We start from the raw sequence: 143,818 nt of genomic DNA on the forward strand, positions 1-143,818 counted from the left end.
AGGAGTACAGAGGGGGCAAGTGAGACACAGAGACAGAGGGACAGAGGGACACAGGCAGCCTATCTATTCGCCCCCTTGTGGTCCTCAGGGACATTGCAGTCAGCCAATGACTTCTAATCCAACCTTAACATTTCACATCTGTAGACAAAAATGCACTGTGAACACTTACGGAATTTCCAGTGTGGTGGATTCAATTATATTAAGAGTAGACTACTGAGCAAAGGCTGATGGTGCTCCACTTGCTGGAGCTACAGTGGCCTGCTGGATAAGTAGAAGAAACTAGGATGCCTGAGATCAAGTTTGGACTCCAGTGTTCTCTATATCCTTGCACAAGCTACTTGGCTTCCCTTTGCCTTCATTCTCCCTTAATAATCATGAAAGAACATAATTTTTCCAATCTATGTCTCTGTAAATAAGCTGCCTCATATGCAGGAATAAATGGTCCATAAGAAAGTCCAGCCCAATGTGATGGCTCACACTTGAAATCTCAGCAATTTGGGAGGCCAAGGCAGGAGGATCACTTGAGCTCAGGAGTTCAAGACCAGCCTGGGCAACATAGTGAGACCCCATCTCTACAAAAAATAATCTTAAAAATTAGCTGGGCTTGGTGGCATGTGCCTGTAATTTCAGATAGTCAAGAGGCTGAGGTGAAATGATCCCTTGAGCTGAGAAGTTCAACGTTGCAGTGATTTATGATCATGTCACTGCATTCCGGCCTGGGGTGATAGCGCAAGATCATGTCTCAAAAAAAGAAAAAAGTAAAAGAAAGTTTAGTATATGACCTCAATTTTCTTTTTCTTTCTTTCTTTCTTTCTTTCTTTCTTTCTTTCTTTCTTTCTTTCTTTCTTTCTTTCTTTTTCTTCCTTTCTTTCTTTCTTTTTTCTTTCTTTCTTTTTTTCTCTTTCTTTCTTTCTTTCTTTTTTTTTTTTGAGAGAGTCTCGCTTTGTCACCCAGGCTGGAGTGCAGTGGCATGATCTTGGCTCACTGCAACCTCCACTTCCTAAGTTCAAGCGATTCTCTTGCCTTGGCCTCCTGAGTAGCTGGGATTACAGGCATGTGCCACCATACTCAGCTAATTTTTTTGTATTTTTAATAGAGATGGAGTTTTACCACATCAGCCAGGCTGGTCTCAAATTCCTGACCTCAAGTGATCCGCCCGCCTCAGCCTCCTAAAGTGCTGGGATTACAGGAATAAGCCATCACGCCTAGCCAAACTCAAATTTCTAAGCCAACTTCATGTCCATTGTGGCCAACAGGAGGCGAGCAGGGGAGTTCTGCATGTGCATGTGCTGGACTCAGAGATTCAGGCTCCCTGAGAGAGAGAGATGGTGCTGGGGCCACCTCCAAATAGCTTTCCAATCTGTCCATCCAGTTCCATCACCATCATCTCTTCCCCAAACTCCTGCAACGGCTTCCTAAGAGGTCCTCCTGTCGGCACTCTGCCCTCCTCTGGGGCTTTCTGCCCCAGAAAGCAAGAACCTTCCTGAGACACACAAGTTACTCCACTCTGGTGTGCATCTTATTAGGGGCCTCCTGTTGCTCTCAGAACAAATTCCCAATGTCTTTGTGTGGTACTGCAGAACCTGGATGTTATCTGTCCTATTTCTCTCCCCAGCCCCATCTTGTGTCCTTTTTATCCTCTTGCACTTCCTCCAGCCAAGCCATCCTCGCTTCCACTTCCCAAACATGCCCAGCTCAGCTCTTCCTTGCCTGGGCTCAATGTTGCTTGCCCTTGTAGCTCATTCAGAACCCGCGTCCCTCTGAGCTCCGCATGGCTGCCTCCTCTCCTCCTTCAGGTCTCCCCTGGGGACACCTTTCCTGCCACTCTGAAATAGTTCCATCTTAAGTGTCCAATTGGGCCCTCTGTTTAGGTCCCTCACAGCACTTATCATTTAGCTGATTTGTTTCTTTTTGTTTCTTTTGTATGTGGGGGATCTGCCTCCCTAACTAAACTGTAAGCTTTATTTTAAAAGGGTGACGTCAGTATTGCAGCCTTGGTGCCTCTGCACACTGTGCGGCCCATAGTAGGTCCTTGAATTTTTGTTAAGTGAAAATAAGAATGAATGGATGAGGGCTAGGTGTGGTGGCTCACACATGTAATCAATCCCTTTGGGGGATCACTTTGGGAGGCTGAGACGGGTGGATCACTTGAGGCCAGGAGTTCGAGACCAGCCTGGGCAATATGGCAAAAGCCCGTCTACTAAAAATACAAAAAGTAGCCGGGCACGCTGGTGCACACCTGTAGTCCCAGTTACTTGGGAGGCTGAGGTGGGCGGATCATCTGAGCCCAGGAGGCAGAGTTTGCAGTGAGACAAGGTCACACCACTGCACTACAACCTGAATGACAGACTCAGCCCCTGTCTAAAAAAAAAAAGAAGAAAAAAACGAATGGATGAATGTGAATAATAAGTGGAATTTGCAATATTGAAGGAATAGAAAAAGTAAAATTTCTTAAGTCTAAAAACACTGGAGCAGGGTGTCTAGATGGGTGCTTTTAGCAAAGGACGGACAAAGCCATCCCAGCAAAAAATGTGCCAGGTTTGAGAGAGAGGCTTGTGAAGTAATCACAGCCACCAAGACCAGTTAGAGAAATTAAGACACTAAGAGAACTCTCACACCAAGCCATGGAATGCGTGGTGTAAAGAAATCACATGGAGATTCTGTCTTCATAAGACATTTAGAGTTGAGGGAGAAGGAGGGCTAGACGGAGGCAGACAAGAGGAGGAAGAAAAACGGAACTGTCAGACTCCAAGCAATTAAGTCCATCAGAATGGAACAACCGCTAAGGAAGGTGAATTTCTTGGCTTATAAACCTTTACATTACTCCTCTGTGCTTTGGATATGCAAATGTCTTTGCCAACTGGCAGCATCTGAGAGGGGAATAGCCTCCTTTTCCACCCAAAGTCTTGCATCTGCTCCTGAATCTCATCACAGCACTCTAGGTGTAATTAACCTGAGCGATGACATGCCCTAGGGGTGGCTGTCAAAAAGGCTCTCTCCAAAGGGCTGTCAAGCACTCTCTAGGGAATCCTTGCTGAGGGAAGAGGGAAGCCCAGTACTTACATCACTAGCAGGTAAGCTCCAGAGAGAGGAACTTGAAGCTGCTTTAGGTGCCCAGACATACACTGTCAGGCAAGGGCAAGCATTTAATTAGTATCTAGAAAGAGCCCTACCAGGGGACCGAGGTGCCTCATTCCAGCCTGGCCTCTGCCTGGTCTATGACATCAAGCACAGCTAACTTCTCGGGACTTCCATTTCTTTAGCTCTAAAGACAGATTAATGCTCTCTAAGGTCCTTTCTAAATCCCACTTTATGGGTTAGGAAAAGAAAATGAGATAGATTCTCTGGAAATGTATTCGTAGTGCTGCTATTACACTTTGAGGACCCCAGAGTACACAAGGTGGATAATTAAGAGTTATAGACTGGAAAGAATATGTCTTAGATGCAACTCTTGTCCTCAAGGGAACAAGAATCCAAGATAACCTAGAGATGGTGTTGTGGAATCCTAAGGGACTTTGGTTGAACTTGAGAATGACAAATTCACATTATTTGGATCCTTTTGTAAACGTTGCCTTTTTGCACCTGTATTTCACACTAAACTTTCAGCTTATTGAGAGTTCAGCATATTTCAGGGAAGGATGAAAAGAAGGAAGGAAAAGGGAGGGAGGGAGGATAAAATTCCTTTGACTGGAGAGTTAGAAGTCAGGGTTCTTGGCCAGGCACAGTGGCTCACGCCTGTAATCCTAGCAGTTTGGGAGGCTGAGGCGGGTGGATCACTTGAGCCCAGGAGTTCAAGACTAGCCTGTCCAACATGGTGACACCCCGTCTCTACTAAAAGTACAAAATTTAGCTGGGCATGGTGGTTTGCATCTGTAATCCCAGCTACTCAGAAGGCTGAGGTAGGAGAATTGCTTGAATCCAGGAGGCAGAAGTTGCAGTGAACCGAGATCGCGCCACTGCACTCCAGCCTGGGTGACCCATCGAGACTCCGCCTCAAAACACACAAAAAAAAAGAAGAAGAAGAAGTCGGAGTTCTTTGGATGCAAGCAACAGAGACTGACTTTGGTTAATTAGAGTCTCCCTACTCCAAAAATAAAAATAAAGAATTCACTGGAAGGCTAGAGGTAGTTCACAGAATAGCAAAATCAAGGCTCAGGAATAACAGGGGCAGGGTGACTCTCGAAGCCAGGTGACAGGAACTAAGGAACAGACTCCATTCAAAGCCACTGCTGGGCTCTATCAGCTCCGTTGTCTTTTTCTCATTGTATCATATCCTTATACATTAAGTTCCCAGAAGGAGGGGTCTGGTGTTTTCCCTCATGTTTTGCATCCACTACTTTCCCCGAGGGTGAGGCCCTCTGAGGAACACTCTCCCAAGTCTGCATGAGGTTGGGGAGGGATGGTTACTCCAAAGAGAGATGGGAAATCGATGTTTCTTCCACCTGGGGAAGTAGCTTTGGCAAAAGAGGGGCATTCTTCTGGGGTGGCAGCAAGACTGCCATTTGGCCGGGGACCCCGCTGGGGGCTGGCAATACTCTGCTTGCAGTGGGTTCTGGAGCCAGGCTGCTTTCCTGGGAGAAAGGGGTGTGTTTTTACAACACACAAAGGTGCTGCTATGGACTGAACTGTGTGCCCCCGAGATTCATATACTGAAGCCCTAACCCCTACTGTGACCATATTTGGAGACAAGACCTGCAAGGAGGGAATGAAGGTTCAGTGAGGTCCTAAGGGCGAGGCTCTGATATGACAGGATCAGCGTCCTAACAAGGGACACCAGAGGGGCCTGTGCTCTCTCCCTCTCCACTGCATGAGGACATAGAGAGGAGAGGAAGAGCCGGGCGCGGTGGCTCAAGCCTGTAATCCCAGCACTTTGGGAGGCCGAGGCGGGCGGATCACAAGGTCAGGAGATCGAGACCACAGTGAAACCCCGTCTCTACTAAAAATACAAAAAATTAGCCGGGCGCAGTGGCGGGCGCCTGTAGTCCTAGCTACTCAGGAGGCTGAGGCAGGAGAATGGCGTGAACCCAGGAGGCGGAGCTTGCAGTGAGCCGAGATCGCGCCACTGCACTCCAGCCTGGGCAACAGCGTGAGACTCCGTCTCAAAAAAAAAAGAGAGGAGAGGAAGAGAGTCCTCACCAGAAACCAAATCGGCCTCGATCTTGGACTTTGCAGGCTCCAAAATTGTGAGAAGATAAATTTCTGTTGTTTAAGCCACCCGGTCTATGGTGGTGGTTTTTTTTTTTTTTTTTTTTTTTTTTGAGCCTGAGCAGACTAACACAGGTGCCATATGGACTGGCAGCCGATCTGGCCTCTATTCCCTCACCTATGAAACCAGATGGTCTCTAAAGCCCCTTCTAGCTTTAAAATGCAGTGTGTCAATATATCCGTGAATCATCTATCAATGCATATTTGCTTGCTGCTCAACTAAGTCCTGAGCTACTGATAATAGGAGGCTGTTAAGTAAAATACAGTATGCCCAGTTACATTTGAATTTCAGATATGTTTAAATCCATTTTTAGTGCAAGTATATCCCACACAATATTTGGGACAAATATTTGAGACATTTGTTAAATCTGGCTGTTCTAGTTATTTGTCTTCTGTTCTCCAAGTACTGTAACCTTTTGGAGGGAGAAAAACTGGACCTTACTCATCTCTGGATTCCCTTATAGTGGTGTCTGCCAGCTTTTTGGATTTCACAGACTAAACATTATTGGATTAAGTTTTGGAAGAAAAAACAACTTTTTATTTTGCCCAATAGAGGTATTTATGATAATCATCACTTTACTAAAGAAAAACCAGTTAAACTTTAAAACCTATTAAATAGACCCTCAGGATTTTATAATTAATTGTAAAAATTTAGTTTTACAACATATTCATTCCATTGTCCTTTTGTTTGCTTGTTTCTAAGGCAACCAGGTGACGCTTCCAACCATTTTGGCACTGCTCAGTGCTTAGGTAACCAGTATTTGGGAGCTTCAGCTGTGCTGTGTTTGGTTGAAGGTCTTACATGACTTCTGGACATTTTTGCTTATCCGCTAGAAAGCTCAAGGTCAAATTGGAGCTTAATTGCTACAACTGTCTTCTCCTCTCTTTTCACTCCTTGTTTCCTATGTTTTCTTCCAGGCCTTTAAACTTTTTTTTACTAAATGAATTTTCATTATAATCTACCTTAAGAACTGGTGAAATAATAGTTTTTAAAAAAGCCTTGCATACATTAAGACTTCAGTAAACGATGCTATTGACAAAGCAAAAGATGTAACTGTTGAGTGGGATCTAATTAGTTTACTTTCTGAAGAGGATTATTCCCCCAAATGCATTTTTTGTTGTTGTTGAGATGGAGTTTCACTCTTGTTGCCCAGGCTGAAGTGCAATGGCATGATCTCAGCTCACTGCAACCTTCGCCTCTGGGGTTCAAGTGATTCTCCTGCCTCAGCCTCCCGAGTAGCTGGAATTACAGGCGTGCACCACCACACCTGGCTAATTTTTCTATTAGATGGGGTTTTGTAGAGTTGGAGTTTCACCATGTTGGCTAGGCTAGTCTCGAACTCTGGACCTCAGGTGATCCTGCCCACCTTGGCCTCCCAAAGTGCTGGGATTATAGGCATGAGCCACTACACCCAGCCTCAAATGCATATTTTAATTTCCTATTCTTAGAATTTTAGAATGGTAGAGCTAGAAAGGTAATTACATCTTCTAACTCAATTCCAGACTTACTGAATTGGAATTTCTGGGGTAAGATCTGTGAATCTACAAGAATTCTAGGATCTAAGATTAGGATCCGCTGGTCCACAGGCCCTCTTAGCATATGTCATAGCAGGATATCATTTTACAGGTGAGACGACTGAGGCCCAGGAAAGTGAAGTGATGGTCATATGAATTGGTGACAGACATGAGTCAAGTGCACAGCACTCAGCTTTCTTAGCAAATTAACTGACTCTGTTGGGAGACAGGAAGGGCAGGGACAGGTGTTCATTAACTAGTTTCTGTTCACACTATATAGTAGGAAATGAGCACTAGGTATAGAGAAATGGACGATATAAGAGATTTACCTCAAATAATAACAACATTCCTCTCTTACCTGTTCCGGGATTTCACAGTTCACTAAGCACTTCCCCTCATAATGCCCTGCTTTGATTCTAATAACAAGGGGATTTACCAAGGTGGTATTGTTTTCTACATTTACTTTACAGATGAGAAAATGGAGGCCCAGTCACTGGGTATGTCAGGTCAAAAAAAAGGCAGAGCTGAGATTTGAATACTTTCTACTACTAAACCTCACACAAATCCCCTAAGACAGGCAATGTCTTTGTTATTTAAGAAAAATGGGCCAGGCGCAATGGCTCACACCTGTAATCCCAGCACTTTGGGAGACCAAGGCAGGTGGATCACTTGAGGTCAGGAGTTCGAAATCAGCCTGGCCAACATGGTGAAACTCTGTCTCTACTAAAAATACAAAAATTAACCAGGTATGGTGGTGTGCACCCATAATCCCAGCTATTTGGGAGGCTGAGGCAGGAGAATCATTTGAACCCAGGAGGCGGAGGCTGCAGTGAGCCAAGATCACACCACTGCACTCAGTCTGGGCAACAGAATGAGACTCTGTCAAAAAGAAAAAAAAAAAAGCAAGGAAGGAAGGAGGAAGGAAGATTATTTATTGCTTCAAAAGTCACACAAGTTCTTTTTTTTTTTTTTTTTTTTTGAGACGGAGTCTCACGCTGTTGCCCAGGCTGGAGTGCAGTGGCGCGATCTCGGCTCACTGCAAGCTCCGCTTCCCGGGTTCCCGCCATTCTCCTGCCTCAGCCTCCTGAGTAGCTGGGACTACAGGCGCCCGCCACCGCGCCCGGCTAATTTTTTGTATTTTTAGTAGAGACGGGGTTTCACTGTGGTCTCGATCTCCTGACCTTGTGATCCGCCCGCCTCGGCCTCCCAAAGTGCTGGGATTACAGGCTTGAGCCACTGCGCCCGGCCTACACACAAGTTCTACATTATTATTTTAGAAAATTCAAATCATTCTGAAAAATAGAGATTAAAAAGCTGAAAACTGTATTCCATGCCACTCTGCTCCTGGACAGTTTGGTGAGTTTTCAAATTTCCTTCCCAGACCTTTATGAGTTTACATACATGTATAGGTGAGGATTAAAAAAACAAACAAACAAAAAGAATCAAACTACACACATTGCTGTGCTTCCTTTTTCTTAGCATGTCTTGTCCATTTTTTTCCAAATCCTTTAGTAGACATGTTTGTTTTTAAATAAGCCATGTTTGAAAATAGAACAATAGCAACATTGATATGCACACTGATGATAAAGAAATATTATATTTATCACCAATGGTACTCAGGATAGCTCAGGATGTTGGTGCTCAGGATGGGGTAAAATGACTCAAGTCTCATGACTCATCTTCTCTCAAGAGGAGGGACTATGGAATCAGAATCACAAGCTAGCTTAATAAAGCCTTGAGAAATATTATCAACTAGCTGTCTCAATTTCCCCCTCTGTAAAATGGGGACAAGAATGTGTTCCATAGGGTGTTGTGCGGTTAAATGAGGTGACTCATATTTATGCTAAACGCAGTGACTGATGACTGCAATGATGACGACGATGGCAGGCGGGCGCAGCGGGTAGGGCTTAAATTGCAAGTGTAGCAACACCAGTAATGGATGCCCCGGGGAGATACTTTTTATTAAGAGCTGCCAAGTTAGTATGGCTGTCTGGGATGCCCTCTGGAGACACGAGACTCCGGATTTGGGAACCTCAATGTCCCAGGCTTTCAGGACCTGGCGTTTGGCTAAACCTCTGAAGAACTACAACTTCCAGGGTGCACCACTTTCTCGCCGCCCGTGACGTTGCAGCTCCCGTTTCTCGCCAGGCTCCCGTCCCGAACTACAAGTCCCAGAAGACCCTGCAGCCCCGCTCGCGTTCTCGTCTTACTTTTGGAAGCGAAACTGAGGCCGCGTTGCCTGCTGGGAAGTGTAGTTCAGCGGTAGCCGAGCCCTTCAGACCTGGCCGCTACAATAAGGCGGGTGAACTCGCAGCGCTTGAATACCCAGGGCCTAACCGTCCACTCGGAAGACTGGCCCCTCTCGGGAGGCTCTGGAGTCGCGCCTGGGGTCAGGGCCGGGGGCTAATGCGGCTCGCGTTCTGGGCCTCCGTGGGTGAGAAAGTGGTAGACTGGCAGGAAGGCGGCGGAGGCGGACGAGACCAATGCCAGCCTGGAGGAGGAAGTGGGCCAGTGGGAAGGGTGAATCCAAGTGGAGATCGTAGGGGTGGGAGTGGGGCGTGGCGCCCGCTTACCTTGAGGCCGGGTGAGGCGCGCCCCGAAATGCCGGGGAGGTAGAGGTCCCTGCCTAGAGAGGAAGAGGGGCGCCCATGTGGCGGGATGGATTTATGGTTTGGGGCTGATCAGTGGGTCTTATGGCCTCATCTCCCTGGTTAATGGAGACAGCTCACCAGGCCTGGGATTTGGGGAGTTTGGAGGTGCAGGAGATCCCTGGTTGGAAACTTAGGCAGTAGTGTGTTACCCAGCGAGACTGAGGGCTTCTGCTGTGCACCTCCAAAACCTTTCCCTAACCTCTTCACCCCTTCCTAACTGCTAATGGTTGAAGAAGGTGGAAGTTCTCTGGGGATAGATACTTCGTGGTGGGGGAGTGGGGAGAGGGGTTGGGTTCTGGCCAAAGGGAGCTCCAGCAGGGAAGGAAGCCTTTGAACCCTATAGCTGCCCAGAGGCCTAAGCAGTGCTACTGGAGTACCCCTACATCGTCATTCTAACCATTACACAGCATTACATTAGATGCAGGCTATTTAGTCTGAACCAAGCCAGACAAATTGGTGTCCTGCCCCCTGCTTCTAAAATACTGTAAAAATGTCTCAGCTCATAGGAAAATAAATATTCCGGGTAAATTCACGGAAAAAAATAATCATGATGCAATATGGAATGTTTACAATGTTACTACTTTATAATAAATTCTTATGTCTCCTAAATATGTGCCATATGGTTATGGATGAAAAAAAATCCGAACTATATACTCTAAATTATTAATTTCAACTCTGGTTATTGATGGCTGGTAAGATTACAGATTAATTTTATTCTTTTTTTGTTTACATCTTTACGTAGCATCTTAATTTGCACAGTAAACACATAATTTTTTTCTGCCCCTTATTTTCCCAGGAGAGTTAGTCAGTTGTCCCATGTGTTGTGTTCTGGAAATCAGATACTAAGGCCAGCTGCTGTGGCTTGCACTGAGCCACAGGCAGACTGATGTGCCAGGAATGATAAAAAGGGGTGAATGTGAGGGGAGAATTTAGTGTGCAGTCTATGGGAGGCTAATGCTTTTTTTCCTTCTTCTAGGTTGGAAAGAGACTATTTTAGCAAGTGTCACGCCATGGTATGTGGTTGGTTGGTTTATTTCAGCCTAATCTATTATGCTTTCTGGTTAAAAATGTGACCTTTCTCATTATCCTGATGGATTTAAGTTGCACTGCATAACTTTGTTAGGTTCTGATAACTCACCTTGGCTGGGCCATGGGAAGGAAAGAAATATTGCCTCTGAAATGCCTTTTTAGCTTTGGATTTGCTTTTTGCTTTTTTTTTTTTTTTTTTTTTTTTGAGAATTTTGCTCTTGTCATCCAGGCTGGAGTGCGGTGTCATGATCTTGGCTCACTGCAACCTCTGCCTCCCAGGATCAAGCAATTCTCCTGCCTCAGCTTCCCAAGTAGCTGGGATTACAGGCATGCACCACCACGCCTGGCTAATTTTGTATTTTTAGTAGAGACGGGGTTTCACCATGTTGGCCAGGCTGGTCTCAAACTCCTGACCTCAAGTCATCTGCCTGCCTCAGCTTCCCAAAGTGCTGGGATTACAGGCATGAGCCACCATACCTGGCCTGCTTTTTGCTTTTTGATCAGGATCTTTATTTTATCATATGCTACCTACTATTTCAGTGTGTGTGCAATTATAAAAGAAACTTTAATATATCCTTTAGTTGTGCGCATTATGCATTTTCCGGGACAAAAGCTTGTTAAAATCATGGTTGGAGCATGGCAATTAATACATGTAATGTTCATTTAATTCTGCTTACTTTCTTCCACAGCTTTTGCCAATTTTTCCAATTAAAGATTGACATTCCTGCATAAGCATTTCTCTGTGAAAATGTCCTTGCCTCTTACAGAGGAGCAGAGGAAAAAGATTGAAGAGAATCGACAAAAGGCTCTGGCCCGTAGAGCCGAGAAGTTATTGGCAGAACAGCATCAGAGGACTAGCTCAGGCACCTCCATTGCTGGCAACCTATCCCAGGCCAAGCAAGGCCCATCCCAAAATTTCCCAAGGGAGTCTTGTAAGCCAGTGAGCCATGGTGTAATTTTCAAGCAACAGAATCTCAGTAGCTCATCTAATGCTGACCAAAGACCTCACGATTCCCACAGTTTTCAAGCAAAGGGAATATGGAAAAAGCCAGAAGAAATGCCTGCTGCCTGCCCAGGCCACAGCCCACGAAGTCAAATGGCTCTCACTGGAATCTCTCCTCCCTTGGCACAAAGTCCTCCAGAGGTCCCTAAACAGCAGCTCTTGAGTTATGAGTTAGGTCAAGGTCATGCCGAGGCTTCACCTGAGATCAGGTTCACACCCTTTGCTCACCCAACTCATGAGCCTTTGGCCAAAGCAAAGAATTCCCAAGAGACACCAGCTCGTTCCCCTGGACAGCCTCCCAGGGATGCTAAGTTAGAGGCCGAGACAGCAAAAGCCTCTACCTCGGGGCAGAACATTTCTTATATCCATTCGAGCTCAGGGACAGAAGGAAGACTCCAACAGAAGTCAGGGTCCTCAGTCGAAAAAGGAGTGATCTCTCAGAAGGGAAAGTGCATAAGGAACGGCGATCGTTTCCAGGTGCTAATTGGGTACAATGCGGAACTCATTGCAGTGTTTAAGAGCCTGCCCAGCAAGAGATATGGTAATGTCTTTGTTCTTCAGGTGTTTGGTGTTTTTTTTTTTTTCTTATTTTTGGAGTCTCTTTTAATCTAACAGTTTCTCATAAATATTAAGAGAGTGCATTGGCACATTCTGTCCATCCAGTTGTTAAAAATTTTTCAATTTTAGCTTGTGTTTCCCTTCATAATAGTCATTCCCTCAAACAGCTGCCAAACTTGATGGTTGTCACATGGCCATCTGGAGAATGGTTGAATGTTACTGAGAAGACGCTTCCTCTGCCAGGTGCTTTATATGCATTGTAGCACTTAAGCTGAACAGCAGTTTTTTTGAAATAAGTAGATGTAATTTCAGTTTTTAAGGCGATGGAACTGGCTCAGCAAGAGTAAGTGACAGGCCCAGTTTCATTGGTCTGGAAAGGCAGCGTCAGGATGTGACCAGCTCAATTACAGCCCGGAGCCATTGCTCCTCATACTGCTTTTCCTGACCACACTATGACCTGGAGAACTTGGATTCTAGTCCTAACTCTGCCCTCAGTCCACTTAGGTGAAGTTCATAACTTCCCAGGGCCTGAGTTGGATTCCACTACATGGAATAAAAGAATTATCTATATTTACTGTTTGTCCTCTACAGAGATTTTTATAGATCAGTGGAGGCTTGCTGGTCAGCTGTTGTGAACTTGGCGTGCATTCATTGATTCATTTAGAAGACAAGCTTGTGTTAAGTGCCCAAGTACAAATTGTAACCATAGTCATCAGCTCTCTGTTTTGTTTCAGATCCTGACACCAAGACGTGGAACTTCAGCATGAATGACTATAGTGCCCTGAGTAAGTAGGCACATGGCTGTCCCTCATGGAGGGCGACCCTGGCGCTGAAAATCTTTGAAGTATCACATGTAGTCTAGCTTATGGTATGCATGGCTTTACAGGTGGTGAAAGCTTTCAGGGCACCACCCCACACTCCTTCCCACTATGTCTAGCCTAATGAAGCAGCTCTGTGGGTGAAGGCCGTTGGTAATATTAACAAAAGCTAGCAGTAAATGATGCTTGCTATGCATTAGGCAATTCTAAGTCCCTTAAGCTAACTTTTATTCCTTATAATAACTTTTACAGATGGCAAAACTGAGGCCCAGGGAGGATGAGTCAGTAACACAGGGTCACATAGCCAATAAGTTGTACAACTGGGATTCAAACCCAGACAGTATGACTTCAGACTACATGTTCCCACCAGACTATGCTGGCCCCAGCAGTGACAGGCAGCTCAGGCAGCCTGCCAGCCCCTGCTCCCAGGAAGGTAACAGTTCAGCAAACAGCACAGATCCTCAGAGTACTCTCTGTGCAGCGAACTACTCAAAAATGCAAGGAGGGGGCATTGGCCAGGCAAGTTCTAATGCAGTGTCTGGTCACAGTCAGTACCTGGTTACGTCCCTCTGTCTTCTGAGAAAACTATCATACACTGAAGTTTTTGTCACTTGATCCTGGCGCATGGAGCCTGCACACGTGTGTTAAAGCGTCAGCCATGTGTGTTTTCATCTTCCATGTATTCTACTCTTCTCCCCCACCTGCCATTTCTACACCCTCTCTTCCTCCCCCCAGCTTAAGAAGGGAAAAGATAAGGATGTATGCTTAGGCCGATCTGCAGATTTGGGGCATGAGGTAGGATGATCTGGAGGCACCAGTACAGTTTGTGGGGAGGGTGGTTTGGGCCAGTGATGGGACAGCTCCCTGTAGAATTTCCTGGTTTTCTCCTTGGCCTCTTGAAATGTGTACATTAGGCGGTATCTCTTTCTTTGGTAGCTGCTAGCGTGTTCGTTTGCGAGGGCTGCCGTGACAAAGTACCACTGACTGGGTGGCTTAAACAATAGAAGTTTATTTTTTCACAGTCCTGGAGGCTGGAAGCCTGAGATTGGTAGGGTTGGTTTCTTCAGAGGCCTCTCTCCATGCCCTGCGGCGGCTGCCTTCTCTCTGTGTCCTTGTGTGGATTTTCCTTTGTGTGTGCAAATCCCTAGCATCTCTCCCTTTTCTTAGAAGAACACCATTCATTGGACTGTTGCCCACCTTGGTGACCTCATTTACCTTATTAATCTTTAAAGGCCCTGTCTCCATATACAATCACATTCTGAGGTCCTGTGCTATGTGTTTAACATGAATTTCGGAGGGACACAGTTCAATCTGTAACACTGCTTGCTGCTAGCTCCGTCTAGAGAGGGCTCATTTTTTAATCCATTTGTTTGGTGTTGGAAGGGGGAGACCCAAGGCTCTGGATAAAGATTGCAGATTTTGATGCCTGGTATTCTCATTGCTGGTGATTTTAAACCAGTGGTTTCACCTGTTGCGGTTGTTTGTTTTGTCTTTTACGCTTGTTGTGATCACGGTGCCTGGTGGCTTAGATGACTCCTGCTTTTGCAGATTCATTTAGGTTTTTTGTCTGATATCATTACTTTTTTTTTTCTTTTGAGACAGAGTCTCACTCTGTCACCCAGGCTGGAGTGCAGTGGCGCAGTCTTGACTCCCTGCAACTTCTGCCTTCTGGGTTCAAGTGATTCTCCTGCCTCAGCCTCTTGAGTAGCTGGGATTTCAGGCGTATACCACCACGCCTGGCTAATTTTTGTATTTTTAGTAGAGATGGGGCTTCCTCCATGTTGGCCAGGCTGGTCTTGAACCCCTGACCTCAGGTGATCCACCTGCCTCAGCCTCCAAAAGTGCTGGGATTATAGGTGTGAGCCACTGTGCCTGACTACCATTGCTTTGTGTAATGCTCACATGTTTTGAAAACCATGTTTATTGGGTACAAAATTCTGCCTATATACTTCTCAATGAAGCTTACAGAAGAGAAAAAAAAAATTTCCATATAGCTTTTAGATGAATTTTTCTGATTGTTTGACTCCTCTATATCTTTACCAATGTGTTACACACTTGGCCTTTTGCCTGCTTGAAATTTCTTGCCATAATTATGGATTTGTGAATTTCTCCTTGTATTTCTAAGTTTCAGATAGGTTCATGATTGTGTGTCGTGATTGGCTTTTTATCAGTATAACATATAAAATTGTCTCTGTATCAGTCTTTTTGTCATTTTGCTTTAGGTGTATCTCTGGATTTTGCTTCATTAACCCTACCACATACTCACTGTAGAACATATTTTGACTGTGAAGAAGAAAAACTATCCCCTGTAATCTCCCCACTCAACTAACCATTATTAACATTTTGGTTTCATATCCTCCAGCCTTTTTTCTGTGCATTAAAATATCAAGTTTTATATATGCATATACTTTTTATTTTGCCCTTTTAATTTAATGCTCCAGCATAAAGCATATTTATTTTACTGAATGTTAACAGTTAATTCTAAGTGATGAAAATGTGTCCATTATCATAATGGGCCATTTTGGCCTTCACATAATGGTTTCGTGTTGTTGAATTACTTTTGTCTTTTCCAAAATTTTTAGTACAAAATAAATTTTAATAGCTATATAACATTCTGTCTTACGAATGTGTCGTACATTGCTTAAATTGTTTTTTTTTTTTTTTTTTCCTGCTTGATTTTAATTTGCTGCCAGTTTTTCCAGTTTTAAAGCTGGAGAGGAACACCTTCGTACCTAAGTTTTGGTCTGTATTTTCAATTGGTAGTTGGGATAGATTCCCAGAAGTTGAATCATTATTCTTAGAGCTCTTGCTATAATTGCCAAATTGTTTTCTAGAAGGTTTTATTCCCAACTAGCAATATGGTTGTCTAATTGTTTCTCATCAATTTTGATAAGTAATTTTGACAAGTTTGATAAGTAAAAAAGTCTCTTATTTTTCTGATTATTTGTGAAGGTGAACATTTCTTCAAATGTTTGTTAGTCTTCTTCCTCCTGTTTTGAATTGGCTACATCTCTATCCTCTTCTTTTGTGGTCTTAGTACTTTTTTAAAGCATAAGCTCTTTTTATATTTCTTTACTCAGGGTTTTTGCCTTTCACTTCAGTGTGTGTCTGTTGACAGCTTAGTGTTATACAGTTGAATTTGTTAATTATAAAAATGCATCTGTAGTAGATGAAATAATGTTTAGAACTGTGCGTTTGTGACCTGGTGATCCTGGTCCTCACTCCTTTCTTCTCTGAGCAGTAGACAGAGTAGCGACCTAGGAGTGGGCTTAACTGGGTGATTTGTGGTGTGCTGACCTCAGTGGCTTCTCCAACACAGTGCCAGAAATTATCTAATAAGTTTATTCATCCTGGTAAGCTTCCTCTTTCCCTTGTTAATTTCTGAATTTTAAATTTTTTGATTTGAAAAATGTAGGGAGGCCAGGTATGGTGCCTCACGCCTGTAATACCAGCACTTCAGGAGGCTCAGGCGGGTAGATGGCTTGAGCTTAGGGGTTTGATACCAGCCTGGGCAACATAGCGAAACCCTGTCTCGACAAAAAATACGAAAGTTAACCCCATGTGATGGTGCACACCTGTGGTCCCAGCTACTGGGGAGTCTGAGGTGGAGGATGGTTTGAGCCAGGGAGTTTGAGGCTGTAGTAAGCCCTGATCATGGCACTGCACTCCAGCCTGGGTGACAGAGCAAGACCCTGTCTCAAAAAAAAAAAAAAAAGAAAAACTTAAGGAGATGGAAAGTTACATTCAACAAATACTGAAATTCCCAAAGCCCCAACTAGAAAACACTTTCAAGCCTTCCTAATCTAACAGTGCCTTTTCTTGCCTTCCTGCCAAACCTAGTGCCTCTTGAACATGTCCCTTCCCCACTTTCTCCCTCTTCCCTTGCCTGTGTTTCAAAGCCACATCATAGCCCTCTGCTTTATCACTTCTGTTCGATTCTTCTTCTTTGGCAGTGAAAGCAGCCCAGAGCCTCCCCACGGTCAACCTGCAGCCTCTGGAATGGGCCTATGGCAGCAGCGACTCACCCTCCACCAGCAGTGAGGGACAGGCCGGCCTTCCATCAGCTCCGTCGCTTTCCTTTGTCAAAGGGCGATGCATGCTCATATCCAGGGCCTACTTCGAGGCAGACATCGGATATTCACAGGACCTGATTGCACTTTTTAAACAGATGGATTCCAGAAGATACGGCAAGTAATTGGTCTTTGTCTGATTCCCCGAATGTCTAGTATGGTCTGTGATCTCAACATAGGGTGTTTTTCTCTACCTTGAATATTTGAAATTTACTTTCTTGGGAAAGCCTTCCCGTTCTGCTCCTCTTCCTATAGAAAGATGACACGTTAATTATTCCAGATAGTAAACATACAGTGGCGGCTGTTTTGTCATTAAGGCCTTCCAAAGAGAAGACCCCATAATTTCCCCCTGGTCAATGCCTTCTTGGTGGAAGCAGGTAAATTCCTGCTTCAGCCATTTAAAACCCATCTGTTTTTATTTTGGCCTTTGCAGAGCAAAAAAACAGGTGGTTGCCATAAAAATAAATGCTTTTCCATATGCAAACTTCGTGGTTTTCAAACTTGAGCCTGCAGGGAACCGCCTGCAGGGGATGTTAAAACGCAGATCGCTGGGCCCCACTACCGGAGTTTCTGATTCTGGAACTTGAGCGTGGAGCCAAAAATTTGCGTTTCTCACAAGTTCTCTGAGCTGGTGCTGCTGCTGGTGATGGTGCCATAGTTTGAAAATGCTGATAGTTCTCCTCTCGGCCTGCCCGTCAGCATCACGGGGCCACTTTAGAAACACCGATGCCTAGTTCTTATCCAGATAAGTTGATTTATTTTGTCTGAGGTGGGGCTTGGACATTGCTGTTTTGTTTGTTTGTTTCATTTTTTTTTTTAATCTTCAGATGAGCCTAATTATAAGCCAGTCTTGAAATCTACTGGCCAAGGCAGAATAGTTTTGCTGTATTTTTTTTATTTTTGAGACAGAGTTTCACTCGGTTGCCCAGGCTGGAGTGCAGTGGCACAATCCTGGCTCATTGCAACCTCTGCCTCCTCGGTTCAAGTGATTTTCCTGCCTCAGCCTCCTGAGTAGCAGGGACTACAGGCACCCGCCACCACACTGGGCTAATTTTTGTATTTTTAGTAGAGGCGGAGTTTCACCATGTTGGCCAGGCTGATCTCGAACTTCTCCGCCCGCCTTGGCCTCTCAAAGTGCTGGGATTAATTACAGGCGTGAGCCACCACGCCTGGTCGTTTTGCTTTATCTTTTTGTGAGGTTCTTCAAAAGCTGCCCCATCAGAATAGAGGAGAAGCAGCTATAGATTCTGGACTCCTGGGTGTCATTCTTAGCTTGGGCCACATTGTTTTTTAAAAACGATATAGTTTTTATGGATCGGTGTTTCCCCATTCTTGAATTGGTTTAATCTTGTTCTTAATCAGGTAGAACTTAAATACTTAAAACCTCATGCCTTTGAGACCTCACATTCAAGCATCGTCCTGGAAGAAGCCTCTAGAATTGCTTGCTCAACAAGAGTTTTCATCAGGATTTTGGTTCCTTCCGGGGGAGGCTGATGCTGGTTGCTACGTCATCATCCTTAGGTGGATGGAGTTTGGACTGATGAGGGCAGGCTGGTGAGCAGGGCATAGGGGAGTTGTGCGAGGCCCAGACGGGTCGTGAAATGAGCTGCTCCACAACAGCCTAGATCCTTTGCCTTTCCTGCCCCCTTGGATGTTTGGCTTCTGCTTGGGGTGGCCCGTAAAAGGCAAATACAGGCCGGGTGCAATGGCCTGTAATCCCAGCAGTTTGGGAGGCCGAGGTGGGTGGATCACCTGAGGTCACAGGAGTTTGAGACCAGCCTGGCCAACATGATGGAAACCTGTCTACTAAAAATACAAAAACTAACCAGGCATGGTGGTTCCAGCCTGTAATCCCAGCTACTTGGGAGGCTGAGGCAGGAGAATCACTTGAGTCTGGGATGCAGAGGTTGCAGTGAACCAAGATCGCACCACTGCACTCCAGCCTGGGCTACAATCTCAATAAAAGATAAAAAAGGCAAATACAGTGATGTGTGTCTGTCACCGGCCTGTGAGATCACACTCCTGACATGGTCTGCATTCTGGGAGTGGGTACCATGAAAGTATTGATACTGATACTGCTCACACCCGGATGTCCAAAAACCATGATTGGTTCCTTTGCCTCAGCTGTTGCTCACAACGTTTCCTGATTGCTGCTGTGCCACTGTGAGAATCAAGTTGTCAGGAAGGGCCTTCCTCTTCTAGTTCTGCATTTAAGATTAGTCTGTCTGCTTTGTTCCTTCCATCCGGTTGTGCCTGGACGACCTTGCTTTTTCCTGAAACTGACTCACTGTGTCCAAGATGCCTGTGTCTGACCACCTTGCTTTTGAAGGAACCATACAGTGAAGAATGAACTTTCGCTGCCCAGATAGCATTTACCGAGACCAAGCGTCCTTGATTTTCCAAAAGATAGATTAGTAGAGAAATTCCTCTATTTAAATAATGAGCCACCATTGGGTAGAAAGATGCTCACCTTTTTAGTTGATAATGTGTGTAATTTATACTACACTATGCTAATTAGCAGATTATGTAATAATCACACTAACAATAATTCATAATAACTGGATTTTTAGGGTGCTCATTGTTTTCCAGTCATACTTTTATAAGCATTTTACTTTAATTTCACATAATCCTCACAGTAAGCAGTGAGGTAGGGGCTTATTTTTCAGATATGGAAACTGAGGGAGAGGTGTTACAGTGAATTGCCCAAGGTGACATAGCTAGCAAGAGGCAGAGCTGAAATGGAAACTTCGGCAGTTTGACCACTCTGACCACATGCAGCTTCTTTCCCATGTGTAAAATGGAGTTAACAACAGCCCACTTGGGAGGGTAGATGAGATGGTGCCACTGAGTGTTGGCACAGTGCCGGGCTGAACATGAATGGTGCTTAGGTGTGAGCTACAGTTATCACCCCCGTCACTCAGGGCATTTCTGACCTGCTAGACCCTCCCCAGCTGTGTATCCTGTGGCACCTTTTGTCACAACCCTTACAACCCAGTGTTGCCGGCATCTCTGCCTCTCTTTCCTCCCAGTATATTGGGGAAGCCTCCAGGGAAAGTACTCTCCTAACTTCTCTATCCGCAGTGCTAGGTACAGGACCAGCTGCCACATTGTCTTTAAGCTTAATGGAAGTTTATGAAGCCAAGTAATAAATGAGTAAGTGTGATCACGTAGCAGGAGGACAGGGTGTCTTATTTGCTTATTTATTTCTTGTCATTGCAGATGTCAAGACCAGGAAGTGGAGCTTTCTCTTGGAAGAGCACAGTAAACTAAGTGAGAAGCCTTCCTTACTTGTTTTATATCATGCTTTGTTAAGCTTTAATAATTCACCTTAAATTTGATGTATTTTCGAAGAATCTTCTCCTTCGTTTGCTCTGGTGGGATGCTTGAGTACAGGGTAAGTAACGGTGAGGATGCAGCCTTGTCCACATCCACTGAGACGGTGGCTTTATGACAGCCCAGACAAATGCCAGGCCTCTTTTGCCATAAGGGTGAGGTGGCAGTAGTGAAATTTCCCAGGCCTGGGAAACCTTCCTGCTGTCATGGAAGTGCTAGAAGCATGGGTACATAGACTTTAGGAATTAGAAGTGAGCTAGGATTGCTTAGCTTAGGTGGAAGTGACCATAGATTACTTCTGAGAATAGGCTCTCAGTGTACTTCTAAAACTGGATGGGATGATCAAGAAAGATAGGAGAGTCTCACTAGGAATGGACTTCCTAATAGAGTTCTGTCTGAGGCAGAAGCCAAGGCCAGGGACTTCTGCATTGTAACAAGCACTTTACAGACTGACCAAGGCAAGGGGTATGTGTACAGACAGCATAAGTGCAAGAAGAAGAAGCCAGTTTGGGCTTATCATTTTTCTTCTCTGTGTTTTGCTTAGATAGGGCAATAAATTCTAACATGCCTGGAAAAAGGAAATATGGTCATATCTCAGACTGTACCAGAATACTAGTCCCTTATCTATCTGGCTGTAACAATTCCGCATTGGGTTTGCAGCTAGCATAGCTTATGTTCCTCTACTTTACTCCCAATCCTGACGGCCTACTGGGCCTCCCAAACCAAGGAAGGAGTCATCTGTGGGTACCAACCAGGCCAGGACAGACACGAACCAACCCTGGGAGCTCTGAGTCATTGGCCATCTTGCCTGGCAGGCTAGGGCTTCAATGTGAGGGAAAAACTGGGTTCCTTCCTTTTGTCTCCTTCTTATGTGACTTACTGTGTGACATTGGGTAAATAATTAAACATTTTGGGTCCCATTGTCCCTTTAGTAAAAAAAAAGAGGTGGTCTTTAATCTCTATCTGCTCTCCTGACATAGGAATTAAATATAAAGGAAGAGCCTTTGGTTCCTTGAGCAAAACTTGCTGTGAACTGCACAATTAGGTTTGAATATGAGATGATAACTTAATAAGTGCTGGCTGAAGCAGAAAGGATGGCTCACGTTGATCTTGAGACTCTCTGGCTGCTACTATTTGGAACTTGTGATTTAGAGGGAATTATTTGGCAAAAGCTGAATTTTTTTTCTTTTTGAGACAGCGTCTCACTGTCACCCAGGCTGGAGTGCAGTGGCACAGTTTCAACTCACTGCAACCTCTGCCTCCCAGGCTCAAGCGATTGTTGTGCCTCAGCCTCCCAAGTAGCTGTTACACAGAATCCTTTTGGTGCCACTTTGCCAGCTGGGCTTGCCGCTGGGCTTGCTCTGCCCGCTCGGCTCACGCTACTAGTCCAGATTCCACACTCACTGAGGGCAAGCTAGGCATGGAGCAGTGGAGGGTGTGTGAGCGAGTGAGTGTATGGTCTGGCCATGGCACACAGCCAGGTGCACCAGTTGCTGCACCGGAGCGGGCAGCTCCAGACTGTGGCACGGGTACTAGCTCCGCGTGAGGCTGCAGCTGGACGAGGCATACCACAAGCTGCTTCTGCCTTGGGCACCAGCATCTGGATGATGGGAATATGCTGGCGCCCAAAAACTTAAAGATATCAGCACCCGTGGAGCCCCAAGGGGGTGTTACAGCATGTTACAGCTCTGGCTTAGGGAGTCCCAAGGTCTGGGCCCCCAGAAAGGTTGCCGCTCTTCACTCCTGTGGTCCAGCAAACAGGAGCACATCACTGCCCGCAGCTGGGCGAGCAGACTAGGAACGTGTTTAGCCCTTTTCTCACCTGCCATTCAGCGGGTCCCAGATTCTTGCCCTGCATCCAAGAAGAATGAGGTTACATGAACAACTGGAGAGTGAGCAAGGCAGAGAAGGGTTTTATTGATCAACAGAACAGCTTTCAGTGGAAAGGGGACTCAAAGTGGGTAATCCCAACATGTGGCTGAGTCCAGGGTTTTTATGGGCTCAGAATGGGGGCATGTTTGCTGATTCGTCCATGGGCAGGCCTGGAAAAAGCACCATTCAGTTGGCTAAAAGGCACTGAGGAAGTTCTCACTCTGGGTTGTGGACTCCACCTAGAACTGGCAGCCCGGTTTTTGGGTTTTAGTCTGTCTTCAGCTTGAAGGTTGGGTTTCACTGTGGACCCACCCCTGTCTGCCTATGAAGTTGTCTGCCTCCTGCTGTTATCAGCTGGAATTGTAGGTGCATATCCCCATGCTTGGCTAATTTTTGTATTTTTAGTAGAGATGGAGATTCGCCATGTTGGCCAGGCTGGTCTTGAACTCCCGGCCTCAAGTGATCCTCCCACCTTGGCCTCCCAAAGTGCTGGGATTACAGGCCTGAGCCACCATGCCCGGCTGCAAAAGCTGAATTGTTGATGAGAAATAGGAGTGAGTTCTTTCCTTCTCGCCTTTGTCTTTCAACCAGGAAACACAAATATGTTAGCTTATAAAGTCTTGACTTTTACGGAACAACAAAAAGCAGGACACTTACAGCATTAGCAGATAAATGTAGTGTTGAAAAACCATGACTTGTGACTCACATAGCATTGTAGAGTGGTTCCTGATCTTTTGCAGACAACACACTCCTTGAAATACCTGATGAAAATAATGGATTCTTCACCCAGAAAAGAAATGCACATAATGGCCACAAATAAGATTTTGCACTTGATAAAAATGATTTCATGGATCCTGAGTGAAGATTCTAGATTTAGAGTTTTTACCTGCTATATCATCACGACAGTGTCTCACGGAAGATAAGACTGATCTTCCTATTTCGTAGACTGAGAGAAGGTTGGGCCCAGAGAAAGGAAACAGTGGCTTTTCTTACTGGGAGCATTGCAAGGTCACAGTAAATCAGTGACAGAAATAAGACTAGAATTGCCATCTGCCTTTGTAACATGACCCATTATAAAATTTAGAAGCTAGCTATACTAAGAAGCTGGGGAGGGAAAGCGGTGAGAATAGAGCCCAGTTCCAATTTAGTTCCAATTTCTTTGCCAGTACTGTGAACCTGGGGAATGCCCACCTCTCTCCTCACCCCATGCTCTCCTTCCTCATGAGTGAAATTAGATGGTTGACCCTGAGCTAGTGAACGTGTGCCTAGGAAACTAATGAAGAAATGACAATAAGACCTGCGTACGTGCATGCTCATGGGTGAAGCAGTGGGAGTTATTTTCTCTAGTAAGGAGAATCTAAGCTTTCCTCCTCCCTCTTTTCTAAGTGACTCAGGCCTTTTGCCCCCAGTGAAATTGGCATAAGGCCTTTTGTTTTCCCCTTGCTGTCAGTCCAGAAGGGTTCTCAACAATCTTGTCTTGTCAGCTGCTATTTGAAAACATTAGCATCTCTGCTATGTGGCTAGTAGCATTCTGCCAAAGAGCTATTTTACAGAAATGACTTCTAGATGACTCACGAAGCCAGACAGCACGTCTGTCATCTCCCAGTACCAGGGAAAGGACAGTAGAGACAGTTGTTGTCAGGGAATGGTGGCTTTCTCAGAAACACTGAGATGGCTGAACTAGCAGCATAGGATTTTGGAAACAGTAGTTGGTAGGAGACAGAGTAGATGTTGGTTTTATTCCTCTTAAATGGCTGAAGGAACATAATGCCTACAGAGCACTGCATTTTCTATCAGCCAGTTCATCAGCCCTTTCGTAACTTTCATCAGGTATTTGAGTTCTGAAGATCACTAGAATTAAAATGAAAATGGTTTTTCTGAAAGCACATGGAGTGCTCAGCCTCCTGAAGTGTGCAGAAATCAGCATGCTAAGATTTAATTTGGAGGTATAAAATGTATTTGTGCATCAATATGGACAGTCTATTCTGTATTAAAGCCTTCAACCTTACCTAATTTCCTCTCATGGTGATTCTTTTCGTGGAAACTGTTTCCAGAAATAACTGGTACTTATATTTAGTGGAGGAGAGAAATGGACTTAAATACATTGAAATACAAAGCAGTTGGAGGTAGCAGTAGATGGCTCAGCCCTGCACGTTCACATCAGCATTTATGGTGGTAACCGATTGATGGTTGTGGCAAAAGACTTTTGGAATCGGTTGTGAGGGTATTAAGAAAACACGATCACACATGACCATGTGAACTAGAGAACCAGCCTTAGAATTCCAAATAAGATTGGATAGAAGTAAAATAATACCCAGTTTCTCTTTGTAGTTTCCTTTACTGGATACCGGAGGACAATTAGCCTCTTGGTGGGTCACTCTCACTCCCAGGGTGCCCTTGAAAGGGTAAAGGATAAAGAGCAATTGACGATCTGTAAATAATGGCTACTCTTCTAATTAGATTTTTCAAAGGAAAATGATAAAAGGGAAGAACATCCTGAAAGTGACAGCCCGCAGGACAGCAGGCTGTGGTTAGTGATTTAACGGTAATTCCACTGCCAGAGGTCTCTAGGTCCGTCATTTTTTTCTATGCATTTTTAATTTGTAATTCAGCCTCCTTCTCCCAAGAATTATGTGTTTTTTTAATCTCTCTGGTTTATTCTTTTTCTGTTTCTCTGTTGAATAAAGGTTTTTTTTTTTTCCTCGTTTTTGAAGTTTAAAATCAGGTGAGACTGCATTCTTTCAGAAAGCAAGGTCAGTGCAATTCATTTGCTTTCATTTCCATGTAGATCCCAAGTAATTTATTTTTCCCACTTGGGTTAATGATCCTGACTAGGAGAGATTTCTCCACCCATTATATAGGGACCTAGGACCAGCATCACTGGAAGGAAATATTTATATCCCAAAGCTTCCCTTTCTCCAAATCTTTTGGGCATGAACACTCCAGCTCATATGCTTCTGTTCTTCTTTCCAGTTGCAAAGGTGCGCTGCCTCCCACAAGTTCAGCTGGATCCTCTGCCCACGACTCTCACCCTGGCGTTTGCTTCTCAGCTCAAGAAGACATCTCTCAGTCTCACGCCAGATGTCCCAGAGGCAGACCTTTCTGAAGTGGACCCCAAGCTCGTGTCTAATCTGATGCCCTTTCAGAGAGCTGGAGTCAAGTAGGTTCTTGAGCTTCCTCTCTCTTCCTCTCTTGCTCGAATTTCATTACTCACCACAGACCACATTCAGATGCTTCCTGTTTTATGAACTTTTATTTTCCACGGATAGATGAAAATTTAGAAGAGTGTAGGCATTAAACCGCCAGGTGTGCTGTTACCAAAGCCTTATTGTAACCATTGATTTCAAATTCCATGGGTTAATCAAGACTCGGAATTACAGGTATGCAGAAACTCAATTCAAACTAGCTTAAGGAAAGAGATTTCTCAGTGCCTGTAAGAGAAAATCCAGCATCTCTAAAGGTCTCATCAGGCTGCTGTCCTCTCTCAGATCTGCTTTCTGTTTGTTTGCTCTGTTCCCAAGCAGGTGCTCCTTAAGTGTGGCAGCTCGGGCAGCCAGGGGCTTCCAGCTTGCATTCTCAGCTTAGCAACACACAGAAGCACCTTTTTCCTAATTGGGCTAACACTGCAATGGCTTAAGTCTGGTACCAACGTTGGAGCCAGTCATCGTGGCCTTGGAGGCTTGAGGTCTTGTTGATTAGACTTGGTGATAGGCCCATCCCTAGAACCAGAGGGTAAGACCTGCCCAGCTAAATTACTTGGATTGAAAGTGGGAGGTAGCAGTTCTCCAAAAGAAAGTCAAGGTGCTCTTATTAGAGGAAGAAAAAAGGTAAACCTACATCTTGATCTTTCCTTTTTTTCCAGAGTTACTTGGGAGAAGCAAAATGCCAGATTCGAAATAGACTTCTCTTAAAAATTTGGGAGTTCAAGGAGAAGAAAGAGGAAGTCTTGATAGTCTGTCTAGAAATAAGAAGCTGTTATTAGACAGTGTAGTTGGACATAGAGCCCTGTGCAAGGGAAGGAACCTAAATTATCAATGGCACTGACACACCGCGACAGCCTGCCTGCTTGAAGCCTGATTGTGGTATTTTGGTGAAAGCTTGGCTACCGTCTCTGGCAGGATTTGGGTCTCGGTGTGCTGTTCGGGCACAATGCACTTTATTACATTACCTGGCCCAGCCCTTCCCCCTAATTCTTTTCTTCCTTTCCTTCCATCTCTCTTAAATAGCACACTCTGCAAAACGTCCTCTGGCATTGCCATTCCAATCCTTCAGCTGGTGAGATGTCCTTTGGGCCTTGTTTTAACCGGGCTCAGGGTGGTTTTTTCCTTTCATCTTTCTTCCTCTGGGCTCTTTATTAAAGCTGCAGTAGAGGTTGCCCAGCCCCACCCCCTGGGCAGCCCCTGCCTTCAGCATCCAAGTTCTTCGTGGCACTGTTAGCCATCCTTGGGCCCACGTGGTGGGTGCTGGTTTTACCTGTTACCCCGTTATCCCTGAGAGAGGCTCTGTGTGTGAGGCACCCCAGGGCAGATCTGTTTCTCCCTCTGTGGCTCTAAAGCTGCTAACAGTACTTGTAATCTTTCTTCAGAATTTTCTAAATAAACTCAGATTTTAACTTTCATACTCTGAAGAGGTAGGGGCTTGGCATTGGAGGAGGAGGGCTGTCAATTCCGTGTTTTGTTGTCTTTTTTTTTTTTTTTTTTTTTTTTCTTGAGACGGAGTCTCGCTCTGCCGCCCAGGCTGGAGTGCAGTGGCGCGATCTCGGCTCACTGCAAGCTCCGCCTCCCGGGTTCACGCCATTCTCCTGCCTCAGCCTCCCGAGTAGCTGGGACTACAGGCTCCCGCCACCTCGCCCGGCTAGTTTTTTGTATTTTTAAAGTAGAAACGGGGTTTCACGGTGTCAGCCAGGATGGTCTCGATCTCCTGACCTCATGATCCGCCCGTCTCGGCCTCCCAAAGTGCTGGGATTACAGGCTTGAGCCACCGCGCCCGGCCAACTGTTTTGTTGTGTTTAATGCAAGAACTACAATTGAAAACACCCTTTAATTTATAAAGCAAAATCTCTTAGAAATGTCAGCATCTTCTAATATCCAAGTCGGCCTCTTCAGCAGGTGAATGAGTTGAGGCTCAGAAAGACAGTCAGTTGCCTAAAGTTATTCAGCTGCCAAAAGTGGAACTGGGGCTTAAATCTGTGTTTTCTGATTGATTAATTTCTGAGTATGGCATTTTTTTCTATTTCTTTTTTTTTTTTTCAATTTTGGCATGTGTTTAATTTTGCATATTTGTAGTTACAATCATGTTGCCTTATAGACATAACATAAAAAAATCAATATCTCTATTCAATAAATCATAAAAATAGTAATAATATAAATACTACAATTCAAATTTTAAAAACATAAATTGTGAACAGGACTCCAGAAAATTTTTTCTATTATATTCAACTATCCTGTGGAGGATGACATTTAATTATGTTATTGTTCCTCTGTTATCCAGGCTTTTTCTGTCTTTGTTGTCACTTTTTGGCCACTTTGTTCCTTAGTTGGGCTCCCTCTAGGCAGGGGAAAAAGGAGAGAAAGAATGTGAAATTCAGGGGGTCCATTCTGCTCTAAGGATGCGGATAGACCAAACTTCTGGAAATTATAGATGGTAAAGATAAGGAGGCTGAAACAAAAGACGCTCAAAGGGCGTGGGGCTCTCCATGGATTCCGTTGCTTAGGTACTGCCTGTCCTCGCTGGCCACCAATTTTGTAAATCAGAAAGTGAGGTAGAAAATACATCTTTTCACACCTGCCCTCCCCCCATCTGTCTGTGTTGTGGGTTGATCCCAGAAATGGTCCAGAAGATTTCATAGAGGTGGGTGTACAGGGAGGAGGCTGTGCCTGTTCTGGAGAGGTGAGGCAGCCCACCGCTCGGCTCCGTTCCTCCCCAGTGGAGGGTGAGGCTGCCAAAGCAGGGCTTTGGGAAGGGCTGCCTCCTCTCCCAGGCAGGGGCCCACTCAGGCTGCAGGGAGAACAGAAGGGTGCCATGCCGTGATGCCTGTTGTCTCCACACTCTACTGGCCTCGGGCTGCCTGGGGATTTGCTGCCCAGTTTTCCATCTTTGGAAACGGTGTTTCCAGGCAATTCAGAAAGGGCAAGTGTAGCCTAGACTTCTTGTCAGCCCTGCTAGCTGCTGATTAGAAGAGGTGACATTCTCTGTTTTCACTGTGTGAGAAGGAAAGAGAAAGAGCTATCCCAGCGGCTTATTATCAGGATTCTCAGCAAATGATCTCCTTTTCAGAGATTAGATGAAAGAAGACTAGTATTTGGCACAGAGGACCAGACATCTGGCACTTGGGATCCTTTTAGCTTTTCACTGTTTCATCATGCGACACGAGCAAGTCATTTTTACTGTTTGTGTTTTGATTCTTTTTCTTTTTGTGGAATAGTAGTTATGATAGAAGCACTTCCTTAACGCTTATGATGTTTCCAAGCACTGTTTTCAGTATTAGCTTTATTAACCCTCCCACAGCTTCATGAGATAGGTACTGTTATTACTCCCTTCTTACTGCTGAGGGGGCTGAGGTATAGGGAGGTTAAATCATGGGCATGAAGGTATACAGCTGCTGAGTGATGGAATTGGGACTCCAACCCCAGCCAGTCTGGCTCCAAAATAGTGGAATACACCTTTATTCATAAACTATTAGCAAGGGATGCTGCACTTACGGGCTTTAGGGTCCTGGAGGCTGCCATAATGAAAAACTCGATGCTGAGGTCGGTGCTCGCTTTTGGCCAAGCACCCTTCCTCCGATCCTTTTCTCTACCTCTCTTCTCGTTACCAGCATCTTCTGTCTTTGCCAGCCCCTTTCTCTGCCTTTATGCATACTGAATGCTCTCTGATCTTCAGAAAGCCTTCTTTTCACCCACCAGCCCTTCTTTCCTTCCTTTCTTTCTTTTTTTTTTTTTTTTTTGAGATGGAGTTTCGCTTTTGTTGTCCAGGCTGGAGTACAATGGTGCAATCTTGGCTCACTGCAATCTCTGCCTCCCAGGTTCAAGCGATTCTCCTCCCTCAGCCTCCCGAGTAGCTGGGATTACAGGCATGTGCCTGTAGAGATGGCGTTTCACCATGTTGGTCAGGCTGGTGTTAAACTCCTGGCCTCAGGTGATCCGCCCACCTCGGCCTCTCAAAGTGCTGGGATTACAGGCATGAGCCACTGCGCCTGACCCTTTCCTTCCTTTCAAGGCAGACTCTGGAGTGAGTAAGCATGCCCTCCTCAGTGCTAGTCCTGGACTCCCATCACCCTCCTCCACGTACGTCCCCTGGGTCCTGCCTACAGTGGGCTGAGGTGACTCCTCCCTGGAAACTTCCTTCCTTGGCCTCCACGACCTAATCATCTTGCAGATCTTCTCCCTACCTTTCGACCACATTCCACATTTTTCCTTTTTAGACTTTCTCTCTCTCTCTCTCTCTCTTTTTTATTCTGCTCCCTATTTGGCCCATGCTCCTTCCCTTCTGGGGAGCAAGTCTGGTGGTGGGCTGGGCCTGGGCTGGGCCTGGGCTGGCCAGTGCGGTGGCCTTCACCCGGCAGTGCTGACCCACCGGACGTGAGGGCAGATGAACTCGTGCCCTGGGAAACATGCCGTCCTCACCTTGTCTGCCTTCAGTTTTGCCATAGCCAAAGGAGGCCGCCTGCTGCTCGCTGACGACATGGGCCTGGGGAAGACCATCCAAGCCATCTGCATCGCAGCCTTTTACCGGAAGGAGTGGCCTCTCCTGGTGGTGGTGCCATCCTCCGTGCGCTTCACTTGGGAGCAGGTTAATGCTCTTCAAATTGCAGTTTTCACAGAGAAGGTTTTCTTCAGTGTTAGAGTCATAAAATAATGGTTTGCGGACAGGGTCTAGGGATCTTTAAGGATCCTGTCTCAAGTAAAGGCAAAGGCAGGAAGAGAGATGAGATGCCACCTGAGGGCAGGCTGGGGGTTTTCTGGATCAGAATCAGGTTACACCTTGAGGGAAGAAAGCCGAGGAGAAACCGGCCTAGAGACTTGTGTTCATCTGTCATCTGTCAGCAGGCACTTCTGGGACCTCTGTGCCCTGCTCATAACACTTTTCATCTGTACCACACTTAGTTTTCTTTATTTTTCTCGTTTATTGTTTTTTAAAATTTTTATTTATTTTGAAACTGGATTATGAGACTGGCTAGTTTTTGTACTTTTTGTAAAGATGAGGTTTTGCCATGTTGCCCAGGCTGGTTCCCGAACTCCTGGGTTCAAGTGATCCACCTGTCTTGGCCTCCCAAAGTGCTGGGATTATAGGCGTGAGCCACTGTGCCCGGCCCACACTTAATTTTTAAAATATTTTTACCTCCTATGTTTTCCTCAATCCCGTGACAGTCCTGTGTGGTAGGTACAATAGATAGTAACCCTATTTATAGACGAGAAAACGGAATCTCAGAGGTTAAGCTCCGTGCTTCCTGTTAATGAGGAGCCCTGCCGGGTCTTGTGGCATCTCCTGACTGCCCAACTCAGGGATTTTGCACTCTGTCGAGCGGGGAGTGAGTGGGATGTTCGCCGTCTGCCCGGTAACTTTATGGATGCAGAGCCTGGCAAGAACACTGTATCACTCACCCTTGAGCTTTTTCTACTCTAAATCCAGGAATCAGTGGTTGCTTTTGTGAAATGAATAAAAAGTCCGTGAACAAACTTAGTGAAGAAGGAAGACCTAGTCCATCGTCTACAGCTTTTTCTAACTTTATGCCACTGACGTCAGCCTGGGGCTTCTTCCTGAGGCCTCCATGAGCCTCTCGTGCAGAGGAGGCAGCTCCTCCTGCTGCCGGTCAGCCCAAGGCCCAGACGTTCTGACCGAAGAGATGGCAAAAAAAAAAACAAAAAAAAGAAAAACTAAAAAATGTGCACCTCATTTTTTTTCTGTCTCAGTGATCTGAATTCTTTTTTTTAATTTTAATTTTTAATTTTTTTTTTTTTTTTTAATGAGACAGAGTCTCATTATGTTGCCCAGGTTGGTCTTGAACTTTTGAGGTCAGTGATCCTTCTGTCTTGGCCTCCCAAGTCTTGTGATATGAATTCTGCCAGTGCCTGTAGAAAGTAATCTTCAGTACATATTTTGTGTGTGTTAGGTTCCCACAGCACCCTCAGAAATTCTAGGAAGAGTCAGCCAGATGGTGACCAGCCTGAGGTTAGAGAAAAGGCCAGCCCTCCTTGTATCGAACAATGTCAGCCCAGGTGGTGCAGGTGAGCACCCAGATGCCTGGGTGGGTTTGGCTAGAGATGCTCAGATTGCCAGAGAGAGAAGGTGGATTTGTAGGAATATTGACATAAATAGTTTCATCATCATCAATAAACGTTTATGATTTGCCTTCAGTGTACCAGGCTCTGCTAAGTCCTTCATAAAATTCCTCTTAAAAAGAGTCGTATTCTTTCCCTGCAGAAACTTACCATCTAGTTAGAGATCTTAGAGATGAAACCCAGACACCATGAAGTGACTGCTGACAGGCAGGGAGATAGCCAGGCATGGTGGTTCACGGCTGTAGTCTCAGCAACTTGGGAAGCTGAGGCAGGAGGACACTTGAGGCCAGTAGTTCAAGACCAGTCTGAGCAACGTACTGAGACCCATCTCTTTAAAAAAAAGAAGAAAGAAAGAAATTAGCCAATCATGGTGGTGTGCACCTGTAGTCCCAGCAACTTGGGAGGCTGAGGCGGGAGGATCACTTGAACCTAGGAGTTTGAGGCTGCAGTAAGCTGTGATGGTGCCACTGTACTCCAGCCTGGGCAACAAAGTGAGACCAACACAACTCTTTTGAGACCCGAATTTTCTCTCTTGTTGCCCAGGCTGGAGTGCAATGGTGCGATCTCGGCTCACCACAACCTCCGCCTCCCAGGTTCAAGCGATTCTCCTGCCTCAGCCTCCCAAGTAGCTGGGATTACAGGCATGCACCACCATGCCCAGCTAATTTTGTATTTTTAGTAGAGACAGGGTTTCTCCATGTTGGTCAGACTGGTCTCAAACTCCTGATCTCAGGTGATCCGCCCTCCTCGGCCTCCCCAAGTGCTGGGACTACAGGCATGAGCAACCACGCCCAGCTCCCCCAACTCTTAAAAAAAAAAACAAAACAAGGAGTGTCCTGTCAGTGGCAAGTGAAGGGGTGCAGGTGGGTGAGAGGAAGGTAGAGGTGATGGCTGTTCATGGCCATGAGACTGCTGCTGTCACAACCAACAGCTGCTGTGCTGGGTGTTCATTGTAGCTTTATTCCCTCCTGTCATCCACAGGCCTTCCTTCGCTGGCTACCGTCTCTGAGCCCAGACTGCATCAACGTCGTGGTGACTGGGAAGGACCGCCTGACAGCTGGCCTGATCAACATTGTCAGCTTTGACCTTCTTAGCAAGTTGGAAAAACAGCTAAAAACCCCTTTTAAAGTTGTCATCATTGTAAGAAACTTGGCAAAGTCTTTAAGTACTTCATCTCTCTGGAAACTTTCTTTGTAAAAGCTCTGAGAACTTTCATGTCTATAATCTCCTTGAGCCTCATTTAGTTTCTAGAAGAATAGAAATCACTGTCTTTATTTTGTGAGGAACTGGAAATTCATTCCCTTCAAATAGCCATTCTCAACTCTGGCTGCATACTAGAATCTCGTAGGGAGCTTTTTTTGAAATTGTGATTTAATTAGTCTTTGCTGGGGATTTCTAGCTCATCTCTTTCCCAGCATGAGTCATGGATGGAGGCCATGATGTGGACCCCAGGCCACCTGGGGCTCTGGGGACTACAACCTAGACGGCAAGGGGGTGTGCCCACATCTGGTGCCATCTTACTCAAACAATTGAGTTTTCTTCCAGCCAATGTGAAGATACACCCCCACCCCACAAAAGCACTTTTTACTCTAATTGTTTTTTGGGGGCTTTTTTTTTTTTTTTTTTTTTTTATGGAGACAGAGTTTTACTCTTGTCACCCAGGCTGGAGTGCAGTGTCACAATCTCGGCTCACTGCAACCTCCGCCTCCCGGGTTTAAGCAATACTCCTGCCTCAGCTCCCCGAGTGGCTGGGATTTTAGGCACCCGCCACCACGCCCAGCTAATTTTTGTATTTTTAGTACAGACAGGATTTCACCATGTTGGCCAAGCTTGGTCAGTGGCTGCCAATGGGAGGCCTTGCTCTCGTTCCTTGCAATTTGGTGCCCTTATTTATTTATTTATTTATTTATTTATTTGAGGCAGAATCTCACTCTATCACCCAGGCTGGAGTGCAGTGGGGCGATCTCAGCTCAGTGCAACCTCCACCCACTGAGTTCAAGGAATTCTCCTGCCTCAGCCTCCCGAGTAGCTGGGATTACAGGCACCCACCACCACATCTGGCTAATTTTTGTATTTTTGGTAGAGATGGGGTTTCACCATGTTGGCCAGGGTGGTTTTGAAGTCCTGACCTCAGGTGATCCACCCACCTTGGCCTCCCAAGGTACTGGGATTACAGGCGTGAGCCACCTCACCTCGCCTCTAATTGTTTTTTAAAGAAGGTCTTACTGGACCCGCTTCCAGATTTGACAACGTATCTTTCAATTACACACAGGCTTTCCGACTTTTAACTCCTTACATACTTCCTAAGGATCTCTAGACAGATTTGGTACCCAGCCATCTCTGTCAGTACTCAGTGTATTTACATAGCTCACACAAATATTGTGGGAGCTTAGAGAAAGGAAGGAGAAGATACCGTTACTGACCTCAGGGGATCTATTATTATGTTTTGGACATGAGAACCACACTGTGTTCTTAGCATAAGCAAACTTGAGCATTGATAGTTTTGCAAAATGATAGAGGTAATGAGTCTTTGGGGGAGTCATTTCTGGTTTGGCACAAATTTAAGTGTGGCTTGGAAAAGATGTCAGCATTGCTGGGCGCGGTGGCTCAACCTTGTAATCCCAGCACTTTGGGAGGCCAAGACGGGCGGATCATGAGGTAAGGAGATCGAGACCATCCTGGCTAACACGGTGAAACCCCATCTCTACTAAAAAATACAAAAAACTAGCTGGGCAAGGTGGTGGGCGCCTGTAGTCCCAGCTACTCGGGAGGCTGAGGCAGGAGGATGGCATAAACCCGGGAGGCGGAGCTTGCAGTGAGCTGAGATTTGGCCACTGCACTTCAGCCTTAGCAACAGAGCGAGACTCCATCTCAAAAAAAAAAAAAAAAGAAAAAAGAAAAAGAAAAGATGTCAGCTGTCAGCATACATGTGAAATGAAAACATTATAAGAAGTTTTCCAGGATGATGGGGATGGCTCTAGAGTGTGTGGGAAGAATAATGCTTTCAATTCTTGACTGTTGGCTTGTGTTAGCTGCTGACATATAATCATCTATTTTCCCAGTGGTCCCTGAACAGGCTTTATCTTTTATCCTTGTGAATTATCCATTTCACAGCTGATGAAACTGGCAATGAGAGTGGGTACATAAATTTGCCCATAGGCACGAAGCTAGCAAGTTGGAGGTTATTGATTAAAGCTGGGTTGCGTCTGCCTTCAGAATTCATGTTCTCTTTCTGGCCCATCACTTAACCTGCCGTATGATTTTTTGGCAAGCCACTTACCACCATTGTTGGTTTGTTCTTCAGTTAAGTAAGAGCTCTGTCCTCTTGCTTTCAGAGAAATGTTGTAGGAAAGAACAGAGTGATGGCTCTGAAGTGTCACACTTCTCAGAAGAGGCTTCGGTTTCCAGCCATTCTTTGTGATTTGTTCCATACTGGCACATTTTTGCCTGTTGGTTGAAAGGGCCCATTCTCTTCCATATCCTCTGTACTCTCTGTGTTTTTTCTCCACAAATACCTTTTTCTTGACTGTAATGAGGCCTCATCATCAGAAAGGCATATGACTATAGCACTCCAGCTTTCTGGACAAGATACTGTCTTGACATTTTGAGGGTTATTTCACACTCCCCTCTATTGTGCTTTTGTGGCCCTATTTGCTCGTGATAGCTGAAATGGAATTTCTTATAGATCATCTTTAAGGACAGAGTTGGGATCTCAGTGGTATCCCAGCTATAGGAAGGCTGATAGCATTGAGTGCTTACTGAGTGGCAGGGCTGTGCTAAGGACTTTACATGTGTTCGCTCATTTAAGACTCACAGGAACCTAATACATAAGGAACTATGGTACCCATTTTACAAATAGCAAAACTGGCACTACAGAGAGGTAGTTGTTTACAGTTACACAGCAAGGAATTTGACTGTACCAAACTAGAAAATTTCCACTCAAATACTCATGTATTAGTTACTCATTTGGCTTTAGAAAATATGATCAACTGTATATTTGCTTATGCAACAAAAAGAAAAAAAAATAAAGAAAAACAAACTATGTATAAACATATATATATGTATTTTCTTATGCACCAGTGCAGAGTGGTTAATCAGACTTCATGTTCTAAACATAGCAGTTCCTTGAGGATGGGAATCACATCATCTTCTTTCCATTTCTCAGTTTCCCCAGCGTTTTGTTTACACTCACCTCAGTACTAATAATATAGCCTGATCGCTTGTCAGTGTGTCTGGCATCCTTCCTGCACCCTGAGCCCCTGAGAGCAGGGGCTGGACACCCCAGAGCTTTGCATCAGTGCAGGGCCCACTATGGGGCACTTGGTCTAGTGCTCCACAGGTGCGAGGTGCCTCTTACAAAGCAGCAAACCACCTTCTAGTGGTTTCTTTGAGCAGCCTCTGAGGTGGGTGGAGCAGGGAATCATGAATCCCACTTTATAGATGGAAAATTGTCCCCAGAGAGATGAAGCAGCTTGCTCAGAATGCAGTAGAGAAGCTGCCACCAGAACCCTGGGTCCTGACCTAGGCCCACTGAACCATCTCTTTAAATGAGAAAGTGCTAAGGGAGCGTCCACCTTGCACTTGCCATGCCAGGGTCAAGCCTCAAGTGGCCCTTATTTCTGTCCACTCAGGATTGGACCTTGTTCACTTACGTGGTTGCTTCTTTTCAGGATGAATCTCACTTCCTCAAAAACAGTAGGACTGCCCGCTGTCGAGCAGCTATGCCGGTCCTAAAGGTGAGTACTTCTGAGAACCGAGCCCACTGAGCATTGGCGTCCTGTAATATTTTGCTCAGGCTTGCATGTGGTCCTAGTCCAGCAGGGGTTGCAAGTACAGACCTGTAGGCCATGGTCATGACTTGGTGTTGACTTAGGGTATCTCTCCCTCCTTAGGGCTGTGGTACCAATTTCATCTTTCTTCCTAACATCCTGCTAAGGAACTAGTAATCAGTACTGGTAGTCAGTAGTACTGCCTTTGTCTCTCGAAGGTCAAGACTGTTGAGGCTGGGTGGGCACTGGACTCCAGAATCCTCCTTTGGCTTCCTGCTTAGACAAGGGACAGCCTCTAGCAGTTTGTCCACTAAATAGCTTAGAAAAACTGCCTGTCTTCTAAGTCACTTGTAGTGGCAAAGCTGTCAAGATGCTGGAAATCAGGGAAGAAGAGTTGTATTAATGAAAGTAATGGCAAAAAAACCGTAATTACTTTTGCATCAACCTAATACAAACAGAACTGAGCAAGGGCTGGCGGGGTCAGTGAGATGCGCTGGTAAAGCCGAGATGGGCTTTAAAAGTTGATACTGTTTTCTGTGGCTACTGTGAGCCTCTTTGGTTGACAGAAGGGGCAGCCATCCACATTCCTCCCTGTGGTGGCCTAAACTCATCTCTGAGTGCTTTGGTGGGTGTGAGTTCTGGCTTCACAGCAGGCAGGCGTGGGTATGTGATGCAGATTCTAGTCTTTATCTAAGCATGTTCTGATGTGCAATATAGGCTCTATGTTTCATCTGTCTCTCTCTTCTGTCTGTGTTTGGTTTCTTGGTCCCCCATCCCAGCAGAGGGTAGGCCTCCAAATTTCCTTCCATTTTTGGGGAGGGTGATTTTTTTCCTATTACTGGAAGAGGGAAGGGGAAGTACAATTAGAAAAGTAGCCTTTTCTCTCGTAACAAGTTAGAAATGTATCACAGATGACTTTGGAGGTATCCACTTTGGTTTGTTCAGACTGAGCTAACCAAAGTGTGTGTTTTTCTTGTGCTCAAAGCAACCTTTGTGTTGTATCAGCATTTTAAAACTAGCTTTTTATTGATTAAAAGAAGCTTTAGCTTTTACCTAAACTGGGGAAAACAAATATGCTAAATGTTAATGAAGCTTAGCATTTGAGCATTAATCTTACCAGTTCCTCACAAAACACACATAAGTGTCCACTCATTTCAAGTTTTCATGTGTTTAGGAATAACGGAATATGACACATCTTCCAAGGCAGGGTCATGTCATGTGCCAAACCTAAGAATAAAAGTCTTTTACTGAGAAAGTTTGGTTTTGCTGGGGTGGTGGCTCACGCCTGTAATCCCAGCACTTTGGGAGGCCGAGGCAGGGGGTCACTTGAGGCCAGGAGTTTGAGACCAGTCTGAGCAACAAGATGAAATCCTATCTGTACTAAAAATAGAAAAATGAGCCAGGCGTGGTGGTGTACACCTGTAGTCCCAGCTACTCAGGAAGCTGAGGCAGGAGAATTGCTTGAACCTGAGAGGTGGAGGTTGCAGTGAGCCGAGATTGCACCACTGAACTCCAGCCTGGGTGACAGAGCGAGACTCTGTCTCAAAAAAAAAAAAAAAATACCTTGATTCTCTGCCAGTAATACCTATAAATATTTATATGCCGAGAGCTGTTGATGGACACACTTAAATAAAATGTTTTTCCTAGGTTGGTGACCTTTCTTTTGGGAGGCTTTAATATGCTTTCTGTAGGAAAAAAAATAGGCTTTGGTATTATGGTTTCAGTATTTCAGCCATAACTAAATTAAATCTTTACTCCTGATTGTTTAGACAAAAGAAATTGCACAATAGATAGATTCTATCATTAAAGATACAATGTGAAAGCTTCTTAGCAACCACTTGTTAATGTAGTCATTGCCTGGCTGGGTAAGCTGAGCCAGATAGTGGTTTCTGAAATGTGTGCTTCTCATCCAGACCTTTGGAAGCAGCATATACCTCTTTAATGTCTTGGGGATGTTTCAAAGTGACAGGTTTAAAATAAATCTTTAAACTGCTAACTAATATGTACTACTCTGCATTTGCTGTAGAACTTGGTTGAATTAATATTTTAAAATAACCCCACGAACATGGCCTGTGTTTATGAAGGTGTCTTGAGGCCACACTCTTCTGCAACATTGACTTCATGTAATGCTGGACTGTGGCAGGACTGGGGTGAAGGAATGGGATGGAGCATTCTGTGCTATTCTGTTAACCGAACCTTTCATCTCTGTCTATTGTATTTTCATCTAGATTGGAGTCTCAACCTTGGCACTGTTGACATTTTGGGCTGGTGACTCTGTTGTTGGGGGGCTGTCCTGTGCATTTTAGGATGTTTAGCAGCATCCGTGGCCTCTACCCACTAGATGCCAGCAGTTCCTCCCCAGTCATGACAACCAAAATTGTCTCCAGATGCTACCGAATGTCCTCTGAAGGAGGACAAATCGCTCTCTACCCACCTTGCCCTACCCCAACCCCATGGAGAACCACCAATCTAAATAAGGAGATGAATCTAAATGTTTTTGGAATAATAAGGTAGTTAGGAGAAAGTAAAGTATGTCTTTGAAAAGCCACATAAGGACCTAATTTAATACCACTTGATTGTTCCTCTAATGTGAACATCTCTTAGAACTATATTCTGATAATTAATATTACGAGCATATTTTCAGCAAATAGGCATAATGAGGTATTTAGATTAAATCATACAGTTCGTTGGATAGCAGGGCCAGATCGTGTCTAGAAAATGTGGCCTTTGAGTCAGCAGAGAGAGGACGTGTTAGATTGTAAGAAACTGGTGTCACCATCCCCTGGGAAATGTGACCTTTTTCGTCCCCCACAGCACTGTTTGCTGTGGCTACTAATTCTAAATGAGGTAGATCTATTTTTATATATAAATATATGAAAGTAGACATGATAGAAGCTAAAAAGAACAAAGTTAAAATTACCGTTAATCCCTGCAACAGAAAAAGCCACTGTTAACAGCTTATTTTCCCAGCATGTCAGTTATTGGGCAAGATCATCATTTTTCAATAACTATGGAGCATTTACATAGTAGAGACACATCCCATAATTTAATCCTCAGTGTCAGATATGTGGTTGTTTTCCATTGTTGCTGTTATAAATAATTCTGCAAGTGAACATCATCTACATGTACCTTGCATATTTATCCTATTAGGACAAATTCCTACAATCAGAATTGCCAGGTCAGTTTTCATTTGACCTTTTTGGGGGAGGCCTCTGAAGTCCAGTCTGGCCAGGCATAACAGTCTTCACTCCCATTCAGTCTTCAGTCAGAGGCTTTTTTTCCCCACATGACTCCAGCCCTCAGGATTATCGGCACTCTTTTGAACAGTGAGGTGTGTGGGGGGGGTTTTTTGGTTTAGTTTAGTTGTCTTTTGTTTACACTGGCTTTTATTGTTAAACTAGTATAATAACAAAATTAAAAATTTTTTAAAGGCAAAGGCTGCCAGAATCCTACCATTCTTTCCTAATAAGCAGCTGTTTCTTTTTTCTGTAAGTAGAGAGTACTTTTTATATCTCTGTTGATTGGCTGGATGAGATAGTAGCTAAAATGTATAAGGCTTTTTTCTTTTTCCTTTGTAATTAAAGTAGTTTAAATAGATGATAAATTCAAATGGGGCCAGGCGCAGTGGCTCATGCCTGTAATCTTAACGCTTTGGGAGGTCTGTAGCAGGAGGATCACCTGAGGTCAGGAGTTTGAGATCAGCCTGGCCAAAATGGCGAAACCCCATCTCTACTAAAAATACAAAAATTAGCCGGGCGTGCTGGCACCCGCCTGTAATCCCAGCTACTCGGGAGGCTGAGGCGGGAGAATCACTTGAACCTGGGAGGTGGAGGTTACCCTGAGCCGAGATCGCACTCCAGCCTGGGCATCAGAGCTAGACTGTGTCTCAAAAAAAAAATTCAAATGATACAAAAGGATGGACAGTGAAAAGTAAGTCTTTCAACCCCTCTGGATCCCTAGTCCCCAGTCTCTTTCCCCAAAGGCAGCTATAGTTACCAGTTTTCAGGTTTACTTCCATAGAACAGCCTGCATCTATGGAAGTACGAATGTGTGTTTCCTTTCTGCCTCCTTAGAGTGTTTTACCACCATTGTTTTACACTTGTCTTTATCCCCTTAATAATGTATCTTGAAAATCATTCCATATGGTTCCAAATGACTTCTACCGCATTCTTGCAAATAGCATTCTACTGGATAAATGTATCATAATATGTATCGTCTGTTCTCTTTTGATGGATTTGTAACCAAATAGCAGCTATTACATGCGATATTGCAATGACAATTTTTTCATATGATAGAGACGTGGAGAGTAGAAAATGCAATCCCTCTGTGTCTGAGATAGCTTACTGCCTATCAGGCCAGAGGGGGGAGCGGTGTCAGCTGGCAGATGCTGTTTTCTCCCCTAGTGTGATGAGGCTATAGAAGTCCCCTGGGGTCCGACCATTCTCATTTATTTCCTCACTTTCATTACATAATCAGACTTAAAAAGGAAATTATTAGAGTTTGAAACCTATGGTAAAATAGACTGTCTTCCAGAGTAAAAAAAATCTACCTTAGGCCAGGCGCAGTGGCTCATGTCTATAATCCCACCACTTTGGGAAGCTGAGGTGGGCAGATCACTTGAGGTTAAGAGTTTGAGAACAGCCTGGCCAACATGGTGAAACCCATCTCTACAAAATTAGCTGGGAATGGTGGTGTGCACCTATAATCCCAGCTATATGGGAGACTGAGGCAGGAGGGTCACTCGAACCTGGGAGGTGGAGGTTGCAGTGAGCCGAGATCATGTCACTGCACTCTAGCCTGGGTGACAGAGTGATACTCTGTCTCAAAAAAAAAAAAAAGAGAAAAGAAAGAAAAGAAAAAAGCTTGGAATGGCATACTTTTATCAGCTATAATTATACCATTCGATGTATTCTCATTATAATATTTTGGTATTTTTGGACCAATGTACATGCAATCACTGTCTTCATTCTGTCTGTTCTTACCCAAGAACTGCTTTATATGTAGCATTAAAATTTCATTTATGTTAGAGCAACAATACTCATTTAGCTTGAAGGCATTATGGTTATCATAGCAAATTGGTTTAGTTAAGGTTAGTACTATTCAGATTTGTGACTAGAACTTTGCCTCTTTTAGAACATGGGCTAGAACCTAGAGGGAACCATTTATGTGAAATAAGCGGACCTGACCAGAGATTCAGAGGCCATGTATAAAGTATCACTGAGTGGTAGGTGGCCTTCTGCCAGTACTTAGGGCAGCCTCTAGTCAGCAGTGGCCATAGTTATGCTGTTTTCTTGGTTTGGCCTGGTTTGTTTTCGGGGGCACCACTCAGGAGTAAAGAATACACCTGCGGTCTCCTTCCCTGACTCCAAGCACTGGGTTTCTCCTGAACGTTGAGCTTTTCCTTTCGCTCTTAGACTTTCGATTTAACTACAGGTGTCTTTTTTGTTGCTCCTTGGATAGTGACTGTGATCACACATTTATTCTTGATCTGTGTACTTTTGGTCACTTGTCCCCAGACTATGCTTGCCACTATCCTTATTTTTGAAGATTGTATAATGACCTCTGAACTAATTAAAACACAGCTTCAATGTCCCTGCCACATCAGGGTTACTGAGTATGGAGACTTTCCAGCAGTGTGGACTTGACCTTCTCTTTGATGTTACCTGCCTTCTTCATGTCTTATTTCTAAACTGAATATATGGTATTGTGTAAATTTATTTAGAGTACCATTAGGAATAATTCTGGGTATAAGACTGGACTGAGCTTTGTTTTCCTAGTCTGGGGTTTTGGTGAAATATATTACAGCCCATCAGAATAATTCAGTAAAGTGAGTTACTGGCTCAGTTGGGAAAAAAAAAAAGAAATAACATAAAGTGATGAAGAATTTCTGGACTGCTTCTTATATAAACTTAGGACTTCAGCTCTTTTCTCTACAGTAGTACATTCTCTTGGCTCTTAATTTTATTTTTTATTTTATTTTATATTTTTTTGAGACGGAGTTTCATTCTTGTCACCCAGGCTGGAGTACAATGGCATGATCTCAGCTCACTGCAACCTCTGCCTCCCCTGCTGAAGTGATTCTCCTGCCTCAGCCTCCCAAGTAGTGGGATTACAGGTGTGCACCACTGTACCTGGCTAATTTTGTATTTTTAGTAGAGGCAGGGTTTCACCATGTTGGCCAGGCTCGTCTCGAACTCCTGACCTTAAGTAATCTGCCTGCCTCAGCCTCCCAAAGTGCTGAGACTACAGGCGTGAGCACCATGCCCGGCCAGCTCTTAATTTTACAACTATGTATAGTTTATCCACTTTCAATTACTACATTGAACTCTCTGTGGCGAATTATATATATACACTAACTCAACCTATTCTGCAGGACTTTCCCACCCCCAGCCCAAGAAGAAACGAAGCCTGTCTTTGAGGGTCATCTGACGCCAACAGTGTCTGCACATGTGAATCACATTATCTTTTTAACACCACACAGAAAGTATTTTTTTACGTTGTTCTATCGTAGATTTCTCAGGTGTTGCTTTTCTCCGTTAGCCATGGGAATTCACTGTAAACTGTTCAATGTAGTGTTGTTTTCTGTAGTTTTACAGATTTATGTTTTCCTAGATTTGGGAGTTTTCAGAAGTAGAGGGTGACATATGACACCTTTGCAGCTGGGCATGTGTTAAAGCCCTTATGGGTGATAGTGATGATATACACACATGTTGGGGACTGAGCAGGGAGCAGGCCAAATCACGCCATTACAGACGAGGTGCCATTCTGGGTTCTTTTCAAAGCTGGTCTTTTCCTTTTTTTGTAATGCTGCCTCTGCCTTTTTGAGGCCCACAAACACCCCTTTGCAATGCTCCCATCACTCTCTAGTCTGGGGAGTGTATGGGAGAAGCGATTCAATACTAACTATATCCTATAAATATCTGACAGAAGACCCCGGAGTTAATTTCCATCATCTGATCCCTGAACTGTTTTTGCCCTGGCTCCATCCCCAGGCCAGCACAGCGACATGAAGAATAGGTTTGGGGTGATGAGGAGATTTTCTCTTATTGATAAAACTTTTCATTTTCCCTTTTTCATTGAAATGATCTTAAAGCCAAGGCAAGAGATGCTACCAACGTCAGCTCATTGTTATTTTAATGAGTCTGCCTTAAACCGTGCAGGAAATTAGAAGGCTTAGGTAATTGAACTGTGGAAAATTATAGCTGGAGACATTCATAGCTCTCCCGTCATAATGGAATTAGATATTGGCGATTGCTGTGAGGGCATAAGTGCGTTTTGATAATTGTATATATTGTATATTTATAAAGAATGATTTTTCTTTTCACTGTTGCACCTTTATTTATTTATTTTTATGAGGCAGTGTATCCATCTGTAAACCTAATTTATTGTCCTAGGTGATTTATTACATGCAATTGCCTTGCATTACTGTCATTAACTCAAGGTTACAGTGGTTAACAAGCTGTTTCTAGACTACTGAGCTCCATGGTAGGGTCCCTTCCCAGAGCTGAAGTGAATTTTACCTCCAGTAATTTGTAGTGATTCTGTGTTCTAACACAGTAGGAAGTGTCTCCTTTTTTTTTTTTTTTCCTCACCGTCTTTCCCATCTTAATAATAGGAGGTGGGATCTTTAGGTCTGATCCCCATGGGTCAGATTGGTGTCTGGGTAGTGAGGAACTTGGAATCTGTCATTGCTGTTGACCAACTATTTTTTCCCATCTTGCCCATGCTAAGCAGGCTGCTGCAGATCTGGGCTGAGTTTAGGGAGAATGGAACCAAGTATCACCTTTTAAGGTTCTTATTATTAATAACTGCAAAATGAGCCTGAGTCAGGGTAGGCTTGAAGCATTGTGAAGCTGAGTTAGTAAAGGCCTTATTTTCCTTTAAAGGAAGTCACATGGAGACGTATACATTGGCAACCCCTGACACTTCCTCTTGGGAATGGGAGAGGGCTGATTGTAATTGTCATTATCTAAGTTCAACTTGCATGTCACAGATTCACTCTGGAGGAAGTTCAGACCTGCCACTGTCTTCTCCCACTTCCTGTCCAATGCTGGAATCTTTGAGTTTACTCTGTGTTCCCTAGGATACTAATTAGCTTCCTTGTGAATTTTTTTGCAGCATACAGTGAACATTTATTGGTTACTTGGTGTCAGGCATATGCTACAGAAAATAAAGGTGAATACAGCCCAGTCCTTATCTCAAGAGGCTTGCAATCTAACAAGGGAGGCAGAAAAGTTATAATTCAATGTAATATGTTAAGTACTAAGATAGAGCTCAGCAGAGGGCAGGCAGGGAAGATTTAAAGAAAAGGAGATGGCATCTAACTGCTTGCATTGGCAATGCCATTAGGTTCTTGCAACACCTTGGGCATCCAGCTCCTTCGCCACTGGGGCATTTTGAACATTTCCTGTGTGCTCCTCCCTGTGTTCAGAGCACCTTTGGCTGTTTGTCTGTTAGGTTGCCAAGAGGGTGATCCTGTTGTCGGGCACACCAGCCATGTCCCGGCCCGCAGAGCTCTACACGCAGATCATCGCAGTCAAGCCAACGTTCTTCCCCCAGTTTCATGCCTTTGGACTTCGCTACTGTGATGCCAAGCGGGTATTTATTATCTCTTCCCTCCCAGCCCACCCATTTCTCACCCTGATTTTGACACTTACCTTTCTCTTCCTTCTCTCTGGCCATGATGTGATCAGAAGAGCACTGGCCAGGGAAATGGATTTCAGTCCTTCTGTTTCTTACTATGGCTTTGGAATGTCCTCAGTGGTAAGAGGAAAATGGTCATCTTACCCTTTCAGTCTAGTTTTAATGGTTATGGTGATCCTAAGTCATCGTTTTCCAGTAAAGGGACCAGTGGCTGATATATAGGTGTGTGGAGCTCTGAGAGCTGGCTGCCCTCTTGCTCAGGGTCACAGCTCTGCATGAGGCACACTGCTGGAGCTATAAAAGGAAAGTCCATGTCAAGTGCTGGCCCTAGAGAAGATGCTGGCACTGACGTGAGCTAGGAGTGAGGCTGAGGCCCCAGGCAGAGGGAAGAAGTAGGTGAGGGGGTAAGGGCTTCCTCCTGGCATGGGAAGAATATGAAGTAAAGGTGGGAAATTCCTCCCTGTGCCAAAAGAAAAGAAAAAAAAAAAGATAAAGGTAGACTGGGGAGTCTGATCCCAAACTGCCTTGGGTGGGCTCTGTGAGTGCAGTGCCAGTGGAGCAGGCACCTCAGGACCTATAGCCAGCACCCCAAAAATGCTCTCCCAAAATGGCAAGGAAGCCCTATAAACACAAATGCATTGCCGTGGAATCTTTGTTTTTAAAACCACATTAATTCGGACCTTAGGGATTCTTGTTTTGTGATCAAGTCACAAATGTATTGACACTTTGGAGAAATGGCTGCAACTTACCCTACAAGCCATCTATGAGGGGACCACCCATCTATGAGGGAAAAGCCTTGCTGTGCAAATACATGATATAAACAAGAGTGTCTGCCTTATTTTTTAAATTTTTAAAAGAAGAAAAAAAGTTTTCAAGTACTTTAAAAATATCCACTTACACTCAAACAAAGTACTTATAATGTAAATTGTAGTGCTTAGCATAGTTAATTGCAAACTATTTTTAGCTGGTTATTGAGGCAGGAAATTTCCCAATTGTTAAATGTGTTTAAAAGCCATATACTTCTTTAATCATATATTTAATTCATTTTCCCTGTAGATCAATCCAGATTAGATTGATGCTATATAGTTTTCATGGTGCCTCAAAACTCTTCATGTATGATTTAGATTTCTGTCCTATTTGCAAACAGTCCACTTTCTAAAAAGGATCTTCTCTTTCTTGACTATCTGGGCCCATGGCATAATAATGTTCAGCTAGTGATGAAAGGGGCTGAAGATAAAATTCATTGCCTTTCCTCCCCAAACTGTCCCTTCCTATGTTCCCAATCTTAGGCCAGCATCTCCTCAGTAGTTTCTCCTGCCAGAAACTAAGGCATTAACTTTGAATTCTCCTTTTCCTGCCTTCTCGATACACCTCCCCAATACAACAAAGAATGCCTTCCTCCTCATCTTCACATCCTTCTTTCAGCCTAGCCCAGTGCCTGGTATGTGGTAATTTTTCAATAAAAACTTGTTGGATTGTGACTATCCCAAAGTCCAGTTTAAAATCTTTGCCGCATGCAGTGTTACACACCTGTAGTCCCAGCTACTCTGGAGGCTGAGGCACGAGACTCGCTTGAACCCAGGAGGCAGAGGTTGCAGTGAGCCAAGATCATGCCACTGCACTCCAGCCTGGGTGACAGAGTAAGACTCTGTCTCAAAAAAAAAAAAAAAAAAAAGTAACAAATTATTTGGTATTACTAAGTTTTAACCTACAAGATTAAGAGCTAACAGTATTAGAACCTAGGAGCACGATATCTGTCTTAGTCTGTTTTCTGTTGCTGTAACTAAATACCATAGACTAAGTAACTTATAAAGAATAGAGGTGGCCGGGCGCGGTGGCTCAGGCCTGTAATCCCAGCACTTTGGGAGGCCGAGGCGGGCGGATCACAAGGTCAGGAGATCGAGACCACAGTGAAACCCCGTCTCTACTAAAAATACAAAAAATTAGCCGGGCGCGGTGGCGGGCACCTGTAGTCCTAGCTACTCAGGAGGCTGAGGCAGGAGAATGGCGTGAACCCAGGAGGCGGAGCTTGCAGTGAGCCGAGATCGCGCCACTGCACTCCAGCCTGGGCAACAGCGTGAGACTCCGTCTCAAAAAAAAAAAAAAAAAAAAAAAAAAAAGAATAGAGGTTTATTTAGCTCATGGTTCTGGAGACTGGGAAGTTCAAGAGCGTGGCACTGGCATCTAGTGAGGGCCTTCTTGCTGCTTCATATTTATGATATGGCAGAAGGCATCATATGGAGAAGAGAGCAAGAGCATATGTGTCAGCTCAGGTCTCTGGTCCTTTTCTTATAAAGCTACCAGTCCCAACATGGGGGACCCACCATGATGACCTTATCTAATCCTAATTACCTCCCAAAGGCCCCACGTTCAATCAACATATGAATTTGGGGATTACTTTTCTAACATGTGAAATTTGGGAGACACATTTAAGCCATAGCAATATCCAAACTAATTATGATATCCACTTGTTCTCAGCATGGTTTTTATTTAATGCAACCCAGAAGCCAGGGCTGCTTTTTTTTTTTTTTTTTTTAATTTTTTTTTGCCAGCTTCATGCATTAAGAAACCACTGAAAAGAGAACTTCATGCTGAGCTCATTTGCAAACCACTAACTATCTGAAGGCATTTGCTGAGAACTTGCAGTTGATTTCAGAGTATTTTTTAAAAAGAAGAAACAGTTTTACAACATTTTATTCCTCCACCTTTGACCATCTCTTCCTTCTGTCAATTTAGCAAAGGTTTATGAGACACCTATTCTGTCTCCACTATTATGCTAGGCTCTCTAGCCCTCTATAATGGAAAAGCCTAGCCCCTACCCTCAGGTAACTAGCTCATCAGCTAGGAGGGGAGATGAGCTCCTTAAAATACAAAGTAGCAGGCACACTAGCTCCCTGATTTTCTACAAGATTGTAGAAATCAGTTCCATTTCCAGTAAGATTATTGGTGAAGGATAGGGTTTTTAATAGTAATGTCTTCTTTTTTTTTTTTTTTTTTGAGACAGAGTCTTGGTCTGTTGCCCAGGTTGGAGTGCAGTGACGCCATCTTGGCTCACTGCAACCTTTGCCTCCCAGGTTCAAGCAATTCTCCTGCCTCAGCCTCCCCAGTAGCTGGGATTACAGGCACACGCTGCCACGCCAGCTAATTTTTGTATTTTTAGTAGAGATAGGGTTTTGCCCTGTTGGCCAGGATTGTCTCGAACTCCTGACCTCAAGTGATCTGCCTGCCTCCGCCTCCCAAAGTGTTGGGATTACAGGTGTGAGCCACTGTGCCTGGCCGGTAACGTCTTCTCTAGCTGTGTGACAGGTAATGGACATTTGAGCTCACTGCCTCCCATGAGCTACTCAACAAGGGGGGCCATGTTTATGAAGGACTACCTAGGCACTCAGCCAGACTGCCAGAAGCCTATATGGTGGGCTCCTCCTGCCAACCCCAGCTGCCATCAACAACAACACTGCATTACTTTTATTATATTGTACTTGTTTGTGCTGGTGTAATCCATACTGAGGAACAACAGTTTTTTAAATCCCCATAAGTCTCATCAAATAAAGATGTTACTGACATTATTTTATTACATTGTGCAACAGACTCTGTAGGATAAGCCATAGGGAAGATTTAGTATTTAGTGTACAGGAATAGTCTGACAAGCCAAGTTTTTTGTTTGTTTTTTAATAAAATGGACATGCAATTGCTTGACTTCCAGCGTTTGCTGCTGGAAAAGAAAGCTCACTGCCAAATTGTAGAATGCCGTGATAGGTGTTTTTTGTTCACCTCGTTCCTGACTTTTTCTCTCTTTTCCTTTCCGTTTCTCATTTGTTTTACTGGGGGTTTATTTGTCCCTATAAGTCACTTGAAATTCTCTGAGCTAAGCCAGGGGTGGTTGTGAGAAGAGGGACCTCCTAGGATCCCACATCCCTGTTGGACTGGGCCTGAAAGGAGCCTCACGGGGCTGTCGCTGTCTTGTTCTCTGCAGATGCCTTGGGGGTGGGACTACTCAGGTTCCTCCAACCTGGGAGAGCTGAAGCTTCTGCTGGAGGAAGCGGTCATGCTGCGGCGCCTGAAGTCTGACGTCCTTTCCCAGCTGCCTGCCAAGCAGCGCAAGATAGTGGTGATTGCCCCAGGACGGATCAATGCCAGGACCAGAGCTGCCCTGGATGCTGCAGCCAAGGAAATGACCACCATGGACAAAACTGTGAGTCCAGGGCTGGAGACGGATTTGGAAGCAGACGTGTGTAGGCGTTCCTTTCCATGAGGGGCCCTTGAAAATGACCTGGCGTTCTCTCAGCTTTCCTTTCTGTAACCTTTTCCCTCTTCTCTAAGCAAGAAGAGCAAGTCTATTTCATTCCTCAGCCTACCTAAGTCGGTTTTGAAAAAATCCCTTATTAATTTGTGGTTTTATACTTGTATAGATCACTGTTGATGGATGGCCATAAAGATAAGCACAGGCAACAGCAGGGTGGTGATCAATATTCCGAATCTCTCAAAGAATGTGGAAATTATGTCTACTATATTTTGAGAATGCCTCGGTCTAGTAACAGTTGTTAGAAAATTAGTCCTAACATATTTGATACATATGTTAATCCTTTAACCATACTGTGTCATTTGTGTTAGTCAAAATAATAAGTCAACATTCATATAACAAAATAGAGTTTTCAAATCCTCCTAACCTTTTAAATCCCTATTACAGGCATTTATGGTTAGCAGGAAGTTGGCAGCCCCCTTTTACAGAGAGGGAAACTGAGGCTCACAGAGATTGCAGTTTGCCAGGGTCTCTCAGCTGCTCCACCGCAGAGCTGAGGTTGGAACCAAGCCTCTTGCCCCTATATTTTAGGACTCTTTTCACTATGATGGTTTTATCTTTTCAAACACTTTTATTTTATTTCTGTCTTTAGTGTCATACTGTGCTAAGTGCTATAATCTACACCAGCTCTGTTTCTGTCCTCTTAGATAAAACCTTGTAATTTGTATTACCAAGAAAGTAACAGTCATTGATAGTTTTCAACATCATGAAGCATTAGCTGGGCTTGATATTACCCCATATAAAGATATTTAGATATAGATCGCAGCCTTCTGGGAGGTTACAAAATAAGTAAGAATGACAAGAGACAGAATGCATGTTTTTCATGTTATTTTACCATGTGATGAGCAAGATTCATTGATAACTTTTAAGAAACGGCAGGATAGAGGATGCACTGGCAAAATGTCAAGCTGTATTGAATTTATGCTGTATTACATGTAATAATCTGGATGGTCTGGAGTAAGTGAGCAGGCATCATCTCTTTACTGTGAAGTTTTCAAACAAAGTTAAACAACATTGATGTGAACGTAGAGACCAGTGTTCCCAGATTATATTTCAGTGGAACCATGAGTAAAACCAGGAAGCTTTGTCACTAAAATCAATCTTGGTGCTCTTTTGTTTATTTTTAGAGATAAAAATGCAATGAGTAAAATATTTTTTCTCAATTTGAAGTTTTTTCTTATAACTTTTTCTTAAACAATAACTTTTGTCTACTGGTGAACTCTACCAGACAAAACAAATGAACTGGTATAGCAAATATATTAATGGAAAAATTGAGACATGCAATATTTTTAGATGCAAAGATCTGAATATTTATAAAAGGTTATTTTTTTTTTGCCAGCAAAGTTGTTCCTTGTGTGTGTGAGATGGAAGTAAGTTTGTTAGTGTTTCGTGAGATTCCCCAGAGAACACCCTCACCAATACCTGGTTCACCTCCTGAACCAGTTCCAGAACAGCCAAGGTAGACACCTGAAGAAGCAATTAGTGGGCATTTGAATTAAGGAGGAAAAGCACATTAGCTTGTTAAAACACAACTGTGAATTGTGTAGTATGGCCAAAAAGGAAAAAAGAAAACAGTAGAAATTTTGTACTTAGTGCAACAAGATTTGAAAGCATTTTGTAAACTTCCGCCAACTTGTATAGTTCTTCAGGTAAAGGGAGTGGCTCTTTTCAAAGACGGTTTCAGATGCCACCTGAAAGTTTGATTTCTGAGCTTGTTGGTGATGCTATGAAATTAACTAGGAAGTACCATGGAACTTAAGAATGTTGGGTGTTTCATAACTTTAGGTAGCTATACAAATCCGGTATTTTGGGGGATATTTTCATATTTTCTTGCTTAGAAATGGAGCCACAACTCCCTTTTGGTTGTGGAAAAGTACATAAGGGGCCGGGCGCGGTGGCTCACGCCTGTAGTCCCAGCACTTTGGGAGGCCGAGGTGGGTGGATCACAAGGTCAGGAGATCGAGACCGTCCTGGCTAACACAGTGAAACCCTGTCTCTACTAAAAATACAAAAAATTAGCCGAGCATGGTGGCGGGCGCCTGTGGTCCCAGCTACTTGGGAGGTTGAGGCAGGAGAATGATGTGAACCTGGGAAGCGGAGCTTGCAGTGAGCTGAGATCGCGCCACTGCACTCCAGCTTGGGTGACAGAGTGAGACTCCTTTTCAAAAAAAAAAAAAAGTACATAAGGATAGTGCCGGTTGCCTAGAATCCTGCCTGGTGGGTGATTATCTCCTTGCTTTGTAAACAATGCAGTCTTAACTCCATTTTGCAGATGATGAAAATGAAGCCTAAATTGCAGCATCACTCTTTAAGAATCCAGCTGAGAAAGAGCCCGGAGCTCTTCTCAGTTCAGCACTGGAGAGTTGCTGTCTGCTTCCTTGGAGTCTTAGGAAAATTAAATGTTTATCCCTGAAAGATAGAAATTGAGTTGGTACAGATTACCTTCAGTGTGATGGCTGAAGCCAGACATAAATTCTTTCAGATAATAATTCCTTAAGAACTTGCTGCTTTTTTGTGTCTTAATATAAATCCATTTTTATAATGGAAAATCCAAGTAGAAAACAGATGTGTGTGCTTTGTGCTTTGGGCCATCAGAAGCTTTGGATTTCTAAAGTCATTGATTTCGTGCATTTCTAAACCATGGATCTAATCAGGAGCATTGCCGTAACTTACTTCAGGAAGGGAGTCAGCATCAGCTGCAGGCTGGACTACATGACCGTAGGCATGTCTTCCAAACCCTGGCCAGCTATGAAATCCTGAGTTGGAAGGGTTAAAATGGGGAATTATGGTTTGTTTTTTTAATGGTTTTAGTCGAATAAGGAGGCCCTATGGACCTATAGAAAGTCCCCTCTCTCCACTGCCCCCAGTTTTTTAAGTTACTTTTTAGTCCCAAGTTTCCTTGCAATTTTGCAAATCATGGTGACTCCAGCCAAGCACTGCTGACCTGCCTGTCAAGAATTGATTCTTTCTTTGTTCCTTCACACCTTTCCATCTGGAAGAATACATTTCTTAAAAAACTTTATATCACAGGAGCCGAGGTGAAGGAGCCAATTTATAGAATATAATGTATAATGAAAGCCTTTTCTCATTTTTTCAGCTGAAATAATGGATTTCGCTTCACAGGCTAAGGAAAGCTGACTGTGGTCATCTTTTGTCTAAAGCCATTTTTTCGTCCTCAAGACCAGGAGCAGAGAAATGGAACAAGTCCATACAGATTTCCTGGTGACAATATCAGTTCACCCTTGCCATTTGATAATCCACTCAAATTTCCGATGTAGAAAAATTTAAAAACTCCATTGGATCTAATTTAATTAAGGTCTAGTCAGGAACAAAGAATGCAGGTTATTTAAAATTTCCTGGCCAGTAGCTGGCAAAAGAAGTAAGATCATGAATAGAGAGTATTATGTCTGCATAGTTTGGGGGAGTTTTTTTAAAGCTAAAACTATTGATTTCTCCCACATTAAAAGTATTAATACAATAGATATCCATTGTATAAAATCTGAAAAATAAAGAAAAATACTTAAAATCAGTAACATTTATTGAATACTTGCTATGTGCTGGGCATGGTGCTTTACGTGTATTGGGTCATTAAATTCTCACCATCAGCCCAGATATTTGAGCCTCAGAGCCTGCACTTTTAAGTGCTACAAATTCTGGTTCTACCATTTAGTAGCAGTGTGACAAGTATACTCACTTGACTTTTTTTGCCTCAGTTTCCTAATCTGTGCAGTGGTGATAATAGTGCCTCCCTCATAGCAATGCTAATTATTAAATGAGTTAATGCATGCTTAGTTCTTAGACCACTGCTTGGCCCATAATAAGTGGTATATGAGAGTTAGTTGTTATTTTTATTACTATACTATAAAAAAGAATCATCTTTTATACAACCATAATTTTGGCATGTATAATTTGAGTATTTTTCTATAATTATGTGTGTATATGTTGCTTGGATCACGAGGTCAGGAGATCGAGACCATCCTGGCTGACACTGTGAAACCCCGTCTCTACTAAAAACTACAAAAAACTAGCCGGGCGAGGTGGCAGGCGCCTGTAGTCCCAGCTACTCGGGAGGCTGAGGCAGGAGAATGGCGTGAACCCGGGAGGCGGAGCTTGCAGTGAGCTGAGATCCGGCCACTGCACTCCAGCCTGGGTGGCAGAGCGAGACTCCGTCTCAAAAAAAAAAAAAAAAAAAAAAGATATATTTTTTATATCTGCATATAAATATATATAAAATATTATATTTTATATATGCAGTAAGCAATACGTATATTTTAAAAGCAGAACTGGGATTGTACAAATACGTCAAGTGGGAAGGAAAACAGGTTACTGACTTATGAAGACTTTTCCATGTTGTTAAATATTCTCTTAAAACACAGTATTTAGCCAGGTGTGCTGGCTCACTCCTGTAATCCCAACATTTTGGGAGGCCAAGGCGGGAGGATCGCTTGAGCCCAGGAGATTGATACCAGCCTGGACAACATGGCAAAACCCTGTCTCTACAAAAAATACAAAAAAATTAGCTGGGCGTGGTAGCGTGTACCTGTAGTCCCAGCTACTCTGGTGGGAGGCTGAGGTGGGAAGTCCCAGCTACTCGGGTAGGAGGTTGAGGTGGGAGGATCACCTGAGCCTGGGAATTTAGGACTGAGGTGAGCTGTGATTGTGCCAGTGCATTCCAGTCTGACAGAGAGAGACCTTGTCTCAGAAAAAACAACAACAACAACAAAGTCGTTATATTTAAAGACTGCGTAGTGTTTTCTCACATGGCTATAATTTCGTGGATCGTTTTTGTTGGGCCTTTAAGTTATTTTCAATTGCTCACTATTCTGAGTAATACTGTACTGAAAAAGTAGCTTACATAGAAATTTGTGCACATGTGATTTTATAATGAGAATCGCTTTTAAGGAGTAAGTTGCTGGATGATGGGGTTTTGGCATATTTTAAAGGGGGTTGGTACATTTTGCTGCATCATCCCCAAAAGGGCTAGCCCAGTGTACCATCCCACCAGTCATGTATACTAGTGTTTGTTTCTTCACACTCTCATCAACTCTAGGTGCCAAATGTTAGGGCAAGATTCCTGAAAGTGCTTCTCAGCAGTTTTCCATCTGTTTGTTTTGCCCTCTTTCTTTCTTATTAGGGAGTGTGGCATGAGTGAGTGTGGGTGGGAGGGGTAGGCTGTCTCTGAAGGACACAGGAGTAAAACTGTAGAGGGGGACCGAATGGGGTGCAGTCTGATGGAGGCACACATGCTGCGAGTGAGGTCATCATATGTAAGCCTGCCCTGCCCCTTTGGCTACTAGAAACTGCATTGGGTTGGAGGGCTAGCCTGCTGCTGGGGACCCTTAGAGGTCCATAAATGGATTTCATGAAGTCTGAGCTCACTAGCCACAGGTGAAAAGTTGTGTATGTTTCCAGAGGCTGATATAAAATAGGATAGGTCGCTGCCACTGCCAAGACACATGTAGGATATGAAAGGGATCTATGGTCTAATCAGTGACCCCACAGCTTCCTGTGGTTCCTCAGCATCTTTCTTTTTGCTGGTAAAGTCCTAGAGGAAAGACATCATTCAAAGCTAAGAAGCTGGCCAGGTGCAGTGGCTCATGCCTATAATCCCAGCACTGTAAGAGGCCGAGATGGGAGGATTACTTGAGCCCAAGAGTTTGAGACCAATCTGGAAAACATAGGGAGATCCTGTCTGTACAAAAAAATTTTTAAAAAGCTGGTGTGATGGTGCACACCTTTAGTCCCAGTTACTTGGGAGGCTGATGTGGGAGGATCGCATGAGCCCAAGAGGCTGAGACTGCAGTGAGCCATGATCGTGTCCAGCCTGGGTGGCAGAGCAAGACCCTGTCTCAAAAACAATAAAAACAACCCCAAAGCCAAGAAGCTGTTTTAACCAGACAGCTTTTTCCTCCATCCATGGTTATTAGTTTTAGGTACAGTCTGGCTGTGGTTGCTTTCCTGAGTTATTGAGATCTCAAGAATGACAGGTTCAAGGCTGTAGATGTTATTGCTGTTGAATCATGTCTTTGTTCCCCGGGGAAGCTGTGCTGTCAGTCACAGATCTTACAGAGGCCAGGCACAAGAAGAAGGTCCACCTGTAAAACCGTGCTTGCTGGTGGAAGGAGATGGCCACCTGTCTTGGTCCATTTGTGCTGTAATAAAATACTTTAGACTGAGTCTTCTATAAACAGAAACGTATTGCTCACAGTTTTAGGGGCTGGGAAGTTCAAGGTCAAGTGGCCAGCAGATTCAGTGTCTAGTGAGGGCCCAGTCTCTGTTTCAAAGAGGGTGGAAGGAACAAACACGCTCTCTGTCCTCATGACCTAAGCATCTCCCAGATGTCCCACTTCCTACCACCACTGCACTGGAAATTAAGTTTCAAGTTATGAATTTTGGGGGGACACTCTTACCGATGATGGTAAGAATATGATCTCTGGGAGGCCAGAGCAATAGTAAAGGTGATCTCACATTATTATGAAACGATTTGAGCATCTCCTGTGTTAGCGATCTTTATTAGGAGTCACGTAAATGTAAACCCTAAAGAAAACACCATTTCTTCTTCTGGGAAGTTAATTACCTTATGGGGGAGGTAGACCAAGAACATCTGAATAATGGTTTTAAAATGATGCTAAAATAGACCAGGCACAATGACTCACGCCTGTAGTCCCAGCACTTTGGGAGGCTGAGGTGAGTGGATCGCCAGACATCAGGAGTTTGAGACCAACCTGGCCAACATGGTGAAACTCTGTCTCTACTAAAAATACAAAATTAGCTGGGCATGGTGGCACACGCCTGTAGTCCCAGCTACTCGGAGGCTGAGACAGGAGAATCGCTTGAACCTGGGAGGCAGAGGCTGCAGTAAGCCGAGATCGCGCCACTGCACTCCAGCCTGGGCAAGACAGGGCGAGACTTCATCTCAAAAAAATAAAAAATAAGGTAAAATAAAATGATAGTAAAATAGATAGTCATGGTCCATTGGAATTGATTAAGTAAGTCTTGGAGAGAGGTAAGCTCTGTAAGTCAGGTAGTCACAGCTTGGCAGAAGAAAAGAGGGAAGCAAAAAGCAAGTTGGGGAGATGTCACATGTAAGTTGTCACCAGGCTGTGGTAAATAGGTATGCTTAGGCCACATTTCAATGCGTCACATGGGTTTGGTGTATATGGTGAAATGCCTACCTGAAATGCTTTTCCAAAGAGCTTTTATGTTTCTTGCCTCTTGGATTCTTGCAACAGTTCTTGGACAATGGCAGAGTAGCTCTAATGCTGTCTCTGAGGACAAAACCAGACCCAGGCAGGTCTTCTGACTTGGCGAAAGTGAAAGGGGAATTATGTCAGCACCAGGGTCTCCTGACTCTCGTGAGGGGTGGTTGAGATTTGTAAAACACATAGGAGCAATAATTAGATCCACTCATCCCAGAGTCTCAGACTGGGGCACTTAACATTCTTAACTTCTTTTTCAACAGAAACAGCAGCAGAAAGACGCCCTCATTCTCTTCTTCAACAGAACGGCTGAAGCTAAAATCCCATCTGTCATGTAAGTGGTCACTAAGCGTCGACCTCTCTCTCTCTCATCTTTAAAAAAAAAAAAAACAGCTTATTACTTTAGTCTGCCTGAATGATTTTACTGCTAAGAAATGACCAGAGATTATTAAATGTGCCTTTTGTTGAGGAAGGAAAAAATAAAACAGATGATCAGAGAGTAGAATCATAGCTGCCTTGAAAATAAAATTTAGGGGCCAGGCTTATGCCTGTAATCCCAGCACTTTGGGAGGACAAGGTGGGAGGATTGCTTGAGTCAAGGAGTTTGAGACCAGCCTGGACAACATAGTGAGGCCCCATCTCTACAAAAAATGAACAGAATTAGCTGGGCATGGTGGCATACTTCTGTGGTCCCAACTACTCGGGAGGCTGAGGAGGGAGGATTGCTTGGGAGGGAGGACGGTTGAGGCGGCAGTGAGCTACGATGGTGCCACTGCACTCCAGCCTAAGCAAGAGACTGAAACCCTGTCTCAAGGGAAAAATGAAAAAAGTAAAAGTTTAGGGCACCATGCCCTTAATTACCCACAAGGCGTAAGTTGGCCAGTAACTGGAGCTACTACTAGGATGCACCTGGGTCCCTAAGAGATCCTGTCTTGAGCCAAGTAGGCTGGGAGCCCTAGGAGGGTGGGGTTGTCCCCAACACTAAAAGGGAGAGTTTTTCTAGGAGAACTGGGATCATTTGCCTTTAGGGAAAAAAAAAGAGAAGGAAAAGCTGCCTTATGGGGATACTTGGGTCTTTCCCAAAGTCAGGGATTGTCATCCATTACTAACCTAAATAAAAAGATAAATGTCAAAGTCTGTTCAAAAGATATGGGCATTGTCATGCTTAGTTCTATTTCCACCTCATAAACTAAGCTAAAGTAATAATTTCTATTCTTAGAATTATTCATGACAGAATCCTCAATCGTATACCTTTCTTAAAGAAAAACCCACTCCTGTTTAAATATCACTGGGGTAGAAACCTGGCAGTTCTAATGATGTGCAGTTTGCCTGACTTTTTTTTTTGTTTAACATTCATGTGATGCTCTGGCAGGATAATGGTCCAACTGATGAAATTACAATGAGAATGGATTCCGTAGGGCTGAGTGGTGCCAGACTGGCTGTGGGGACTGAGATCTGGGGATAAATTAGGAAACATACCTTCCCCACCCTCGTACTCGGCCCACCTACCTCTCCACACCCTCCACGGAGGCAAGAGAGTTCCCCACACCACTCAATCTGCACTGCTCCCTGGAAAGACTGCCCAGTGCTGGCCTGTCCCCTTCACCTCCTGGGCACTGCCCTTTTCTTTTTCTTTTTTTTTTTTTTGAGGCAGAGTTTCACTCTTGTTGCCCAGGCTGGAGTGCAATGGCACGATCTCAGCTCACCGCAACCTCCGCCTCCCAGGTTCAAGCAATTCTCCTGCCTCAGCCTCCCTAGTAGCTGGGATTATAGGCATGTGCTACCAGGCCCAGCTAATTTTGTATTTTTAGTAGAGACGGGGTTTCTCCATGTTGGTCAGGCTGATCTCGAACTCCCGACCTTAGGCGATCCACCCGCCTTGGCCTCCCAAAGTGCTGGGATTACAGGCGTGAGCCACTGCGCCCGGCTTGCCCTTTTCATTTATGACCCTGTTACGGAGCTAATGAACTCCAGATGTGGTTTTTATGGCCTGGAAACTTTTCTCCCAGAAACACATCTGAGTTGCCCCCGCCGACCCATTTCTCATGTGCTGTGGAATAACAGATGGCAAGGGTGCGCGTTTCTCCCTTGCTCCCTCAGCTCAGGACCTGCAAAATTCAGAGTCCACCGGGTGCCTCTCTCTTCAGATACTGTGCCCAGAGCCACCCATTTCCCTTAGAAATTTTAAGTCTTTCTACCACCTCATAAATAAACTTTGGTCATACCTTCTATATACTTTCTCAAAATTCTATATACAATAAATTGTATAGTACTTTGTAGTTTCCAAACATTTTTTACACCTGCAAACTCATTTCACATTTACAGCATCTTTGTGAGATCACGTAAGTCACACTGGCTCCGTTTTTAAAAATGCAGACACTGAGTGAATCTGTGACTCTCTGGCCCTCAGAGTCACACAGCTAGTCAGTGGAAATTAGACTGTACGTCTTCAAAACCCCAGTTTCCTCAGCCAGTTGTTTTTCTTTTCTTTTTTGCTGTTGTTTGTTTTTTCATTTTAATGGGCATCTTTTAATAAAAAAGCCAAGGTTGTTGTGGTAGGCAGATATTTCAAGCCTAGGAACTTGTAGAAGGTTATAGAACCACAAAACTGTGTATGAGATATAGAGGGGATAGAGGCATTAGGAAAATTGGGGCCTGTGGTTATTATGAGCTCACCAAGTGGATTTTGTGGCCTTGTGACTTTTTGATGCTGTAGCCATAAACTTTTTTGCTTATATCATGGCAAATTTTATGTCTCTCAAAATAATTAAAGTAAATTCTATTAGTATGAACAGTTCACAAATTGAACTCAAATCTGGTGCCGTGGTCAGTCATAGTGCTGTTTGAAATGACTCTTGGATGTTTACAGGGCAGTCCACGTACCCTTCCCCCACCTGAGACATATCCTTCTTTAAGGAAGGCAGAGTCTGTTCCCCGCCCAGACGCACCCATGGCTGGTGATGGCTTCAGCAAAGGAGCTCACTTGCCAGTACTGGGCTTACCTCTTTGGAATTGTGATCCCTCTTCAGGGAGTTACCAGGGGAGAGGGGGACCCAGCCAGGGTCTCTTAACCCGGTGACTTCCCACCCCACTGCTCCCTGAGGGTAGCCACCTTAAGGCCAAGCGAAAGATAAGAGGTGGGAAGCTTGCCAGGTGCTGTGGCTCACGCCTGTAATCCCAGCACTTTGGGAGACCGAGGCAGGCAAATCGCTTGAGGTCAGGAGTTTGAGACCAGCCTGGCCAACATGGTAAAACCCCATCTCTCCTAAAAATACAAAAATTAGCTGGGCGTGGCGGTGTCCATAATCCCAGCTACTCAGGAGGCTGAGGCAAGAGAGTTGCTTGAACCCGGGAGGCGGAGGTTGCAGTGAGCCAAGATTTCAGCACTGCACTCCAGCCTGGGCGACAGAGTGAAACTCAGTCTTAGGAAAAAAAAAAAAAAAAAAAAGTGGGAAGCTAAGAAAAAACACAGTGGATGGAACGGAGAAGTAAATTAAAGGTAGGCCAAACAAATGAGATCCTTCTCTCCATAGTCCTCTGCCTTGGAAGAGAATTTATTTACTACTGACTTAATTACTGGCCCTGTCATTTGAGGTCTAAAGTGGGAGGAGCTGGAGATCCTTCCCGGAATGTCTCTTTAGTATTGTATATGTCTCAATGTTTAGCTTCTAGAAATCTGTGTACTGTCAATAATTCCTTAGTCCCCTCCCTAAGTACTTTCAGTTCTACAGAGGACACTCTAATTTGTATATAAAACACATTATAATGATAGTCAGAGGTAAAGTGAAAACTGTTGATCATCTTCTGTGATCCCAGATAATAAGAATGTTTCAGCAACATACCAGAGACACATAAAACATAAGAAGTATATGTTTAATCTGTTTTGTTGTCATTGTCAAATGCAGTGAATATATCTTGGACCTACTGGAAAGTGGAAGAGAGAAGTTTCTAGTGTTTGCACACCATAAGGTGGTCCTGGATGCAATTACACAGGAGCTTGAGAGAAAGGTGAGCTCCCTTTGAAATTCACTATGGGCTGCTTTTGCCATGTTCCAAGTTGTTCTGGTCAGGCTTAGATCAGATCCAAGCAAAGTGAGACCGATGGCTTCCGGAAGCATTGCTGAAGACTTTCTGAAGAACAGTTCTTCTTGTTTGTAGAACCACAGCGGGGTCAAAATGTTTCCCCAGCCCTGTCATTTTAACTTCCTCCATGCTCCAAATAGATATCGCAGGAGTCTTGCTTTAGGAACGTCTCCCAGGGGCTGTTCATTATTCTGCATAAATAATTACAAAGTTGGCAAGAGAGGAGATAGCAAAATTGTCCTTTTGTATGGAGACAAGTATTTATGTGAATGTTTTCCTCTTTTCCTTCCTTTCATTCCTCCTCAGCACTGTCAAAGCACTTTTATTAATTGCACGTGGCGGTGTGCAGACGTTAGAAGAGAGTTTTATGGCTCTCTCGGAATTGAACGAAAGGGATCTAGAAGGATTTCCAAGGATGTTTATGAAAACTGAACACATTTCATCCCCTTTTCATTTTGGTTAAATTTAAGGCAGTAAATTGCTCTTTGTCTTTCCTCATCATTTATTTTTATATAATATTTGAATATACATTAAGGATACAGAGAAATATACAACAAACACCCATGTATCTCCCACCCAGATTTAATAAATGAAAAGTTTCACTGTATTTATTTCAAGGTTGTTTTAGTTTTTTTATTTTGAGGCAGAGTCTTGCTGTGTTGCCCACACTGGAGTGCAGTGGTGGCAGGATCTCAGCTCACTGTAGCCTCCGCTTCTCAGGTTCAAGTGATTCTCGTGCCTCAGCCTCCCAAGTAGCTGGGACTACCCGACCTTGCCTAATTTTTGTATTTTTAGTAGAGACGGGGTTTCACCGTGTTCCCCAGACTGGTCTTGAACTCCTGGCCTCAAGTGATCTGCCTGCCTCGGCCTCCCAAAGTGCTTGGATTACAGGCATGAGCCACCACACCCGGCGTGAAGATTTATTTTTTTAGTAATAAAATACTTAGGTCCCCTCAGTGTTCTAACTCTATTCCCCTTCCATCTCTCCAGCAATAACATCACTATTATGAAGGTAATGGGTATCCTTGCCCTCCATGTTGTCTTACTTTATTCTAGGAGTATGTATCTTAAGCAATTTATAGTCTCCTTTTTGCATATTTTTTAAAATTTAAAATAAATGACAGCATGGTGTAATTATCCTGCAACTTATTTTTTTCTCAGCATTGTTTTTGAGATTTTATGCTACATTACACATATAGTTCATTCACTGTAACTGTGGAATTGTATCTCATTGGACAGCTATACTGCAGTTTATCCATTCTCCTGCTGATGGTTGCTATTGTGTGAATATTATAGTAGGTGTATGTTTGTATCTATGCATTTCTTTATGCCTTGTGTATGTGCTTTGTGTGGGAGAGGCATATTCGGGCATGCTCTTGCATGGTTATTAAATAGGCTCATCTTCGTACTAAGTGGTGTCAAATTGTTCTCCAAGGTGGCCATTCACATTTATAATCTCACTAACAACATATAAGGGTCCCTGTTGTTCTATGTGCCCATTAACACTGGTATTATCCGACTTTTTAATTTTACCAATCCAGAGATATGAAATATCATCTCATTCTTGTTCTAATTTGCATTTCCCTGACTACCAGTAAAATGTGTATCATTTTATTTATTTATTTATGGCCATTTTAGCTGTCTCCTGTGAATATTCTGTTTGTATCCTTTGCCTGTTTTTCTGTTGGATTGTTTTTTTCTTATTGATCTAGGAAAATTCTTTATAAATTCTGGATATTAATGTTTTATCAGTTATCTTTTTATCTTTTAAATTTCTTTTGTTGGGGAGAGGCTCTCACTCCATTGCCCAGGCTGGAGTGCAGTGGCTTCATCTCAGCTCACTACAGCCTCTGCCTCCTGGTTTAAGAGATTCTCGTGCCTCAGGCTCGTGAATGGCTGGGATTACTGGTGCGCACCACCATGCCCAGCTAATTTTTTTTGAACTTTTTTAGTAGAGATGGGGTTTCACTATGTTAGCCAGATTGGTCTTGAACTCCTGGCCTCAAGTGATCCACCCGCTTCAGCCTCTCAAAATGCTGGGATTACAAGTGTGAGCCACCAGGCCCAGCTGGTTTAATTCAATTCTAATAAAAACTGCAACTAGATCTTTTTTTTTCTTTTTTCTTTTTTTTTTTTTTTTTGAGGCAGAGTCTGACTCTGTCTCCCACACTGGAGTTCAGTGGCACGAACACTGATCACTGAAGCCTCAACCTCCTAGGCTCAAGTGATCCTCCTGCCTGAGCCTCCCCAGTAGCTGGGACCTCAGGAATGTACCACCACGCCTGGCAAATTTTTAAATTTTTCTGTAGAGACGGTGTCTTGCCATGTTGCCCAGGCTGGTCTAGAACTGGGCTCAAGCAATTCTTTTGCCTCAGCCTACCAAAGTGCTGGGATTACAGGCATTAGCCACCGTATCCAGCCTCCAGGTGGATTTTTTTAAAGGGAACTTTATACTGTTATTCCCACGAACATCTCAAAAAAAAAAAAAAAAAAAAAAGCAGGAGAGATATCTAAGCAACTATGAAAAAGAAGAGCAATGTTGGAAGACTTGACCCTTCAGATATTAAATATTAAAATGTATTATAAAACACCAATAATTAAATGTCAGCCATGCTGGCCCCAGAGAGATGGCCAGATGGATGGAAGAGAATAGATAGCCCTTTACCATAAATGGGAAGCAAATACATGATCAAGGAATTGTCACAAGTCCATTTTCAATTTCTTCAACAAAGTTTGGGTAATTGCCTGAATAATTGGGGGGTGGGGAGGGTAGATGAAACTTTACCTCACTGTTTACTGTATTAAATTCCAGGTGAATCAAAGATCCTTGAAACCGTGAAGTATTAGAAGAAAATACCAATGAACAATAGCTGATCACTGGGTGGAGAATGACTTTCTAAGCATAAAAACAAAGAAATTACAAAGGAAAAATTGATTCGAATTACCTAAACAGATGGATTTTTTCTGTGATACGTATATATAGTGGTTAAATTTTTTTTTTTTTTTTTTTTTTTGAGGTGGAGTTTTTGCTCTGTCACTCAGGCTGCAATGCTGTGGTGCAATCTCGGCTTACTGCAACCTTCACCTCCTGGCTTCAAGCAATTCTCCTGCCTCAGCCTCCCGATTAGCTAGGACTACAGGTGCCTGCTACCATGCCCAGTTAATCTTTGTATTTTTAGTAGAGACAGGGTTTCACTGTGTTGGTCAGGCTGGTCTCAAACTCTTGGCCTCAGGTGATCCACCCACCTCGGCCTCCCAAAGTGCTAAGATTACAGGCGTGAGCCACCATGCCTGGCCCACAGTGGTTATGATTCTCTTGTATATTTGTTACATTTTTGGAGAGCAGTTTGGCAGTAACTTAAGGTGTGCACTCAGTTTTTCAAATTTCACTTTAGGAATTTATCCTAAGGAAATCATCAGACTAGTCAGATTTATAAATGAGAATATTTCATGCTGTTTATAATATTCAATAATTGGAAATCTAAGTTTTTATCAACAGATATACTATTAAATATATTATAGTCCATTCAGCCATAAAATACAATGTTGATCAGTGGTTCCTAACTTTGGACATCACTGAACACTGTAAGAACCTGAAGAAGCTCCAAAATTGAAGCTCTTGGTATCTGGTTAGTATGTATTGCTATCAGAAGATGTCCATACTATGGACAAAAAGCTATTGTATGTATAATAATTTTAAAAAATTGTCATGTTGTCTGGGCGCAGTGGCTCACGCCTGTAATCCCAGCACTTTGGGAGACTGAGGCGGGCAGATAACCTGAGGTTAGGAATTCTAGAACAGCCTGGACAACATGGCAGAACCCCAACTCTACTAAAAATACAAAAAGTAGCTGGGCGTGGTGGTGCATGCCTGTAATCCCAGCTAGTCAGGAGGCTGAGACACGAGAATTGCTTGAAACTGGGAGGCAGCAGCTGCAGTGAGTCGAGATCCTGCCACTGCACTCCAGCCTGGGTGGCAGACAAGACTCTGTCTCAAAAATAAAATAAATAAAATAGTCATGCATAGAAAAAAGCCTGATGAATATATACCAGTATGTTAATGATGATTATCTCTAAGTAGTCGTCATTATCTTTTTAGGTTTTCTACATTTTTGCGATGAGTGTGTATTCTTTTTATAATAAGAAAATTTACATGTTTTTAAAAATAAAGGAGCATTTAGAAAACAACAGAAAATTAATAGAAGGAAATAAGCTAGGGAAACTATTAGCCACCTCTGTGACATACAAATAATAGTTTTTACATGTAAAGGTATTTCCTAACTCCCAGTAAGAAAAAAAAAAAATGGGCAACCTGCATAAATAGATAGTTCATCAAAGAAATGACACCGATAGCCAATTAAACGATGCGAAAACACTCAATTTCACTAGTAATCAAGTTAGTGAAAAAAAGATTTTTTTTTTCACCCCATCAAGTCAGCAGAGGTTTTAAAAATGTGTGGGGCTCACTGTTGATGAAAGTGCACCAAGATGGACATGCTAATACATTAGTTATTGGAAAGCAATTTGGCAATAATACCAGGAGCCTTAAATTAAGTTTTTTCTTTTTGCTCTTGTACTTTGATTTGTAGTCCAGTCTAAGAAAATCACCAAAAATTGGCATCCTCTTAAAAACTTTCCATTTTAATAGCATTATTGAGGTATAATTGACATGCAGTAAACTGCACATAATGTGTACAATTTTATAAGAATCAAGACAGGAAACATATCTGCCGCCCACTGCCCCCAGCCCCAGAGTTTTCTCGTGTCCCTTTGTAATCACTCCCTTCTGCCCCTTCCCTCACCCTCCCATCCCCAAGCCCACTCTGGTCTACGGTCTGTCACTGCGGATTGGTTTGCAGTTTTTTAGAATTTTATATGAATATGGAATATAAATGTGGAGAAAAGGACATTCAGGATGTACTTTTTTTTTTTTTTTTTTGAGATTTATCTGTGTTGTATGTCTCACTTCTTTTTAGTGTTCACTCCTTGGTTTTCCTTTTTTGTTTTTTTTTTTCTTTTTTGGTTATCTAGACCTGCAGATATTCACTCCCTTTTAGTGCTGAATAACATCCCATTGTACATCGTCTGTTCACCTGTTGATGGACATTTACCAACACATCCTTTTAGGAAAAATTAGAGACCCCTAAATCTGCAGAAATAGAATGGTTAAATTATGCTGTTGCTGCATAATGACATCTTATAGGGCCATTAAAAATGATATTTTAGAACGCTTAATAATACAGTTTTACTTACAATACGTTTTATTGGGGGAAAACAGGATATAAAACTTTTTATTTAAAAGATATATATACCATACACATCAAAAAAAGAGACAGGGAAAAGTAAATTGCTTAGATTACTAAATGTTTTTATTTTCCTTATCATGTTTATCGCTAGCAAGAATAAATGCCATTTAAAAGACAATAGCTAAACTAAACATGCATTACCATACAACACAACAATTGACTTTTGAGCATTTTTCTCTGGGAAATGAAAACTTAGGTTAACAGAAAAACCTGTACAGAAATGTTCATAGCAGCTTCATTTGTAGTAGCCCCAAATTGGAATCAACTCAGATGTCCTTCAACAGATGGATGATGAAACTATGGTATATCCATACCGTGGGCTACTTCTCGGCAAAAAAAAAGGAGAAAATTATTGATACAGGTAACAACTTGGATGAACCTCCAGAGAGTGCTGAATGCAAAGGTCCATTCCAAAAGGTTATATGCTGTGCAATTTATATAACATTTGTATAGCATTCCTTTTTCTTTTTTTTGTTTTTGAGACAGTCTCGCTCTGTTGCCCAGGCTGGAGTGCAGTGGTGGGATCTCAGCTCACCACAACCTCCGCCCCGGGTTCAAGTGATTCTCCTGCCTCAGCCTCCTGAGTAGCCAGGATTACAGGCATGCACCACCATGTCTCACTAATTTTTGTATTTTTAGTAGAGGCAGGGTTCCGTCATGTTGGCCAGGCTGGTCTCAAACTCCTGACCTCAGGTGATCCACCCATCTTGGCCTCCCAGAGTGCTGGGATTACAGGTGTGAGCCACTGTGCCTGGCCTATAGAGCATTCTTGGGAGGAAAAAAAAAAAATTGGCCAGGTGCAGTGGCTCACGCCTGTAATCCCAGCCCTTTGGGGGCCCAAGGCAGGCGGATCACCTGAACTCAGGAGTTCAAGACCAGCTGGCCAACATGGCAGAACCCCCGCCTCTACTAAAAATACAAAAATTAGCCAGACATGGTGGTGCACGCCTGTAATCCCACCTAGTTGGGAGGCTGAGGCAGGAGAATCGCTTGAATCCTGGGGGGCGGAAGTTGCCATGAGCCACTGCACTCCAGCCTGAGTGACAAGAGCAAAACTTCATCTTAAAAAAGAAAAAGAAAAAAAAATTTTTTAGAAATGCAGGTCAGATTAGTGGCTATCAGGAGCTAAGGATCGTGGAAAGGGGAGGGAGGTAAAAGGATCCTTGCAATGTTGGAATTGTTCAGTATCTTGACATTGGAGGTGAATACATGAAAACCTACCCAGGTGATAAAATTGTGTAGAACACACACATACAAGTAGAACAAGAAATCTGAAGATCAGTGGATTGTATAAAAGTCAGCATCCTGGCTGCGGTATCATACTATAGTTTTTATAGAATGTTAACCATTGCGGGAAACTGGGCAAAGGCCTAAGAGGGATCTCTGTATTATTTCTTACAATGGCACCTGAGTATAAGCAATCATCTCCATACCAATTTCAATTTGAAAAGAAAATCTCTGAAGGCAGGGGCCTCTGCTGAGCTGGAACCTGGTTCCGTGTTTGAGCTGTGGCTGGGTATGGTTTGCTCAGAAGCCCCCGGCCCGGGGCTGTTGCCCACCTTGCTTCTGCCCCTTGTTCCTACAGCACGTGCAGCACATCCGCATCGATGGCTCCACATCGTCAGCTGAGCGGGAGGACCTGTGCCAGCAGTTCCAGCTGTCGGAGAGGCATGCTGTGGCCGTGCTGTCCATCACCGCTGCCAATATGGGCCTCACCTTCTCCTCGGCTGACCTGGTAGTGTTCGCTGAGCTGTTTTGGAACCCAGGGGTAAGAGACGCAGAAGACTTGGATACCCCACTGGCATGCTCATGGCTGTGGGCAGGAAGCAGCGAGTGTCGGTCGTGGAAAGTGTGGTTTCCCTTTTATCCATTCATTGTACTTCCCACAAGTCAGTTTTCACTTCCTTTAAGCACTTCTATGTCGATCGGCTAGTTTCTTTTTTTTTTCTTTTTTTTTTTTTCTTTTTTGAGACAGTCTCTTATCACGCAGGCTGGAGTGCAGTGGTGTGATCTCGACTCACTGCAACCTCCGCCTCCTGGGTTCAAGTGATTCCCCTGCCTCAGCCTCCCGAGTAGCTGGGATTACAGGCATGAGCCACCGCGCCAGGCGATTGGCTGGTTTCTAGATTTTCACAGCAACCTATAGGATTATCGGCTCCGTTTTATCAACAGGAAGGTTGAAGTCTTCCAGGGCTAGAAGGAATCTTAGACTTCATGTCTCATAGGAGGAAGTTAGGGCACCGAGAGCTCAAGGGGTGAGGCAGGAAGGACTGCACTGCCATAACTGAAGAGGGACACGTGGTGGCACCAGGTTGCAGCCCAGGCCTCACATTCCAGCCTGTGCCCCCTTCAGTAGCCATCATTGTGAGCTGCTTTAACATTGGACCTCATGCAGAGTGACAGCAGTGAGTAGTTCCCTGGAGACCACTATTGGCCTTAGCTGACCAACTGAGAGCAGAGATAAGACATTTGTTTGAACTCATAAATTTTTCTGGTAATCTCCAGGAAAGTTATATCCCCTTTAATATCTGATATTATGGCTTTTGTTGGCTACACATGAGGGACTACATTAATAATGGGTAGACCTTGAGGGTGAAGCCATTTTATAAAAGAAATAATGCTCATGATGTTAGGTGGTTTCTTTTTTTTTTTTTTTTTTCCTTTTTTGAGACAGGGTCTTGCTCTGTCACCCGGGCTGGACTGCAGGTACTTATTGGCTCACTGCAGCCTTGATTTCCCGAGCTCAGGTGATCCTCCCACCTCAGCCTCCTGAGTAGCAGAGTAGCCTCCTGAGTAGCACACCTCCATGCCTGACTAATTTTTGTATTTTTTGTAGAGATGGGGTTTCACCATGTTGCCCAAGCTGTTCTGGAACTCCTGGGCTCGAGCAATCTACCTGCCTCGGCCTCCCAAAGTGCTGGGATTACAGGTGTGAGCCACCACACCCAGCCTTTAAGTATTTATTATAAGGCTTACCACTATATTAAACCACCACCCTATGCCCAAATCATGGATAGCCTCTCCCTTGTGTGTGATGCTTTTATTTATTTAGAAGATAACTTTTTATTTCACACAGAGAAGAAATGGAAGTGTGCAGGCCTCCATCACTGGCCCCTCCCCATGCAGCCTGATGGCAGAGCATGTGCCTTTTCATTTGCAGCACCTAGCTCAGTGCCCAGCACCAAACGGCCACCCGCAGATCTTCTGTTCCAGATGCCAGTTCCCCAACCAGGGCTGTTTTGGGTTCTCTCTTTTGTTAAAGTGGCAGGTCATTTGTAGGTCTGAGATGGTGAAGTGCAGGTTATTTCTAGGTCTGAGACAGTGAAGTGCTTTGAGGAGGGAGGGTTGTGGTGGGGCTGGAAATGGGGTGGAGAGGCTACCTGCTATGGTGGGTGGAACTGCTTCAGGCCTTTACCTGCCTGTCTCGATTTCTGGACACACAGGTGCTGATCCAGGCTGAGGACCGTGTGCACCGCATAGGACAGACCAGCTCTGTGGGCATTCACTACCTCGTGGCAAAGGGCACAGCTGATGACTACCTTTGGTATGGTTTGGCTGCATGGCCTGGCATTTGGAGTTGAGCAAGGGTGGAAGCTGATGATATGTTTACTTTGCTCCCTAAGTCCTTCTGCTTTTGCTAAGTAAGGTCTTTAAGGATCTATAGAAAGTTGACTAGTGGCCAGGCGCAGTGGCTCACGTCTGTAATCCCAGCACTTTTGGAGGCCGAGGCGGGCAGATCACTTGAGGTCAGGAGTTCGAGACCAGCCTGGCCAACAGGGTGGAACCCGGTCTCTACAAAAATACGACAAAATTAGCTGGGTGTGGTGACGCACACCTGTAGTGCCAGCTACTCAGGAGGCTGAGGCAGGAGAATCACTTGCACCTGGGAGGCAGAGGTTGCAGTGAACTGAGACTGAGCCACTGCACTCCAGCCTGGGTGATAAGGCGTGTCTCTGTCTCAAAAAAAAAAGAAAATGAAAATTGACTAGTAATGCCCTCCTGCTTTCATCATGACCATATTTGGCCTCCCTCACTAGTGTTCACTGGTGGCTTGCAGGGTGCATGTGGAATCTTATAGCAATAAGGGGTTGTGACTCCTTTTCCTGCTGGTCTGAGGCAGGGAGAGGTGCCGATTGTGACAAAATGTAGATGGAATTTAGTTTGTAAAACACCCTGTTCCCAGACGTGAAGGCATATGTTAGGACAGGGTGACAGTTTTTTACCTTTTATGATGTGCATTTATCTGGTGGGTACATCTTACATTGCTGCTGCTGGACCACAGGGAGGAAGTGGCTTACCCTGGACCATGTAGTGTACTTCGTTAGCAGAGCTGGAGTAAGATTTTCAACCTGGGGGTTTCTGTCTGTTACCTAAGTGAAAAATCTCAAAAAGCTCCTTCCCTTCATCTCCCTCTTCCTGATATTAAATTTCTTGATTATCTCATTCATTTCCACTACTTGTCTCTGTTTCCAGCCTTATGACTAAGGAGTCTTCCCTTTGCAATGTGTGTGGGCCACTCCTACTTCCCTCTGTTTAGTGGATTCGTTAATTGGGCAGCTCATAACACTACCAGATTCAAAATTGTGTTGTAATGAGGCAGGATTTATTTCCTACACATCTTCCATTAGAAAGAATATGGAACCTGATGATATTCTTAGCCCTAAATTGGAGTTTTTACAAATGAGAGGGGGCAAATTTTTCAACATGGATGTTTGTGCCTTGAGAGATGCAAAGATGTGAAACTGTGAACAAGCCGTGGTCCCATAAGAACAAGGAGGAGGGTGGCTTCATTTTCATTAGTCTGGTGGTTCTGCACAGGTTGTATTCACTGCAGCTTATTTCTCCCCAACAGGCCCCTGATTCAAGAGAAGATTAAAGTTCTGGCGGAAGCTGGGCTTTCTGAGACCAATTTTTCAGAAATGACAGAATCCACTGATTACCTCTACAAGGTAATGCCAGCACATGGCTCTTCACCCCTGGAGCAGAGGGAGGCATTAAGCTGTCTGCCAAGTCTTTGGGTCCTGAGTAGGAGGATGTGAATCACTCCTAGGGACCTCTCCTAGCCCCAGAGCTGAAAGCAATGGCCTGCAGTCATTCTCAGTTGAACCCTGCATGCATCGCTTTATGGGGAAGTGATGGCATTAGCTCCTACAGCTGCTGACATTCCCGCACAGACTCCGAATGCTGCCTCTTCAATCAGACCGTTAGAAACTGACAAAACTCCCCATGGCAAATGTTGAATTGTTTCAGAAAGTACACAGCAACACCACACATAGGGCTGCCACAGGAATGTGTCCCCAGCACAGAATGGGGAGTGTTTAAAATAGGATACTGGCTTCACAGAACATATTTTCCCCTCTGTCATTTTATTTTATTCTCAGTGTCTCCCCACTTGATAGAGGGGTAAACTGAGACATGGCAGTGCAGTAGGCTTGCACAAAGTCACAGGGCATGTGAAGCCAGCCCAAGGAAGAAGGCTTCCTGACTTGGCCCAGCATTCTTCTTTTGAGTTCAGCCCCTTGTTGTAGAGGAGTATAAGAGGCATCCCTCCATAACCAGGCAGGCCTTGTCAAAGGTGCTGAGGGGGAAGGCTGTTGCCTCTGGACGGGATAGCCCTGGGCCCATCATGCCTGCCTGGCCTCAGTGCTCCAGCCCAGTGGCTGCCACAGACTCTTCCTCCCCCATTTCAGTGAAACACAATGGAGGGAGCAAAAGACCCAGAGCCTTTCGAAAGCTTGTTTTCCTTCCCCAGCTTGGATTGTTGGCCAGAAGGTGAAAACTAGGAGTATGGCCTCCTCGAGCACAGCTCATGGTTGAATTGTTTCTGCCAGAGCTTGAATCAGGTCTGAGCCTCATGCAGAAAGGGGCTTTACGGTAGCTTATCAGGAAAGTGAAGCACCTCCTCCTTCCTGTGAAATCACCATCAGAAGTTGAGTTAGGGCAAGCGTGGTGGTGCATACCTGTAGTCCCAGCTACTCGGGAGGAAAAGGTGAGGATCATTTGAGCCTAGGAGGTCAAGGCTGTAGTCAGCCATGATGGTCACTGTACTCCAGACTGGGCAACAGAGCAAGAGCCTGCCTCAAAAAAAAAAAAAAAAAAGGAAAAAGAAAGAAAAAAGTTTAAATAAATAAGAAGTTGAGTTAAATCTTATCGTTGACACCAAGACTTAAGACTCTGTGGATCTGCTCATTCACTTACATTTATTTAGCAAATAAATTCTTTCTTTGCAAGAATTTATTTGCTAAATATTGGGATAAATAAGACTCAGATCATATTTTTAAATGCAGATTGCAAATTATCCTTTCAGGCATATATAGTTAATAAGCCAATTTTAAAACAACCTTATTTTTAAGCTTTTAAAGAACTCTCCAGTTCAGCTGAATGGTAAATGGTAACAGAGCCTAGGTTATCATATGCCTTTTGAAAAGAAAGAGCCTGAGCAGGTATAGTGGCTCAAGCCTCTAATCCCAGGCCGAGGTGGGCAGATAGCTTGAGCCCAAGAGTTTGAGACCAGCCTGGGCAACATGGTGAAATGCCCATCTCTACAAAAAAATACAAAAATTAGCCAGGCATGGTGGCACATGCCTGTATTCCCAGCTACTCAGGAGGCTGAGGCAGGAGGATTCCCTGGACCTGGGAGGCGGAGGTTGCAGTGAGCCAAGATCACACCACTGCATTTCAGCCTAGGCAACAGAGCTAGACCTTGTCTCAAAAAAGAAAAAAGCCTAGTTTTAAAGGAGTCTCACTTGAACTCATTTATTCCTCCTTGCCTTTCTCTTACTCTAAATTAGTTAAGAATTTCTACCTAAAATATAAGTGCAAGGTAATATCAATGAGTTTTCTCAATATTTATTTTGATTAATAACTATATCAATTTATTTTTTAATTAAGATGGGGCTGAAAAATTTTAACAAACTACTAGAAAAAGAAAATGTTGCTTCCAATATAGGAGACAAAAGCAGAAGAGGTTATATCTCACTGAGATAGGCTTCCTTCTGAGAGGGGAAATGAAATATTAATCTGATCTTGGAACTCGCTTCCAATTAATTATGCATGCCCCAAGTTAGCATACAGTGTTGCCATCATCATAATCAAATGCACATTAGCAGCTTTTTCTACTTGGAATAGGCTGCCTTACAGGGTGGCATTTGCTTGACATTGCAGGCATTCAGAAAGAGGCTGATGAGGGCATCCTGGAGGAGGACATGTGGGTTATTTGGGGGTCAACCTTGATGATCTTTCATATCACTTCCCTCTCTGCAGGGCTGGGATCCTGAAAGGCTAGGAGATTTTGGGAGCAGGTTAATTGAATAATCTGAAGTTCTTAAGTGACAGGCTGTCATCAGTTTTCAAGGAACCCTCCTTCACCATTGTGGAGGGATTTGGTTAAGGAATAGTGAGAAACAGTGGCCAGCTGGCAAAGATCTGTACGCTGTTTGAAATGGAAAGAAACCTGAGGCAGGAAGTGCAATTGAGCTGTTGCAAATCCATGCAGTACCAAGTGATGTGGCCCAAGTAAAGATGGTGCCTAGAAGGAGAGAGGAGGGAACTGATGGGGGGAACAAACTTGCATGAGCCGAGGACTCTGCCTGGATGATTTCCACCTGGGAGACTACGAGAATGCAGGTAGACTATAAAAAATAGACTTACGGGAAGAGAAGCTGCTTTGGGAGTATAGGAGAGAGATGAGAGACCATTGATTTTTTATATTTATTTATTTATTTAGAGACAGGGTCTCACTCTGTCACCCAGGCTGGAGTACAGTGGCACTATCCCAGCTCACTGCAACCTCCGCCTCCCAGGCTCAAGTGATCCCCCCATCTCAGCCTCCCAAGTAGCTGGAACTACAGGCGCACGCTGCCAACACCTGGCTAATTTTTTGTATTTTTGGTAGAGATGGGGTTTCGCCATGTTGCCCAGGCTGGTCTCTAATTCCTGAGCTTAGATGATCCCCCCGCCTCAGCCTCCCAAAGTGCTGGGATTACAGGCGTGAGCCCTCGCAGCCAGCCTTATTTTTATTTATTTATTTATTTATTTATTTGAGACAGAATCTCCCTCTGTCACTCGGGCTGGAGTGCAGTGGCGTGATCGTGGCTCACTGCAACCTCTGCCTCACGGGTTCAAGCAATTCTTATGCCTCAGCCTCCCAAGTAGCTGGGACCACAGGTGTGCACCACCATGTCTGGCTAATTTTTTGTATTTTTAGTAGAGATGGGGTTTCACCATGTTGGCCAGGCTGGTCTCGAACTCCTGACCTCAGGCGATCCATCCACCTCGGCCTCCTAAAGTACTGGGATTACAGGCAAGAGCCACTGTGCCCAGCCAAGAGATCATTTGATTTTAAACCAGTTTAGTTTTATGAAACTGTGGGATGTCAGTGGAGATATGGAAAATATACCTCTGGATTGAAAAATGGTCAAGGTTGAAAATTTAGATGTAAGAAAGATCGGCAGAGGAGTGATAGTGATCGTGTGTTGTAGTGGTATCCACTGGTCATGGTTTTAACACTACACCATTGTCATCAATGTATAGATGCTGTTGGTAGGTATTTTGATTATTTGTAATTTAAGGTAATCAGAATAGGTACACATATCTACTTATGAATATGTTAAATGTGTGTATGTTTTTTCCACCACTTTGAAAATTAGGTATAAGCCATGGCTGAACACAGAGATTTGGAAGTCTAGGGGGCTGGGCACATGGTGGCTCACACCTGCAATCCCAGCATTTTGGGAAGCTGAGGTGGGCAGATCGTTTACACTCAGGAGTTTGAGACCAGTCTGGGCAACATTTAGTGAGATCCTGTCTCTTAAAAAATTTAAAAAATAAAAATAAATTTAAAAATAGAGATTTAGAAGTTGAATTACACCTTAACTGACCCTTAGTAGAGAAAGGCTTTGGAGGAAATGAGATCTTGAGTGCAGTATTGAAATAGTGATTTGGAAAGTTCGAAGGGAGAAAACGTTTCCAATGTAAATTATAGCGTGAGAGCAGCTTCTTTGCACTCACAATCATTTCTTTTTCCTAACCCTGTGAGTGCAGAGAGGGTAAGATGTCAGTCACTAAAACAATGAGGCTGCTTTAGTGATGGTTTGCTGAGATTATGTGCACTTGCCATCATGTAGCTCCCTGACACCATAAAATGTGTGGTCTCTCATCTTTATATTCTCCCATCAGCCCCAGTGGAGAAGAGTCAGTGTTGGAGCTTGGGTTCTTCCTTTTATCTTTTCTTTTCTTTCTGTGATGAAGGACCCAAAGCAGCAGCAGATCTATGACCTATTCCAGAAGTCCTTTGAGAAAGAAGGAAGTGATATGGAGCTCCTGGAAGCAGCAGAGTCCTTTGACCCAGGAAGTGCTTCAGGAACATCTGGAAGTAGTTCCCAGAACACGGGAGACACCCTGGATGAAAGCTCATTGACAGCCAGTCCACAGAAGAAAAGGAGATTTGAATTTTTTGATAACTGGGACAGCTTTACCTCTCCCCTGTAAAAGGGGCAAAAAGAAAAAAAAAATAAAAAGTATTTTAAAATCATGGAATTAAAATAAAGTAATGTATTTTGTTTTAAAACTTTTTGCACTTCTCTTGCCATTGCAGCAGTGCCTGTGCCTGTGTCCAGGCTCAGCAGGAGACCAGGCCGAGCATCAACTTTCCATTCCTGTGTCATTATGTGTGGGCTTGCTTGGGGTCTTAACCTCTGCTCTTCTGGCTTAGGGATGGACACAGCAAGTTGTAGTAGTGGGTAATTCATGTTCTCTAAATAATGAGGTCCTTCCTACACAGTCCCCATAATCTAGAATTTTAAAATTTACTGACTCAACAAATATTTATAGGGCACCTAATTTGTGCAGGCACTGTCCTAGGTGCTGGCAGTCATTCATCCAACAAAAGACAAAGTATGAGCCTTTGTGGAACTTACGCAGTGGGAGAAGCAATGGTTGTAGGTTCTCTTTTCCAATACAACTCTTCATGGACACTGAAATTTGAATTTTATTAATGTTCATGTATCACAAATTATTCTTTTTTTTCTGCCATTTAAAAATGTAAAAACCATTCCTTGTTTACCAGCTGTACAGAAACCGACAGTGGGCTGGAAGTTGTTCACTGCCCATAGTTGCCAAACCTGGTTTAGAGCAGCATGGTCCAATAGTAATGTAATGCAAGCTGCATATGTGATTGTAACTTTTCTAATAGAAGATTTCAATTTAAGATTAATAATATAGGGAGGCTGAGGCAGGAGGATCACCTGAGGTCGGGAGTTCAGGACCAGCCTGACTAACATGGAAAAACCCTGTTTCTACTAAAATTATGAAATCAGTCAGGTGTGGTGGTGCATGCCTGTAATCCCAGCTACTTGGGAGGCTGAGGCAGGAGAATCACTTGAACCTGGGCGGCGGAGCTTGCAGTGAGCTGAGATCACGCCATTGCACTGCAGCCTGGGCAACAAGAGCAAAACTCTTATCTCAAAAATAAAAAAAGATTAATAATATATTTAACCCAATAGATTATGTTATTTCAATTTACAAACAATATTTAAAAATTATTAATGGGAAATTTTACATTATTGGGCTGGGCGCAGTGGCTCATGCCTGTAATCCCAGCACTTTGGGAGGCCAAGGTGAGTGGATCACTTGAGGTCAGGAGTTCCAGACCAGCCTAACCAACATGGAGAAACCCCATCTCTACTAAAAATACAAAAATTAGCCAGGTATGGTGGCACGCGCCTGTAATCCCAGTTACTCAGGAGGCTGAGGCACAAGAATCACTTGAACCTGGAAGGTGGAGGTTGCAGTGAGCCAAGATTGTGCCACTGCAATCCAGCCTGGGCAACAGAGCAAGACTCTGTCTCAAAAAAACAAATAAGAAATTTTACATTCTCTTTTCTGAACTAAGTCTGAAATGATGTATTTGACATGGGCAGCATCTCAATTTGGGCTAGCCACAGGTTTCACGTGCCCAGTAGCCATATGAGACTGGTGGCTCCTGTGTTGGAGAGCTCTGGTTTAGAGAGTGATGAGGGAGTAGGATGTCATGTGGGGAAGAGCAATAGTTGATAATGTTGAGGAGAGGGACAGAATGATGCAGAGCTCATAGGCCATAGAAAGGAATCTGGGTTTAATTCTGAATATGAATGGAAGCCACCAAATGGCTTTGAGCAGACATATGAGGCAATCTGATTATATTTTTAAAACTTATAAAATTATATATATATTCTTAAATAAAGACACAGCATCTCACTATGTTGCCAGACGGGTCTCAAATTCCTGGCCTCAAGTGATCCTACCACCTCGGCCTCCCAAAGTGCTGGGACTACAGGTGTGAGCCACTACGCCTGGCCCTTTTTTATTTTTTATAAATATAATCAGGCCCAACATAGCAACACCCTGTCTCTATTTAATAAAATAAAATAAAAAGTATTTCACACCAATGCATGTGCAGAAATAGAGCAGGAAAGGTGGGCAGAGGGAACGCTTAGGTAGGAAGCTATGAAGCTATTGTGACTATCCATGGGGTTGGTGCTGGAGTGTGGCTGAGTATGGGCTGCACCATGGAGGAGATGAGAAGTGGTTGGGTTCTGGACGTATTCTGAAAGAAGCGATGGAACGATATGTGTAGATAGATGGACTGTGGGGCATTTGTGGAAGAGAGGCTGGGACTTTGGTGTTGGCGTGAGCAACGTGGTAAGAGAAGAAAGAGTGGGAAGGGGAGGTTGGGGAGCCGGGTAAAATCAAGGGTTTGGTTGCAGACTTGTTGAGTTTGAAATGGCTGGGAGATAATCTAGCAAACTTGGAGACACCCCACCCAGATCCCCTTCAAGGAGGGGCTTGCTCAGCTGTGGGGAGTGAAGCTGGCAGATGACCCACCTGGCCACAACTGGTCTGCAGAAAGCCACTTTGTCTGAGGTCACACCCTTCTTAAGGCAGCTTGCATCCATGACTGAGCAAGGCAGGGCACAAAGGCTGGGCCACTTTGGCCTGATGCAGGGCAGCTCTGATGAAATACTTAACATCGTGTTACAAGTGCCTGCATATTCAGTACAGGAACATGCTATATAGTTTGTAGCCTAGGGGCAATAGGCTAGACCATATAGCCCAGGGACTATGTCCTGGGCAGTACTCGCTGCAGAGCTCCCTGCTGGATTGTCTAAGGTTCCTGCAGGCCTGTATCACAGTTCCCCTCTCCCCATGCCAAACAGGCCTCCATCCCCTTCCTTTCACCGGTGTTAATCCCTAATAGATATCTTGTGCCCCAAACTCTGTCTTGGTGCCTGTTTCTGGAAAACCCACACAATCTAGCAAGATCCAAGTGGAGATGTCCTGCAGGCAGTTTGGATGTGTGAGTCTTCAGACTGTGGAAAGGTTAGAGAAAGAGCTGTGGATTCTGCCCCAGCATGGGCTGAATGAGGTCACCAAGAGGGTAAGAGTGGCTTACAAAAAAAAAAGCAGTTCTGACTGACCCCCACAAACTGCAACATAGAGAGACGACTGTGCAGGGAAGTAAATGAGGAAGAAAACCAGAATGGGTGTCCAGGAATGGTAGTTTTTGGGATTTTTTGTTTGTTTGTTTTTTGAGACAGAGTCTCACTCTGTTGCCAGGTTGGAGAGTAGTGGCACGATCTTAGCTCACTGCATCCTCCACCTCCAGGCGACTCTTCTGCCTCAGCCTCCCGAGTAGCTGGGATTACAGGCACCTGCCACCATGCCCGGCTAATTTTGTATTTTTAGTAGAGATGGAGTTTCACCATGTTGGCCAGACTAGTCTCGAACTCCTGACCTCAAGTGATTCGCCCGTCTCAGCCTCCCAAACTACTGGGATTACAAGTGTGAGCCCCCGCACCCAACCAGGAATGGGAGTTTTTAAAAGTATTTTACCAAAGAAGGAGCTGCTGCTCTAACTGGTCTTACAGAAGGGCAGTGAGCCAGATGTACGTTAGAGTTTAGAGTTAGTGCAATTTTCACAGCAGCAATGAAAGATGCTTAATTTGTGTGACGTCATGGTGTGTGGATTTGTTAGACTTAAATTGTTTTCACTATTCAGTACTTACTAGGTGCCAGGCACTGGACTAAGTGCTTTACATAATTGTCACACTTAATGCAATCTTGGAGGAAGGTAGTGGTATTTTGATTGTGCAGGTGAAGAAACTGAGCCAAGAAATAGCACAAATTGCTCGAGTCTAGCTAAGAAGCTAAGAAGTGGCATAGCAGAAACTGCAACCAGGCCACCCCACCCCTACAGCCCACCCATAGGTGTGCTGTTCCCCAGCAGGAGGCCCAGTGGTGCCTTGGTGGTCCGTTAGTTGAGTTTGGTACATGGCTCCCTTCCTGAAGGGCTTGGCCCTGGCTGGAAGTCGGTCTCTGCAGTCCACCTGCTGGCTCTCTGCAGCAGAGAACAGGAAGACACTGGAATGCACCACTTTCTTATCCTTTTTAATTCCCTTTCCTGAGCTTCTCAAAAGCTCCAGTTGACAGAGTAGATCTTTTGAGGCCACCTAACCCCCTTCACTGTTGTTCAGGGTGGGGGCGGGGGAGGCTTCCTGACACCTCAGCACAGTTGGGACCAGGGCATCCATGTCCTGCGTAAGGAAGGCTCTGGCCTCAGGAAATGAGTGAAGATGATCACCTTGCTGCATGGCGTGCAGCTGCTGTGCTTCAAGCTGGTCACTGTGTCAAGCTGCCAGCTGCTCCTTAGGCCAGATCTCTTCCAGAAGGCCCAATCTAAGCATCTGAGTCTAAGTGGCATCAGTTGCTTCTCCCAGCTTGCTGAGGAGGACTGTGGGATTAGCCCTTGAGTCTGCTTTCCACTGGCTTATCCTGCCACGAGGAGCTCTGCTGTGGCCCCAGATCTCCATAAATAACTAGGCCTTTGGTCCCCTCATTATCTGCTGAAATGAAAATCCGGGGCCAAAGGCCGAGAGAATGTCTTGTCTTGGCTTTCCTTTGGGCCACCTGAATTTTCTTAAATATTCTCACTCCTAGCTCTTTGTTTTAATTTTGTTAGATATACCAGTTTGACATTTGACTATTATAACAGTGACTTGTGTCTTGTCAGAAGCTTTCCAGAGGACAAATGTTGGCTCTATCTAAATTTTATTATGATTTTGTCCAAATCAGGCACTCAGTTTTCGAAGAGCAAAAATCAGAGCAATGGGTGCAGTTTCATCTAGTAAGCTATACTACACCCCCTTGTGAGTGGTTGCTCTGAAAAGCCAATTATAGTCATTCACCACATAACAACTTTTGGTCAACAATGGACTGCATGTACCATGGTGGTCCCTTAAGATTATAATGGAGCTGGAAAATTCGTGTTGCCTAGTGTCTGTCATAGCCATCGTAATGCTGTAGCACAATGCATTACCTTTCCTATGTTTAGATATGTTTAGATACAGAAACACTTACCATTGTGTTACAAGTGCCTACATATTCAGCACAGTAACATGCTATACAGGTTTGTAGCCTAGGAGCAATACGCTAGACCATATAGCCCAGGCGTTTACTGGATGCTACTATCTAGGTTAGCATAAGCACACTCTGTGAGATTCATGCAATGACAAAATTGCCTAACGATGAATTTCTCAGAATGTATCCTGATTATTAAGTGATGCATGACTGTACATCACCTCATGGCTATTGCCCTTGGAGGTTTATAATTGGCAATGGACCCAGAGATTAATGCAGGTATGGAGAAGGACATAGTCGTTCACGTCCTGTGTGGCATAATGGGAGGTGGTCCAAGAGGGACAGACCCTGTATAAAAAGAAATGCTAAAATTGTACATAAATTTTGCCCACATGTTGTTTGCATGGATTTTTGCAGACTTCTCAATGGAAACAACACAGTCACTTCATTAGGGAAAAATCTTTGGAATGAGTCAAGGCCCAGGAAGTAGAAAGGATTTTGGATCACAGGCAGATCTTGAGAGAACTTCAGGAAGGAATATTTCTTCCTCACCTGCCCCAGTGCCCATCCAAAGCCTCTGCTCTGTGTATCTGAATCACATGGCTTGAGAAACATGAAGAAGCCCTCACCCGGGGCCCTGTGGACATCTCCCGAGATGCTTCCACCTGCCTGCTGCTCACTCAGTCCCCACCAGAATTTTGATGCAGCTTTTATGTGGGCTCTATGGACTTGGATCTCTTAGGATCTCATTCTCTATTCCCATTAACAGTTTCTCCTCCAGGAATGTGGTTAGGATACGATGGTATACAATGGTTATGCTTCAAAAATAAAAGTGAAATGTACAGGTGATTTTAGAGACCTTCATACCCAGTGTTGCTATGGTGAATCACCGATCATCATTAAATTACTAAATTCCTGCTGTATTCACCCCGGAACCTGCAGCACAGAGTGGCCCTCGTGATATTGCAAGAAGTCAGGTCAGTGGCTGCCAATGGGAGGCCTTGCTCTCGTTCCTTGCAATTTGGTGCCCTTATTTATTTATTTATTTATTTATTTATTTATTTATTTGAGGCAGAATCTCACTCTGTCACCCAGGCTGGAGTGCAGTGGGGCGATCTCAGTTCAGTGCAACCTCCACCCACTGAGTTCAAGGAATTCTCCTGCCTCAGCCTCCCGAGTAGCTGGGATTACAGGCACCCGCCACCACATCTGGCTAATTTTTGTATTTTTGGTAGAGATGGGGTTTCACCATGTTGGCCAGGGTGGTTTTGAAGTCCTGACCCTAGGTGATCCACCCACCTTGGCCTCCCAAAGTGCTGGGATTACAGGCGTGAGCCACCGCACCCTGCCTGGTGCTCATATTTAAAACCATTATTCGTCTGTAGTCTTAGTAAATACGGCCTGTTGAGCCTCCATCTGAGGCCTCTAGTTGAACCTCACTTTTAGCTGTTCTGGAAAAAAACGAACTCTCTCTTTGAGATGTCGCTGAGGTCCTCCAAAGCAAATTTTATTTATACCATGTAGCCTATCTATTTTAAGTTAGACCATCCCATATGTACCTCTGAAATTTGTTAAGAGTCACCTAGCCAGTTCTGCATAATTCAGCAAAAGACACTTGGGCTTATTTATATAGAGAGTGAATATCACTGGGTTTAAAGTGGTATTAATATTTCCACACTAACTCCTTTTCCTCCTCCATTTCACAGCACAGTCCAGACCCCCAGAACTGTGTTTTCTGGAAGCGTCAACTGAAATGAAGAAAATCTGGGCCCATCTCCTCCCACTCCTGTCCCTGCCATCAATTGTACCCTTATAGGATTTTACTAGACATCCCCTCTGGCCCCTGGAGCTGGTCTCTGCCTTCCCTCACCAGGGTCACTGAGAGGTATCTTGTTTCCTGAGTGATCCTGGTTGATTTCTGCCTCTAGGGCTGGCATCAAGGAAGCCTCTAAGAGGCAGCAAAGGATCCTGTTAGTCTTGATCCACTTGTGCTTGAATTAATCATGTCTTTTTCCTTCTCGGCTTCAGAGGAGCCTTTTTCTAGATCAGTGGGAGAGCTGAGAAATCGAGCAGGAGGTGTCATCCCCACACCACTGGCTCTGAGGTGTTGCCTTGTCTGTTCATTCTTGTCTGTTAGAACCTCAATGCTCAGAAAGTTCTATCCTCTTTTTTGCAAAGGGGAGAGAATGAAGTCCAACCTTATATTTACTCCATCCTCCCACTTCTCACCAAGTTCAGAATTACCAACATAAAAAATGGCTTGGAAGTTTAAAGAGGGTTAATCGGAGAAGGCTCTTCTACCTGTGTTTTGTTTTGGTTTTGTGTTTTCCTGTGAGGTCTCAGTGAAGGAAATGAATTCCTGACCACAGCAGAAAGCATTAAGAAGCCTGTGAGTCACAGTCTTTTGGGCATGATGACAATCAACAGTTATTTGATTTTGCAAGATCCTCTGCACACATGTCTCTCCCACCCCCTATTCAACAGATTTTGAGGCTCTTTTTCTCTTTTTTTAACCCCTCTTTTTGGGGGCAAAAGACAATATACAGAAAAGTTCATAAAACAATTTACAGTTTAACAAAATATTTTAAAATAAACATCCATGTAACCATGACCCCAAGGTTATAAAAATAGTATGTTGTGAGGTCAGGTGCGGTGTCTCAAGCTTGTAATCCCAGCACTTTGGGAGACCGAGGCAGGCGGATCACCTGAGGTCGGGAGTTCGAGACCAGCCTGACCAACATGGTGAAACCACATCTCTACCAAAAAAAAAAAAAAATAGCTGGGCGTGGTGGTGCATGCCTGTAGTCCTGTAGTCCCAGCCACTCAGGAGGCTGAGGCAGAAGAATCACTTGAACCCAGGAGGCAAAGGTTGCAGTGAGCTGAGATCGTGCCACTGCACTCCAGCCTGGGCCACAGGGTGAGGCTGCCTGGGCAACAGAGCAAGACTTCGTCTAAAAAAAAAAAAAAAAGAAAAGAAAATAGTATGTTGTAGAAGCTTTTGTGTTTTGCCTTTAATGTTTAGATCTACAATCCACCTGCAGTTTATTTTTGTATATGGAGCGAGGTAAGGCCAAGGTTAATTTTTTCTATATGAATATGCAGTTAGCTCGGCACCACTTACGGAAAAGGCGGTCCTTCCACCTACTGCTCTGCAGTGCCTTCTTTCCAATATTATGAACTTGATGTAAAAATACATCTAAGGCTGGGCGTGGTGGCTCATGTCTGTAATCCCAGCACCTTGGGAGGCCAAGGCAGGCGGATGACCTGAGGTCAGGAGTTTGAGACCACCCTGGCCAACATGGTGAAAACCCGTCTCTACTAAAAATGCAAAAAAAAATTAGCTGGACATGGTGTTGGGCGCCTGTAATCTCAGCTACTCAGGAGGCTGAGGCAGGAGAATCACTTGAACCCGGGAGGCGGAGGTTGCAGTAAGCTGAGATCGTGACACTGTACTCCAGCCTGGGCAACAGAGTGAGACTCCATCTCAAAAAAAAAAAAATTCATCTAGAAATGTATAAGCTCAAAAATAAGAGTCCTGCATTCTCCTCCCTCCCGCCCTCAGCCCTACCTCCTAGAAGTAATAACTAAATAATTTGAGATGAAGCCATTTGTAATTCATTCTCTATGCATACAAATATATGCAAAATACACATAGAATGTTTTTACAAAAATTTTATCAAATTCTTCATACTGAAAATGACTCACTTCACATGATGTATTTGACCATTGTTTCATATTGATCTACCCATTAAATTATTATTTATTTATTTAGTTATTTAGTTAGTTATTTTTTGAGACAGAGCCTCTCTCTGTCGCCCAGGCTTGAGTGCAATGGTGTGATCTCAGCTCACTGCAACCTCCGCCTCCTGCTACTCGTTAAACTAAGTTTAATCCAATGCTGCCTCGTTACATATTTTAAAGTCAGCCTAAAAGTTTCTCTGTACAGAGTGAACTGTAACCTAACTGGATTGGTAAACAGACTGGGACCCACGCTTGTAACAAGTAGCCAAGTTTCAGGCAATTACTGCAGCCACATTTCAGCCAATCACAGGTGGCTAACCATTTGCACTGTGTTCAAATAAGGCAAATGTGGAGTTGCAACCAATCCAGCTCTTTCTGTCCTCACTTCCCTTTTCTGTATGTTACTTTCTTTGTTCTGTCCATAAATGTGATCCAACCATGTGGCAACCCTGGAGCTGCTCTGAACCTCTCTGGTTGTGGGGCCTGTCCAATTCACAAATCATTCTTTGCTTAATTAAACTCTATTAAATTTAATTTGTTGAAAGTTTTTCTTTTAACATACCTTATCCCACTTAAGAGTTGCCAAGTGACTACTCTAGTCTTTACACGTGCACTTCCTGTGTAAATGCTCTGTGACGGGTCCATTAATAACTAGAACAAGTTTAAACGGAATTTGAGGCGAGAAGGAGGAAAGGAATGGAGGGTTGCCTAAGTCAATTTCCCACACTCTTATTCTTGCGGGGCATCCAGGACTGCCTTGGAGGGCCTCACCTCTCCTGCTGGGTCAGCTCTTACCTGTGGCTCTGGGCTCACAGGGCTCTCAACAATGCTGTATGGGCCCCACTCCTGTCTGTGGCCACCAGGGCCTTTGTGGAGAGCAGGCTCTCTTGAGGCACGAAGTGAAAGAAAAACGCCCCGATAAATCCTTTCTGTCTCCAGCACAAGAAGAATCTGGAATGACGCTTGCACCTCAGATTTCTTTCAAGAATAAAATGTTCCATATGCCTCAAGAGAACTGGTTAATAGCTACAAGAACTCCTCTCTGGAGGCAACTTTTAACTTATTTATTTTTCTTTATTTTTATTTATTTATTTTGAGACAGAGTCTCGCTCTGTCACCCAGGCTGGAGTGCAGTGGCGCAATCTCAGCTCACTGCAAGCTCCGCCTCCTGGGTTCACGCCATTCTCCTGCCTCAGCCTCCCGAGTAGCTGGGACTACAGGCGCCCGGCACCACACCTGGCTAATTTTTTGTATTTTTTTTTTTTAGTAGAGATGGAGTTTCACCACGTTGGCCAGGATGCTCTCGATCTCCTGACCTCGTGATCCACCCGCCTCGGCCTCCCAAAGTGCTAGGATTACAGGCATGAGCCACCGCGCCCAGCCAACTTACTTATTTTTCTAAAGGCAAACAGTGAATGTTGAGGGCTCCTTAAGAGCAGAGGTGAATCAGCAGTGATTTTTACTGAGTTTTTTATGGGGACACATTACAGTTAACATTCTCTACACCGGATGTCCTCTAATAGGGATGGAAATTTATGAGCCCACAGATAAGACAAATTGAGACTTTAGGAGAGGGCCAATTCTCTGAAGTCACTCAGAGCTGATTTCATGAGTGCTATTTGTACATCCTCAAGCCTGCTATTTAAAGAGAATTGTTCAGTTTTGACAAAATTGCTCTGAACATGAACAATTTCCTCCTATTATGGAGTGTCTCATTTTCAGCTGCTTATTGCATTCCTACTCATGCATTCCCTCTTCTCTTGCTCTCTCTCTCAGACCCCCTGAAGGCCAGAGACGTAGGAGGCTCTGCAGCGGAGGGCATGGGGGAGGCAGCACATTTGCTAACTAGCGCCAGCCCAGGATGGCTCATCTCAGCTCTGCCTGGACTGCCCCAGCATGAAGCTGACTCACCCACTCCCCAGGTCAATTGAGCACCATCCTGCTTGGCCAAGAGGCACAGTCTGAAAAGGGAGGACTGTGGTGAGTGTTTAAGATTCCTTCCACTAGTTTCCGTTGTTTGTACCAATATGGATATGTTTTTGTTTTAATTTATAGTTTTCTGGAGGCAGGCATTGTTTAGGTGGAGAGCTTTCCAGACAACCCCAAAATGCAGTGCATTTCCCTTCTGAAGGAAGAGGGACTTGTTCCCTTGGCCCCTTGCCATCTTCCACCCTAACCTATGGGGGCAGAGGGTGCATGAGGCCTGTGGTGGAAGCGAAACATCTGCAGCACGTCTCACTCCCTTTGTGGGCCTCAAGTAGCAGTTACCATGACTGTAGTGGTTTCATTGTGTTCAAACTAAAGAAATTAAGGAGAAAAGAGATGGGCATATTTTTCAGGGAAAGGAGAAGGCAGATCTTCTGCAGTTCCTTGAGTATGGCAGAAGAGGAGAGAGGATTGAAAAGGCAGAAAGAGGGCTGGGCGCGGTGGCTCACGCCTGTAATCCCAGCACTTTGGGAGGCCGAGGCGGGCGGATCACGAGGTCAGGAGATCGAGACCATCCTAGCTAACACAGTGAAACCCCATCTCTACTGAAAATACAAAAAATAGCCGGGCGTGGTGGCGGGTGCCTGTAGTCCCAGGTACTCCGGAGGCTGAGGCCGGGAATGGCGTGAACCCGGGAGGCGGAGCTTGCAGTGAGCCCGAGATGGCGCCAGGGCACTCCAGCCTGGGCAACAGAGCCAGACTCTGTCTCAAAAAAAAAAAAAAAAAAAGAAAGAAAGAAAAGAAAAGGCAGAAAGAGATGTTGAAATCAGGTAGCAGCAGCATCTCAGCAAACACACTGGCCAGTATTTTAAAATGTCCACTAGACACTTCATGAAAGTTATTTTATCCTCTGGAGACCCTTAAGAGGTGTATAGTGTACTCATTTTGCAGCTGAGGAAAGAGACCTAGAGATCTGAATCATGTGATACAGTGGAGAGAACACACGTCTAGATGTTACTTAATGGCTATGTGACCTTGGGCAAGTCATTTGACCTCCGTGGGCCTCAGTTTCCAGTTTGGGTTTCCAGAGAAACCAAAATATATAAAACGCTTCATATACCCGTCACCATTATACCATGCAAGGTAACTATCCCCCATTCAACAGATATTACTGCTGTCATGTCAGGCTTTTGTATAGGTCCTGGGATGCAGAGGTGAACAACGTAAGCCCTGTTCTCATGGAATTGACTTGTGGTGACCTCTTTGGGTGGTGGTGGTTGTTTTAAAATAGACTTTATTTTGTAGAACAGTTTTAGAATTATATTAAAAAAAAATTGAGGAGAGAGTAGCTTTTGTATACCCTTACCCAATTCTCTCTATTGTTAACATTTTTTTTTTTTTTTTTTTTTTTTGAGACGAAGTCTTGCTCTGTCGCCCAGGCTGGAGTGCAGTGGCACGATCTCAGCTCACTCCACCTCCACCTCCCAGGTTCAAGTGATTCTCCTGCCTCAGCCTCCCGAGTAGCTGGGATTATAGGCACGTGCCACCATGCCTGGCTAATTTTTTGTATTTTTAGTAGAGACAGGGTTTCACTGTGTTAGCCAGGATGGTCTCAATCTCCTGACCTTGTGATCTGCCCACCTCGGCTTCTCAAAGTGCTGGGATTACAGGCGTGAGCCACCGTGCCTGGCAACGTCTTAACATTAGTATGGTAAATTGGTTACAATTCATAAAGCAAGATTAATACATTATTATGACCTAAAGTCTATAGTTTATTTGGATCTTCCTAGTTTTTAATGTATTGTCTTTTTTTGTTCTAAGACATCATGTTACATTTAGTCATCATGTCACCTTAGGCTCCTCTTGGCTGTGACAGTTTCTCAGGCTTTCCTGGTTTGACAGTTTTAAGGAGCCCTGGTCAGGTATATTGAAGGATGTCCCTCTTTTGGAATTTGTCTATTATTCTCACAATTAGCCTGAGATTATAGGTTTTGGGAGAAAGATCACAAAGGCAAAATGCCATTTTCATTCCACATCAAGGGGACATACTAATAAGATGATTTATCACTTTTGATGTTGACCTTCATCACCTTGGCTGAGGTCGTGTTGGCCATAAAGTTACTCTTTTTTTCCCTTTCTATACTGTGCTCTTTGGAAGGAAGTCATTCTGTGCAACCCACACTAAGGAAGTGGGGAGTTATGCTCACCCTTGAGGGCAGAATATCCACATAAATTATTTGAAATTCTTCTTGGCCAGGCGCAGTGGCTCACGCCTGTAATCCTAGCACTTTGGGAGGTCGAGGCAGGTGGATCACGAGGTCAGGAGTTCGAGACCAGCCTGGCCAATATGGCGAAACCCCATCTCTACTAAAAATACAAAAATTAGCTGGGCGTGATGGTGCATGCCTATAGTCCCAGCTGCTCAGGAGGCTGAGGCAGGAGAATTGCTTGAACCTAGGAGGCAGAGGTTGCAGTGAGCCAAGATCACGCCACTGCACTCCAGCCTGGGTGACAGAGCAAGACTCGGTCTCAAAAAAAAAAAAAAAAAATTCTTCTGCAAAAGAGAATTGCCTCTTGTCCTTCATTTATTTATTTAGTCTATCATTTATTTATACCCACGTGGACCCATGGATATTTATTTTACACTTGGGTTATAAATCAATACTACTTTATTTATTGCTCAAAAATTTCTAGCTTTGGCTATTCGGAGTTCTTTCAGTTGACTCCTATGTCTCTCTGACATATCTCCATCAGTGTAGGGTTTTCTGAACATTTCCTTACTTTCTGGCACTACAAGATACTGCAGGCTCACCTTGTATATTTCCTGCTGCAGTCCTAGAATGAGTCACTTCTCTAAGGGGCCCTGGTTCCTTTCATTAAAGAATGATATTATAAACCAAGATCTGGGGTCCAGGCATAGTGGCTCATGCCTGTAATTCCAGCACTCTGGAAGACTGAGGCTGGAGGATTGCTTGAACCCAGGAATTCCAGACCAGCCTGGGCGACATGGTGAGACCGTCTCTACAAAAATAAAAAAATTATCTGAGCACTATTCAGGAGACTGAGGTGAAAGGATTGCTTGAGCCTGGGGAGGTCAAGGCTATAGTGAGCTGTGATCACACCACTGCACACCAGCCTGGGGGACAGAGCAAGACCCTGTCTCAAAACAAAACAAAACAAAACAAATAAAAACAAACCCTGAGATCTGGGGCGGTAGGTATACTCGTTGTTACTGGAGATGTTTGGATTTTTTTTAATGGGAGTTTTTTAGATTATAAAAGAAACACATGCTTATTATAAAAGATAATTAGAAAATTCAAAAATGTATGCAAAAATAAATTTAACTATTTCCACTATCCACTACTTTTTGCTTTTTCTCCTCCTTGAATTTACACAGCCAGAGTTGGAATAACAGATTGGGGAGGATAAAGAGACTACTACCCTTTATCCACAAAAATGTGCAAGATGTGATGACATAAAGCACATGGTAGGTCACTGCCCCAATGGCACTCTAAGTCTGGAAGCTCTTCCTGGAATCATGGGAGGGAAGAACGGGACAGGACCTTGGAGACCACCTGGTCCAGCTCCTTGTAAATAAAGATGGTGGTTGCTGGGAGGTGGGGAGGTGGTTCTTCATGTGGGGACTGTGGCTTACCTAAAGTCAAACCACAAGGTAGTTACAGAGCCTGGCCCAGACTGAGTGCCAGGGACCTGATTCTAATTCAAGTATGTTTTTTCATAATGTGCTTTTTCAGTGCACTAAATATTATGATTTAGAGTAGTACAAGCCAGCAATTAGGAGAACTAACTTTGGGGTCAGACAGACCGGATTTGAGTTTTAATTGCTGTGTGACATTGAGCAAGATTCTTAACTTCCCTGAGAATGAGTTGCTTTTTTCTTTTTTTTTTTTGTTTTGAGAAAGGATCTCACTCTGTTGTCCAGGTTGGAGTGCAATGGTGTGATCATAGCTCACTGTAACCTCTGAACTCCTGGGCTAAAGCAATCCTCACATTTCAGCCTCCTGAGCAGCTAGAACCACAGGTGTGTGCCACCATACCTGGCTTATTATTTTTACTTTTTGTGGAGATGGGGTCTTGCTATATTGTCCGGGGTGCCTAGAACTCCTGGCCTCAAAGAATCCTTTGCAAGAGAGACTCTGTCTCAAAAACAAAAAAAAAACAAAAAAACAAAAACAAAAAAACAGAAAAAAGAAAGAATAACTTGTCAGAGGTCCCACAGCTGGTAAATAGTTGTTTTGAACCCAGACTGAATCCAGAGCCTCTAAGTTCCTAATCATTACATGAGACTTCCTCTCTTTTTCTTAGTAATGAAGATAATCATTCCTATCATAAAGGATAATGGAAAATTAAATGAGCACATCCATATAAAATACTCAGTGCCTACCATGTGTTACCTTCCAACAATTGTAACCATATAAAGTGCATAGCTGTCTACAAGTTGCTGTGATTTGATTTATATATATTTTTTGAGACAGGCTCTCACTCCGTTGCCCACGCTGGACTGCAGTGGCGTAATGACAGCTTAGTGCAGCCTCAACCTCCCAGGCTCAAGTGATCTTCTCACCTCAGCCCAGGTATGCAAGTTGATTTTAATATAATTGTGAGGAAAAGTGAACAGGTGCAAAATTATTTGAGACAGTTAATATTGTTAATATTAAGCTTCGGGAACGGAAGCTACTTGTTAGCAGAGTTCTGATTGGAATTAGGGCCACACAATGCCTTTCAGCTCTCATGGTCTTTCTTGGTCCTCAAATCATGGATTCTCTCTTACAGTCTTATTCCAATATTTTTCTGAGCTTCTTATCCTCTGGATTAGCCATCCCCTGAAAAAAGGTAGCCAAACTTCCTAGTGTGTGTGTTCTACATAAAGAAAGAAAATCATGTGTCTAGTCCCAGAACACACCCTCCCCACCCCGGGCCTCAACTAGAAATCCAGTTCTTCCCTGCTGACCCCTTTGAGAGACCTGGAGGGACAGAGAATTGATGGTGGGCAGAGGTTAAGATGTTAGAGTTTAAGGGTTCAGGCCTGGACCAGGAAGCTGCCTAACAGCCTAGTGTGGGGCCATGGAAGTGGGTTCTGAAATGAAGTGGAAGGCGGGCCATCCGCACTGAGATGGAGCAGCTGGAACACAAAACTCCAAGGTGACTGTTAACTTTTCCCCAGCCTTCCAATTTCAGACTTTCCTCAGGGAACGCCAGGCTCTTCTGAATTAGTCTCGGGCGGAACCATCATCCTTTCCTTCAGAACTCTGATCAGTTTGAACTATCTAACTTCTTAATGTGGCTATACGATTGTTTGCTGCTGGCCTGCAACTTGTTCTGGGAGTGGAACTTTGGATTTTAGTCACTACTGTCGCTAGCAGCCTGCCGTCAGCCACTTTTAGAGAGTATAATGCAGCAGGGAAAGAAATGAGATTTGGAATAGAGACGGGGTTTCATCCTGTTGACCAGGCTGGTCTCGAACTCCTGACCTGCCCCGCCTCCCAAAGTGTTAGAATTAAGGCGTGAGCCACTGCGCCCAGCCCCACAGAGGTAAGATTTATGCACTTCTCCAAGCCAAGCGCTGTGCATCGAATGGAGGAACTCGTACCTTTGCAGGATTTTGTAATATATCTGAAATAATCTGGACGTGCTTCTGCTATGGTTGTTTGTCGCCATAGTTTGCGAATCCGGGTAAACCTGGGTGAGAGAGACACCTTACAATTGCAAACATTTCTCAGGAGGTCGCCGGAAAACGCCCGAACCATAGAGCTCAGTTCCTAGCTAGGCCTCCACCAGCCACTTCCGCTCGTCTGCCTAATACCGCGCCTGCGCACCGCATTTCTTCCTCTCTGGGCTCGGACCTAGTTCGCGAGGCCATGGTGAGTGCGGTTCTCTGTGCGGCCTAGGTCTCTATCTGCCTGCATCTGTCCTTGTTTTCTTCTCCCGCACCCGTCTCCTCACCTGCCTTGCCCCGTGTTCTCTCCTGTCTCCATGCCTTCGCAGGAGACACCACTGTCGGACGCTGCCCCACAGCGGAGGAGCGAGGCGCCTTGGCTGGTCCTGGCGCGCTGCGGCCGGGTTAACGCCGGGCGTTCGGAGCGCGCGGCGAGCCCTGGGCGCTGGTTTTGTTGGGTTGAATTTAGGGAAAACTAGGTCACATGTAATTCACATGTCGGTCACCCGTCAGTGAGGTGGAGGAATGGTGTGTGGAGGCTCCGGGGCCTGCCTGGGTTCCAGGTCTAACTATCACTGGTTTCTCCCTTCACTCTAAACAGGCCAAACGTACCAAGAAAGTCGGGATCGTCGGTAAATACGGGACGCGCTATGGGGCCTCCCTCCGGAAAATGGTGAAGAAAATTGAAATCAGCCAGCACGCCAAGTACACTTGCTCTTTCTGTGGCAAAGTAAGTAAGGCAAAATCTGGTGAGGGGAGAGGGAGGGCAGGTTTCTTACCCAAGTGAGGTCTGACTTCAAGGTATTTTGTAAGCCGTGTGCTCGTGAGCAGTTAGAATTACTCGTGCCGTTCATTGATCATGAGTTTTAAGATAAAAGTGTTGATGGTAACTTTAGATTTTGTGAAACGTTTTTCATTTAAAGAAAACCACTTAATAGTTAATGGGTAAAATAATCATTTGACAGAGCGCCCCCAGCCTAAGCCAAACCTGCTTTGTGGGAAATGATTCCATCAGTTTTGTCTACTGATGTTTCTGTACCAACCCCCAAGATACCTAGTCTGTCCATCTAATACCATTCTACTTGTTCTGCGATTTTTGTTTGATAAAGGTTTGAATGTTTATGTGCAAAATACTACATTACAGCAATCCTTGTTTTTGTTTTTGAGGGAGGAAGGAAGGCTTTCACATCCTTGACAATGAGGTGAATCCAAATTTAGACTTCTGGATGCTTGTAAGATAAAATACTTGGTTCATGGTGAAAATTTGTTCTCTTTTATAGACCAAGATGAAGAGACGAGCTGTGGGGATCTGGCACTGTGGTTCCTGCATGAAGACAGTGGCCGGCGGTGCCTGGACATACAAGTGAGTCTGTTTCCTTGTCCTTGTATTTCGAAGTGTGTGGGCCACATAGGCCCACATTCCAGGTTGTTGCTGGATGGACTCGTGTTAACACTTTCTCAGGACAGAGAGAATAAGGATGCCCTTGTATTTTCAGGATTCTTTTGTGGTGATTTATTTTCAGTTACTGAAAGAGTAAACACAAAACTACCAAAATAGAAGTCGGAAATCTATTTCACAGACTGCTTTAGAATTAGATGGTCACTGGGCACATAGTTGTGAACGTTGTCATGATACTGTGCAGGTCCGTTAGTGGGACTGAATCTGCTGAACGTTGATGTGCATTGCAAGTTTTGACAAAAATAGGTGAGGTCAATTAGTTCAAAACTGTATTTGGAAACTTGAGGCCATCAGGACCACCGCAATTTCGTCTTTCTGAACAGTGTTAGACTCCTGCAGGTTTGTGAATCTGCAACTCAGTATTACTTGACAGGGCGATACTACAAAGACTACACTACAAACCAGTGTCCAGACCTGTGTCGTCCAATACACTAAGCACATATATGGCTAGTGTAATTAAAGAATGGGATTTTAAGTTTCAGTCAATTTAAACTTAAACCGAAGTGGAAAATGTTGAAATACATACATATATATACACACACACACACACACACACACCTTGTGGGGGTTTTTATTAGGGCAGAATGGAAAATGGGAACTAGAGTGCTTTCTTGGTTCTGATAGGAAAGTTAATTCGCATTTATATACTCACCATATAGGATGGTGATTTTCAGGTATAGTTCCTGAATTTTGTGGTAAAACTTTTGTAGTCATTTCAGTAGCTGTCTTTCCCAAAGGCACTTTAGTGTCCACTCTATTTCCTTATTCATTGTTCTCACTGTACCATCTTGTAATTTATTCATTTCTTGTAATCTGTCCATTCCCTTTTAATAAGTTTGGGTCAGCCTCTTAGAACCATTTCTGTTTTGTGGGGTGGGGTAGGGGGAGTTAAAGCTTGCTTGTCCACAACTGAGTTCCTAAAAAAAAAAAAAAAAAACTGGTTGAGAAATCAGGTGCATGTGATTGCATGTCTAATTCTGCAAGATCCTGAAGGCATGGCTCTTAAAGGATGCCATCATGTAGTTTAGAAGCCACTCATTTCGGGGGAGTAATCTAATGTTGGTTAGATGTTTGGATCGACTGCAGCAAAGTATTGGTAGAGCAGTCTATCTCAGTATAATTCTTTCCGGGAAAATTTGGGAAGAGACTTCACCACAAAAACGAGGCAGATTTACTTGTTTGCCATTTTCTATGTTAACATGCTTAATTATGTTGGAAACTGAATCTTTCTTTCCAGTACCACTTCCGCTGTCACGGTAAAGTCCGCCATCAGAAGACTGAAGGAGTTGAAAGACCAGTAGACGCTCTTCTACTCTTTGAGACATCACTGGCCTATAATAAATGGGTTAATTTATGTAACAAAATTGCCTTGGCTTGTTAACTTTATTAGACATTCTGATGTTTGCATTGTGTAAATACTGTTGTATTGGAAAAGCATGCCAAGATGGAATATTGTAATTCAGTCTCCTTTTTAGTAGTCAAATGGTAAAATGCAGCATAAGAATATAAGTCTTCAAGTTTATTAGCTTTTTATAAGTCTGCTCTTGCCAGTTTGACTTTGAGATACATTGGAGCCAACTGTGAACTTTAGTTTTTAAATTACAGTTAATATTTTTTTGTTTGTTTTCTAGGCGGGTCTTTGTCACCCAGGCTGGAGTGCAGTGTACTGATCTTGGCCCACTGCAACCCCCACCTCTTAGGTTCAAGCAATTCTCCTGCCTCAGCCTCCCGAGTAGCTGGGATTACAGTCACGCACCACCATGCCCAGCTAATTTTTGTATTTTGAGTAGATGTGAGGTTTTCGCCACATTGGCCAGGCTGGTCTTGAACTGACCTCAAGTGATCCATCTGCCTCGGCCTCCCAGAGTGCTGGGGTTACAGGCGTGAGCCACCAAGCCCAGCCTTACAGTCCAGTATTTTTATAAAATTTGTTTAGGCTGGGTGCGGTGACTCATGCCTGAAATCCCAGCACTTTGGGTGACTGAGGCAGGTGGATTACTTGAGGCCAGGAGATTGAGACCAGTGTGGACAACATAGCGAAAACCCATCTTGACGAAAAATATAAAAAATAGCTTGGTATGGTGGCATATGCCTGTAATCCCAGCTACTTGGGAGGCTCAGGCACAAGAATCACTTGAACCTAGGAGGGGGAGGTTGCAGTGAGCCAGGATTGTGCCACTGCACTTTAGCCTGGACAACACTCTGTCCCCCCCAAAAAAATTTCTGAAGGTAAAAGATATACTGAAGGATATACATATACTGCCTCTTCTATGATGTTTCATTTGGCCTACACTGTCAGCATCTTCAGGAAACAGTATGAAACTAATTTCACATTAAATGTTGCAAACGTCTGCAATTCTCCAGTTTTTAGTTTGCACATAAGGATTTGTAGGATTGATTTCAGATTGACAGATGGTTGTAGTAACAAAATGAATTGCCTTGGAGGAATTCGAGTTATTTTAGGTCTGTCTTTGACACTTTTATGCACTTAATTCACTGCCAATTTAGTCTAACTTCTCAACCATCTGTGGTATGGACTTCTCAGTCCTCCTAATTGGTATGTCTTTTGTCTATTCTAGAGTCAGTAATCCTTTAAGGATGCAAATTTAATTCGGTAAGAATGTGGATTTACTTCATCTTTAGGACAAAGTAAAAACCTTTGTTTCACTTGGGCTGACCCCTATCTTCTATAGCTTTTTTTTTGCCCATTACTGGCTTTTGCACAGATGTCTCCCTTGACCTTTACCTCCTGCATTGCCTCTGGCAGAAACATAACTACCCTAGAAGAATACTTAACTGGGTCAAGCGTTTCCTAGATCCATAGCAGTAACTGGTCATCTTTGGATCTCATTTGTGTCACAAAGTGGTACTACTGATTTTGTACTGTGAAGCAAGTACTGTAGGTCAGTAGGGGTAGGACCAGGAGTGACAAGTCAGGATTTTCAGGCTTCATAGGCGTGACGCGGCTCTCCAGGTGAATCTCCTGGAGAAGCTCTCCATAGGATCTCCAGGTGAGTGACCAGGATTTCACATAAGCATAGGGAACTGAGTGAGCATTAGATGGCCTAATGCTGTGGTTAAGAACACCAACTTAGCCAAACTGCCTAGGTAGTTGTGTGACCTGGGTTAAGTAACAACCTCTCTGCTTCAGTTTCCTGTATAATTCGTGGTAGTAGAATGGAGTAGATGATGGGTGTTTGGATTACTAATTTGGAGTCTTAACAAAGCTGGTATGTTGCCTTTGAACATGATTAGGCATGGAAAACTACTCAATTTTTGTAATAAGTGAAGTACTGCTTTTTGATTGTTTTCTGAGACAGTCTCACTGTCACCCAGGCTGAAGTGCAATGGCACAATCTCAGCTCACTGCAGCTTCCACCTCCCAGGTTCAAGCACTTCTCATGCCTCAGCCTCCGAAGTAGCTGGGATTACAGGCTTATGCCACTAAGCCCAGCTAGTGTTTGTATTTTTAGTAGAGACAGGCTTTTGCCATGTTGACCAGGCTGGTCTCGAACTCCCGGGCTCAAGTGGTATGTCAGCCTTGGCCTCCGAAAGTGCTGGGATTTTGTAAACCACCTCAACCAGCCATGTATTGATTGCTTTTTTATGACAGTTAAAGAGGAAAGGGCAGCGGACAGTTTACAGACCAGTGAAAGTGTTGAGATAAATATTTTTATATCTAAGGAAATAGTGATTTTCCCAAGATGTTAGGGAGGCAGGTGATGTAGGTAAGGCTGAAAATCAGGTTTCTCTGACCCCTAGTCTGTGATTTCCTGCTGTACTAATCTGCCTTCTATTTTATGGGCTCAGAGTGTTCCTTACCTGCCTCTTCCCATACTGAAGATTCCCACCTTCATTTTGTTATTTAAGCAACTTCATCCCCTGGCTTGTTTTCACAGTGGTTTTCTGAGCGTTTGACTCTTAAGTCATTTAATTGAACATTGTGTCGTGATATAAAAAGTAAGTTAGGCTTGTGTTTTTCACCAGGCCATTTCATTGTATCCTAACTATGCGGGTGGCTGTGATAAATGTACAGATAGCCAATACAGAAGCACGTCTGATTCCAAGTTTTGGGTATGAAGTTGAGACATGGGTAAGCTTGAGCTTCATTTTGTCAGCAATAGGTGAGGCGTGGAGAACTGGGACTGAAGGGATTTGGGGAGGATCTGTTCAATTAAGATTGGAAATAATACATCAACTTGGAAATGTAGCAACTAGAACCAAGCAATCTGTACAGCGATTTTACTGTTGGCTCTCTTCCTCTGGGAAACTTAAAAGCCATTTTGTTGATAGCACTTCAGGTCAGAATTCATCAACAGGGAATGGAAACATTGTTTATATGCTTTGGGGTACATCAAGATAAATTGAGGGTAAAGTTAATGTCATGCCACAATCAACCCTGTATGTCAGGAACCTTGAGAGCAGAGTAGTGTCTGGAGAGTGGGTGGTATGGTTGACACAGAGACCCACATGGGTTCACTTAATGAAGCGGGGGCTTGGTTGAGGGTAGAGACTCTTCATTAAACCAACCTGTGTTGACCACTCCGTGCAGTATGGACAGGACATGATCACCATCCTCAAGTCCCAGTATAACGGGAAACAGTATGCTTAATTAAGCTTAATTATAAACTCTTTGAGCTAGACACAACTATGGTGAAAGTGTTATTTCCTCCTAATTATATATACATGCCAATTCCAATCAGAACGCTAATTTTTCTTTTTAACCCCCAGAGCTGTGCAAAATATTTTTCAAATTTATTCGGGAACACAACAGTTGGAAAGGACAAGAACTGTCTCCAGCATAATGGTTAAGAATGTGGAGGCTGAGGCAGGAGAATGGTGTGAGCCGGGATCACGCCACTGCACTCCAGCCTGGGCTACAGAACAAGACTCCATCTCAAAGAAAAAAAAAAAAAATGTGGATTCTAGAGTCAGAAGCAGGAGTTATTTGGTTGTTCTGCTATAATGGCTTTGTGACCTTGGAGGAATTATTTAATCCTCTCCTGAACTTTACTCTTTTTTTTTCCCCCGAGACAAGAGTCTTTTTTTTCCCGAGACAGAGTCTTGCTGTGTCGCCAAGCTGGAGTGCAATATCATGATATTGGCCCACTGCAACCTCCGCCCGCCTCCTGAGTTCAAGCGATTCTCCTGCCTCAGCCTCCCGAGTAGCTGGGATTACAGGTGTGCGCCACCACGCCCGGCTAGTTTTTGTATTTTTAGTAGAGACGGGATTTCACCATGTTGGCCAGGCTGGTCTTGAACTCCTAACCTCAGGTGATCCACCCACTTTGGCCTCCCAAAGCGCTGGGATTACAGGCATAAGCCATTGTGCCCAGCCTAATCTTTTCATCTGTAAGATGGATATAATAGTTTTCCTCTTAAACAGAACAAGTTAGATAAATTTGGATCTAGAACACTCATAGTGAGGTTCAGGGACTGTAGATCTTGGAAAGACAAAAAACACTTTGGACATAATGCTGTTTTTCAAAGATGGGGTGGTGGGTGAGTGTTAGAGGGTGCTGTCAGGCCAAAGGAGAAGGAATCAGGAGGGAGACTGTGGTGAAAGGATGAGTTATGATGTCAGGAAAAGGGAGAGACAGGGTTCAGGCCAAGGAAGCCTTTCTGTTTTTGGCCCAAGGAGCTTCAGTAAGATCTTTGAACATACTTTGAAGTAATTGAAAATACTTTGAAGTCATTTTGTGTGTGTGTACGTTCATACACAACTGATTTGTTTTTGTTTTTTATTAATTTTTTTTTTGAGATAGGGTCTGGCTCTGTTGCCCAGGCTAGAGCGCAGTGGTGTGGTCTCAGTTCACTGCAACCTCTGCCTCCCAGGGTCAAGCCGTCCTCCCACTTTATCCTCCCCAGTAGCTGGGACTACAGGCGTGTGCCACCTTGCCTGGCTAACTTTTGTATTTTTCATAGAGACAGGGTTTCACCATGTTGCCCATGCTGGTCTCAGACTCCTGAGCTCAAGCAATCCACCTGCTGCGGCCTCCCATAATACTAAGATTACTGGCGTGAGCCACCGTGCCCAGAATATGAAACACTCTTGAGGTTCAAATCTCTTGAATCTTAGAAATTCCAAGAAAGGCTTATTTTCCTCTTTTCCATCGGATCTGCCTTTGCTGTTTATATTGTCTATGGGAAGTTGTCGTGTGGACCTGTTTGTCATGGGTTAAATTCTAGCACATTTGTGCTAAGGGTCAAGTAATGCCCTGTTTTCCCAGGGGCTTCACTTAAGTAATTTCGTGTAATTTTTGGTTGGTTAGTCTCTGGCTTACTTCAGGTCATAGAGAAAATGAGATGTATTGGCTGCATTTACACAGGAACCATAAAAGGATTGTTCCAAGCACTGTGGGAAAAGGATGGTGCCATTTGCTTAGTTAGAGGGCACTGACTAGAGATAGAAAAAGCCATTCTGAAAAAATAGAAACCACAAGAACTGAGGACAGATTTAATTCCTGGTGGCTGAGAGCTGGTTCTTATTGCTTCTCTGTTCTGCTCTCCCATTGAGTTGGCTGCACCCAGTTTTTCTAGATATAGAAGGTTGGGACCTCCAGTGACTGGGAGATTGCTATAAGCAGCAAGATGCCAACATCACTTGCATCTTAGGCCCATTTATAAGAACATTAGAAGAACGAGTTTCTATCTGTGTGCCCCGTGGTTCCTTCCAGGCAATAATCAATGAAAAAAGTAGGAGACCAACCACATGGATCTACAACTACATGATTTATTGTCTACACCCACTAGACTAGAGTAAGCTGGAGTTTGGAGCATGCAAGCAAAAGGTAACACTTTTTTTTGTTTGTTTGAGATGGAGTCTCACTCTCGCCCAGGCTGGAATGCAGTGGTGTGATCTCGGCTTGTTATAACCCCTGCGTCCTGGGTTCAAGTGATCTTCCTCCTCAGCCTCCTGAGTAGCTGGGATTACAAGCATGTGGCACCATGCCTGGCTAATTTTTCTATAGAGACGGGGTTTCACCATCTTGGCCAGGCTGGTCTCGAACTCCTGACTTCAAGTGATCCGCCCGCCTTGGCCTCGCAGAGTGTCGAGATTACAGGCATGAGCCACCACACCCAGCCAACACTTTTATATACAACCGTATTGGTCCATTCTTTTTTTTTTTTTTTTTTTTTTGAGACGGAGTCTCGCTCTGTCACCCAGGCTGGAGTGCAGTGGCCGGATCTCAGCTCACTGCAAGCTCTGCCTCCCGGGTTTACGCCATTCTCCTGCCTCAGCCTCCCGAGTAGCTGGGACTACAGGCGCCTGCCACCTCGCCTGGCTAAGTTTTTTTTGTATTTTTAGTAGAGACAGGGTTTCACTGTGTTAGCCAGGATGGTCTCAATCTCCTGACCTCGTGATCCGCCCGTCTCGGCCTCCCAAAGTGCTGGGATTACAGGCTTGAGCCACCGCGCCCGGCCCGTATTGGTCCATTCTTGTACTGCTATAAAGAAATACCTGAGACTGGATAATTTATAAAGAAAGATTTAATTGGCTTACAGTTTCATGGAGTACATAGGCAGCATGACTGGGGAGGCCTCAGGGAGCTTTTACTCACTGTGGTAGGCAAAGCCAGATCAGGAATCTTCACATGGCTGGAGCCTAGAGCAGGAGGAAGAGTGGGGGCTGGGGGGGTGGGTAGGAGGTGGTACTACACACTAAAAACAACCAGATCTTGTGAGAACTCTCACAAGAACAGCACTAGCGGGATGGTGCTAAACCATGAGAAACCGTCCCCATGATCCATTTACCTTCCACCAGGCCCAATCTCCAAAGTTGGAGATTTCAATTGAACATGAGATTTGAGTCGGGACACAGATCCAGACCATATCAACAACTAAAGTTTCTTTTTATGACAACATTATTTGTGGTATACCTGAACTCCTCCCAGACTCCCTAACTATTTCCCTGATTGGGTAATATGTCAGTGTCCTAGCAGGGAACAGATGACACATTCAAATTACAAAAATACAAGGTTTTTATAAAGACATTTACAAAAGTGTGTACAGTACGTTGGAAAAGCCATAGGAGATAGTAGAGTGGCCTGAAAGGGAGGAGAGTGAGTAGTTAACTGGAAATTGTTAAGGAAAGCCCTGTGGAAAGGGTGACCTTAAAGTGATTCAACCAATGAAATATGGCCATGCAGAGTGACCCAAGGGGATGAATATCCCATCCTCATTCTCTCCTTATCTGCTACTGTTCTCCAGTGACCAAGCCCAACCAGTAGGCAAAAGAACCCATTCACATAGTACATAGAGGTCAGCCTCCTGGAGCAGAGATCAAGATAGTGAAGAGAGGAGGATGACGTCGGAGATGCATGTGAAAACTGTCAAGCGTATACCATCTGTTAGGGCTCTGCATTCTGTTAAGATCAGAAGTTGATCTTGAAGATTTTCTTTTTTTTTTTTTGAGATGGAGTCTCGCTCTGCCGCCCAGGCTGGAGTGCAGTGGCCAGATGTCAGCTCACTGTGAGCTCCACCTCCTGGGTTTACGCCATTCTCTTGCCTCAGCCTCCTGAGTAGCTGGGACTACAGGCGCCCGCCACCATGCCCGGCTAGTTTTTTGTATTTTTTTTTTTTAGTAGAGACGGGGTTTCACCGTGTTAGCCAGGATGGTCTCGATCTCCTGACCTCGTGATCCGCCCGTCTCGGCCTCCCAAAGTGCTGATATTACAGGCTTGAGCCACCGCGCCCGGCCGGATCTTGAAGATTTTCAACTTCAATAGGTTGTCATTGTGCAGTCCTTGTGGGTAGGGACTAGGTTTCGTTCTTTATGTCCTCTTGTATTAGCTACTGCAAAATCCAAACCACCTCAGAACTCAAGAACTGAAAACAATAAGCATTAATATTACTCAAAAGTCATTCTGATAATCTGAGTCATTCTGGGCTTGGCTTGCTCTTGCATCTGTGGTCAGCTGTTAGGTCGGTGGGGATCTGATTGGTCTAGGATGGCCTCATATCTGGCTGGTAGTTGGCTGGCGTTTGGAGCAGTAAGTGTGACTGGGTCATGTGTCTGTCATTCAGCAGCTAGCCTGGGTTGGCTCACAGTTCAGTGGCAGGGTAATTGAAGTTCACACATCATTACTTGTTCTGCATTATAGTGCAAAGAAGTCGGTCTCAAGGCAAATCCAGATTTAAGGAGTAAGAAAATATACTCATTTCTTGATGCAACAAGCTACACATTACAAAGGGTGTAGATACAGAATTATGGCACTTTGTGCAATCTAGTCCCCATAATAGGGTCTGGGATAAAATGGGTCCTCTGTTATTTTATGATTTAATAAATAAATGGATGGTACTAGAGAGGAGATTTTAAATGTCCTGAAAGCTCTGACCATTTTGTGGTCCCCATCTCCTATTAGTTTACTTTTTTGGTGGTTAATTTAGACGGGGTCTCACTGTCACCCAGGTTGGAGTGCAGTGGCATGATCTGGGCTCACAGCAACTTCTGCCTCCCAGGCTCAAGTGATCCTTCCACCTCAGCCTCCTGAGTAACTGGGACTACAGGCAGGTGCCACCACGCCCGGCTAATTTTTTTTGTATTTTTTTGTAGAGACAGGGTTTTGCCAGATTGTCCAGGCTGGTCTTGAACTCCTGGACTCAAGTGATATGCCTACCTTGGCATAAAGTGCTGAGATTACAGGCATGAGCCACTGCCCCCAGCCTACTTATTAAGTATTTGTAAAACTGTCTGATTATAATGTCTTAGGCATTCAGAGGAAGCACAATTGCTGGTACTCTTGAAAGGGGTGTGTTGAGCCATCTGTGTCATATTCCAACTTTTGTCTTGGCTCATTTCAATTTTATGGTCACAAGAATATAAATATTCTACTGTCTCTTCATTTTGCCTGTTACTTGGTGTTTAGTGACTTGTTCATGTTCTCCCTTTACTGACGTCATACTTCCTATGTCTGTTAGCTGGTCTTGATACTTTTCTGATGATCAGATTACCTAGTCCTTTTGATACATGAAGTTTTGCCTATTCTTGGGCCAGTCAACTCTCCATATTTTGCAGAATTGTGAGGATTGTCATCACCAGTCTCTGATTGAGAAGCAGCTTACAAAGGTATCGCATCTTGGTATGGTAGCTAATTGGGAATTGGGGTTGATTAGTGAAGAGATTTTTGGTTCCACATGTGATACTTTGGGGCATCTTTGGAATTGCATGTAAGGAAAGAGAGGCATGTAGAATGCATTAGAGATTCCATCATAATCATGTCGGGGCGCAGTGGCTCACACCTGTAATGCCAGCACTTTGGGAGGCGCGGGTGGATCACCTGAGGTCAGCAGTTTGTGACCAGCCAGACCAACATGGTGAAACCCTGTCTTCACTAGAAAAATAAAATAATTAGCCGGGTGTGGTGGCTCCCGCCTGTAATCCCAGCACTTTGAGAGGCTGAGGCAGGTGGATCAGGTGAGGTCAGGAGTTTGTGACCAGCCTGACCAACATGGTGAAATCCCGTCTCTATTAAAAAAATAAAATAATTAGCCAGGCGTGGTGGCACACACCTGTAATCGCAGCTACTCAGGAGGCTGAGGCAGGAGAATCACTTGAACTCGGGAGGTGGAGGTTGCAGTGAGCTGAGATCGCTTCACTGCACTCCAGCCTGGGTGAGGGAGTGAGACTCTGTCTTAAAAAAAAAATAAAAAACATAAAAATAACTTCTGTCATCTAGCCTTTGGTACTCTGTTTCTCATAACTGAACACTCTCAGTAGGCTCAGTTGATTGATAGAGTAAATGGAACCAATCAATTATCTTTAGAGAATTTGGATCAAATGACACAGGAGCTGAGTTAAACGAAGGCAAGATCATTAAGCTTTGGGAAAAGTGCATGCCTCCTGCTGCCAGGATCACAACACTGCCCCAATTCCTATCCCAGCCGGAGTGTTTGGTTGCATGCAATAAAGACTGACTGCAGGTAACTAAAGCAGAAAAGTGTTTATTGGAGGGTAATAGAGTGCTTCACAGGATTGAAAAAAATCTAAAGGATCAGGTTTATAAGGGGAAGAAAATAGGGCGTTCTCACAGATACCAAAGGGATGAGTGAAAGACAATCCCCTTAAAAAATCCCCAGTGGGGAGCTGAGCTTCTGGTCTGTTTTGTCTTGACACTATTCAGGAGTCAAAAACCTGAACAGAAGAGTCCAGTGGCCTAGTTGGGGGCCACACTTCTATCCCTTGGCACCTTAGTTGGCAGTCCCACCAAGACTACAGATGACAGAGGAGAAATAAATCTCTAATAGGGAATTAGAGATTATCCATAATTTTAGGAGGGCAAATGTTCTTCACGTCAAGCTTGAATTACCATTTAGAGTGTATTTGTACTACTTACTCTTTTATAAACCATCTTATTAGAAGGTAATGCCTCTTGGATTTTGTCCTTCAACTCATGGAAGAACACTACAACAGAGCCAGAGTATACAAGTTGGGGGGCAAAGTACCCTCCACCTCTTCCCCATGAGAACCTGAGACCACTGACTGGTCAGAGTAGGAGCTTATGGAGGTCAGATGGTAGATGATGTCTTGGATTGAATATCTCACAGTGGGTAATGTGGAATGGTGGCTCTATCCTTTGTTTTTTACCCTATTTCCAGAATGATGAAACTGCTTTATTTGACCCATGGCCCATGGAGGGAGGGCTATTAGGGTTGGAAAATCAAATGCAAACCTCTAGGGTTGCCTCTCCTACACACAGTAAAACAAAAGGAATCCCTGGGTCGATCACAGATAAATGGCTTAGCCAAACATCTGACATTTTCATGAATAATGATCTTACGATCATAACTAACCTCCGCTATGATTCTGGGTATAAATCTGTATTGGAGGAAATCAACATATCTCCTGGCCACGACATACCGCTGCTATTAACCTAACAAATGTGTTTTTTCCTTTCATCCCTATCTGCAAAGTAGTCAAAACTAGTTTATCTTCACATTGCAGGGACAGCAGTATACTTTCACTGTTTTACTTCAGGGCTATCAACTCATATACTCATATACAACTCATATATGTTATTGATGTTAACATGTAATGGGGTTGTTGTTATTTTTAAATGAATTGGTACATTTTTTTTTTTTAATTCCCAGTATTAATTCCTTTTTGTTTTTTTGAGACAGAGTTTCACTCTGTTGCCCAGGCTGGAGTGCAGTGGTGTGATAGCTCTGCAACCTCTGCCTCCTGGGTTCAAGCAATTCTCCTGCCTTGGCCTCCTGAGTAGCTGGGATTACAGGCATGCACCACCATGCCCGACTAATTTTTTTGTATTTTTAGTAGAGACAGGGTTTCACCACATGGACCAGGCTGGTCTCAAACTCCTGACCTCAGGTGATCTGCCTGCCTCAGCCTCCCAAAGTGCTGGGATTACAGGCATGAGCCACTGTGCCCGGCCTCATATACCATAATATAATCCAGAAAGATCTTGACCATTTTGGTGCCTCAGGGAAGATACTGATCCATTACACCGATGACATAACAAGTGGACCTAAAGAGATCAGGAAGTGTTGAGAATGATATGCCTAGTATGATATGAATATGGTGTTTAGGTTATCGGGGATTTCCTACCTAAAGTGATAGACAAGTTGCTGCACTTTAGACTACTCCCAACTAAGAGAGAGAATCTTTATTGGGTCCATTTGGATTGAGGGGGATGGTTGCAAAATAAATCACATTTGAGTGTGCTTCTCTGTCCCGTTTACTGAGTAACCTGTAAGACTTGAGTGGAGTCTGTCAGAGTTTTCAGTAGAGCCTGGAGAAAGAACAGACTTGGCAGCAGATCCAAGTTGTAGTCCCAAGTTGTTCTGGCACTTGCTCTGTATGACCTAGCAAATCTAAGTAGATTTGAGGTGTTAGTGGCAGACAGAGATGCTCTATGATGCTGCAAAAGAAAAATTGTAGTGCACTAGGGATTTGAAATTAATGACCTCTTCTGCTGACATCTGTTATCTATTTAAAAATTAGGTCTGGTTTGCTACTCGACCCTGGTAGAATACCTGAGCATGGAACATCAACTTTCTTTGCAACTGAATCTGTTTACTATAAACTTGATGTTATCTGATCTATAAAATTATAAAATTAGATGTGTGCCACAGCATTCCATTCTAAAATGGAAACGGTTTATACAAAATTGGACCAGAGAATATCCAGAAAATACAAGTAAGCTGTTTAAGCATGTAGATTCCCATGGAATATATTTAGGTGTATTCTCTTACTGCCTCACTGTTTCTCCTGTAATCAGTTGTCTTGGGGAGTTCGTTATATCAGCTAATGGAAGAGGGAAAAGTGCATTATGGATGGAACTACATACTATACTGGCATCAGCTGAAAATGGACAGAGGTAGAGGGAAGACAGTGGTAAAGGGAAATCCTCCCAGTGGGCAGAACTTAAGATAATATCCCCTTGCATGCAAGAAGAGATGGCCTAAAGTAGAGACTTACACTGATTGATGAGCAGGCAGAAAAGGTGGTGTCTCCAGGTATTCACATCACCTTGAAATGGCTAATGGATTGGTACCAGCTGGCCAGAGATTTGGAAGGAACAAGCATGGAAGACGAGATACTTCTTCAAGGTTGGAAGACGATACTTCAAGCATGGATATGTGGATAGAACCGCAACAAAAGAGGCCTTTGCTGAGCAGCTAATGTGACACTGTTCCCTAAGGGTACGTTAGATGTCTCCCATCATGCAAAGGGCAGCAGTTTGTCATCCCAGGGATAGACATGTATTATGGGTATGGAGTTGTCTTTCTTACCTACAGTATATCTGCCAGCATTACCATTCATGGGCTTGCAGAATGCCTTATCTATCAGTGTGATATCCCATACCATATAGAGATTAAGGTACTGTCCTACAAGATGTAGTTTATATCTTAAATCTATCAGTATATAGTGCTATCTCTTCCATAGCCAGAACGGATAGGTCAAGAAATCAAGTGATGGAGATGGAGCCTACTACATTGAAAATTCTGCCAGTTAACCCACTGAAAACATTTTTATTTCCCCTGCTTTTGACCTGCTTTTGAGTTTGGTGACTTTGGAGGTCCTAGTTCCTAAGGAAGTAATGTTTCTCTCAGGGAGTTCAACCTTGGTTCCATCTAAATTGAAATCTTGAGTCAGTTCTCTGATCACTTTGAGCTCATTCTACTGCTGAACCAGCAGGCGGAAAACGTGGTCTCTCCAGATGCATCACCTTTACCATCCAATTTGAGCTCTGTGCTTCAGATATCTTGCTCTATCAAAAGAAAATATCCAGAAAGAAGCACCAAAAAAGGAAAAGAACAAATACGTGTACAAGCCGTAGGAGCTAGTTAAGAGTTCTTTTCTTTTTAGAGACAGTCTCCTCTGTTGCCCAGGCAAGAGTGCAGTGGCACGATCATAGCTCATTGTAGCCTGGGACTTCTAGGCTCAAGTGATCTGGCCTCAGCCTTCGGAGTAGCTAGGCCAACAGGCGTGTGTTACACCCGGCTTACTATTTTTTTTTTTTTTGGTAGAGACTGGATCAAGATACCAAGCCACAGATTAAAGTATCCCTGTAAACTTACACAAAATAAAAATTTAAAAGTTACACCTAAGAATGTCATAGTATTACTGAATACCAAAGATAAAAAGAGCATCATAAAAGCAGCAGAAAAGGTGTAACACTAACAGTTAACTTCTTAACAACCATAGAATCTAGAAGACAATAGAGTTATACTTTGAAAGAGCTTCAAGTTCTGTACTCAGCAATTATATCATCACAATATGAAGGTGAAACAAAAACAGTTTCCTCCGCCACCACCAGCAATAAAATACTGACAGAAAGAATTGATCACTAGCACACCCACACATCACACAGAAAGTAAAGAATCCATGGATGAGACTTGAAGATGAAGGAAGGAATGGCAGTCAACAGACGGGAACTGTGTCAGTAAATACAAGTGAATTTAGACCACATGAATAGTAGCAGCAACAGCTTTGGGGAGTGATACAAAAATGTATTACTGCAGCATATACATTGGGAAAGGGTAAATAGTGTTAAATATCCGAAGATTCTTGCATTGTTCTGTAAGAAGTCAAACTACAAAGTTAGTATATGTTGTAATCTCGGATAGTCATGAAAAGAATAGAAAGTAATATATAACTAACAATACAATGGAAATAGAATTGAAAAACAGGAGAGAGGAATTTGTAAGGCAAGTAGTACCTAGTAAGGTGGATTTAAACATACCTGCGTACACGTATATATATACACACACACACATATATATTATTGGCACATTTATATATAAATACATTTATAATATACATTTGTAATATATATTTATATATTTATAATATAGTACATACTACATATGTATTACAATATTATATATAACCTATACCTGTGTAGACATGTATATATACACATGTATAATATACATATTATATATGTAAATGTGCCAGTAAACTTTGCATACAAATAAACTAAGTGTGTCAATTAAGAGATATAGTCAAATTGGATTACATACCCAAAGTATAAGGATTAAAGAAAAACCTAAAGCATAGGGAATCAGATATAAAAATAAAATATAAGGCTACAGACTCACAAAAGTTTTAAAGATACTGAAAGACTGAAAGTAAAAGGATGGAAAAAGATATAACAGGCATTTAAGAAATAATGATCCATGAAATGAAAGCTATGTTAATATCTGTCAGTGTGGACTTAAAGGCAAAAAAGCATTACCAGAGACAAAGAAGGACATTTATATTGTTAAACATATGGAAAATGTGTGCATGATTTTTCAACAATTCTGGGGCATCAATAAAGATATGAAACACTAGATAAGTAGGTGGCAATGGCTCTGAAAATATTCTTGAGGTGCAAATTGAACAATTAAAGAACTCAGAGGAACACTGACTAGAGAAAATCAAGGGACTAGGTATGGTGGCTCACACCTGTAATCCCAGCACTTTGGGAGGCCGAGGTGGGCAGATTACTTGAGCCCAGGAGTTCGAAACCAGCTTGGGCAACATGGCGAAATCTTGTCTGTACAAAAAGTAGAAAAATTAGCCAGGTGTGGTGGCATGTGCCTGTGGTCCCAGCTACTTGGGAGGCTGAGGTGCAAGGATGGCTTGAGCCCATGAGGCAAAGGTTGGAGTGAGCTGAGCTGAGATCGCACCACTTCACTCTAGCCTGGGCGACGGAGCCAGATCCTATATGAAAAAAAAGGAAAAAAGAACATCAGTGGCAATGAACAAGATGACCCAGCAAGTTGAAATCATCATAAGATGGAAACTGTGAATTTGTTAATTTCTAAATAATAGAAATCCCTGTGGAGCAAAACTCAAAATGTTAAGAAATGTCTCAACACTCAAGAGGTAGCAGTAATAGATGCTAATCATCTTTTTTTTTTTTCTTTTTTTTGAGATAGAGTCTTGCTCTGTCATCCAGGCTGGAGTACAATGGCGTGATCTTGGCTCATTATAATCTCTGCCTCCCGGGTTCAAGCGATTCTCCTGTCTCAGCCTCTCAATGACAGATTACAGGCATGCACCACCATGCCCAGCTAATTTTTTTTTGTATTTTTAGTAGAAATGTGGTTTCATCATGTTGGTCAGGCTGGTGACCAACTCCTGACCTCATGTGATCCACCTACCTCAGCCTCCCAAAGTGCTAGTATTACAGGCATGAGCCACCATGGGCCTGGCCAATGCTAATCATTTTTTTTAAAAATTGACTTTTCACACTGTACAAAAACCAACACCTTTGTGATTTGTTTTCTGCTCCTGAAGCCTGCCTGTTCCATTTTGTTTCCTGAATTGGCATTAAACATTGATGTATTCCTAAAAATGTCTCTCTTGGTTTTGAGACAGGGTTTTGCTCTGTTGCCCAGGCTGTAGTGCAGTGGCACAATCACGGTTCACTGCAGCCTGAAACTCCTGGTCTCAAGTGATCCTCCTGCCTTAGCTTTTTGAGTAACTGGGACCACAGGCATGCACCACCATGCCTGGCTAATTTTTTCATTTTTAGTAGAGACGAAGTCTCACTATGTTTCCCAAGCTGGTCTCAAACTCCTGAGCTCAAGCGATCCTCCTGCCTCAGCCTTCCAAAGTGCTGGGATTACAGGCATGAGCCACCATGCCTGGCTATTCATAACAATGTCAAGAGGGAACTACAATAGTTATTGTTGCACGTATATCACCATATTCACTATTTGTTTTGTGTACTGACCTAGGTGTCACAGTATAGTCAATAGGTCCTCTAGTTTTTGAAGATTTACATAGTGCACTTTAGCCTTGGAACTTAATGCATTTTCATACATTTTTGGGGAACCTAACCTGTAAACCAAGAAAGTACTTATCGCAGATACTCATTCCTTCAACAAAGCAATATGTATTGACTGTAAGCATCATATGTAACACTAGGGGGTGATAGAACATAGCCAGAGGAAGGAAAATAGCCTGACAAGAATTAAATGTAAGGTTTGGAAGATCCATTTTGAGGGCATATATAAAATGGATACAAGCCTGTGTAAAATTACAGTTTAGTAAATACCAATTCTTTTTAAATTAATATAATACGACCGAGCTTTTAAAAAAAGACCAAAAGGAGTTAATAAGTATAGGTCTTCTGGGACAAACCACCCACTAATACATAATGAAGATGAACTTGGGTGTATTTTCTATGATCTGTTCATTAGAAAAGTTGAATTTAGTGTTTTGTTTTTGTTGATTATATTAAAAATTATCAGATATAAAAGCAAAACTTCAGTGATAATGTATCATTAAAGTATATTTCATTGACTGTGACTTTATCAGGTGTTTCTCAAATTATAGTGTTTAGGTCTGTGGCCACATTTTCAGGGTGTTCAAGAATTTTTTTTCCTTTAAAAAGGAAAACCAGTATAGGAGGACAGTATTAAATACACCATTATAAACACTGGACTTTGTAGTTGAGTAGAGCAATGAAGACGTGAACTGATGAGGGAAGCTAAGTGAGAGCCCAGACCCTGGCAGGTGGGTCAAAAGGTTACACTGATGGAGGGAGACACCCTGATGGCACTGCCACCGGGCAGAGCCAATGGGATGCTCAGTGGAAGCATAACTTGGAGGGGAGCCAGGAGGAGAGTCATTGTTTCTGTCCAGTGGGCACTCTAAGGTGCATGCCTCACCTTCACACCTTTACACATGAAATGATGTAATTTGTTAAGGTTGAAGACCAATATTATAGGGGTGATGTGGCTCTTCTCTTTCCTGATGTTCTCCTGAAAGTCTTTTGCACATCCCTCCCCAAAACAACTATTCTTTCAACTCAAGGCTGTTCTGCTTATATGCTTCTCTTCTTTAGTCTCTAAGTCATGATTAGCATTGGGAGGGTTTTATCAGGAATACCTAACACATGCACCTTGCTGTGAGCCAGGCTGCATTCCGAGGAGTTGAACTATATAAACTCATTTAATCCTCATGACAGCTCTGCCCTAGGTAACTGTGGGACCATATTTTACAAAGCTCTTAATGACTTGACCCCTGCTTGTCTTGCCAGCTGCATCTGTTGTCACATCCTATTTCCACTCTAAGCACCAGCAGTACTGAACTTCTTTGAGTTACTTGAACATGCCTGAATACTGTAGCTAGTATTTATTGTACTCTTTCTATTGGCAAGCGTGTATCCCCCTGCACTGTCTCCCCTTCTCTTTCCCTCAAACTCATGGATTAATATGATTGTTTCCCCCATTTTACAGATGAGGAAAAGAAGCTTAGATAAGTTGAATGTCATGTCTAGATTATACACTTCAGAAAGGGATAATAATGTGGGAAAAGGATGAGCTTTGGACCTAGAAGTTACGTTATCCAACTTCAGCTCTGCCGTTTACTAGCTTAAACCTCAGAGAGGATAGGTGCAGTGGCTCATGCCTGTAATCCCAGCACTTTGGGAGGCTGCAGCGGGGGGATCACAAGGTCAGAAGTTAAAGACCAGACTGACCAACATGGTGAAACCCCGTCTCTACTAAAAATACAAAAATTAACTGGGTGTGGTGGTACGCGCCTGTAATCCCAGCTACTCAGGAGGTTGAGGCAGGAGAATTGCTTGAACCCGGGAGGCGGAGTTTGCAGTGAGCTGATACAGTGCCATTGCACTCCAGCCTGTACGACAGAGCGAGACTCTGTCTCAAAAACAAACAAACAAACAAAAACCCTCAGAGAGTATAAGAAACCCATGTAGAGTGGCATATTGCGACAGATTTTGGTGATTGGGAGGGCCAACCCAGGAATGAGACAAAGGGATACAATTAGGGGAAGAACAACAGAATGGAAAGGAAAGAATGCTTTCTCTTTTTTCTTTTACTTTTTTTTTGAGACAGAGCCTCACTCTGTTTCCCAGGCTGGAGTGAAGCGGCGTGATCACGGCTCACGGCAGCTTCAACCTCCTGGGCTCAAACAATCCTCCTGCCTTAGCCCTCCTGCGTAGCTGAGACTACAGGCACATACCACCACACTCGGCTGTTTTATAATTTTTTTATTTTTTAGTAAAGACAAGGTCTTACTATGTTACCCAGTCTGGTCTCAAATTCCTGAACTCAGGGGATCCTCCCACCTTGGCCCCTGAAAGTGCTGGGATTACAGGCGTGAGCCACTTTGCCCAGCCTGGAAAGAATGTTTTTGAAAGATAATGTTAATGAAGAGCAAACAGAGTTCCACTTATTAAATTAGGGCATTTGCACATTCTGTGCCCCACACGAAGGAATGTGAGTGTGTTACTTTCTATATAGGAAAATGAATGCAGAGAATGGACAGCAGAGGGAGCCCTTGATGAGTTTTGACCGTCAAGGTAAGAAGATGGAGAGAGTGACACTTTTCCTGGTGCTCTCGGACCATGAGCTTATTTCTCCCCACTCTGTCTTTACTTCTTTACAATAACAGTTGTATATTATTTCCTAACAGAAGTGGCCATGATGTGCTAGCAATTGTGCCTGTCCTCACAATGCTCTGTGAGCTTGCTGCTTTATTCCTTCCTCTTTACAAGATGAAGAAAGTAAGGCTCAGAGAACTACCCCAGGTTGAATTACACAACTGGTACGTAATTGAGTCAGGATTCCAATTCTTAGGGCTCTAGGATTTTAAGTGAATCCTCATGCCAAAGTCACTGTTCTGTGCCCTCACATCTATGGTCCTTTTTCCCCCTCTGCAAATGCAAAGGGCATTAGAAAGACACTCTCAGAGTAACGTAGTAGGTTCATTTTAGCAGGGACATTTCAGAAACACAATGCATTAACTCAAGGGAGGTACCCCACACCCAGCAGGCTTGTGGGGAAAGATGTGGAGGCTGGTAGCAATGGCAGTATCCAGGATGTGGATATGGGGGCTTTAAAATCCCCCCATAATTTCCATTTACCACCACCCCCACCTGGTCTCTTTTAAAAAAATTGATATTATCTGAATCTTATGTCAAAAGCTTGCAAATACGCTTCAAAATCCTTCCTGGCTGCCACCTCCCAACCTTCCCTAAGCTCCACTGTGTCTGGCCTTTCCTGGCAGCACTCAGGCTCCCTCTGGTGAGTAATGGTGGGCTGGGCCAGGCTGTGTGTGCTTGGAGACCCTCAAAACGAAGGAGCTCCAATTCCACATCCATAGTTGCCACAAAATAAAGGCTCCTGTCTTCTCCTTTTTCTGGGACCCCCACTGCGTAGCTCGGCATGGGACCAAGTCTTCAGGGGGGCTCAGCAAAGACTTGGTGACAAGCTGATTGATGGATTCCCGGCTTGCCTGCTCTCTCGCCCACGCCTGCAGGCTCTGGCCCTGGTCCACTGTCCGGCTGCCTGAGGGGTCTGCTTTTCTTTGTTGAGTCAGCACCAATGAGTCAGGGCCAAAATCAGCTGCGGGGAGTGGGGAGTACTGCAGGAAATTGTGGGGATGGAGTAAGAATTTAGTGGTCCTAAAGGAAGGTATAGCCAGGAGCATCTGAAGGGTTGGCACTGTGGGAGGTGGTCAGAGGAGGATCCTCTCTGACCTGCTGATGTTGTTGACCAGTGGCTCTTGATGGAGCACTTTCCTGTAGTAAATCACAAGAGCTTACTCAAGTCATTGCCTAAGGCCCTAAAAAGGAACCCCAGTCTTGTCTCTTTTGTGCTTCAGCTCTACTCTTCTAGAGATGCCAAAATGGAACCAAATCTCCATGAACTCTGCTAATGGAAGACGAGGAAAAGGCAGGTAAGTGAAATTCTCAGATACATCCCAACAGCAGCTCAACCCTATCCTTTTGCTGGAGCTGCTGAGTTTTCATCCTCAGTGGCTGATGGCATCGGCTGCCCTCCTTCTGTATTTTCTCATGCACAGGTTGTACACACTAGTAGTGTGGACAGGGGGAGAGTTGGATATTGCTGGAAGGTAGGTAAGGATGGGCTCATGATGTGTCTCTATACTCAGATTTGCAGGTCCCAGGGAGGTTTGTTCATTTTGTCCTACTAGGCCTCACAACAGGTGCCCCTCAGCCCCCTAAGACAGGAACAAGGAACAATAATGATTCCAGGAAGGGAAGTCCTACACCTTTTATAGAACAGCATTGGTGGAACACACCCAGACTTCCCATATCCTGTGCCCAGGAAGACCATGCAACAAAGACCATGCAACAAACAGACCCTCGTGCGTCCTTCCTTATTACTGCCATTCTTTTGGTAGACAGAAGCCCAAAATATTTTCAAGGGGACATTCTCATTCTCCATGGCCCTCTCTCAATGATCTGTCTCTTGGGAATGAAAGAAGCTCAAGAGGCCAGCTTAGCCAGGCACAGTAGCTCATACCTGTAGTCCCAGCTACTTGAGAGGCTGAGGAAGGAGTTGTCTTCACCCCTCAAGAGGAGGGCAGTGGTGAAAACAGGTCTTGGTTTAAAAATTGAAGACTAGGGCAGTTGTTACCACATGATGACGTCACAGAGTCTTGGTGTATCCCAGACAGATGAGGTCTTAGAGATGACCTGATGCAACATGGAGATTAGGAGGCTGGGCTCTAGTGTCAGGCCATTTGCGTTCTATCAGTAATTATTCTTAGTATCTGAGTACTCTTGCTACCCACTGGGCAAGTTTCCTAACCTCTTGAGGCCTCTGTTTCCTGGTCTATAAAATGAGGCTAATAATAATACCAACTTCATAGGTTGTTATAAGGTTAAAATGAGATAATTTTTCTAAAACGCTTAGCCAGACACATGATAAGCAATCAATTTATGTTTGATATTTTTTATCATTATGTTATCCTCTTCACTTCATAGACATTGAAACTAAGGCCCTAAGAGGTAATGTTTCTTAAAGTCACAAAGGCAAACTAATTGTATATGAACATTTCCATTGCTTGGAAATAAGGGAACATAAGCCAGGAAAGGCCAGGTTATGTTGCAGTAATAACTCCCAAATGTCCACTTCCTGCCTACATTCCATGTCCACTGTGGGTCCAGCTGTAGGCTCTACTAGGTCCTATTACTGTCCTTTCTTCAGGACCCAGGCAGATGAAGTACATGGCCAGTCCTTCGGAAGTGACTCGGACCACTTCTGCCCACATTTCATGAACAAAGCAAGCCACATGGCATATGGGAGTTCAACAGTGTGGGTAAGCATAATCTTACAGGGAGGTAACCAGATATTGGTGAAGAATAATATAATTTATGACCATCTGCTATCTAAGCAAAGATGATCTTAGTGTGAGCTATCCCCTGGCATTAACCAACTGAAACACCTGCCCCAAGATGTCAAAATCGGTATGTGAAACTAGACGACCCTTCTGCAGCATTAACAGAAACATCTATTGATGCCCACTCCTTGAAAAAATATCTCAAAAGCCCCAAACCACGGACAGAATAACAACTTCCACTTACTGAATATTAACCACACTGAGTCATGTGACTCACCCTAGGATGTCCTTCCTTATACCAGAACATCACAGAGGGCTCACCTCCCTTCTCCCCTCTTAAAGTGTTTTCAACCTATCCCATCCTATTTCATTCCCTTTTTTGCATTTCATTCCATTAGTGTCTGCTGATTTGGTGCTAATCACTGGTCTAGATGGTAGAAACACAAGAGAAGGGGGCACAGATCTTATCCTTAAGGAAGGAGGAAAACTTCCTTCCAGTGGGGAAGACTAATAGTAAAGTCAATACATAGAATATATTGTAAGTGCTGGTATGGGCTGAAGGCTGTGAAACCACAAAGGAGAGTCACTTAATCTAGCATGGGAATGTCAGAAAAGTTTGGCATGGGAAAGCTGAGGTTGCTGGAATTTCATTCTTAAAAAGGTGTGAGAATTATGCAACTAGTCATCATGATGATGTTGGAGACAAACATTTATATCTTTTTAGAAGCAAGTATTCAGGGTTCCTAGTATTTCTTATTTATTAGCAAGCATCTTTTCTGAGTGTTGGGCATTGGCAATGTGCTAGGCAGTTAAATGACACAATCCATGCCTTTTGGGACTTAAGTAAGCATAGGGTCTCAAAGAATAGGTCTCTCTTGAAGACCAGAATAAGTCTTAAAGAAAAGGTGAATCTCCCAGGGAGCTTGTTCATAATGCAGACTTGTGGGGTCTACCCTAGATTTTCTGGATGTGGGACCCAGAAATTGACATTTCAAACAAGTGCCTATGATATTTTGATCACACTTGAAGTTTGAAGGTTACTGCTCAAAAGAGAGCCATAATATTGATGCATGTAGAGAGGGCCCAGGGAAAAATGGGGTGAGCATATTGAACAAAGAAATACATTGGAGTAAAAAATATTTGTGTTACCTGTGAGTCAGAGGCCAATGCCCTTTGAAGTGTGGTGTAAAGGTTAGAGAACTTGGCATTTCTTTTTCAAGGCTGCTGTTGACTTCAGTTCAGGACCATCTCTTCAAAACTGCTTTCTTGTGCTAACATGTTTCTTTCTTTCTTTTTTTTTTTTTTAATTGTGTTGCCTTTTATCTCTTCCAATAAAACAATTTTATGGCAGAATCTGGTACCCACTTTGTGTACAACAGCCAATTAGAGGTAAAGGTGATTAATGAATAAGGACTAATGACATCTCTCTGTCGGCTTACAGTTTACAAAGAACTTAGATTGGTCTCTATCTTTTTTTTTTTTCTTAAGAGGGTCTCCTTCTGTTGCTCAGGCTGGAGGGCAGTGGCACAATCATAGCTCACTGCATCCTCAAACTCCCGAGCTCAAGCATTCCTTCTACTCAGCCTCATGAGTAGCTAGGACTACTGCTGCATACCACCATGCCTGGCTAGTATTTTAAATTTTTGTAGAGATGGGATCTTGCTTTGTTGCGCAGGCTGGTCTTGAACTCTTGGCCTCAAGCAATCCTCCTGCCTTGGTCTCCCAAAATGCTGGGACTATAGTTGTGAGCCACAGCACCCAGCCTGTCTCATTTGATTCACCAATACCATGGAGATAGGTGTTCTTATTAGCTTCATTTTTCTGTTGAGGAAGCTGGATTTGGAGAGGATAGGCAACCTACCCAAGGTTATGTAAGGTGATGATAAACTAGCCATGCTGAGATGTGCTTTGTTGAGAACTGTCTTTGGGACTATTCCATCATCTCTAATAACTCTGAATGAGCAGTTGGCCTCATTTATACCCAGACTGCCTCTGGCAGAGAATTCACTCCTACAAGAAAGCTCTATGAATCCCACACCTATCACTTGATCCCCACCCTTGGATTCTGGCATCCCTTAACACTGTGGTGGTCCAGGTAAGTGTGAGGGAGAGAAGGCAGAAAAGACCAAACGAAGGGTCAGAAGATGGAGGCCTCATCTCACTCCCTAAACCCAGCAGACTGTCTATAGCCCACGGGATGAACTTTAGGAAAACCATAAAGAAGTTTTATGTGGTTTTCAGTCCTCTTCATCTCCTGTCAACTGTCTCCTTCACCTCTGGCCCCTTGCCTAACTTTTAGCTTGGTGTTCTCCTTTCTGTCCCAATGAGACTGAACTCTCTCAAAGTGAAAAAATTAGGGAGCTTGTGTGTTACTCAGGGGTATATTTTTGCTTTGAACACAAGGCCAATTTTGGGAGCTGTATAACCCTAAGGAACAGATGATTCAGGGGGAGGGTCTTGACTGGGAAGGAATCTCTCGGTTGTCTGTCATTAGGGAGTGTCTTAGTCCATTCAGGCTGCCATAACAAAATATCATAAACTAGGTGCTCATAAACAACAGAAATGTATTTCTCACAGCTCTGGAGGCTGGGAAGTTCAAGAACAAGGCAGATTTGATGCCTAGTGAGGGCCTGCTTTCTGGCTCATAGATGGTGCCTTCTAGGTATGTTCTCACATGATGGAAACGGTCAGCTAGCTCTCTAGGGCCTCTTTTTCTCTCTCTTTTTTTTTTTTTTTTTTTGGAGATGGAGTCTCGCTCTGTTGCCAGGCTGGAGTGCAATGGCACGATCTTGACTCACTGCAACCTCCACCTCCTGGGTTCAAGCGATTCTCCTGCCTCAACCTCCGGAGTAGCTGGGACTATAGGCTCCTGCCACCATGCCCAGCTAATTTTTGTATTTTTAGTAGAGATGGGGTTTCACTGTGTTGGCCAGGTTGGTCTCGATCTTTTGACCTCATGATCCGCCCACCTTGGCCTCCCAAAGTGTTGGGATCACAAGCATGAGCCACCACACCTGGCTCTAGGGCCTCTTATAAGGGCACTAACTCCATTAATGATGGCTCCATTCTCATGACCTAATTCCCCTCCCCAAGTCCCTACCTCCAAATACCATCACCTTGCAGTTTAGGATTTCAACACAGAAATATTGCAGGGCCACAAACATTCTGACCATAGCAGGGAGAATTCCAGAGAACTGTTTTCAGACCTCTGGTGAAAGGAGGAAAAAAACCAAAGACCCTAGAGAGTCTCCTTCCTTTTCTTTGTTATGTACTTTCTGTGTGTGTTCTTTGTTGTGGCACCAGCAATAGAAGATAGCCTTGTCTTTAGAAAACTGGGCTAGCATCCCAGCTCCACCAAACATTTGCAGTGACCTTGACAAGTTTCTTTACCCCTGTTAGGCCCAGTTCCCCCATTTGTTGAGTGGATATAGAAAGGCCCACCCTGTCCACCTCTGAGGGTGTCTGTGATACTGAAAGGAGAAGCTGTGCAGAGGGGAATTAGTGCCAGCTGCACAGCATGGAACATTCCTGGGGGACACTTGTGCAGAGTCAGAATGGAGGTGTGCAACTCCTGAGGACAGGTCTTTATGAGTGACAGCTCTGAGTCCAACGAGGGATTTCCACTGATCATCCTGCCATGAACATGAGCAAGGGTCACCAGTGAAGCTGTCGTAGCCATCAGAAGCTAATAAGGCAGTAGAGGGGACTGGTTCAGAGGGTGGGCTTGAACCAGATTACCTGGGTCGTCTTGACTCTGGCTCTCCCTAGCTATGTGACTCTGGGAAGACATTTAACTTCTCCAAACCTCAGTTTCCCCATTTGTAAAATGGAGATAATAACAATTTCTATCTCAAGAAATTTCTCTGAAAATTAAATAAGACAAGAGTGGAGTGCTTAGCAAAATACTTGGCACAAGAAAGAAGTCCATGAGTGTTAGCTGCTGTTTTTATTACTATATTTTACTACATGAACTAAGCTGAGGTCAGTGCTTTTCTGGGTGGTCACAGGGCCTGTACTGGAGGGGCCTGAAAGGCACAGGCTAGGCACTGAGCAAGTGGAAGAATTAATTAAGTTGGTAAACTGATGCAATCGATGAATAATGCATTGACACTTGTACATACCATAGACAGGCAAATGCACGTCTGATTGGATTGTTCTGTTTCTGTGTGCTCTCTGAAGTGTAGGGGTAAGGCCAGTCACACAGGAGTCCATGTGCTGCGACATCCTGTAAAACAGACAGAATTAGACTCTGTTTTGCCTCACAGTCCTCTCTTGGGTCCCTCAAGGGAAAGAGGACTGACTGTGACTGTAAAGCTTTTCATACTGGCCATGTGGCCACTTCCAGCCCTGACTCACATTCGTCTGTATGTATATTCTCAGCACCAAACCCCTACTCCAATGTGCTCCTCCTCCCCCACCTTAATCTTAAATGAAAATGAAAATGAGGCTGCAGGAAAGCTGCTCTGCTGTTTTATTGAAAACAGGTCTGGTTGCTAACAGTTTGCAGTTCCTGGGCTCAAGTGATCCTCCCCGCTCAGCCTCCAGAGTTGCTGGGACTACAGGCATGCACCACCATACCTGGCTACTTTTTAAATTTTTTTTGTGGAGAAGTGGTCTCACTATGTTACCATGCTGGTCTTAAACTCCTAGACTCAAGCAATCCTTCTGCCTTGGCCTCCCAAAGGGCCACTACTCCTGGCCCATGCAAATATTCTTATCCCCAGCCCCCATCTTTCTTTACACAAAAGTTTTGCAGGTTAAATAGATATGGACCTACTTGTTTTACTTAACCATATACCTTGGAGATATTTCCATAGTGTTCCATACAGAGCATGTTCATTCTTGGCTTTTACTAGCTGCATAGAATTGTTTTCCTTTTCTTTCTTTGTTTTGTCCTCCCTCCCTCCCTCCCTCCCTCCCTCCCTCTCTCTCTCTCTCTCTCTCTCCTTCCTTCCTTCCTTCCTTCCCTTCCTTTCCTTCTTTCCTTTCTTTCTTTCCTCTTGCCCCTTCCCTTCCCTTCCCTTCCCTTCCCTTCCCTTCCCTTCCCTTCCCTTCCCCTCCCCTCCCCTCCCCTCCCCCTCCCCTCCCCTTCCCCTCCCCCTCCCCTCCCCTTCCCCTCCCCTTCCTCTCCCCTTCCCCTCCCCTTCCCCTCCCCTTCCCCTTCCCTTCCCTCTTTCTCGCTTTTTCTCTCTCTCTCTGTTTCTTTCTTTCCTCCTCACTTGGTCACCCAGGCTACAGTGCCATGGTGTGATCACAGCTCACTGCACTGCAACCTCTACCTCCTACACTCAAGGCATCCTCCCACCTCAGCCCAGCCCCCAAGTAGCTGGGACTATAGGATAGGTATGCACCACCACACCTAGCTAATTTTTTCTTTTTTCTTTTTTTATAGAGACAGGGTTTCGCCACATTGCCCAGGCTGGTCTTGAACTCCTGGGTTCAAGCAAACTAATCCGCCTGCCTCAGCCTCCCAAAGTGTTGGTATTACAGGTGTAGCCACCGCACTCGGCCAGAATTTTCATTGTATGCATCTACCAGAATTTATTTAAACCAGACATTCTATTAATGAATATTTAGGTTTGTTCCCATTATTTTGTTCCACAGTGGGCAGATCTTACGTAAATGTTTTCCTAAAGGCTGAGGAAGCTGACAGATCAAAGAGGCTGACAAATCCAGTGTCTCACATTTAATAGGGATTTATGAACAGAAGCCATCATCTCAGCAGGAGATAGTAGATCCTGGGACATTACTCCCCCAGACCCAGGGCTTCTATACCCTAGAGAAGAAATGTGTAGGATAATTGAAGTTGACCCCTTAAGGAAAGGCAAGAATGCTATGTGAATCTGCCTAAGGGCAGGATTTATGGTCAAGGTTGTTTTGATCTAAGTGCAGGATTTATGGTTAAGTACATGCTCTTACACAAGGAACAGTAGATAAAATAGAAATCTTAGAGGTATTCCCGAAACTGGGATTAATCAGAAGTCAACATGGTGGATTAGCATGTAAAATGGAGTTGCTTTAACCCGCACATCTTTGCTATTATAAATAGCGCTATTTTATATATATATATAAAATATTTCTATTTTATATATGATATATATGATTTATATTTTATATATGATATATATATGTCTGTGAATCTTGCTGTTTTCTTTTATGATTTTATTTTTCAGTCTGTAAGATTGAACATATGTCATTTTGTTTATACATGTGTATAGACTGAGTATTTGTGTTCCCCCATCAAATATGCTGAAGCCCTAACTCCCAATGTGATTCTATTGGGGGATAGGGCCTGTGAGGAGGTATTGAAGTTAAATGAGGGCATAATGGGGCCCTGACCCATTAGGCCTGGTACCCTTGTAAGAAGTGCGAGAGACATCAGAGATCTTTCTCTGCCATGTGAGGACACAGTGAGAAAGTGGCTGTCTGTAAGTCAGGAAGACATGCTTTACCGGGAACCAAATCAGCTGGCTCCTTCATCTTGAACTTTCTGGCGTCCAGAACTGTAAGAATACATTTCTGTTGTTTAAGTCACCCAGTCTATGGTGTTTTGTTATGGCATCCTGAGCTTACTAATACAGTAAGCATGTCTGAAAGCTAAAATTGCCAGAAATAGAAATGTGGAATCACGAGGTCAAGACGGGAATGCATTTCCAAATTTGATACGTGTTGCCGAATTACTGAATGAAAGGGATACCCACTTTAATTCCCTTCAGCAGTACACAGCAGTGCATGTTTTTTACCCACAGCTTCACCATCAAATTGTTTTCAAACTTAGTGTTTTCCCCTAAACTGAAAGGTGAAAGTGATTATTTTATATTCTTAACCTATTTTATTTACTAAGGAAATGCTCTATTACTATTGTAAATTGAATACTAGCATATTTTTCACATATAGAATGTAACTGTCAAAATAAAAACAAAGAAAAAAGTACTGTTAAATGTGTGCTGGATGTTGTTGCCTATAGAAAGGTCTGAGTCTGAGATGTGTTCTTTCTTGTTAAAAAGAGAAATCAGGAATTTTAAGGGGGTGTTAATGACAGGTTGAAACTGAGGCTTCTTGTTGATGTAATCCAATAGTGGAAATCAGTCTGACTTTGGTCCCAGACTCTCTTACCTTCTGCCATTCTGCCCAATCTGCTGTTGTGTAGCTGAGGCGATACTGTGTTAGGTAAGCCAAGGGAGCCATCAGCTAGGTGGTTCTACACACATAACTGCAAAACCAGCCCAATCCAGTTCAACTTTGTGTTACTTCATGTAACTGAAAATGGTTAATTTTCAGTTACCTCCATGTTGCAGGTGACCTAAGCAAACCCAAATGGACCAAATGCAAAGCTGATGGAATCTTAAGTGCTCAGACCAAGGAATGGGGACACCACATGGCATGATCCAATCAGATTTAGCCCTGGAAAGATCATCCCATGGCAAGATCCAGTTAGATCACACTTCCTGGCATCACCTTATTGCAAGATCCAAGATCATGCCTTTACCTTCTGCCTATAAAACCTGCCCCAGCCCCCAGCTCCAGGAGACAGATTTGAGCCAGTCTCCTGTCTTTTCTCTGCAGCCTTGCAATAAACTTTTCTTTCTACAAAAACCCAGTGCTTTGGTGTTTGGATTTTTTTTTTTTTTTTTGGATACAGGGTCTCGCTCTGTAACCCAGGCTGGGGTGCAGTGGCACAATCATGGCTCACTGTAGCCTTAAACTCTGGGGTTCAAGCAATCCTCCTGCCTCAGCCTCCCAAGTAGCTGGGACTACAGGTGCATGCTACTACACCTGGCTAATTTTAAAACATTTTTTTGGAGAGACAGAGTCTCACTATGCTGCCCAAGCTGGTCTTGAACTCCACCTTGGTCAGTTCTCCCACCTTGGCCTCCCAAAATGCTGGGATTACAGATGTGAGCTACTACCCCCAGCCATGTTTGGCTTTTCATTGCATGCAGTCAAACAGACCTAGTTCAGTTTGGTAACACACATACCTGTCTGTTTGCGCACAAGGAAGGCTTGATCCTGCTTATAGGCTCACTGGGTAAAAGTGAGGAGGTCCCTGAGGCTTACCACATGTTGACCTTGTCCTAGGAATTAGAAAGGTGCCTGCCTCTTGCACTTTCCCAGGGAGGAAGGTTCTGGAGCAGGAGTTTTACCCTAGTTTCTGACCAAGTGCCTGCTAATGGTAGTTTCCTAAGTCACATTTTTTAGGCTTTTTAAAAATTAGTAGACTTTATTTTTTAGAATAGTTTTAGATTTAAGGAAAATTTGAGCAGATAGCACAGAGAGTTCGCATATGCCCTCCATATATACATAATGTTCCCTATTATTAACATTTTACATTCATGTGCTCTATTTGTTATAATCAGTGAAACAATATTGATACATTATTATGTGCTATGGTCCATAGTTTCTACCTGATGTCTATTTCTGTTTGAGGATCTCATCCAGGGTACCACAGTACATTTACTTGTCATGCCTCCTCACATTCCTTTTGGCTGTGACAGTTTCTCAGACTTTTCTTGGTTTTAATGATCTTGACAGTTCTAAGTAGCACTGGCCAGGTATTTTGTAGGAAGCCCCTTTATGGGAATTAGTCTGATGTTTTGTTTCATGATTAGCCTGGGATTTTGGGTTTTTGGGAAGAGGACCACAGAGGTAAAGTGCCATTTTAATGACATCGTATCAAAGGCACATGTTACCGACATGATTTATCACTGTTACTGTTGATCTTGATCACCCGGTTCAGCAGTGTTTATCTGGTTTCTCCACTGTTAAGGTACTCTTTCCCCGCTTTCCTACTCTTTGGAAGGAAGTCACTCTGCTCAGCCCACACTTAAGGAATGGAGAGTTACGTTCCGTCTTCTGGAGGGTACAATATCTACATCAATTATTTGGGATTCTCCTATAGGATATTTTTTTTTCTCTTTCCATTTATTCGGTTACTTCTATCAGTGTGGATTTATGGATATTTATTTTACATTATTTTTGGGTTACAAATCAACACTACTTCATTTTATTGCTTAAATTTTTCCAGCTTTGTCCATTGGTAGCTCTTTCAGTTGGCTCCTGCGTCCCTTTGACATATCCCCATTATGGTAGGGTTTTGTTTATTTTTTTGAGATGGAGTCTCGCTTTGTCGCCCAGGCTGGAGTGCAGTGGCACCAAGTGGCTCACTGCAAGTTCCGCCTCCTGGGTTCACGCCATTCTCCTGCCTCAGCCTCCCACGTAGCTGGTACTACAGGTGCCCGCCACCACGCCCAGCTAATTTTTTTGTATTTTTAGTAGAGACAGGGTTTCACCGCGTTAGCCAGGATGGTCTCGATCTCCTGACCTCGTGATCCGCCTGCCTCGGCCTCCCAAAGTGCTGGGATTATAGGCGTGAGCCACCGCACCCAGCCCGTTTTGTTTTGTTTTTTAAGAGACAGAGTATACATCTGTTGCCCAGGCTGAAATGCAGTGGCACAATCATGGCTCTGCAACCTCAAACTCCTGTGCTCAGGTGAACCCTCCTGCCTCAGCCTCCTGAGTAGGTGCGACTACAGGCATGCACCACCGCACCTGGCTAATTAAAAAAAAATTGGGGGCATGCATGGTGGCTGACGCCTGTAATCCCAGCACTTTAGGAGGCCAAAGATGGATCGCTTGAGACCAGGAATTCGAGAGCAACCTGGTCAACATGGCAAAACCTTGTCTCTACCCAAAATACAAAAAAAATTAGCCAGGCACGGTGGCACATCCCTATAGTACCAGCTACTTGGGAGGCTGAGGCGGGAGGATCACTTGAGCTTAGGAGGCAGATGTTGCAGTGAGTTGAGATTGCACCACCGCACTCCAGCCTGGGTAACAGAATGAGACCCTGTCTCAAAAAAAAAAAAAAAAAAAAAAAAAAGGATAAAAAGAAAATTGCAGGGGGTAAATTATACATAATTGAGTGTGGTCTTGCTATGTTGCCCAGCAGATCTCAAACTCCTGGGCTCAAATTGTCCTCCAACCTTGGCCTCCCAAAGTGCTAGGATTACAGGCATGTACCACTGTGCCCAGCTGTATTGTAGGTTTTTTAAAAAATTCATTTTTGATCATTTCCTTATTTTCTGGTATTTCAAGATATTCCAAACTCATTTTGTATATTTCTTGCTGCAGTCCTACTAGAATCAGGCATTTCTTCAAAGAATGCTAATTCTTTTTATATTGGACAGTGTTACTAGAAAACCAAGATCTGGATGCTAAGTGTACTTATAGCTACTGGGATGTTAAGTCACATTTTTAATGTGCTGAAAACATTTAAGATTGCCTATATTTCTAGTCTCTCCTTAATTCCCTGATAATTCCTATTAAAACTAATTGGTCGCCTCACAGTTTCCCCAAAAGGCCTTGAGGTTTTATTCTTTTTGTCTGTTTGTTTTTTAATTTTTGTCCCCACTTTGTTTAAATCCTTCCTGTCCTTCAAGCTTCAGGCCTCCTTCTGCCTCCACCTCCCACCCTACCACCCCAGCTTCCTTTTTGACATTGCTGCCTCTTATCTCCTGCTTCAGGAGGCTCTAACAATGCAAATGCAACAGAAGCCTGATTTATTCTTGGAAACAGTTCCATGAAAACCAAGCAGGAAGGAATTTAGAAAGGAATATAGCAGCTATATAATATCTTTTGTCTCCATTTTTTAAAAATTTAGTTTTGTGGTTTGAACCCATATAACCAGACTATCTGAATTTTATTAGGGCTTTTTTTTTTTTTCTGTCTTTTCAGGGTTCAGATGGGGGCACCTGGGTTGAGTTTTGTGACTCAGGGCTAGAGCTGAACTTTGAATCCTGTGCCCAAGCACTGCATTTGTGAAGCAGGAACAGAGAGAAGCAGTGAAGGTGGGCGATGCTTTGAGATCACTTTGTCCAGACTGTCTACTTTAGTTTTACAGATGTAGAAACTGAGACCCAGGGAAGGGAAGAAATACCCAGAGACATATGACTCATTAAAGGAAGAGTTGGGTCTAGAAGAATTTTTTTTTTAACTATAGGATTGGCCAGGCTGTGTCTAGAATTTTTTGTTGGTGTTCCAGTGTGCTTTCTGCTGCTGTGTAAGGACTTCTGATTGTTTTCCCGAAGAAATTTGTCTTAAAATCCCCATCCTGTAGCCCTGAGGCACCCAATGACATCCTGGTAGAGGGAGCAGCCCAGTTTTTCAAAGATGCATGCATTTTGTAACCAGTGAGACCTGAATTGAAACCCTAGCTCCATCCCTTAATAGCCATCTGATCTCCAGGCAATCTCTCAGATTCTCAGTTTTCTTATCTGTAAAATGGGCATAAGGATGCCTGGGCCCACAGGTGTGTTTTATGGCTTAAGCAAAAGCATGGTTATGAAGGCACCTAGAGCATACATACCAAGCACATAACTGGTGCTCAGCATTTCTTCAAGGATCATTCTGTGGCTTCCCATGTGTATCCCTGGTATCCTGAAACAAATAGAAACCTCCTGGGTTACTTTTACTTCCTTTGTATCTCTGCAAAGCGGAACACACAACAGATGTTCAAAAGCCCTTTCTGGATGAAGGAATGCCACAAAGAGCTCACCCCATAGGGAGACAATGGAGGGTCAAAAGGTGTTTGTGCAGTGTGAAGGAGAAGGAAAACAGGTGAGTGAGGTAGATGGGCAATGGAACAGCTGGGCCAGGCGCTCATTTTACATTCAGACGGAGTACTCTGCAGGGAGAGGGACTGCCTGAGGCTTCCCAGGGAGAGATCTGCTGAGCCAGGCCTCTGCCCAGTGGTCAGGGTGGAGGCCGGATAAAGAATCAGGGAGCCTGAAGCCCCTGTGCTTTCATCATTTCCAGCCTCCTGCCCCTGCTTGGGGCCTGGGCACGTTCACAGCTGAACAAGATGTGGCAGGAAACCATGAATCAAGGGGGTGAAGGCATTAATGAAGCTGAGCTGACTTCTGGCTCTAAATTCCTTTCCCTTTGCTTTCAGGCTTGCTGTGGCCTGTTGTCTCTGCCCGGCAGAGTCTGGTGGCTGCTCTTGGCTCTGCCTTTCAAATCACATTGCGAGCTGGATGAAAGCAAGAACCAAGGGGCCTCAGCACGCATAAAGGAAAGTCAGAATCTGGAGACCAAGATTTATTGCTGCAGAGATGGGTGCCCTTTTTGTAGCATGACTTTTATGGAAAGGGCAGTTTTCTTTGCATTAAGTTTGTCTGTAAGAGTCAGTATGACATAGAGCAGGGTGTAGCAAACTTTTTCTGAAAAAATTAGATAGGGAATATAGGCTTTAAGGGGTATGCAGTGTCTCCTGCAAATATTTCAACACTTCTGTTATAGCAGCCAATGTATAGTTGGCAGGACTATACATTATATAATGTATAGATGAACAGATGTGGCTGTGTTCCAGTAGAACTTTATTTATGGACACTAAAATTTAAATTCCATGTAACTTTCATGTGTCACAAAATATTAATCTTTTCATTTTTTTCAACTATTTAGAAGTGTAAAAATCCACCGTGGCTTGATGGCCACACCAAAACAAGCCCTAGGTCAGATGGCAGAAGGCGGTCTGCAGACCTGCTCAGGGTACAGCATGGCCTTGGGAGTCAGACGGGCTTGGATTCAAACCCGGCCTCAGCTCTATACTTGCTATCCGACCTTATTGAGTGACTTGATCTCTCTGAATCTATCCATATATAGGGACAATTTCCTATCCATATATAGGGATAATAATGTCTACCTTAGAGAGTGTTAGTAGCCAATAAATGAAGGTACAAAGAACCTAACATGGACCATTTGAAGTCCTTGATAGGAGGATGTTATTATTATTGCTTTTCTCAACCTCATCCTTAAGAACACTAGTAATGAGAGCTGAAAGCAATATTCTACTGTGCACATCTACCCAGAACCTCTGAAGTCTATTTTAAAGACAGTCATCATAGACTTTTTACAAAAACTGTAACGCCCTGCTTTTCGCCACAATTATCTTTTTTGTTACAATTCAACTTAACAGATTGCTCACAAAGCACAACTATGCACAAGGCTCAGAGTGCAGCAGGATTGGAAAGTTGAACTTGACACAGTTCCTGCCAACAGATAGATATCTCTCTAGAAGGGGAGATACGATACAAATCCAAACAACCATAAATCAAAAAAGCATGTGGAATAAGACCTCCAAGAGCGGCAATCATGTCTCCCATTTACTAAGTACCAAGCCCTGTACTAAATGCTTTCTTTATATATGTTGATCTTATTATATAACCTCATGAGGAGGGGACTATTATTATTCCCATTTGATAAGTGGGAGAATGGAGACAGGGAGATCATGAAGGTTCTTGCCCAGGGTCACACTTAAGTGAGCAGAGAACAGAGAATCAAAACAGAGATCCAGACCTGGCTGATGCAGGAGCCAGAACTTTCCCCACTAGCTTCCAACTGCCCCTGGAGCTCAGGAAGTCCATCCTGGCTCTGATGGCTGGGAAAGAGTCACAGAGGGGGCAGCTTTTAAGCTGTCCCTGAAGCCTAGGGAGGGTTACTCCAGGCATGGATGGGAGTAGGGATGGGAGGATTCAGTCCCAGAACAGCGTGAGCAAATATCCTGTGGTGGGAATGTGGAATGCTCTCAGGCGTGTTGGGGGAACAGCAAGTGGCGTGGGAGTGTAGGGTGCATTCTGTACCAGTGTCCTTTTCCTCTGTGGACCTCCGGATGCCTCAGGGAGGGGCGGGGGAGAGGCAAAAGGTCTGATGACTTCACCAGACTTACATAAACAGGAACTTCCTTGCAACGAAGTATGACTTTCTCATTTTAAAACAATTTGCCAGGCAGTGTATTCAACTCTTCAGTCTTGCTTTTCCGTCCATAACTCCTCCCCCAACTTCCAGATGCAGCTTTCCTAGTGTGAAGGAGATGCTAAATTATGTCATAAAAACAGCGCTGGGCATAGAAGTGGCACGTGTCTGAACAGGCACTGTGTGACCCTAGGCTGGCCACTTTTCCTCTCTTGCCTCAGTTCCTGCAAACATAAAATTAGGAGTTAAGTGATACCTGAGTGTTTTCCAGTGATAACCTTCCAAATTATGGCGTACTAAGCCTGTCTCAGTAAGGGAAGCAGCCTTCACCTCTAGCTTAGAGGAGGTGATGCCACTTTGCAGCAACATTAAACGACTGCAGTTCCTGGGCTTGATGGGGGCTGGGATTAGAATTCTGAGCCTTTAACTTGTCAATGTGCTGCTTAGATAACTTGCTCCTTACTGGAGTTCATGGGAATCCATGTTCTTTGCCCATCCATCCACCAACACATCAACTTTCAATTAATTCATTTATTTATCTACACCTAGTCCCTGGAGCCAGACTGCCTGAATTTGAATCCTGGCTCTACCAGTTCTGTGACCATGGTCAAGTTACAGAACCTCTCTGTGCCTTAGTTTCTTCTTCTGTAAGACAGGGATAACAGTAGAATCTGCCTTACAGGGTTGTGAGGATTAAATTAGTTCATGTGTGCACACACACACATAAATAAAATATCAAGTGCTTAAAACCACTCATGGCATGTAGTAAGCATGATGTAAGTGTATACTATTATTGTTATATTTGAAGCATGTTTTAAGTAGATAGTGTGTGCTGGATGCTCTGTTAGGAGCTTTTTCTATGAAACATAGCACTCTTCCCTACTGCCTTACAAGGTAGGCGTTATGAGCCTGCTTTTCATATGAATAAATGAAGGATTGAAGAGTCGACATGCCTTGTCTGAGATGTGCCACGGACTGGGCTGCAGAGGACAACCAGACACGTCAGCAGAGCCCAGGAGGCAGAGGCTGGAAAGAGCGGGCGGGTCACTGCCTGCCCCTGTCACCTAATAGCCAGCTCACATGGCCTCCCCACTCACTATTTGGTTCTTGCTCCAACCCAGGCTCCTGCTGATGTCTTGTCTTGAACTGTGTAACCTGTCAACACATGAGAATCATTTGCAGCGACTGGGGAGTGATGTGATTTAGGAGCAGGGGAGGGGAGCTTGTGGAGAACAGAAAACTGCCGCTCCATTTTGGAGCTGCCTTTCAGCCTAGCCAAATGGGAAACTTCCTGCTTAGAAACAGTCAGGACACTAATACTCAGATGAGTGAAGACACACATGTCTCCACTAATATCCCAGGCGGATCAGACTGATTATGCTGCACTGTAGTGCAATTTCCTCTTGGTTTTTATTTCTTTGGCCCAACATTGTGCAGATGGTAAGCTCTGCTCACTGAAAATATGGAAATGATAAAATAGAAATATGAGGCATTTGGATATCACTTGAGCTGAAACTTGACACTGCAGGTCTGATTGAAAATCCAGCAGGCGTCTTTCAAGACCCTTTACTATGGCTCCTCGTTTGCTTCAGGAGGCGCCTGACAAACTTGCCCAGTTCTCCCTAAATCTCGCTATTGTTAGCTCTGGCCCGGGCCACCTGCTTTCTCCTCACCAGAGATATTTGGCCAGATGATCCTTACCATTAAAGTCCCAGGATGTGTGTGCATGAGCACACACACACACCCCACACATGCGCCACACATGCATGCACATAAGTGCACACACACCACACATCACATGTGCACACATACCACACACACATACCACATATGTGTACGCATGCACATGCCACACCCGTACACGCACACTACACATACACATGCATGCACATAAGCACATACCACATGCATACCATATATCACATACCACACACCATATAGATGCATGCATACACAAACATTACATGCATCACACACCACACACATACACGCACACATACTACATATACCACACATACATACACCATACATGCATGCATGTGCACACACATACCACACATATATCCCACAAACACACATGCCTTTTAGGTGCTGCCCAGTACTCCCCTTCTAGCTTTAAACTCTTCATGGAGAACTTTCTGCTGTCCACTGAACCTTTGGAGTTTCTCTTTCTTTTCTTTCTTTTCTTTTTTTTTTTTTCGAGACTGAGTCTCGCTCTGTCACCCAGGCTGGGGCTCAGTGGTGTGATCTCGGCTCACTGCAACGTCCGCCTCCCAGGTTCAAGCGATTCTCCTGCCTCAGCCTCCTGAGTAGCTGGGATTACAGGCGATCACCACCAAGCCTAGCTGATTTTTGTATATTTAGTAGAGATGGGGTTTCACCATGTTGGCCAGGCTGGTCTTGAACTGACCTTAGGTGATCCGCCCACCTCTGCCCCCCAGAGTGCTGGGATTACAGGCATAAGCCACCATGCCTGGCCACTGGAGTTTCTCTTTCATACTTTCCAAGGGACAAAGCACCCTCCTCTGTCCTTTGAGCTCTCTCTCCTTCCTGCTCCAGAGCCCAGTTTCCAGAGTGCCTCCTCCAGAAAGTCCTCCTTATTTTCCCATCTTTGGTCAGGCTTCTGTTTGCCCTAGTGACCTGTACCTGTTTTAAAGTCGGCTGTCAACACAGAGATGCAGTGTTCTTAAAGTTTCAGGATGCCTTTCTCGTTCTCTAGGCCCTGCTGCAGTGGAATCCAGAGCCGTCACTCCTCTATACTTCTGGTGTTTTCTGTATTGATTGCAGATTCCAAGGCAACTTAGGTCTCCGCAGTATCATCAGGGGCTGATTGGAATTCTTGAAAACCTCTTCCCCACCCTACTCTCTGACTAGACCAATTTTAGTTTAATCAAACCTCAAGACTATATTTTCACCTGTTCCCTTTAATAATTAACTTGCTTCGAGGAATCCAAGAGAACCCAGACACAGTGATTGCTGACCTAGTTACTGACCCATCCTAATGACGCCTCTCCAGAGGTTCATCCTCTGGGCTCTGGCCCATTTCCTGTGAGAAAGTGAACTCCTATTGGGCACTAATTTTGCTTCTCAAGCCAGGTGGAAATATTGGCCTACCCCCTTGACCCTACTTCTCATGGTTTGGTGTATAAAGGTCTATAGAGTAGAAAGATTATGCTGGCTTTGTTTTAGGTTTTGTGATTTAATCTCTTTAAACCCCAGTTTTTAATCCTATTGCTTTCAAGTCCTGATCTTTTCAAGGAAGACACCATCAATTGCACTGCTGTTGTACAACTCCAAGCCATCTGGGGCTTATTGCTGTCAGAGCTGAGCTGAGGATGCTAAGGGGTTCTCAGGTGTCCTACAGCTGAGGGCAAGGCAAAGGCATGCAGGCGGTCAGCTCCCCTTCATGGGTGCCATGTGGTCCCTGCAGCCTTGTTTCTCCTAGTTTCTCTAAGGCACTCCTGGGTCACTGCTGTCTCGATTTATTTGTGAGGGCTGCCATAATAAAGGACCATGGACTAGGAGCTGAACAACAGAAATTTATTTTCTCACAGTTCTGGAGGCTGGAAGTCTAAGATTGACATGTCAACAGGGTTGGTTTCTTCTGAGGCCCAGCTCCCTGCCTTATAGATGGCTGTCTTCTCCCTGTGTCTTCGCATGGTCTTTTCCTCTATACATGTCTGTGTCCAAATTCCCTCTTCTTACAAGGACACCAGTGATAGTGAGAGGTGAAGCCAGCTGGGCTTCTGGGTCGGGTGGGGACTTGGAGAACTTTTCCATCCAGTTAAAGGATTGTAAATGCACCAATCAGCACTCTGTAAAACAGACCAATCAGCACTCTGTAAAATGGACCAATCAGCACTCTGTAAAATGGACCAATCAGCAGAATGTGGGTGGGGCCAAATAAGGGAATAAAAACAGGCCACCAGAGCCAGCAGCTGCAACCGGGGGTTCCCTTCCACAGTGTGGAAGTTTTATTTTTTTGCTCTTTACAATAAATCTTGCTGCTGCTCACTCTTTGGGTCCATGCTGCCTTTATGAACTATAACACTCACCACGAAGGTCTGCAGCTTCACTCCTGAAGTCAGCTAGACCAGGAACCCACCGGGAGGAATGAACAACTCTGGACGCGCCGCCTTTGTGAACTGTAACATTCACCGTGAAGGTCTGCAGCTTCACTCCTGAAGTCAGTGAGACCACAAACCCACCAGAAGGAAGAAACTCCGGACATGTCCGAAGATCAGAAGGCACACACTCTGGACACACCCATTTTTAGAACTGTAACACTCACAGCGAGGTTCCGAGGCTTCATTCTTGAAGTGAGGGAGACCAAGAACCCACCAATTCCGAACACAATAGTGGGTTAAAAGCCACTTTAATAACCTCATTTTAACTTAATCACCTCTTTAAAGACCCTGTCTCCAAATACATTCACATTGTGAGGTGCTGGAGGTTAGAACTTCAATGTAAGAATTTTGGGGGGAAAACACAGTTCAGCCCATAACATTTTCTGCTTTTAAAATACATGCTGCCTGGTTTTAGGGCACCCTGAACCTTAATACAGCCTTCCTAGGGGATATTTCCTCTTCTGTAACATGTGAGCAAGAATGCTGATCTCTTCCGATTGTTATGAAGGTTAAGTGCATGTAAAGTTTAACGTAGCCTGGCTCACAAGTGCTTAGTAAATATTAGAACCGTTTAAGTAAATAAAAATGGTGATGATGATGGTGGTGATGAAAGTGAGGACAATTATTATTTGCAGGTGGCGTCATCACAACGAATTTCCTTTAATAGCACCTGATGATCATTTTGCTTGTGTCACATTTTGCTTGTGTCGCTTTCATTTTACTGCTTGCTTTCCAAAAGATGCTTGAGTGCGGCTGCCCAGCTGCCCAAGACTCAGCCCAAAGCCACATTCTGTGCCTGCTGTGAGGATTTGAAAGCGCTTTGGCAGGAGAGGCCCTGGGCGGGCCCACCACTCCTGCCTCCTCTTGGTAACCGGGAAGCCCTGGGGCTCACTTAGTCACAACTGAGTCAGGCATCGCTTTTGACCTTGACACTTTCCCCTGTATTGTGCCAGGTGCTTGGGGTACTGCCAGCTCTCCCAGCCTACCAAGCTGATTGTCTTCCTTCACTCAAATGACTGGGGAAACCCCATCTCCCCTCCAGCAGGAAGCCTCCCGGGATTGATCACAGGAAAGGTGCTGTGGGCACATAGCTCTGTCTTCCTCCCGCTATACACATTCATGCTTGGCATGCACTCCAGGCACCTTCTGATACAGGCATTCTGCCCAATAATTTCCTTCCACCCACAAGCATCCATGTGTCCATCTAGTTTAACATTTTAAAAAAATCTTCAATTATAAGGCTGAGTCTAATTTCATTCTCCGTGCATTACGTGTACATAAACATGCCCAATGGAGAGGCTGGATCATTACCAAGTTTACCAAGCAGTCACGCTTGTGCACTTTCCCTCCCTCCTTCATCCTGTTTCATGCTTCCGTGCCTTCGCATCTGCTTTTCTCTGTCTGGAAGCACGTCTTCTGCCTTGTCCCTGGGTGAATGCCTGTCCTAAGTCAGGCCTGGATCAAGGCTCTAGGAGATGCATCACTGACCCCAGGCAGAGCCAGGACCCTCTGCTTTGATGGCTCCCTTGTGCGTTCGGTGGCATCTTGTCTGTACTTACCATACTGTACTGTGATTTTGCTGTTTGTGTAGCTTTCTCAGCTGGCCTGGGAGCTCCTCAAGGGCAGGGATGATGATTCATTCAACTTTGCATCCCCAGTGCCTAGCACAGTGCCTGGCTATAGGTGAGTGAAGCCAGAGGGGAGGGCTCTGGGATCCAGCCATGCTGGGCAGTGCCTTTCATGGTATTTTCTGTTTGGCCTCACCTCTTCCTTTGTTCTGTTTTTAGCCTAATTCCTTTCAAGGCTCTGGCATGGGACTCTGAGCTCATTTTCATGATTGCTTTAAATATTTGGGGCTGTTGGCATGCCAACATGGGGACCCACGCTAAGGAGGGAGAGGAATTCTCCAGCTCTCTGGGTCCTGCTGAAACACAAGGAATGTGCCAGAGGCAGGGGAGGTTCTGAGAAAGTGCCAGTTTAGGTCAAACTAAACCGCTTTTTTACCTGGCTTAAGGAGCTAGGAATTTGGGTAGAAGACAAGAAAGTGAGAGGACACAGAGGCCTTGGGGGAATACGATGGGGGTAGGGAGGAATGGCATTCCCAGAAGTCTAGGAGGAGTTCCAGATGAAAGGGAAAGGGAAGCAGCAGGACAGTTGTGGAGATGCAGTGTCTATGCCTGAAAATGACCTGGAGCCCCCTGGAGTAAATGCCTGGACATGGGCAGTTCCAGGAGCCACTTCTGCAAAGCAGATTGACAGGAGGAGACTCTGGAAGTCTTGTCATGGAAGAACTAAGACGCCACAAACATGAGCTTGGTAGTATAGGGAGGGGCCTCAGAAACCACCTTATGCAGCCTTACCACTTTATAGACAAGAAAACGGAAGCTTCGAGGTGACCAAGACCACACAGCTCATGGTGGTAGCACCAGGACTGGAACCCAGGTCTCCTGTTCTCTTTCCAAGCCTCCCAGCCCCTCAAGGGCTGGAGAGAAGCTAGAATTAGGCCAAGTTCATGACCTCCAACAGGTGTCATAAATGTAATAGATTGCCTAACTTCTGCTTGATGGGTTCTTGCTCTATGTCAGCCATAGTGTTAAGTGGTTTACATGGTTTATCTTATCTCAGAGCAGCCTTATGAAGTAAACATCCTTATCTCCACCTTAAAGATGGGGAAACCGAGTTTCAGAGGCTAAATGATTTGCCTTGGATCAATCAGCCACTGAGCAATGAGGCCCAGATTCTAACGCAGAGACTGTCATTCTGGAGCTCAAACTTTTAACAATAATTTTCTAAAACTTGTCTTACCTGGCCTTTACAGATCTCAAGAGAGTGGGTCAAAAAATAGATGGCCTTGGCCAGGCGCCGTGGCTCATGCCTGTTATCCCAGCACTTTGGGAGGCTGAGGCAGGTGGATCAAGAGGTCAGGAGTTCAAGATCAGCCTGGCCAACATGGTGAAACCCGGTCTCTACCAAAAATACAAAAATGAGCCAGGCGTCGTGGCATACGCCTGTAATCCCAGCTACTCAGGAGGCTGAGGCAGGAAAATCACTTGAACCTGGGAGGCAGAGGTTGCAGTGAGCTGAGATCGTGCCACTGCACTCCAGCCTAGGCAACAGAGTGAGACTCTATCTAAAAAAAAAAAAAAAAAAAAAAAAAAAAAAAAAAAAAAAAAAAAAAAAAAAAAAAAGATAGATAGATGGCGTCGAATTTCTAGATAAAAATGCAACATCCCAGCTCTCCTGACAGTGAGACTTGAGGCAGGTAGGTGTGGGCATCTCAAGGAAGTGAGGCATTTTTCTTCCCTGAAAATTCTTCAGTCCAAAAGAGGCCTGCGGTTACAGGGTGTGGAGAGGGACAGAGGACCTGTGGTGGGGCTGCTGACCCAAGAGTAGGCTTTGAGATGCGGCTGCCCAAAAGAGCAGTCCAGAGGAAGGAGATGGAGATTCTTGACTCACTTTGCTGGTTAGCTGCTGGCTTTAGAGTTCACTTGCCTGAAAGTGGATTCCTAAAGGAGGAAAGCAGCCCTTAAAATCCACAGCACCTTCCATTTGCACAGCACCTTCCAGCTTGCAAGGTGCTGCCTCACATCTTCTCACTGGATTCTTACAATACGAAGGCAAAGTTATCATTCTCACTTTAGATGAAGACACTGACTCAGAGAAGTTAAGTGATTTGCTCAAAGTCACCCCGCTGGCTAGCAGCAGTGCCACGGCCGGAACCTAGGTCTCTTGAGTCCTACGTGGAAATCCTTTATCTTGACACAACAGTCCATGGACAAAGGAACCAGCAGAGATGCTGCTAGAAGTTGCCTTGTCTCCAGGGATGTGACCCTATCACAACTCTAGGCTTGCCCGGACTGGACTATACAAAATCCTATTTACTTTGGCACTCATTGGTTTAAGAAAGGCCACATGACACAGTTCTATCTAATAAGGTAAGAATGGGGTCTGCTGAAGAGCCTATAGGAAAGCCTCTCTCGCTCCTAAAGAGAGACACAGGAAAGGGCAGTCTCTACTCCTCTCATTGTTCTGCCTAGAACATGAGGACTGGGACTGCTGTTGCCAACTTGCCACTTGGAAGAAGCCAGCACATGGAAGAAGGATATACAAGGAGATGAGCGTCCAGGTCTCAGACGGCATCACCCAACCAACACTGAGGCCCCAGCTGCCCAGGCTGCATGGACCAGGCAGCATGCTCAGACTTCCGACATGGCGCTGTATGGAAAATAAAAGGGTCAGACAATCTCAAGTCTCCTCCTTAAGAGTTAAGACGACATCGTTAGAAGGTCCCCAGTGGACTCCCCTCATGGCTTTCTGGCCAGCTCTGGATCCCATGGCTACTCCAAACCAGGCAATAGCGAAGAGCATGGGAGTGCCATTATTGTTTTACCCCAGTCGGTAAAAACAGCAAGTGCTCTGTAAACACAACTGTTATTATGTGCCAGGCACTGTTCTAAGTGCTTTACATATATTATCTCACTTAACAACCTTAATGCTCTAGGAGTACTGCTAATATCCTCATTTTGTACATGAGGAAATTGAAGCACAGTTTTTGTTTGAGACGGAGCCTCACTCTGTCACCCAGGCTGGAGTGCAGTGGCGTGATCTTGGTTCACTGCAACGTCTTCCTCCTGGCGTCAATTGCGATTACAGGAGTGCACCACCACACCCAGCTAATTTTTCTATTTTTAGTAGAGATGGAGTTTCACTACGTTGCCCAGGCTGGTCTTGAACTGCAGAGCTTAAGTGATCCACCTACCTTGGCCTCCCAAAGTACTGGAATTACAGGTGTGAGCCATCGTGCCCAGCCATTTGCTTGCTTTTTTAGAGAGACAAGGTCTCACTCTGTCACCCAGACTGGAGTGCAATGGTGCAATCATAGCTCTCTGTAGCCTTGATCTCTCCAGCGCAAGCAATCGTCTCACCTCAGCCTCCAGAGTAGCTGGGACTACAGGTGTGCACTGCTATGCCTGACTAATTAAAATTTTTTTTTTTTTTTTAAGCAGAGACGAGGTTTCGCTATGTTGCCCAGGCTGGTCTTGAACTCCTGGACTGAGGTGAACTTCCTGCCTTGGCCTCCCAAAGTGCTGGGATGCACAGAGTTTAAATAATTTGCCCAGGGACCCCACAGCTAGGAAATGGCAGAACTAAGTTTTGAACTCAGGCTTCAGCACCCACGCCCTTTAAGTATTCACTAGAGCTAAGAATGAGGTCAGCTTCCCAGAAGCATGACACTGTGCAGACTTGAACAAAAAGAGGAGTGGGAGACTTGAGCAAAACTGAACTTCTGTTAGGAAAGAGCAGCAGTGTTTGCTATAGCCTCGCCCTTCAGCTCTTCTGTGTGTAGATTTCCTGTGACGCGAGCTAACAAATATCCCTATGGTTGAGGCCAATTTGAGTGTTTCTCAAACTATTATTTGTAGCCCAACTGTCCCAAGTACAACTGGTTATTGTAGGCTGGAGTGGCCGGAAAAAACTTCTGGGAGGAGAATTATTTGGAGAATAGATAGGATTTAGAGCTAATGGACATTACAGGCAAAGAGAAATACAGGTCAGGTCCAGAAGACAGGGCTGGAAATATAGAATGGGGTCAGGTCTTTGAAATTCTTGATGCCAGAGGGAGGAGTATGGGCTTTGTTCAGGTGATGAGGTCTGCAGAGGAGCCTTGAGTAGGGAAGTGGTGGGGCATTTATAGAAGATCCATCTTTAAGCCCATCAAAGGAAGGAGTGTGCCAGGGAGAGCTGGTTGGCAAGAGGACTTAACCTTATGATAAAAGTGTGAATAAAGGTGACAGTATTAGGAATGGAAAGGAAGAGACAGTCCAGGAGATACTGAGAAAAAATAGCATGTTGGATCTGATGACTGCTGAGATGTCAGAGCGTGGCATCCGAGGTGACTTTGAAGTTTCAAGTTTTGGTAATAGGAATATGGAAACTGGAAGCTTGCCTGTGAAGGTGGAGGGGGGGAACCCGATGTGGTAGATTTGGTTTTGGATTTGGAATTTGAAACCATGGGACAGTCACTTGGAATTAATCAGTCATTGGAGACTAGGGTTACAACACTTGTGACGAATGAGAAGTAGAGGTGTCAGTTAGGAAGCTAAGGGGATGGCTGGAGTGGATGAGACCTCTGAGAAAGGGGATGTAGAGAAAGGAGAGAAGACCACTGCTGTCTGGACCTCGGGAAACATCCCAGCATCTTGAGGTCTCAGGAAAGGGGAGGCAACGAAGTGGAGGGAAGATCAGAGATGTGAAAGGGAAACCCAGAAGGCAGGGGAAGAAAACCAGGGAGTCGAGAGTTTCAAGAAAAAGGGATCAATAGTGCTGAATCCTACCACTACAGAGAAGTCCAGGTTGCTCACAGTAAATGTTTTGGGTATTTTAAAAGAAGAGGTTTAGAAGACTGTGAACAACCCGATGTGTTGATAGATTGCTTATGGGAATGTAAATTGGCCTAATCCAGTTGGGCAATATGTTTCAAAGGCCTTAAAATATGCAAATTTGCTGACCCAGAAATTCCTCAAGGAATATAATCCAAAGATATCATAATTAAAGTTCACTGAATACTTTCTCAACCATACACAGTGTTAAAGTGGCATTGTTTTAAGCACTTATATTTATTAACATATTTAATCCCTAAGACAACCCTATAAAGTAAGTACTATTAGTACGTTTTACTATAAAGAAAATGAGGCATGTGAAGACCAAGTCATGTGAGCAAGGTCTAACAAGGAACAAGTCATGACACTGGGATTGAGATCGGGAAGAACAGCTGCAACACCCTTGTTCTTAACCCCAGCTAGCCTGCTTCTTGAAATGATTAGAAATTAACACAACAGTCACCCTGAGGGTGTTCATCATAGTGTGATAACAACAGGAAACAATCTAAATGCTTAACAGCTGGAGACTGGCTAAATAAAATGACTTCCAAATGAGGGCATGCTATATAGATGTTAACAATCACATTGTAAAAGAACATGCAATGACATGGGAAAAGGTTGATGATACATTTTTAAGTGGGAAAAGCTGTTTTCCATATTTGGAAAAGCCCAAATATGAAAAAAAAAAAAAAAAAAAGAGAGATTTCTTATTATTCATACGTGCATTCTGCACTGGACTGTCTGCACCCCCACCAGATACCCGCTCCCACTCTCACCCTGCCCAGCACTGGAGCCCATCCTGATACCCCAGTCAATTCAGGGCAGTTGTCCCTAAGTCTCTGGATTGAAGTGCTGCATATTTTAACAAAGGGAGAAGATAACCAGGCCTCAGGGTGGAATTCTATGCCCAAAGTGTCACTGTGTTTCTCCTCAAGTCATTCCAGGAATACTTTCTGGATAAGACGGGATTCTTAGGGAGTGTTGACTATTGGAAATAGTTGGGTAAAGCTCATAGGAAGAATATTCCAGATACTTGGTGCCACTTAAGAGTAGGTATGGCAGAGAGGATGGGTCCCCCAAATGTGGGGGATTCTGGAAAGTGCCTGCAGGGAGGGTGTCCTGCTCCTTGGACATGGAAAGTAGGCCAGCACCCCTGCCCCCTGGGGTCACCAGCTTTACATTGCAAGCAGTTAAGCCCCAGGATGATTCAGAAGCCCCACTGAGATCTTCTTGGCTTTCTGTCCTATGCTTCACCCCAGCTCTCTATCCATGTTCAGGCAAAGCCCAGAGCTGACTGCTTAGAAAAATATTTAATTGAGATTCCTCCTACAGTGCCTATTTCTGTCTCGATAAGGCCTTGGCATGCCATGGGTGGCTAAATATATTGGCTGTTTCCTCTCCAATGCCAACCTAGTTTTTTAAATGTTCCCAAGTGCGTCTGCCCAGCTTTCCCCTGAGAGAGAATTTACAGCATTAGCCCTCTGTGACCTAGAAGAAAAAAACAAAAAAAAACATAGAAGATGTTAACTTACAGAAGAGAAACCAGGAAATTATATATTTGTGTAGAAGTGTCTTCGTGCATTAATGCGTTCATTTGTTCATTCAGGTCTGTCAGACTCCTCCTGAGTTACTGGCACTGTGCTGAAACATGGGCCACATAGATTGATGGAATTACACATGATCCCGGTCCTCAAGGTGTTCATAGTCTAGATCTATCTGCAGTACCAAATGTTAAGTATGGAAGGTGCACACAACAGAGCTGCGAGAAGGGTCTGCGGTGGCCTAGAGGAGGATACTCAGGGAACATTTTCCTAAACAGCAGCATCTCTACCTGTTCTAGGAGTACTTAGGAATTGAGAGAATGGGGAAAGCTAAATAAAGACATAGCGAGAATATAAAGGCAGATGCCATTTGTGAGCATGTTACATTAGTTTGGGGGCAACAGCTTGGGCATTTTTCCTAGTAGAATTCTTCTGTTGGATGTGATATATGATTCTAAAGTCTTAGGTGCAATTAGTTTTTCTTCTGTATGCTTTGGTTTTTTTAAATAAAATTTACTAGTGCAGACAAGTGTTTCATAAACAGTTTTAGAGTCCTAGAACTCTTTTTGCAAACAAAATATCCCAATATTTAAGACCAATAACATCAGAGATGCTGTGGCTGAGGCAGGGGTGGGAGATGCGGAACCAGTTCTGGCCTCCTCCAATCTCTGATCAAGACACCCCAGTGGGATTCCAGGGCTCACTGAGGCTGCCATTAGTTGAAACCTACATGTTGAGATGGTGCTTCACGTTCTCAGGTTTTAAACCAGTGCCTCAGTGTTCTCTCTTCACCTCCCTTTGGGCCTGTGACTGTTTCCTGCCTCCAGGAGGAGTCTGCAGTTGCTGCTTGGTAGCTCTGATGGAGGCTTCTGGGAGGTGATCTTGGAATGCCTGGGATCACCAAGCCTTAGGAGTAGTCAAGTCATAGTTCCTTTGATGGAGAAAAGTGGGCTATCATCTGAAAGCAGGAGGAGTGTTGGCAGCCAAGAGGATGAGCACAGTCTGGTGGCACATTACAAATGGTTCTGGCCCCATTACTCATTAGGTGCCTCTGGTAGATGTTCTAGGGTGGACAGTCCTCATTTTCCCATCTCCATGGCTGGATAACCTCTCAGTTCATAGATCCCTGCAGACACTTCCTTTCAACACGCCAAGGCCTTTAACATCTCAAATGGGCTTTACTCTTTGCAATGTCAAGTAAGGCAAAGCAAGGAATGGTCTTTCCATTTTATAGGTGGGGAAACTGAGGCCTAGTGTAGTTGGCTCTTTCACAAAAGAATACTGAGACTCACTGTTCAGACTGTGGTTGTTCTCTCATACTTTCTCAGACTCCTGAGAAGTTCTTTCTGTTCTCTAACTTTTATCCATTTCATTGATGTAAACCATTTTCTCTGTGTTTGTTTCTTCAAATTGTCCAGAAAAATCTAAAGTTAGACTTCTTTCCTTTCTTAATATTGCATAGAAGGCAGTGCAGTTTCCCTTCTTAATATTGCGTAGAAGGGGTCGACTGAATGACCCATGGGAGTTGTGGGAGTCGTGGCGGATTACCATCTCGGTTAAAAAAAAATTCTGCTTTGGTAATCTTGGCAGACGGTTGAACAGTGGACATGATGTTCTTAGAGGGAGGATGATTTCAATCCTGGGGGGTCTGTAATTCCCCACATCTTAACATAGGGGTTGGATACAGGGCTTTCCTTTGGGTCTGTGCTCAGCCTTTTCTAGCAGCTTTGCCTCTGGTCTGGAACCTTTTAGGGCATTCCAAACCCCCACACCTCTCCCCCCGCCACGGGACTGGCCTGCAGTCAAGCATCTTCACACTCTGCCGCTTCCATCTGGAACTCCCTTTCTCGATTCCTGATGCTGGCTGCCTCGGGGCCTGATTGCTATTCTGGTGCCCAGAAGCCAACACGACTTTGCCAGCCAAAGCCATGCTGAACTGCATCAGCAGAGAAGGGTGGGCTTCCCTGGAGGCAGAATGCATGCGCAGGAGGACCCATCCGTGGTACCTATGACGATTTATCAAAGGGTTCCTTAAAGAAAGTGAAGATGTGAATCACAGAAGATATTTAGAATATGCATAATCCAGGAACAATATTCTTAAGAGCATCTAAAGAATATCTCCAAATTACCTTTGGGCCCAATAATTTTAATAGTATTGACTCCCTCTAAGACATGGGACTTTGCCTGGTTTGGAGTCAGATCCTTTCTAGAAACTCTTATTCTTCCGCAAAAAAGGTGGGAGAATCAGAACACAACATTTGGGAACCACTAACTGATGGCTTCAGGAACCCAATTAACACTCAGGAAACACAGGGGTTGAACACACCTCTGGCTTCCTCGGGACAGCTTGCGTAACTTCCTCCCTCCAGGCACACCTAGCTATCAATTCAGCTAAGTTTTTAAGAAACATGAAACTGGAATACAGTGAGAAGAGTGGGTAGAGTAGAATAGAAGGGGAAGCAGGCCTTCCCGCTAAGGGGTACGCACTCTGCAGAGCACACACACACACAGCGCTCTTGTTCAGGCATCTCACATAAACTTGTTCAAAATGGACCAAATGGCTCTTTCTTCTTCGGGCAACTCCCTTTTCTAACTTCTGGGCCTCCGGTATTG

At 44.1% G+C, this 143,818-nt stretch overlaps 2 protein-coding genes across 7 annotated transcripts; both read left to right on the forward strand.

The window, feature by feature from the left end:
• Window positions 1-8,967: 8,967 nt before the first annotated feature.
• On the forward strand, window positions 8,968-91,571 carry LOC105481178 (SNF2 related chromatin remodeling annealing helicase 1). 6 transcript variants are annotated; one of them, XR_986810.3, is made up of 22 exons: window positions 8,973-9,154; window positions 10,348-10,384; window positions 11,090-11,944; window positions 12,696-12,746; window positions 16,733-16,966; window positions 20,069-20,119; window positions 25,028-25,214; window positions 29,695-29,845; window positions 32,317-32,475; window positions 36,006-36,071; window positions 44,562-44,702; window positions 48,721-48,939; window positions 56,510-56,580; window positions 60,152-60,254; window positions 67,221-67,403; window positions 69,079-69,179; window positions 70,488-70,584; window positions 85,547-85,750; window positions 89,094-89,183; window positions 89,620-89,738; window positions 90,193-90,291; window positions 91,438-91,571. XR_986810.3 is itself a non-coding variant. In XM_011740551.2 (18 exons), exons 3-18 carry the CDS (start codon window positions 11,149-11,151, stop codon window positions 75,122-75,124), a joined length of 2,850 nt encoding a protein of 949 aa, XP_011738853.2. In that variant the 5' UTR covers window positions 8,968-9,109; window positions 10,348-10,384; window positions 11,090-11,148; the 3' UTR covers window positions 75,125-75,167. The 6 variants fall into 6 exon arrangements, 4 of the variants coding, with proteins under 4 accessions (XP_011738853.2, XP_011738854.2, XP_011738852.2 ...); XR_011610025.1 differs by lacking the exons at window positions 89,094-89,183; window positions 89,620-89,738; window positions 91,438-91,571 and having other exon boundaries at window positions 90,193-90,282; XM_011740551.2 differs by lacking the exons at window positions 85,547-85,750; window positions 89,094-89,183; window positions 89,620-89,738; window positions 90,193-90,291; window positions 91,438-91,571 and adding an exon at window positions 74,885-75,167 and having other exon boundaries at window positions 8,968-9,109.
• On the forward strand, window positions 91,447-94,196 carry LOC105481177 (ribosomal protein L37a). Its single transcript, XM_011740549.3, has 4 exons — window positions 91,447-91,578; window positions 91,975-92,103; window positions 92,654-92,736; window positions 94,070-94,196. Exons 1-4 carry the CDS (start codon window positions 91,576-91,578, stop codon window positions 94,131-94,133), a joined length of 279 nt encoding a protein of 92 aa, XP_011738851.1. The 5' UTR covers window positions 91,447-91,575; the 3' UTR covers window positions 94,134-94,196.
• Window positions 94,197-143,818: the final 49,622 nt, after the last annotated feature.

The sequence above is a fragment of the Macaca nemestrina genome, chromosome 11 (assembly GCF_043159975.1).
Source record: "Macaca nemestrina isolate mMacNem1 chromosome 11, mMacNem.hap1, whole genome shotgun sequence".
Taxonomy (NCBI): Eukaryota; Metazoa; Chordata; class Mammalia; order Primates; family Cercopithecidae; genus Macaca; species Macaca nemestrina.

What these genes read in the sequence shown, in the direction of transcription:
- LOC105481178 (XM_011740551.2), top strand. Translation starts at nt 11,149, where the DNA reads ATGTCCTTGCCTCTTACAGAGGAGCAGAGGAAAAAGATTGAAGAGAAT. An exon ending in GATGGATTCCAGAAGATACG is followed by an intron (nt 16,967 to 20,068) that starts GCAAGTAATTGG and finishes TTGTCATTGCAG; the next exon opens with ATGTCAAGACCAGGAAGTGG. An exon ending in TGACCACCATGGACAAAACT is followed by an intron (nt 48,940 to 56,509) that starts GTGAGTCCAGGG and finishes CTTTTTCAACAG; the next exon opens with AAACAGCAGCAGAAAGACGC.
- LOC105481177 (XM_011740549.3), top strand. An exon ending in CTTGCTCTTTCTGTGGCAAA is followed by an intron (nt 92,104 to 92,653) that starts GTAAGTAAGGCA and finishes TCTCTTTTATAG; the next exon opens with ACCAAGATGAAGAGACGAGC. An exon ending in GGCGGTGCCTGGACATACAA is followed by an intron (nt 92,737 to 94,069) that starts GTGAGTCTGTTT and finishes CTTTCTTTCCAG; the next exon opens with TACCACTTCCGCTGTCACGG.